This window comes from Salvelinus sp. IW2-2015, linkage group LG18 (genome assembly GCF_002910315.2).
Source record: "Salvelinus sp. IW2-2015 linkage group LG18, ASM291031v2, whole genome shotgun sequence".
NCBI lineage: Eukaryota > Metazoa > Chordata > Actinopteri > Salmoniformes > Salmonidae > Salvelinus > Salvelinus sp. IW2-2015.
In genome coordinates this window covers 26257478-26398486 of record NC_036858.1, presented here as the reverse complement: position 1 = coordinate 26398486, position 141009 = coordinate 26257478, and the positions used below count along the sequence as shown (strand labels likewise).

General features: G+C 42.9%; 3 protein-coding genes and 1 pseudogene across 5 annotated transcripts; 2 read left to right on the top strand and 2 right to left on the bottom strand.

Annotated features, from left to right (window-relative positions):
- Positions 1–27299: 27299 nt before the first annotated feature.
- On the bottom strand, positions 27300–34078 carry cutc (cutC copper transporter homolog (E. coli)). Of its 2 annotated transcripts, XM_024007504.2 has the most exons (10): positions 33995–34068; positions 32565–32717; positions 32314–32384; positions 29522–29581; positions 29048–29257; positions 28848–28883; positions 28591–28724; positions 28278–28305; positions 28048–28153; positions 27300–27922 (listed from the first exon to the last, which is right to left on the bottom strand). In XM_024007504.2, the coding sequence occupies exons 3-10, from the start codon at positions 32381–32383 to the stop codon at positions 27811–27813; spliced, it is 756 nt and encodes a 251-aa protein (XP_023863272.1). In that variant the 5' UTR covers position 32384; positions 32565–32717; positions 33995–34068; the 3' UTR covers positions 27300–27810. The 2 variants fall into 2 exon arrangements, with proteins under 2 accessions (XP_023863272.1, XP_023863271.1); XM_024007503.3 differs by lacking the exon at positions 32565–32717 and having other exon boundaries at positions 33995–34078.
- cox15 (cytochrome c oxidase assembly homolog 15 (yeast)) lies at positions 32862–44592 on the top strand. Its single transcript, XM_024007502.3, has 9 exons — positions 32862–33056; positions 37520–37701; positions 38000–38122; positions 38743–38929; positions 41005–41172; positions 41257–41338; positions 43165–43319; positions 43563–43676; positions 43871–44592. The coding sequence occupies exons 1-9, from the start codon at positions 32982–32984 to the stop codon at positions 44000–44002; spliced, it is 1218 nt and encodes a 405-aa protein (XP_023863270.1). The 5' UTR covers positions 32862–32981; the 3' UTR covers positions 44003–44592.
- A 1104-nt stretch (positions 44593–45696) lies between these two features.
- Positions 45697–89508, bottom strand: LOC111977617 (A-type potassium channel modulatory protein KCNIP2). 2 transcript variants are annotated; one of them, XM_024007121.2, is made up of 8 exons: positions 89141–89508; positions 59582–59706; positions 57994–58063; positions 57490–57560; positions 56869–56976; positions 55203–55307; positions 55021–55083; positions 45697–49372 (listed from the first exon to the last, which is right to left on the bottom strand). In XM_024007121.2, exons 1-8 carry the CDS (start codon positions 89244–89246, stop codon positions 49325–49327), a joined length of 696 nt encoding a protein of 231 aa, XP_023862889.1. In that variant the 5' UTR covers positions 89247–89508; the 3' UTR covers positions 45697–49324. The 2 variants fall into 2 exon arrangements, with proteins under 2 accessions (XP_023862889.1, XP_070304503.1); XM_070448402.1 differs by lacking the exon at positions 89141–89508 and adding an exon at positions 65235–65558.
- A 1848-nt stretch (positions 89509–91356) lies between these two features.
- LOC139029198 (uncharacterized) lies at positions 91357–124826 on the top strand (annotated as a pseudogene).
- The last annotated feature ends 16183 nt before the right edge of the window (positions 124827–141009 follow it).

Here is a 141009-nt window from a genome sequence, read left to right as displayed (position 1 = left end):
ATTTCAGACACTATTGTCCACTTTCAAGAAACCAAAACCTGTTTTGTTAGGTGGGATACTCTTCCAACGTCACTAATCTCTTCCCCATTTCCAGCAAACACTTGGCATATCTCCCAGAAGATTGGGACCGATCTAACCTGAGCACAAGAGAGTTTTAACCACAGGTACAGACTGTAGCAGAACACAGGACACACAGGAGGTAATTGGAGATGTTGGTAGCTAGGGGATCATAGACATATTAGTAAACCACAAAGATAATAGGAGAGCAGGAGACAGATTACATTCAGTAGCTATTCTCACGACAGTCGCTGTAGGGACAGAAACTGAAGGATACTATAGTAACAGCAAGGAATTGGACTAGGGTGCAAATTAGGGATTTTGAGGTATGAGTCATGGGCAGTGTTAGTATTAGCAGGGGTTACTTTAGTAGCATTGTTGGGATAGGTAAAGTTGATTAAGGCCACCGCACGTACAGTTGAAGTCGGAAGTTTACATCCACTTAGGTTGGAGTCATTAAAAATCGTTTTTCAACCACTCCACAAATTTCTTATTAACAAACTATAGTTTTGGCAAGTCGGTTAGGACATCTACATTGTGCATGACACAAGTCATTTTTCCAACAATTGTTTACAGACAGATTATTTCACTTATAATTCACTGTTTCACAATTCCAGTGGGTCAGAAGTTTACATACACTAAGTTGACTTTAAACAGCTTGGAAAATTCCAGAAAATGATGTCATGGCTTTAGAAGCTTCTGATAGGCTAATTGACATCATTTGAGTCAATTGGAGGTGTACCTGTGGATGTATTTCAAGGCCACCTTCAAACTCAGTGCCTCTTTGCTTGACATCATGGGAAAATCAAAAGAAATCAGCCAAAACCTCAAAAAAAATATAGACCTCCACAAGTCTGGTTCATCCTTAGGAGCAATTTCCGAATGCCTGAAGGTACCACGTTCAAGTATAAACACCATGGGACCACGCAGCCGTCATACCGCTCAGGAAGGAGATGCGTTCTGTCTCCTAGAGATTAACGTACTTTGGTGCGAAAAGTGCAAATCAATCGCAGAACAACAGTAAAGGACCCTGTGAATATGCTGGAGGAAACAGGTACAAAAGTATCTATATCCACAGTAAAACAAGTCCTATATTGACATAACCTGAAAGGCCGCTCAACAAGGAAGAAGCCACTGCTCCAAAACTGCCATAAAAAAACAGATTACGGTTTGCAACTGCACATGGGGACAAGGATCGTACTTTTTGGAGAAATGTCCTCTGGTCTGATGAAACAAAAATAGAAATGTTTGGCCATAATGACCATCGTTATGTTTGAACGAAAAAGGGGGAGGCTTGCAAACCGAAAGAACACCATCCCAACCGTGAAGCATGGGGGTGGCAGGATCATGTTGTGGGGGTTCTTTACTGCAGGAGGGACTGGTGCACTTTACAAAATAGATGGCAGCATGAGGAAGGAAAATTGTGGATATATTGAAGCAAAATCTCAAGACATCAGTCAGGAAGTTAAAGCTTGGTCGCAAATGGGTCTTCCAAATGGACAATGACACCAAGCATACTTCCAAAGTTGTGGCAAAATGGCTAAAGGACAACAAAGTCAAGGTATTGGAGTGGCCATCACAAAGCCCTGACCTCAAATGTATAGAACATTTGTGGGCAGAACTGAAAAAGCGTGTGCGAGCAAGGAGGCCTACAAACCTGACTCAGTTACACCAGCTCTGTCAGGAGGAATGGGACAAAATTCACCCAATTTATTGTGAAAGGCTACCCGAAATGTTTGACCCAAATTAAACAATCTAAAAGCAGTGAACCAAATACTAATTGAGTGTATGTAAACTTCTGACCCACTGGGAATGTGATGAAAGAAATAAAAGCTGAAATAAATCATTCTCTCTACTATTATTCTGACATTTCACATTCTTAAAATAAAGTAGTGATCCTAACTGACCAAAGACAGGGAATTTTTACTAGGATTAAAATGGGATTGTGAAAAACTGAGTTTAAATGCATGTTTGTATGTATGTATGTATGTATGTGTGTGTATATATATATATATATATATATCACTGGTCACGATAACAACACCCACCCGTAGTATGCGCTCCAACAGGTAAATCAACTAAAACACAGGTAAATCATGATTTTGACTGCACTGGGCTATTAATGATTTAGGCCTACATTGGTCATATTCATCAATGATACAAATAAAATGGCCTGAAGACGAACAATAGAAAGCTCTCTTGCTCGTACTCACCCGGCTGTAGTCTACGAAAGTCTTATCACATTTTTCCTCCAGCTGAAAATAAGGAAACAAATTATTAACAGACATGCCAAATCCGATCATAGCCTGCAAATCAAAAAGAGTTAGTCGATAGAGTATGAGTAAAAGGGACTGCTGCATGTTCATAGATCACACCAGGCATAGACAACCGAACACACATACACTCATATTATGAGCCAATAAAACATACACAGGTTATTCAGAACAGATAACTTTATTCAATTGTCTTTATTTGTACCAAACACATGCAGTTAACACACAAACATATCCATAATACTATTCATAACTAGTCCCAGATTTTTATTTCACCTTTATTTAACCAGATAGGCTAGTTGAGAACAAGTTCTCATTTACAACTGCGACCTGGCCAAGATAAAGCAAAGCAGTGCGGCACAAACAACACAGAGTTACACATGGAATAAACAAGCGTACAGTCAATAACACAAAAGGCGGCCAAATGAGGTGTTGGCTTTGGGGATGACCAGTGAGATATACCTGTTGGAGCGCATGCTAGGGGTAGGTGTTGTTATCGTGACCAGTGAGCTGAGATAAGGCAGAGCTTTACCTAGCAAAGACTTATAGATGACCTGGAGCCAGTGAGCCTGGCGACGAATATGTAGCGATGGCCAGCCGATTAGAACATACAGGTCGCAGTGGTGGGTGGTGCTTTGGTGACAAAACGGATGGCACTATGATAGACTGCATCCAGTTTGCCGAGTAAAGTGTTGGAGGCTATTCTGTAAATGACATTGCCGAAGTCAAGGATCGGTAGGATAGTCAGTTTTACGAGGGTATGTTTGGCGGCGTGAGTGATGGAGGCTTTGTTGCGGAATAGAAAGACGATTCTAGATTTAATTTTGGATTGAAGATGTTTAATATGAGTCTGGAAGGATAGTTTACAGTCTAGCCAGACACCTAGGTATTTGTAGTTGTTCACATATTCTAAGTAAAAACCGTCCAGAGTAGTGATGCTAGTCGGGTGGGCGGGTGCGGGCAGCAAACGGTTGAAAAGCATGCATTTAGTTTTACTAGCATTTAAGAGCAGTTGGAGGCCACGGAAGGAGTGTTGTATGGCATTGAAGCTCGTTTGGAGGTTTGTTAACACAATTTATAAAGAAGGGCTAGATGTATACAGAATGCTGTCGTCTGCATAGAGGTGGATCAGGGAATCACCCGCAGCAAGAGCGACATCGTTTATATATACAGAGAAAAGAGTTGGCCTGAGAATTGAACCCTGTGGTACCCCCAGATCTGTTATGCGCTGTATAGCCAACAAACAAACAATCACCATAGGAGTTGGCTATACAGCACATAACAGATCTGGGACCAGGCTAATGCATAATTATAACTGATCCTCAGTAGTGACTGGTGAAATTTGTTTTGTTATATACCGTGATATTATATCTATACTTTGCTATAGTTTGTTCTCTTCTTTTTAAATAGTGATCCAACAGCACTTTTTCCCCCATGACTCATCAAAACTAATTTTCTCATGTGCTCGTCTCTCTGCGTGTAACGACTCTCCTCCTCCTCTTCATCCGAAGAGGAGGAGCAGGGATTAAACCAAGGTGCAGCGGGTTGTGAATACATATAGATTTATTTGCTGACGAAGACGAACACAAAAACTTATACTTGCATAAACTACAAAACAACAAACGACGTTAAACAGACCTGAACTGGTGAACATAAAAAACAATGCACTCATGAACAGGAAAGAACGAACGAGAGACGAGACAGTACCGTGTGGTGCAATAAACACAGACACAGCGACAACCACCCACGACAAACAATGTGAAACAACCTCCCTATGTATGTCTCTCAATCAGAGGAAAACGAAAACACCTGCCTCTGATTGAGAGCCATACAAGGTCAATTAAACCTGACACTTAACATAGAACAAACACAGACTGCCCACCCATCTCACGTCCTGACCCACTAAACACAACAATACAAAAGGAAAACAAGGTCAGGAACGTGACACTGCGGCAGACAGTGAGCAATATGTCTGGAACACCAAATTGCAATAAAATAGCAGTATCGAATCCCAATGCATATAGAATCGTGAAATTCGCAATGCATATTATAATCGGCACCTAAGTATATAGATATCGTATCGTGAGGTCCTTAGCAATTCCCAGCCCTAGTCATCAATATGAAAACACATGCTGTGAGAAATCATCCCAAAACACTGTTACATGTCCACATCAGCAATCCAGTGCATTTCATAGCACGCCAGAGTGTTAATGGCAGGTAACTTACACCGTCCAGGTCGTCTGGGATACAAAGATCATCCAGGTCCGACACAATGCTACACCTGCGCGGCCGACTCACTGATGGCAGAAACACGGTGGGGGTGGGGGGCGGAAAGGGGTCAGAGACAGACGGATGACGGATAGTGAAGGAGGGAGAGAAAGGAAATTAGTTGAGGAAAACGTGAAGAGCCTAAGAGAAGAGAGCCATAGGACATAGCCCTACATGCAGTCAATGTGTAATGAAATATCTTGATAATTGGTAAATTTTTCTACAGGAATTGAAAAGGATAGAATTACACATGCATATACTTGTGCTACACACTAACATAGCAGCAAGATGCACCCAAAAAGGTCTCCAATAGGGACACATCCGAGGTTGTTTATCTAATCCATAATAAATAACCTATATAATAACCAATATTTAAACACTAGAGACAACAGTGCCTGTTACTATTAAATTCCCCCTCCAGAGCATAACCTAACCCCAGGGTCTCACCACGCTGTCTCTCCTACCGCGCTCCTGGGACATGGTGCTGGAAGCATCATCATCAGAGGATGAGTTCTGGGAGAAGCATGAAGTTAGGATCACCCTTTATCAGAGTACTGTACCCACATGCACACACTAATAGAGTGAAACGGAGTCTACGCACACTTCAATCACAAGACATTTCAGCATTTTAATTAGCTATTAAAGTTTTCCATTTATGATGGCTTCACACACACACACACACACACTAATAAAACCTACCGGAATTCTGTATCTGGATTATACAAATTACCATTTTACGTAAAAGCAGGTCATGGAATTAGGCTTATCTGATCAAATAATAAAAGCTATAACATGATAAAATTGAGGAGAGTGTATTCCTAGTAGTCTATATCGTCTTGGCATACACACCACAGCGTGCAACACCTCAAAACCACACACATCAAAACGTGACAAAGTTTAAAGACACTGTACTATACACTTTCGCAATTAATCATCTATCCAGTCACTGCTATTTTCTAATGTATCCCTAGGCGTGACATGAGGATAACTAGGGAAGAGGGTGTAGGTAGGTAACCTGTTAGTAATAGCTGTGTGTGGGGTTAGGTTAGTGGATAGTCTCAGTTCCAGGATTTGAAGTATGGTAGCACGTGACTAGGTTAGTGGACAGGGTGACAATGGGGTGCTCACCAAGGTTCTGCTGTGGGTGGATCTGTACTCCGAGGGCTGTAGTGGATTGGAGGGGGGGGGGGGGGGGGGGGTCAGACACAGCATTGACATGGTTTGGAGACAGGACAGAGACTGGCCAGTGTGCTGCTGGCCCTGGTAACATCATTAACAGTATGAGATTGAGAACCAGTGAACGAGCCATACAGACCGTCGTCATTTATGGAAGCCTTAAGGCACAAGGGAGAGAGAATCCAGAATTCAGCAAAGCACAAGAGGGAGCAACTATCTCAGTCAGAAAACCTCACAGGCTGAGTAGCATGCCTTTCTCAATATTAACTAAATACACTGAATGTACAAAACATTATGAACACCTTCCTAATATTGAGTTGCACCCCTTTTGCCCTCAGAACAGCCTCAATTCATCAGGGCATGTACTCTACAAAATGTCAAAAGCGTTCAACAGGGATGCTGGATCATGTTGACTCCAATGCTTCCCACAGTTGTGTCAAGTTGGCTGGATGTCCTTTGGGTGGTGGACCATTCTTGATACACACAGGAAACTGTTGAGCGTGAAAATCCAGCAGTGTTGAAGTTCTTGACACACTCAAACCGGTGCGCCTTGCACCTACTACCATACCCCGTTCAAAGGCACTCAAATCTTTTGTCTTGCCCATTCACCCTCAATGGCACGCATAGACAATCCACGTCTCAAGGCTTAAAAATCCATCTTTAACCGGTCTCCTCTGTTTTATGCCATCATTGTAGGCCTACCACAGACACACACAAACACACACACACATTACAATACATTTATTGTCACAACTCGGCTCGTGGGAAGTGACAAAGAGCTCTTATAGGACCAGGGCACAAATAATAATAAAATAATAATAATCAGCAATAATTTTGCTCTTTATTTAGCCATCTCACATATAAAATCTTATTTGTTCATCAACAATTGTGAAGAACTCACCACAGGTTAATGAGAAGGGTGTGCTTGAAAGGATGCACATAACTCTGCAATGTTGGGTTGTATTGGAAAGTCTCAGTCTTAAATCATTTRCCACACACAGTCTGTGCCTGTATTTCGTTTTCGTGCTAGGTGAGGGCCGAGAATCCACTCTCACATAGGTACATGGTTGCAAATGGCATCAGTGTCTTAACAGCGATTTGCCAAGGCAGGAAACTCTGAGCACAGCCCTATCCAGAAATATGGCAGTGGCTTCTGATTCAATTACATTTTCAAAGAACCGCTTGTTGCAATTTCGATGTGGCTCTCTTGTTCAGATATCGGTAAGTGAACTGGAGGCAGGGCATGAAAGGGATAACGAATCCAGTTGTTCATTTGCACACAAAAAATCATACAATGATGGAAAGATCTGTGTGTTGTCCTTGTTAATGCAGTCAGGAAAGAGCTCCAACATCTTAATCATAGCCTCAATTTTGTACCGCACATTGAATATAGTTGCAGAGAGTCCCTGTAATCCTAGATTCAGATAATTCAGGCGAGAAAAACATCACCCAAATAGGTGATGAGTAAGTGTGAGAAAGTCGTTATCATGCAAGCGGTCAGACAAGTAATAACGATGGTCAGTAAAGAAAACGTTAAGCTCGTCTCTCAATAAAAAAAAAACATGTCAATACTTTGCCCCTTGATAACCAGCGCACTTCTGTATGTTGTAAAAGCATTACATGGTCGCTACCCATATCATTGCATAGTGCAGAAAATACACGAGAGTTCAGGGGCCTTGCTTTAACAAAGTTAACCACTTTCACTGTAGTGTCCAAAACATATTTCAAGCCGTCAGGCATTCCCTTGGCAGCAAGAGCCTCTCGTGGATGCTGCAGTGTACCCAAGTGGTGTCGGGAGCAACTGCTTGCAGGCGCGATACCACTCCACTTTGTCTCCCTGTCATGGCTTTTGCGCCATCAGTACAGATACCAACACATCTTGACCACCAAAGTCCATTTGATGTCACAAAGCTGTCCAATACTTTAAAAATATCCTCTCCTGTTGTCCTGGTTTCCAGTGGTTTGCAGAAGAGGATGTCTTCCTTAATTGACCTTCCATAAACGTAACAGACATATACCAGGAGCTGTGCCAGGCCCGCCACGTCTGTTGACTCATCCAGCTGTAATGCATTCACTGGCTTATATGCAAAGCAGAAATTATTTACAAACATCTCCTGTCATGTCACTGATGCATCATGAAACAGCCTTTTCCCCCAGCATTGTCCCAGCCATATCTGTGACAGAAGGAAGAATTAAGTCCTCCACAATAGTATGGGGCTTGCCTGTCCCAGCCACTCGGTAGCTCACCATATAAGACGTTTCTAGCCCCTTCTTATTAATGGTATCTGTTGCTTTTATACATGTCTTACTACTCGAAAGTCGTCTCTATTCTCGCTCAAAAAACTTGTGGCTTATTTTTCTAATTGTCATGTTTCGTAGAGTAAAGGTTTCACGCAAGAGAGTAACAGTTAATGTGATTGGATGTTAATTATTTGACTAGGCTACCTGTATTTGACATTGTGTTGGAATTTCGCTGAACACTAGATGGTTTAATTGTATTTTTGGCAGTGAAACCAGGCTGTTAGAAAATGTGAATAATTAATTACATTTTTTTAATCACATTTTTATTTGGCGTACCCCCGACGGCATTGTGCGTACCCCAACCCAGTTTGGGAATACCCGATCTACACTGATTGATGTGGATTTAAAAAGTGACATCAATAAGGGATCATAGCTTTCACCTGGATTCACCTGGTCAGTCTGTCATGGGAAGAGCAAGTGTTCTGAATGTTTTGTACACTCAGTGTATAAACTATGGAATATTTCCTGCATTGACCATTGCTCTAGTTATTCTTCCTAGAAAGCACTGATTTCACACAAAAAAAGCCATATTTTATCAAACAGCCTACCACACTGCATAACCTTGGTCCCCATAAGTGCCCACGGTGACCATCAGACCTAAATATAAATTAAAGAACCCTGGCCATGGCTATCAGATGTATCAGAGAGGACTGGGGTCTGGTCTACTTTGAAGGTGATATGAAAGCATGCAGAGTGCAAAACTGACCAGGCTGTAGCTGCGCTTCAGCCCCGAGACAGAGCCAGCGGTGGAGGAGGCCACAGATGAGGCCTGTGAGAAGAGGTGAGGTAGAGGGGTGTGGGACAGTTAGATGTTAGAGGAAAGCCACAGAGATCAGGGGTGGGGGTTGGTAGGAAAGTGTCCACAGGTAGTGTGAGGAGAAACATGAACGCCATTTCCCTGACCCTGAGAATGGAGAACCCAGAATGGCCCAGAACTGATGTGATGAGGATGACTACAGAAGAAGAGATAGGTTACACTGTCCCTGTCAACTGCAAATGGATGAGGTGTTGCATGTACTCTGCTGGGACCTCGATAGCATACTAAGAATCATAAAACTGGAGTTTGGACACATTCCTCACGCCAAGATTTAACATACAAAGCCATATTGCGTTTGCTTGGACCACATTCAAGGCTGTTGTATTTTCAAATCTTGTTTATTTTTTTGCTGCTTTACTAGGCAGTATAAAGTAAATGAGATCCAACAGCAATTTCATACCAAATAATGACTAAGTACTTACTGTAAACCTGAGTGCAAACACACACACACACAGTGTAGAGTGCCATCTCAAATGGTGTTTATACAACCCATAAACTTGAGGAGATAAGAACTCAGTTCTTCAAGTACTTTCAATTCAGTTAATTTGCTTCCACAGCTTAATCTAGACAGGGAATAATTGGGCCAGGACTGAGGATGAGGACAAACCCAGGGATTACAGGTGGAAGTAGAGGGAAGAGGTTTGGTGGTGTTCTTTAGGCTGCTGTAGTTCCTCTGTGGTACAAGCCAGTCTGGAGGAGGAGGAACATAGTATGACATGACCATAAACAGAGGGAGACAGGAGGAAATTAACACAGCGAATTAACATATGAGAGCTGTGACATGCCTTTTCACCCTTATTTTAGAATTTTCCACTATCGAAAAGAGGAAGTATGAGGGCACGATGCATGTCTATAATGGAACAACTATGTAAAACTTCAAGTATGCACAAAGAGCAAGAGAAAAATATATTTATAGATACAGTGCCTTCAGAATGTATTCATACCGCTTGACTTTCCACATTTTCTTGAGCTACACAAAATACTCCCTCTGTCAAAGTCGAAGAKAAATCCTAACACTCGTAAGAAATGTATGAAAAATAAAACACTATCTACACAAAACTATGTGGACAACCCTTCAAATCAGTGGATTCGGCTATTTCAGCCACACCCGTTGCTGACAGGTGTAAAAAAAATCGAGCAGACAGCCATGCAATCTCCATAGACAAAACATTGTCAGTAGAATGGCCTTACTGAAGAGCTCAGTGACTTTCAACATGGCACCGTCATAGGATGCCACCATTCCAACAAGTCAGTTCATCAAATTTCTGCCCTTCTAGAGCTGCCACAGGGGTAGGTGCTGTTATTGTGAAGTGGAAATGTCTAAGAGCAGCAACAGCTCAGCCACGAAGTGGTAGGCCACACAAGCTCACAGAACAGGACCGCTGAGTGCTGAAGCGTGTAGCGTGTAAAACATAGTCTGTCCTCGGTTGCAACACTCACTACCAAGTTCCAAACTGCCTCTGGAAGCAATGTCAGCATAAGAACTGTTCGTCGGGAGATTCATGAAATGGGTTTCTATTGCTGAGCAGCCGCACACAAGCCTAAGATCCCCATGCACAATGCCAAGCATCGGCTGGAGTGGTGTAAAGCTCGCCAACATTGGACGCCGGAGCAGTGGAAATGTGTTCTCTGGAGTGATGAATCACGTTTCACCATCTGGCAGTCCGACGGACGGATCTGGGTTTGGCGAATGCCAGGTGAACGCTACCTGCCCCAATGCATAGTGCCAACTGTAATGTTTGGTGGAGGAGGAATTATGGTCTGGGACTGTTTTTCATGATTCGGGCTAGGCCCCTTAGTTCCAGTGAAGGTGAAATCTTAAACGCTACAGCATACAATGACAATCTACACGATTCTGTGCTTCCAACTTCGTGGCAACAGTTTGGGGAAGGCCCTTTCCTGTTTCAGCATGACAATGCCCCCGTGCACAAAGCGAGGTCCATACAGAAATGGTTTGTCGAGATCGGTGTGGAAGAAATTGACTGGCTTGCACAGAGCCCTGACCTCAACCCCATCGAAAGCCTAATCACCCAACATCAGTGCCCGACCTCACTAATGCTCGTGGCTGAATGGAAGCAAGTCCACACAACAATGTTCCAACATCTAGTGGAAAGCCTTCCCAGAAGAGTGGAGGCTGTTATAGCATCAAAGGGGTGGACCAACTCCATACTAATGACCATGATTTTGCAATGAGATGTTCGACGAGCAGGTGGAAACATACTTTTGGTCATGTAGTGGATCTAGTATTCAACACCCGAGTTAATATATGTTAGAATTACCTTTAGCAGCAATTACAGCTGTGAGTCTGAGTAAGTCGAAGAGCTTTGGCACACCTAGATTGTACAATATCTGTACATTATTATTTCAAAAATTCTTCAAGTTGTTTGTTGATCATTGCTAGATAGCCATTTTCAAGTCTTGCCCTAGATTTTCAAGCCAATTTAAGTCTAAACTGTAACTAGGCCACTTGAACATTCAATGTCGTCTTGGTAAGCAACTACAGTATATTTGGCCTTGTGTTTTAAGTCATTGTCCTGCTGAAAAGTTGCATTTGTGTCCCATAGAAAAAAAGTGTGACAAACAATCCTACAAGTGTCATACGTACACCGGTAGGAGATAACCGCTGATAAAAAACAAATTGTTCTCAGCCTCAGTGCTCGTGCATCACCTGGGCGGTTTGCATTTGGAAACGGCCCTAATCAACCATATATGATAAAAATCCTACTTTTAACCCGTGGGGAATATACAACGCCATACCATGAAATACAACGCTGCAACAACAAAAAAAGCGAAGAAAAAAAGACACTCTAAGTGTCACGACTTCCGCTGAAGTTGGCTCCCCGGCCTGTTCGGGTGGTGCTCGGCGGTCGTCGTCACCGTCCTACTAGCCTCCACCGATCCCTTTTTCGTTTGTCTGTTTGTTTTGTCTTATTAGTTTACATTTTACATTTTACATTTAAGTCATTTAGCAGACGCTCTTATCCAGAGCGACTTACAAGTTTCACCTGTGTTTCTGTTGTTTTGGTTAATGAGCTTCCCTATATTTAGTAGGTAGACCCGCCCCTGTTTTGTGCGGGATTGTCTTTATGTTACGTGTGTGTTTTAGGTAGAGGTGTATTATTTTTACTATTTACTTGGCACCCTGTGTTTTGGGTTGTCAAGTTGTTCTCTGCGCCCTGTATGTTTGGTCTTATAATGTTTTTGTGTGCAATAGTAAAAGGAGCACTTTTCCCAAGTAGAACTCTCTGCGTCTGATTCCTTCACCCACCTAGTCCCGCGTGACACTAAGACTGAAATAGGAGGTACTAGTGTCAGAGATTGAGTACAACCAAAAGGTTTTATTTGGCTCGCTCAGTTGTGGCTTAACCAGTAAATTTTTTTAAAACACAGCTACAAAGAGAGTACCATTAGGACAATTGTGACTCATTACATGAAACTAGGCGTATGTCGCGGGTCACTACTTCACAGGAGAGCCATTTGAACATAAACTTGAACATGCGACCGTTCATGTGCCTTAATAACACAGCTTTTTAAAAATAAATATCACGTAGAAGAACTGCATAAGTGTTGCTCTCCCCTTTCTGGAGGACAGAGCTTTGGAATCAGTGGAATTAGAGTATGATAGCTAAGGAGATGGAGAAATTCTGGCGTTTGATTGCAAATATGAAGAGAACACACAGAAGGCTGTTGTATAAAACACCTGTCTCCGGATTACATCTTTAAACTAAGGGCAACCATGGCATCAGTGACAGAGAGGGAGAAGTGTCCTCCAAGTATACGTGTAATATTCAGATATTACACATTTCTAATTGTCAGAAAGTCATTTTCATTTCAAGTTAAAGTGTACTGTTAGGTAGCTAGCTAACGTTAGCTGGCTGGCTCGCTAGCTAATGTTACGTATATGATCTGAGTAGTAATATGCATTGCTAGTTATTGCCTAATGTTAACTAGCTAACATGGAACCTGGTTGGTTAGCTACCTGCAGATTCAGGTAGCTAAACATGGTTCATTGTTTAGCTACATGACGGCTCCCGAGTGGCGCAGCGGTCTAAGACACTGCATCGCAGTGCTAAAGGCATCACTACAGACCCTGGTTTTATTCTGGGCTGTATCACAACCGGCCGTGATCGGGAGTTCCATAGTGCGGCACACAATTGGCCCAACATCGTCCGGGTTAGGGGAGGGTTTGGCCGGGGTAGGCAGTCATTGTAAATAAAAATGTGTTCTTAACTGACTTGCCTAGTTAAAAGATTAAATAAAATAAAAAACATGTCGAAACAAAAAAATACTCCACTATGCAAGTAACCATTTCAATAGAATGTTCATGATGTCACTGTGACAACTGTCAATAGACGCAGCTGGTAAATTCGCTCTGGCTATCTACTCTGATTTCAGAGCACTCTCGTCAGTGTGCCAGAGCGCAGAATAACTGACGAATTTACGAACGCTCAACACCCGTTGAATATGACCGGTGTCAGTAAACGTTGGCAAAAAAATATAATTAAATTGTTGCCAGCAGCACAGTTGCAGTCAACAACGCTCTGGATAACATAAAAACAACCTAGCCAGCTCTGCTAGTGGGAGTAAAATGGTCAGAACACTTGTTCTCTCATTTGTGTCTTGAAGTAGCTAGCAAACTAGCCAACGTTAGCTTGGATGCTTGACTGCTGTTAGGTCAGAACGCTCGGATCAACCCTACTCCTCCGCCAGTGTCCAGTGTACGCTCCGAGAGCGAAACGCTCTGAATTTACAAACGGACAATCTGACAACGCTCTGGGTTTACAAAGGCCCAGAGTGTGTAAGAGTAAATTTACTAACACATGCGTAGTATAAACCAGCCTTCATTCTTGAAATCTTTGGTTGTTTAGTACATGGCCTCACATGTGAATCCTTAAAGAGATTGATGGGGCTAAAGCTTAAGCAGGTGTGAACGATGCTGAAAGGGTGTAGACAAAGAAGAGCTCTCCAGTCGGTGTACCAAAACATTCAAAAGGGCCATTTTCCCTAAAATTAGGTTACAAGTTTATCAACTTTGAAAGCAGAATTACTTTCCCATTGTTCCTCAACTGTAGCGTATGATATAACATTATATATCTCTTAGTCTACTTTTATCCAATGTAAAAAACAATTTCAGATGTTGCTACATAAGACCGAATCAAGCCGGTCGGTTACAATTAAGTTGCTTCAGCAATGGCAAATATAGCAACACTCATAAGCCATCCATCCTCAACAGATCCCTCCAGTATGCGTATAGGCCAACATTGCTGTTCTGCAGAATGAACAAGTCGTGCATTCCACCTGGCCACCATATTCAGCAGCATCTTTCATGTATCACATAACCTATCACCTGCACATAAAAAGAGTGGAAGCTTTTTCAGTTCACCTATTTGAAATCGTTTTGGGATGGAGATTTTATGGCGATGTGGGTGCAGTCTATTTCGCCGTTCATATTTGGGAACGCATTGATGGCATCATGGCAAAGATATCCCTCGACTTCATCCTGTTGTACGATGGTATATGGCAATTGAATGGATTTGCTCATCGAGGGCTGTGAGAGAAGTGCACCGGAATGGCATGTGTTCACCTTTTAAAGTAGGTCTTAAATCCTATAAGATTGTTTTTTAGAAATGATATATGATGAGCTAATCTGTACTTTCTGTAGAAAAAGTCCCAACGGTCTCTAAAAATGCACTCTGCAAAATGCAGCGTGTGCCAAATTTTCAGACAGAGCAAGATCAACCATTTCTCATTTGATTTCCCATTATCTCGGTCTTCTATAATATATTTCAACAATGGTTTTACTTTCACATGTACCTCTTATTTAACAAATTACTTTACTTTAGATGGATTATTATTGTAACAAATGCACTGGTGGTCAAATGCATGTCAAAATATGAATTCATGAACGGCTCCCGAGTGGCGCAGTGGTCTAAGGCACTGCATCTCAGTGCTTGAGGCGCCACTACAGACACCCTGGTTTGATTCCAGGCTGTATCACAACTGTTCAGTGATTGGGAGTTCCATAGGTCGGCGCACAATTGGCCCAGCGTCGTCCAGGTTTGGCCGGTGTAGGCCGTCATTGTAAATAAGAATTTGTTCTTAACTGACTTAAAGTAAATAAAAGGTCAAATAAAAACAAATATTTTCCCCAAGCAATTCCCTTATTCCACCACTTGGCACTGTGCGTATGCATGGTCATGCCTGTGCGTAAATTTAAGCGCGCTCTCAAGCAAACGTTCATATTGATAAATCTCACTTTGCATGGAAATTATCCTGAGCATGTGTAACAGTATAACTTTAGTACGTCCCCTCGCCCCGACACGGGCGCGAACCAGGGACCCTCTGCACACATCAACAACAGTCACCCACGAAGCGTCGTTACCCATCGCTCCACAAAGGCCGCGGCCCTTGCAGAGCAAGGTGCAACACTACTTCTAGGTTTCAGAGCAAGTGACGTAACTGATTGAAACGCTACTAGCGCGTACCCGCTAACTAGCTAGCCATTTCACATCCGTTACACTCACCCCCCTTTCAACCTCCTCCTTTTCCGCAGCAACCAGTGATCCGGGTCAACAGCATCAATGTAACAGTATAACTTTAGTCCGTCCCCTCGCCCATACCCGGGCTCGAACCAGGGACCCTCTGCACACATCAACAACAGTCACCCACGAAGCGTCGTTACCCATCGCTCCACAAAGGCCGCGGCCCTTGCAGAGCAAGGTGCAACACTACTTCTAGGTTTCAGAGCAAGTGACGTAACTGATTGAAACGCTACTAGCGCGTACCCGCTAACTAGCTTGCCATTTCACATCCGTTACACATGAATTACGCACAGATTTGTGCCTACATACGGTCGATAAATGAGGCCCCGGGGGATTGCCTGATTGTGTGGCCTGTGTTCAATTCAATGACTGTATAACATGAATGTACAGCGACTTCGATCACGTGAGACCATTCATTCCTATGTGAAGACTCAATAGCACATTGATGCCAAATGAAGTCTAAGATGGTGTCTCATGGAGACATAACATGTGCAGTTTGAGCTACTCCAGGAAGTGACATTGTAGGCTGCTCAGTGTTGCCACCGCTCATTGAGTAACTCAACTTGAAGGCTGATTGGGGTACTGCAGGCTACCATTATTCAAATGATTTGCTTCCCCAACGTAATAGATGGGGTTCAGTAATATAGGTGGTTTGCCCAAAAATACATGCATTTTTCCCATTTGCATTAGATGAACTTCAGATCATTCAAAGTCCGAGAAATTCGGTGAAATTCTCAGTGAAATCTATCCACTGTCCCCTGCTAGCTCAGTTTATCTTCTGCCAAAAGGGTAATGTAAGAGGTGACCAGTGGAGTTTAATTTGACTGTCCTCCATTTATCATCCATTCCTCAGAATATCAATTATATGCAAACAATATTTAAAGGTCCAACGGAGGCCGATTTCATATGAATACTAATGCCTCTATCACAGAGGACCACAATGGTAGCAGACAAGGTACCTCTGAGTGAACAAATAAACAAACTAATGTGATGCTTTGGAACTATAGTAAATATGTATGCTAAGCAGCTTGTTGCCGGTTTCTTCCTCGAGCTGTGGTTCTTTTTTGTTTGTAATGTAGCTAGTTTCCTGAAAAGTGTACTTTCCGGGGTCTTATTAACATCAGGTTGTGAACACACAAAAGAAAACATACGGCAGATTGGAATCTCCTAATTTCCTATGAGTTAAATGTATCTTTGTATCTGTAATTTGTTAAAAATGAATGGAGCTGAAGATGAAGCTGGAAATGAAACAATTAAGGCAGTATAGTGTGCAAATACATATGTGTGTAAAAATAACTTCTTCACCCTTTCAAAGCGATTTAACCAAGCTCTACTAATCACACTTACACCAACAAGTGAATCACTATGCAATACCTCTCAAACAGGCTACCACATATTAATCATTGTGTATAAAGACTAGAGCCCCCAAGTGATTTTTTTGGGCCCCCCAAAGTTTTTTATTAAGGGGGGGTTAGTTTCTGGTAAAAAAAAAAAAAGACTAAAATCACCATTAATTCAGAAAAAATAAATGTTTAGTTGATTTACAAAATCTGTTCCCTGTGTCTCAATTTAATCAAAAGTATGAAATTGTTATTTTCAAATTAATTATCTTTTTGGGCTTAGTTGTGATCAAATTTGCAGTGTACAATCTTTTTAAATTATGTGCTGGCCCCCAGACCATCAGCTCTGACAAAAACCAGCCCACCCTGGATCTAGTTGCCTAACCCACTCCAGAGTTTACAAAACAGGAAAACTAAATTAACTGAACACATAGGTGGTTGAACTATAACAAAAGGCAGATGAAAGTCACTTTTACTGTGACTCAATCCACACATGCTCAGCAGCAGACAAGTACATACAGTTGACCAGGAGCTCTTCAGAGGCCCTACCCTTCACAGATGAACTACTCTTCTGAGCTGAGCTACTGGACAGGCAGGCAGTCTGGTCGATTGTTTGGTCGATAGACTGCTGGTCGACAGATTTGTTTTGTCAAGCAGTTGCAAATTATATATTTTTATTCTGGGCACATGAGAGACCTGTCTGATTCACGCCTGTCTGAGTGGACCAATCCATTGCGAACGACAGGCATCGGCAACGTAAGGCACATGTGCCGCTAGGATATTTACCTTGGCACAACAAGCAATTTAATACATTCTTTGTCGATGTGGGTGCAGTCTATTTCTGTGTTCATATTTGGTAACCTATTGATAGCATCATGGCAAAGAAAACCCCCGACTTCAACCTGTTGTAATATGGTGTATGACAATTGTATGCATTTGCTCATCGAGGGCTGTGGGATGCTGATCGGCAAGCTCCTTCTGAAAAGTGCCCGTGGGTGGATAGCACTTGGATGTTTATTTTTTATTTCACCTTTATTTAACCAGGTAGGCCAGTTGAGAACTAGTTCTCATTTACAACTGCAAACTTGCCAAGATAAAGCAAAGCAGTGCGACAAAAACAGAGTTACAAAAAAATGTACAGTCAATAACACAAAAGAAAAATAGAAAATCTATGTACAGTGTGTGCAAATGTAGAAGAATAGGGAGGTAGGCAATAAATAGACCCTAGAGGCAAAAAATATTTACAATTTAGCATTAATACTGGAGTGAAAGATGTGCAGATGATGTGCAAGCAGAGATACTGGGGTGCAAAAGAGCAAGAGGGAAAGTAATAATATGGGGATGAGGTAGTCGGGTGTGCTATTTACAGATTCACTGTACCTGTACATAGCCATTGGTAAGCTGCTCAGACAGCTGATGCTTAAAGTTAGAAGACTCCAGCTTCAGACATTTTTGCAATTCATTCCAGTCATTGGCAGCAGAGAACTGGAAGGAAAGGCGGCCAAAGAAGGTGTTGGCTTTGGGGATGACCAGTGCAATGTACCTGCTGAAGCGCGCGCTATGGGTGTTGCTATGGTGACCAGTGAGCTGAGATAAGACGGGGCTTTACCTAGCAAAGACTTATAGCCAGTGTGTTTGGCCACGGATATGTAGTGAGGACCAGCCAACGAGAGCATACAGGTAGGTCGCAGTGTTGGGTAGTATATGAGGCTTTGGTGATAAAATGGATGACAGTGTGATAGACTGCATCCAGTTTGCTGAGTAGAGTGTTGGGGGCTATTTTGTAAATGACATCGCCGAAGTCAAGGATCGGTAGGATAGTCAGTTTTACGAGGGTATGTTTGGCGGCATGAGTGAATGAGGCTTTGTTGCGAAATAGGAAGCCGATTCTAGATTGGAGAGGCTTAATGTGAGTCTGGAAGGAGAATTTACAGTCTAACCAGACACCTAGGTATTTGTAGTTGTTCACATATTCTAGGTCGGAACCTTCCAGAGTAGTGATGCTAGTTCATCTCTCAATCACCCAGGTAGGTACAGTTGCAGTTGCAAGTTTACATACACCTTAGCCAAATACATTTGAACTCATTTTTCACAATTCCTGACATTTAATCATAGTGAAAGTTCCCTGTCTTAGGTCAGTTAGGATCACCACATTATTTTAAGAATGTGAAATGTCAGAATAATAGCAGATGAAAGAAATAAAAGCTGAAAGAAATCATCACATTCCCAGTGGGTCAGAAGTTTACATACACTCAATTAGTATTTGGTAGCATTGCCTTTAAATGGTTTATCTTGGATCAAACGTTTCAGGTAGCCTTCCACAAGCTTCCCACAATAAGTTGGGTGAATTTTGACCCATTCCTCCTGACAGAGCTGGTGTAACTGAGTCAGGTTTGTAGGCCTCCTTGCTCACACATGCTTTTTCAGTTCTGCCCACAAATGTTCTATAGGATTGAGGTCAGGGCTTTGTGATGGCCACTCCAATACCTTGACTTTGTTGTTCTTAAGCCACTTTAGAACTATGCATGGAGTCATTGTCCATTTGGAAGACCCATTTGCGACCAAGCTTTAACTTCCTGACTGATGTCTTGAGATGTTGCTTCAATATATCCACATAATTTTCCTGCCTCATGATGCGTTCTATTTTGTGAAGTGCACCAGTCCCTCCTGCTGCAAAGCACCCCCACAACATGATTCTGCCACCCCGTGCTTCACGGTTGGGATGGTGTTCTTCGGCGTGCAAGCCTCCCCCTTTTCCTCCAAACATAACAATGGTCATTATGGCCAAACAGTTCTATTTTTGTTTCATCAGACCAGAGGACATTTCTCCAAAAAGTACAATCTTTGTCCCCATGTGCTGTTGCAAACCGTAGTCTGGCTTTTTTTTTTTAAGGTCTTGGCCTTTATTTTTATTTTCCCATGATGTCAAGCAAAGAAGCACTGAGTTTGAAGGTAGGCCTTGAAATATATCCACAGGTACACCTCCAATTCACTCAAATGATGTCAATTAGCCTATCAGAAGCTTCTAAAGCCATGACATCATTTTCTAGAATTTCCCAAGCTGTTTAAAGGCACAGTCAACTTAGTGTATGTAAACTTCTGACCCACTGGAATTGTGATAGTGAATTTTAAGTGAAATAATCTGTCTGTAAACAATTGTTGGAAAAATTACTTGTGTCATGCACAAAGTAGATGTCCTAACCAACTTGCCAAAACTATAGTTTGTTAACAAAACATTTATGGAGTGGTTGAAAAACGAGATTTAATGACTGCAACCTAAGTATATGTAAACTTCCGACTTCAACTGTATATGCTGGCGCTCGTTGACATGCAAGCAGTTTAAATGAAATGATGGAATAGCATGTATGTGTACATTTATTTTGCAACGCTCGCGCACGCAATGCGGGCAGGTTGGTCAGCATGTGAGAGTTTGCTTTGGAACGTGAAAAATGCATGTACTTTCATAATTGTTTGGCACTCTCTTAGGTGGGCTGCGCTCACGATCGACCTGTTGGAGACCCCAGATATAGCGCATATTGATGGTTTACGAGAGATCAGCTGGCGATAATCTTGTGGTCATTGATGGTTGCAATAGACCCAGTGGGAATTTGACCCAAACATCAATTTTGCATGACCTGGAGAAAATCTGATCTCTGAAATGAAAATGGATGGCCCTCCCTTCAGTAAAATATATTTTTACCCAACCCTCCCTGAACACTTGACACCCTCAACTATAACCAAAATAATAATTAAAACAAAGTGGATAGCAGGGAACATTCCCACTATTTACCCTTACTCCAAGGACAGACCAGAGCCTTAGGTGCAGTTTTAGAAACTGTTCTTCGTTTGTAAGCATTGCATGGCAAAGTAGCCAGCAGGTTGTGGATTCGCAGACCACTGTGGTCAAGGGAAGCAGTGAAAAGATCTCCATTGTAAAAAAAAAAAAACACTGCATGAATCTATCATCTTATTTGTGGTCTGAGAAAAATATTGCCTTTTATAAACACAATTCTACATGACTGTAGACAAGCAGAATTTTTTTAAACTACAATCTTTTTACTACAATAGAGCATGACAACAAATGAATGCATGCTGCAGAACAAGAGAAGTATTGATTTCTATACAGGCTATTGTTAAAAAAAAAGAGGATAGTCTAAGTTTGGAACAGTGCTAAAGCTGTCTATCAACTATAACAATTTAGCGCAACAGAACAAGTTACAAATTAGGTATCTGCTCATCAATGAATTTAAGATTATTACTTTTTTTAACACCGTATACTATCAGGTAGGCCTACAGTGCATTTGGAAAGTATTCAGATGCCTTCCCTTTTTACACATTTTATGTTACAGCCTTATTCTAAAATGGATTCATAAAAAAAAAATCCTCAATCTACACACAATACCCCATAACATTTTTGCAAATCTATTAAAAATAAAAAACATATACCTTATTTACATAAGTATTCAGGCCCTTTGCTATGAGACTCGAAATTGAGTTCAGGTGCATCCTGTTTCCATTGATCATCCTTGAGTTGTTTCTACAACATGATTGGAGTTCACCTGTGGTAAATTCAATTGATTGGACATGCCAGCAGCATACCACCCTGCATCCAACTGCTGGCGTGCCTCTGAAGCTAAGCAGAGTTGGTCCAGGTCAGTCCCTGGATGAGAGATCAGGTGCTGTTGGAGGGCCAGTAGGAGGCACTCTTTCCTCTGGTCTAAAGAAAATTATATTATCCCAATGCCCCAGGGAAGAGATTGGGGACATTGCCTTATGTAGGCAATGTCTACACAAGGCAATGTGTAGACATTGGATGAGATGTTAAACGGGTGTTCTGACTCTCTGTGGTCACTAAAGATCCCATGGCACTTATTGTAAGAGTAGGGTACCCAGTGTTCTGGCTAAATTTCCAATCTATCTGTCCCTCATACCATCATGGTCACCTAATCATCCCCAGCCTACAATTGGCTCATTCATCCCCCCTCTCCCCTGTAACTATTCCCCAGGTCATTGCTGTAACTGAGAATGTGTTCAGTCAACTTACCTGGTAAAATATGGGTAAAGAAATTGGAAAGGCACACACCTGTCTATATAAAAGGTCCCACAGTTGACAGTGCGTGTCAGCGCAAAAACCAAGGAATTGTCTGTAGAGCTCTGAGACAGGATTGTGTTGAGGCACAGATCTGGGGAAGGGTACCAAAACATGTCTGCAGCATTGAAGGTCCCCAAGAACACAGTGGCATCCACCATTCTTAAATGGAAGAAGTTTGGAACCACCAAGACTCTTCCTAGAGCTGGCCACCCGGCCAAACTGAAAATCAGGGGAGAAGGGCCTTGGTCAGAGAGGTGACCAAGGACCTGATGACCACTCTGACAGAGCTCCTCTGTGGAGATGGTAGAACCTTCCAGAAGGACAACAATCTCTGCAGCACTCCACCAATCAGGCCTTTATGGTAGAGCGGCCTGACGGAAGCCACTCCTCAGTAAAATGCACATGACAGCCAACTTGGAGTTTGCCAAAAGGCACCAAAAGGACTTTCAGACCATGAGAAACCAGATTCTCTGGTCTGATGAAACCAAGATTGAACTCTTTGGCCTGAATGCCAAGCGTCACGTCTGGAGGAAACCTGGCACCATCCCTACGGTGAAGCATGTAGGGATGTTCTTCAGCGGCAGGGACTGGGAGACTACTCAGGATCGAGGGAAAGATGAACAGAGCAAAGTACAGAGAGATCCTTGATGAAAACCTGCTCCAGAGCACTCAGGACCTCAGACTTGGGTGAAGGTTCACCTTCCAACAGGACAACGACCCTAAGCATACAGCCAAGACAACACAGGAGTGGCTTCGGGACAAGTCTCTGAATGTCCTTGAGTGGCCCAGCCAGAGCCCGGACTTAAACCTGATCGAATATCCCTGGAGAGACCTGAAAATAGCTGTGCAGCAACAATCCCCATCCCACCTGACAGAGCTCGAGAGGATCTGCAGAGAAGAATGAGAGAAACTCCCCAAATACAGGTGTGCCAAGCTTGTAGCGTCATACCCAAGAAGACTCGAGTCTGTAATCACTACCAAAGGTGATTCAACAAAGTACTAAGTAAAGGGTCGGAATACTTATTTAAACGTTATTTCAGTTTTTATACATTTACAAACATTTCTAAAAACCTTTGTCATTATGGGGTGTGTAGTTAACAATTTAATCCATTTTAGAATAAGGCTGTAACATAACAAAATGTGAAAGGGGTCTGAATACTTTCTGATGGCACTGTATATGCACTGGTAACTTTTTTATTTGGGAAACTATAATTCTCTAAATTGGGGAATAGGAATATAAGAGCATCTGCTAGGCTAAATTAACAAACTAGGCATGCATAGCTCACCGCATGACCCTCAAACCAAAGACTGGCCAAACTCGTGTTTCTAAAAGTGAATTCAATGACATTGTAGAATGACTGTATAGCCTATTTTTTGTTTGTTTAATTGTTTCGTTCGAAGTCATTTAAATGTAATTTTATACAGCCTAAATGCAAAATGTATAAGCATGCTGTTGGTGCTTTTGTTGTTTAAATGCTGAGCGCTCCTGCCAGCCTTTAGCGTGTCACAAATGCTTCACAATTTATTAAATGGCATGCTATATATAGCCTTGAAATAATAATATAGCCTAAATAATTAATTTATTCTTTCTTAGGCTACCTGGCTTGCTCCTGACTGATTTAGAGTTAGTATGTTGTTTAATAGCCTGTTGAAATGTTGAACGTCAATTGATAGTGAGAGAATCACACATTACTTCAAGTACATTTTTGCCCCCTCGGCTGTAGAAGGTTGTCGCGCAGCTTCTGAATGTCATAGACAAACCAAAGATATCCCATATGCATCAGAGTCGCGTCTTTCCCCGGCATTTTAAAACTTGTTTCTAGCATAAAGCATTGTGGACTAAAACATTGTTATAGATCTCTTTATATAAATCAGGTACATTTATTAATTTTTTTTATCGAAAGCTAACAAGGGGTAGGCCTATGCTTTTAGCCATTTTCTTTAACAAAAACCACAATACTTTCACAATTTGAGCACTAGTTTTAACTTAACACACCAAGCCCTTCACTGATACTGAGATATTTAAAGAATGCATGGTGACAAAGAATTGGCTGACAAAATCTATGGATAGTAGACTGTGGCAGTGGAATCAACCAATCACATTTTGACTTGTAATGAGTAAGAGAATGTTGTTGGTCATTTGTTAGCGTCTCCCTTTTCAAGAATAACTTTCAACAAGTTAACCTTTTACTGTGGTGGGCTGACTCAGGGTCACAGGGTGATTATTGGCAATCTTAAACAACTACATTGAAACAAAAGTATACACCTCACACATGGTTATGGACTTGGCACCTGTACCATGTCAGGTAGAGTTGAAATGTATTCAATTTTAAGTTTGCATCCCAATATTACACTAGGAGTACTTTTGTAATAATAATGTATTTTGTTTTTGCTCAATCTGATTGGGTGGGCCTGGCAGGACCATGCCTACATTTACATTTAAGTCATTTAGCAGACGCTCTTATCCAGAGCGACTTACAAATTGGAAAGTTCATACATATTCATCCTGGTCCCCCCGTGGGGAATGAACCCACAACCCTGGCGTTGCAAGCGCCATGCTCTACCAACTGAGCCACACGGGACCTGATAAACAGCACATGACTGAATTGCACATCATAAATAGCCTACTAACCAAGACTTTGGACCAAACTTTTTCAATACCTGGTATTTGGTAGATATCATAAGTTGAAATGTCTTTCCTACCTACCTTACTGGCCACCGATGTCATTCTTCTGTGAGCTGCTCCATGCCAAAACCAGATGAGAACTTGGCGCAGATGATATTCCGCTGAAACCAGGCTGTGTGCGGCACGCATGCGAATATATTTCACGTGCTTTGTGATTGTGTAGGCTACTTTGTGCATGATTTCTCTACTGTACTAGATAATTGATAAATCAGTGGGGATTAAGAAGGGAGTATACACAATGCCCACTGAAAAACAAAGTGTATATATGGCTTATACCTGCATATAGCATCCACTACACCACTGGCCATTTGTGTTTTACAAAAAGTGCACTCTTACATGAGTGTGCTGGTCTTACCGTTACTGTCCTTTCAGCATCACGAACCAGTCACACACTGACGACCAAGGTCCAATAGGTTAGCCACTGCGTTAACATGTCAATAATAGATATAAAGACTGTTCAGGTATGTTCCAAGAAAGGAGTGTATATATTTGGCCTGGTGAAGCGGTTTTAAGAATTTACTCTGCTGGTCTCTTCAAAGGGGGAGACACTTTAGACCCAAACTGTTACAGACCTATATCCATCCTGCCCTGCCGTTCTAAAGTCTTCGAAAGCCAAGTGAACAAACGGATCACAGACCATTTCGAATCCCACCATACCTTCTCTGGTTTCCGAGCTGGTCACGGGTGCACCTCAGCCACGCTCAAGGTCCTAAACGATATCATAACCTCCATCGATAAAAGACAGTACTGTGCAGCCGTCGTCATCGACCTGGCCAAGGCTTTCAACTCGGTCAATCACCGTATTCTTATCGGCAGACTCAACAGCCTTGGTTTCTCTAATGACTGCCTCGCCTGGTTCACTTACTACTTCTCAGATAGAGTTCAGTGTTTCAAATCGGAGGGCCTGTTGTCCAGACCTCTGGCAGTCTCTATGGGGGTGCCACAGGGTTCAATTCTCGGGCCGACTCTTTTCTCTGTATATATCAAGATGTCGCTCTTGCTGCGGGTGTTTCTTTGAGCCACCTCTACGTAGACACCATTCTGTATACATCTGGCCCTTTGGACACTTAACAAACCTCCAAACAAGCTTCAACGCAATACAACACTCCTTCCGTGGCCTCCAACTGCTCTTAAATGCTAGTAAAACTAAAATGCATGCTCTTCAACCGATCGCTGCCCGCATCTGCCCGCCCGACTAGAATCACTACTCTGGACAGTTCTGACTTAGAATATGTGGACAACTATAAATACCTAGATGTTTGGCTAGACTGTAAACTCTCCTTCCAGACTCACATTAAGCATCTCCAATCCAAAGTTATATTTAGAATCGGCTTCCTATTTCGCAACAAAGCCTCCTTCACTCATGCTGCCAAACTTACCCTCATAAAACTGACTATCCTACCGATCCTTGACTTTTGCGATGCCATTTACAAATTAGCCTCCAACACTCTACTCAGCAAATTGGATGCAGTCTATCAGTGTCATCTGTTGTCTCAACAAAGCCCCATATACTACCTACCACTGCGACCTGTATGCTTTCGTTGGCTGGTCCTCGCTACATATTCGTCGCCAAACCCACTGGCTCCAGGTCATCTATAAGTCTTTGCTAGGTATAGCTCCGCCTTATCTCAGCTCACCGGTCACCATAGCAACACCCACCCGTAGCACACGCTCCAGCAGGTATATTTCACTGGTCATCCCCAAAGTCAACCCCCCCTTTGGCCGCCTTTCCTTCCAGTTCTCTGCTGCCAATGACTGGAACGAATTGCAAAAAAATTAATAAATCACTGAAGTTGGAGACATATCTCCCTCACTAAATTTAAGCATCAGCTGTCAGAGCAGCTTACCGATCGCTGCAGCTGTACACAGCCCATCGAACCAACTACCTACCTCATCCCCATGTTTTTCTGCTCTTTTGCACCCCAGTATTTCTACTTGCACATCCTCATTTGCACATATCACTCCAGTGTAAATTGCTAAATTGTAATTACTTTGCCACCATTGGCCTATTTATTGCCTTACCTCCTTACTTAATTTGCACACACTGTATACATATTTTTCTATTGTGTTATTGACTGTATGTTTGTTAATCCCATGTGTAACTCTGTTGTTGTTTGTGTCACACTGCTTTGCTTTATCTTGGCCAGGTCGCAGTTGTAAATGAGAACTTGTTCTCAACTGGCCTACCTGGTTAAATAAAGGTGGGGGGGGGGAAAAGTTAAATAAAGTCTTGGGTAGAAATTACAAATGTATCCGATATCGAGACAAGACCCAGACGCTCAAAAAGTGGTCTCTAGACCGGACTCCAGTACTACAACACTGGAATCAGGAATGAGGGGCAGCGTCGGGCACACGTTGAGATATAATTAGCAACTAATTCCCAAACATTGAGCAATATGACATTTAATCGATTACAAATGACATGACCCTCCCCTGGACTAAATTTAAAAAAAATACTTAACACTCCCGATTTAAATATAAAAAGCATGACCCTCCCCCATTTTCCTCCAGGTGACAATTTCGACCGCTCCCTAAGAACATTTTAAACATGAATTTATAATAAAAAAACATGTCTTTTTCCACATTAACAGTGTGCAGATCTCTCTTTCCTATCAATAACTCTGTAATAATAATTGGATTTATATTGTGCTTTTCCCAATATTCAAAGCACTTTTCATTGTATGGAGGGGAACTCTCCACATAACAATCAAGTAATGACATCAAGCTGAACCTCCAGGAAACATGATTCTGCGATTGCGTAATTCAATGCATAATCAACTATTGTGAATACATAGCTGTATGAAACCTCACACATCTTACAATGCCTAAGGGATTTGATGATAGCCCATATACCTTCTTATTTAGTCATTGTGTAAACATGACCTCACTATTAGAAATTACTACAAAAACCCATTGATTAGCTTCCAATTTACACCCTATTCCAGGGTACTCCAACCCTGTTCCTGGACAGCTACCCTCCTGTAGTTTTTCAATCGAACCCCAGTGTTAATTTACCTGATTCAGCTTATAAACCAGCTCATTATTAGAATCAGGTGAGCTAGATTAGGGTTGGAGGGAAGACCTACAGGATGGTAGCTCTCCAGGAACAGGGTAGGAGAGCCTCTGAACTATTCCCTATATAGTACACTATTTTGGGGTCAGGCTCAATAGGAGCAGGAGGATCTGCTACCCAAAGGGTCTGAGGACAGCTGTCCAGCAGCCATACAGGGAGTTCAGCTGTGTATGTGCTTGTCGTCACTACAGGGTGTTCTTGGCTATAGCGTTCAGAGAGCGGACTTTGCTCACGTCTGCCACCTTCAGGCCGTACTCGGGAGCTGTCAGCGAGGCGCCCATGTTCACACAGGAGTTTCTGCAGGGGAGAGCAGACAGAACTAATAAATGAAGTACTAATTTCATTTATGTAGCGCTTTTAACTAAAAGCATTGTCACAAGTGCTTTATCGGTAAACGGGCTTGCTTTATGGCAAGGACTCACCTGAACTTCATGGCAGAGTCCTTACTGGAGCGAGCAGAACAATGGAACTCCAGAACCCCAGAACTTTCTAGAATCCTCTGGAGATTCCGCTCTGTAATACCCCCTCCTAGAACAGACACACACATGAGAAAGATAAGAACATTAGGTACATTGTTACTGCAGACTTGTATGCAGTGATGATCAGCTGAAAAGGGGAATTCACTTGACTTAAACTAATGTAGGGCACTTACCAGGCATAATGGTTATTCTCCCTTTAGCCTGTTGGATGAAAAGACAGGATTGGTGAAAAAGTAGCAAAGGACAGATCAGAAAACATGTAAGGGGACAGAGGGGCGAGACAGCTGACATGATAGGTTGGATGAATAAGGTGTGAAATTAGTTTTGAAACCTATTTCTTCGAAGTTGAATGGGAGGACATTAGGCGAGAAAGTCTCTTCAGACTATTGAGATGCAGCCTGTGTGTAGGGTGTTTGGAGTTGTTTTGGGACTGGGTAGGAGGAGTAAGTTTTAGGATTGGATCCCTGCCTATTGTTCCAGACTCACCTGTTCCACCAGGCGTTTGATGAGAGGCAGTCCCTCCAGAGCTGAACAGTCACATCCGCTGGTCAGAACACGCTCAAACCCCAAAGACACCAGCGTCTCCAAGGTAACCATGGGGTCGTGCACCATGTCAAAGGCTAAAACACAGCAATCAAAGGTCAGAGTCAATTTTCTTTCATATGTCAGTCTATGTCTTAACATAAATGTCACCAAGACCAGACCAAACAAATCAGTCATGAAACCATAGGAAGCTGTTTTACCTCTGTGAAAAGTAACAGGTAGAGGACGAGAAACAGCTGGTGGAGAGAGGGAATAAAGGAATAAATTGGATTAAATGATAATCCGCATCACTGACAGTTTGTCGATTTTCAAACGCTCGCTCAAGGATCCCAGGAACCTCAAATGGCAGGGCCAAGACTCTGTGCCCTTTTAAATCGCATGAACTCACGCACACTCCTACCTAGCAATTCCATACAGAGTTCAGCGTTGACTCTCCCATCCTCAGTCAGAGCTCCCAGCACCAGTCCATCTGCCCCATGACTCCTCACCAGCTCAATGTCCTTTCTCATCACCTCAACCTCGCGGTCCGTGTACAGGAAATCCCCCCCGCGTGGACGGATCATGGTATAGACCGGGATACGCACATACTGCTTCACCACCTGCAGCAGACCTGGGCCAGACCAAGTGATGGAGAGATAGGGGGAAAGAGAGATTACAACACAGCATTGATACTTAGAAATCATTCGGAAAGTTATGGAAAGTGAAGACTACAGCCTTGTCATTAACATTTGAAAACACTACCTTCATACAACATAAAGCACTTTGAGACAGTGAAAAGCGCAATCTTTTATGCCATCCGTTGACAGACACCCATAAACATGAATTGAGATCTGTATGGGTTTACCCATATACAGGCTGTGGGTCTCACCCTTACCTATACTGGGCGTGATTCCTCCTTCGAGCAGACTAGAACACAGCTCCAGCCGACCAGCACCTGTGGGTTATAAACATACACCAAGTATTTATTTGGATTTAACTAGGAAAGTCAGTTAAGAACAAATTCATATTTACAATGACGGCCTTCTCCGGACAACGCTGGGCCAATTGTGCGCGGCCCTATGGGACTCCCAATCATGTGATGCAGCCTGGATTTGAACCAGGTACTGCAGTGACACCTCTTGCACTGAGATGCAGTGTCTTAGACTACTGCGCCACTCGGGAGCAGATTGTACCATTGTATGGTCTACCTTGGTCTAAGACGTCTACCATGGTCTACCTTTATGGTCTACCTCTGCCTCTTAACTAGGCAAGTCAGTAAAGCACAAATTCTTGTTTACAATGACGGCCCACGGTGTGTAGTTATGATTGACTACATACCGCGCCCGCCAAGTTAAGCCATGCGAGAGCTGGGTTCAATAGGGTCTGGCTTCAGACATGTGTGCTAGCTAGCTAGCTAGCGTTGTACATGCTAGCTAGCACACGCTAGCTAGCTATTAGCATTACATCATTACATGCCACACCCACTAGCATTACATCACTAGAAGCATTACATCATTACATCCACACTAGCTAGCGTGTGTATATTAGCTTGTAATGACGTAATGCTAGTGGGTGCGGCATGTAGTGACGTAATGCTAATGGAAGTTGTACTCCTACAAGTATCCTCAATGACAGTGAGTGCCACTATAACCTTCAACCTGGCATTTCTGCTTTCCACAACCCGAGTCGTGTCGATAACTTCATAGCTTTCATTGGTAAGGTTAACTTTAGTCACTATCAAAGCACATTCAGGATCGCAAACCATGCCAGGACCAGCAGAAGCACCAGCCCCGACAGTAGGTACACTTAGTACAGGAGCAGCCATGGAAGCTCCATCAGTCGGCATTGTAGTTCCACCAATCTGTCTTACAGTTTCTGCATATGATACATCATTACTGATTATATATCTCAACCTCTCTGCACCTGGTACCCACCGAATGCTGCACTATGTTCCCCTCCACAATTACAACACTTAACCGTCACATTGCTCCTGTAACGGATGTGAAATGGCTAGCTAGTTAGCGGTGGTGTGCGCTAATAGCCTTTCAATCGGTGACGTCACTTGCTCTGAGACCTTGAAGTAGTGGTTCCCCTTGCTCTGAAAGGGCCGTGGCATTTGTGGAGCGATGGGTAACGATTCTTCGTGGGTGGCTGTTGTTGATATGTGCAGAGGGTTCCTGGTTCACGCCCGGGTCGGGGCAAGGGAACGGACGTAAAGTTATACTGTTACACTCCCACATTCACCATAATCATGTTCCCCTCCACACTTGGCACATATTTTCTTTCCTTTACACTGAAAAGCTACATGTCCCATTCTTTGACATTTAAAACACCGCAATGGGAATGGCGACAAATTCTCTGAGATTGTTACTAAGGAATCCTATCTGTACTTGTCCAGTCAAAACCTCAAACCTCAGCAGCACTGATACGCTTTCACATCTTTGACCCTCTTTTCTACTGATCAACCTTTTGGCCTCAATCACTGCCTCCCTTCACATTAAAATAATCTATGGACATAGATATTGGAACCCCAGCGATGACTAGTGGTTCCCCTTGCTCTGCAAGGGCCGCGCCTTTTGTGGAGCGATGGGTAACGATGCTTCGTGGGTGACTGTTGTTGATGTGTGCAGAGGGTCCCTGGTTCGCGCCCGGGTCGGGGCGAGGGGACAGACTAAAGTTAAACTGTTACATTGGTGCCGTGACCCGGATTACTGGTTGCTGCGGAAAAGGAGGAGGTCGAAAGGGGGGTATGTGGAATGGCTATCTAGTTAGCGGTGGTACGCACTAATAGCCTTTCAATTGGTGACGTCATTTGCTCTGAGACCTTGAAGTAGTGGTTCCCCTTGCTCTGCAAGGGCTGCGGCTTTTGTGGAGCGATGGGTAACGATGCTTCGTGGGTGACTGTTGTTGTGTGCAGAGGGTCCCTGTTTCGCGTCGGGGCGAGGGGACGGACTAAAGTTAAACTGTTACATAAGCACCAGGGACATGGCTTTTAATCTTCTCTTTTTTTTATTGGCAGGATCCTCCCTTGCTGAGCCGGACTACCACAAAATATTATCAATCTACCTTTTCCAACGAACCAGGCTAGTTTGACTTCACCTCTCTCTCTACGACATTGGTTAGTCGGATATGGTGTAAATGAGGCCCTGTGGTCTCACCAAACACCATCACCACTTTCCACTCCAACACATTATTACTATTGCGTCCTACCTTGGCCTTCTTTATGATATCTCTTCTTCCTTGACCCTCATCCTCCCACTCCATCTCATCAGAACTGACACCCATATTGTTCGCATTCCAGCACAGCTGTTGCTTCTCCAACCTTTCCTCCATTTCGTCCACAGTACTGGCTGCCATTTCCAATCCGAGCGTGTTGTCAAGACCTTTCTCACACTCAAACAAGGGCCAGCCTTATCATGTTTTTGATGAGGTGAAGAACATTTAAACTGTTTTCAGCGTCACAAGTCTACTCCTCTTCGGCAAGCACACACCCAACCCTAATCTAATACACCTGATTCTAATAATTAGCTGGTTGATAAACTGAATCAGGTTAGTTACAGCTGGGATTGGATTGAAAACCTACAGGAGTGTAGCTCTCCAGCAACAGTATAGCAGAGTCCTGGTCTAAAGTCAACTTCACTTAGGGGAGGTTAGTTTACACTATAGCATTACAGCAGCATAGCCTACCTCCCCTCTCGGCGTTGATGGCAGACTCCACACTGTCCACACACACCTCCATCAAAAAGCCCTCTGCCATCCTACACACACACACACACACACACACACACACACACACACACACACACACACGGAGAGAAATATGGTTTCCATTAAATGTCAGGCTGGTGTAACGTTACTCAAAATCAATTCACACAGCATATGTCGACGAATACCAAACTTTTAAGCTATTTCAAGTTTCGACTTCTGTGTTCACCTACCCGTCAAACAAAAATTTGTATTACTAGCTCCTTGTTCTGTGTGCGCGTCAACTCTCCACCGTTTCAGCCTTCACTAGTAGTCAAGATCCAACCCTTCATTCGGCCATCGGTCACGCTCATCTGTTTTGCCCTATCTGTGATCGATTAATCGTCCTGGTGAAACGTCAATCATAGAAAGAGTTGATTGAAAATGGGTTTTTAATCCACAAGTATCAATACATGTATGTTTGTGGTGTTTATTTTAATTTTAAATAGTACAACTGTAAAATGTTATTTGCGTAGCCTCGATGTGACGTCAGAGGTCAGAGTTGAATTGCATGGCTCTGTTAGGAAACACGGTTGTGTAACGTTTTTTTTTTTTTTATCGTTGCCCGGTCTTCCTACGGCTGTTGCGTGAGAGGACCATTTTAAATAAGGATGCTGCTCCCTTCGTTACGGACGTTGGTGTCGTGTGGCTGTCGAAATGCTGGGAGAGGATTTCAGCAGAACAATGTAAGTGGAGGAAATAGGCTAGCTAGCAAGCTGCTAACGTTATCATGTCGGAAAGTGGTTTTCATTTCTTGCTGTTTTCAAGGCAACTTGGAACTCGGGAAAAAAGGTCAAATCATGACGTCAGTGATTTTCAGGTCGGAAAGTCGGAGCTCTAGAAAGATGCCCGATTTCCCGACTTGGAATTCTGGGTTGAATGACCGTTCAAAACTATTGTTCCCAGTCGGACCTGGTTTTTCCACTGAGTTCCCATTTGTCTTGAACGCACTGAAATCGGAGTTTTGAGTTCCCTGTTTTTTGTGAACGCGTTATAAATTTCACTCCTAGGTGAAGGAAGCATACAGTAGATGTGGTAGCTAAAGAGGGCAATGGAACGCAGACCGTAGGGTTTAGAACAAGGACGCTCGATTGAAGCACATTAAACAACTCTGATCTAACAAAGTGGATATTCGTCATGATTGATGTATTGTAACACGCCCACAATGTGGTTACTAAAGTCCAATTTGGATATGTGGCTGTTTTTCGCTGCATAACATTTAGAAGTTGTTCCTTTTCAGATTTAGAAGTGACTGCTAAATGCTCCAGTTCATATAAGCTGGTAGCATAGCTAGCATACAGAAATCGGTGCTGGTAGGCAGTCGTTTTAAACTGCAATGCAGTTGATTGGTGACGATGGCATTTATGGGGTCAATTTCACGCCATATGTATTGAATTCAAAATAAATAAATCGTGAACATGAAAAATAAAGTAGAGAATGTAAACATTATATTTTCGAGGACGGGTTAATATAATGATGTGGAAAGCAAAAACTTGTAAGCAAATCATTTAAAAGCGAGAGCAAAAATATTTGAAAACGAATGCAAAAATCGTTTTCGGTTGAACTTTCCCAGCAATCAATTCTATTAATACATTTTGCCTACGCCCTTGCCTGCATGTACTACCTTTTGGTTGCGCCACTCGTATCTTTGCTTTCACTGCCAGTCTTTTCGATTGCGAGTTTTGTCATTATTTTTCCGTGAAGGGCGGGGTTTTAGAGGGAGGCGTAGACAATGAGTCTCCATTGGTCTGCTAGTTTTGGAGTGACGGTCTTAACCCAATCAAATGAACATGATAGACAGSCTTTTTTTCTTCTATTGCCTACTTAAGTAGACGGTCTGACTTCACGTCGTTTTAGGGTTTTAGCTAACGTATTTCACAATTGTCAGTCACGGGTCAATAATGTACGGATATTAGAAGCGTGTCTATCTAATACATTTAATGACAAACATATCACGACATGGTTAATCATATTGTAACGACCCTGGGTTTATAAGCGAGGATATCGACTCTGTCGCACGAGCATGCTTTTGCGGCACAGTCGATAGCGCTCCGGACCTCGGGCTAGAAGGTCGAGGGTTCGAGACCTGCTCCCTGCTGTTTCATTACAATATGAAATACCTGTTGCACAACGTAACTTTCGGCGCAGGTGTCGGTAACTGGTTTGCCATACATTATTATTGTTATCACCAACATTCATGGTACAAATCCATACTTGAAAATGATCAGTTACTTGACTCTTTGGAAAAGCGTTTTCTTCATTGGCTAACCAAGTTCCCTAATGCTTTACTTATAGTAGGTGGGGATTTTAATATTTCTCAGAATTTAATTTATAGATGGCCTCTGGGACAGTCCACTTTTATGAATATAAGGCAGTTTATGGAAAGGTTTGATATTATAGATATTTGGAGAGTAAAGTTTCCTAATGACAAGTCTTTTACCTGGAATAATATGGCACACTCCAGACAATCATGCATACATTTTTGGCTGGTGTCTAAATATTTTGATAAACAGGGTAGTTCTGTTAACATCCTTGCCACTCCCCTTACTGATCATAGAGCTATTTATATTGACATTCAAATTTTAATCTCTGATTATGGCCTTATGGCCTATAGAGCTTAATAGCTCTATATTAAAACATGAGTTGGTCAAGATGGAGATAAACAATTTAATTACACACTTCTGGAACAAAGCTATAAATTACAATTCATAGAGTAATAACTGGGAGATTTTTAAATATGAGGTTGGAAAATATTTCCGAAACTATGGAATATTCTTGCCAAGAAAAGGAGAGCTGAAGAAGTAAGTGTAATTACAAAGATCACCTCTCTTGTTCAAAAGCCTGTTGAAAGTCTCTGAGGAGGACAAATATGTTCTGAGTTACAACACATGTTGGAGGATATGTATTAACTGAAAGCAGAGGGAGCCTTTGTCAGATCTAGGAAGAAATTCCTAGAGGGTGAACAAAATTAATAGCTAAACTAGCAGGTTTGTTTTGTTACCAAGGCAATGTGCTAGCTACTTCAGTGAATGTTGAACACATTTCTACTTGCAAATGTATTAAATTATAGCCGTTGTATAAAAAGATTAATCAACTCAATTTTCTCTCGAAAATAATGCTACTCTGGAAGGGGAAATTTCATGAATATTCATGAGTCTCGACATAGAACCCGTCGTGTGATTGGTTGAGCCTTCTTGAGTACGTGACGTCACACAGATGCTCTACAGAGCCTTCTGTTTAGCTAGCTCGTGCCGCCGGAAAATTGTCAGTCATGTTTTAGTAAGGGTTCAGAGAAACGTCACGCAACCAAGAGGGCTAAACTAATCACCCGACGGATTCTATATCGTAACTCATGAGATTGCCCCCAGCCTTCCTACGAAATAAAATTTTACTTACCGCATCCTATAGAGATCCTATTAAATACTAGAGGGGTTATGTCATAAACCCTCAAAGTTCCATAATGGGGTGAAAATGGGAGCCATCTTGGTCAGGGAGAAATCCAAAACCAGTCTAATTGGAATGAATGGCAGTAGAGGCATCCCACCTAGAAATAATGTTGTAAAGACAACTGCCTGACGTCCAATCTACGCTCAGTTTTGTATGAAAGTGAAAGTTAAAAGGACACAATTTTCAGGTTGTTGTTTCAATGACTTGAAAACTATTTAATTTCAATGTACTTGTTGCCTATACGCATGGACGCAGTATGAAAAAATATTCTATGAACAATTTTATTAACAATCATACATCACTCCAGTATTTACACACAGTATTTTTTTTTACAACATTCAAGTGCTAATTGTTTTTATTCCACTGCTGAAGAAGCATGACTCAAATCATCATACCTACTCATATTTCAAACATCCAGCGTGACAAAAGAAAGCATTTTTCCATGCCTCACTATTAATTTAATTATTGCCAATACATATTAAGAAAGGGTTTTCCATTTGGACTTAATTTCCATTTCATGTAACATTTAGTCATTATTATTTATGCAACCAACTGATAATTGTTTTGTACATTTATATTGTTTACCAAAGCAAGCTGGACATTGCATCCAATTCTTACTCTTTTAATCAATGGTATCAACATTTAGCAAAACCAATGAACTGACCAATCAACCGACTGTTGCAAAACCAATGAACAAATATGTGCAAAAACAACACATCTTGGTCCATCTTAGTATGAGAAACAGGGGCCTCCCGAGTGGTGCAGCGGTCTAAGGCACTGCATCGCAGTGTTGAGGCATCACTGTGTTATAGCCGGCCGTGACCGGGAGTTCCATAGGGTGGCGTACAATTTGGCCCAGCGTCGTCTTGATTAGGGGAGGGTTTGGCCAGGGGCTTTACTTTGCTCATTGTGCTATAGCGACTCCTTGTGGCGGGCGCCTGCAAGCTGACTTCGGTCGTCAGTATTTCCTCCGACACATTGGCTGGCTTCCGGGTTAAACGAGCAGGTGTTAAGAAGCAACGCGGCTCGGCGGGTCATGTTTCGGGGGACGCATGACTCGACCTTGCAGGGATGAGACAAGATCACATTTTGATTTCACGAAATTGGGGAGAAAAAGGGGGTAAAAAAATGAAACACAGTATACATTCATAAAATTGTCTATAGTATGTACCGAGTGTAAAAAACATTAGGAACACCTTCCTAATATTTAGTTATACCCCCTTTTGCCCTCAGAACAGCCTCAATTTGTCGGGTCATGGACTCTATAAGGTGTCAAAAGCCTTCCACAGGCCCATGTTGACACCAATGCTTCCGACAGTTGTCAAGTTGGCCGGATGTCTTTTGGGTGGTGGACCATTCTTGATACACATGGTCAACTGTTGAGTGTGAAAAACCAAGCAGTTTTGCAGTTCTTGACACACTCAAACCGGTGCGCCTGGCACCAACTACCATACCTCGTACAAAGGCAATTAACTTTTGTCTTAGCCATTCACCCTCTGAATGGCACACATACACAAACTTTAACCTGTCTCCTCTCCTTCATCTACACTGATTTTTTGAAGTGGATATTAACAGGTGACATCAATAAGGGATCATAGCTTTCACCTCGCCAGTCTGTCATGGAAAGAGCAGGAATTTCCTAATGTTTTGTACACTCTGTGTATAGCTGAAGGTCTAACATCCCTGTCTTCCATAACAACAGCGGACTCCTCATTTGCGGCAATGGCTGGCGAAGAGAAGCCAGCACTCCATCACAGCAGAGGCAGGAGCCAACACAGCACCAGCTACAGTTCCCAACGTGGCCACCAATCGGCTCCTCGGCCGATGGCTGTTGGGCTGCAGTGGACTGGTGGTCGGGGCAGTGGTGTTGGGAGGTGTCACAAGGTAATGCAACACATCATGGAAGTGAAGCAATGTATTATGTACTGTAGTTGTAACCACATTGGTTGGATCTTCAGTGTTCAAGGGAATTACAACTGAGAATGGGTCTACTTTGATTTAATGTGAGATGAAAAAAAACATCTGGCTCTTGTTATTGATCCTGCAGGATAAATGCCTTACTTGGAGCTGCAAGACCTAGCTAGTTAGCTGTAATGTTTGTGAAGACGACTCACTGCAATCACATCTCCTATGTAATGTATTGTATTGAGAGATACTGTTTGTGTTTGTTCTCCCTATCCAGGCTGACTGAGTCAGGGCTCTCAATGGTAGACTGGCACCTGGTGAGAGAGATGAAGCCTCCTCAGACTCGGGCCGAGTGGGAGGCTGAGTTTGCCAAGTACCGGCAGTTCCCAGAGTTCAAAATGTGAGTGCCTGGCCTGAATGTATCTGTCTTGATAGTTAGGCTTCCTCAAAGTCTACATCAACAGAACATGTATAATTATGTTTTAAAGGGATAGTGGGAGATTCTCCTGTTTTTCTACTTAGTGTTTGATGAACTCGTGAATACAATTTTTTGTCTCTGCGTGCAATATGAAGGAAGTTAGCAGTAGTTTCGCGAGCCAATGCTAAGTAGTGTTAGAGCAATGACTGGAAGTCTACAGGTACGCTAGCATTCTTCCTCTGACTTCCTTCATACTGCACACAGAGACATGCAAATGGTGTCCACAAGTTAATCTGACTGGTTAAGTGGGTAAATTTAGAATCTTGCAGTATCCCTTTAAGAACCTGTTTCTGACCATTCTAAGATACTCGACAGTGGTGTGAAAATGCTCAATTTATAGCTGCCTTAAAAAATAAGTCCTCCAAATGTCCTCTTAAAATGCTAAAGGAATTAACTATCTCAAACCATAGCGTTAGTTTTAATTTCACCTGGGAATCACTCTAAAATAGCAAGCCTTTCTGTCAAATAAGCTTGATGCAAACTACTTAACTTTTGACTACTCAGCTCATTGTTGACTCACTGTCCTCTCTGTTATTCTCCAGAATGAACCATGACATGACTCTACCAGAGTTTAAGTTCATCTTCTACATGGAGTGGGGCCACAGGATGTGGGGCAGGCTGGTAGGGCTGGCCTATGTCCTCCCCACCATCTACTTCTGGAAGAAAGGCTACTTCAACAGATCTATGAAGGGACGTGCACTGGGACTCTGTGGATTTGTGTTCTTTCAGGTAAGCGAGTAAGGATGGGATGGGGGGGGGTTATAGTTCAACAAATTTATGAAGGGATGTGCACTGAGACTCTAGATTTTGTCATCTTCCAGGTATGGAGGAGGGTTGGAGGATGAAGTGATGGAGAGGGAGAAAAAGAAAGTGAGAGCGAGCACACGATAGTTCAACAGATAGGGACGTATACTGGGATTTGTTTTCTTCCAGGTAAAGAAGGATGTGATTGAGGGTGAGGGAGATATTTTATACTTGCCCGGGTTGAACCTGGAACGGGCGAAAGCGGGGAGTTAGGAGCGCCCTTCTCAAATCAAAAAGTAATCTGCGCCGCTCGGTCATAATGTCAACAAGGCAGCATGGTGTATCGTCCAGAAACGTACATCTCTTTTCCATAAAATAAATGCTGGAATTTAACTCGTTTTCATTGGGGAGGCATGTAAAGCGTGTTCACTTTGCACGGGAAGACACAGAATCTTACTAATTACTACATGTAATCAGACAGAGCAGGGCAACTGACTCACACTCGGGACACAGCCCGGTTCCACATCGAATGCAATCAACTTTCAGCCAGTGCAAAACATGCCTACACGGGCGCCCGGGCGAGATTAATCGAACCCCCTCAGTGAGAGGGAAAGGATAGGTCAACAGATCTATGAAGGGAATGGCGTAGTACTGAAGCACTGTGGATTCGCAGACCTGACAACCTGCAGGCATTTTGCGTATCATGCACACAATTTGAGGTAAAAATATGCTGGTACAAAAAAAAAAAAATATGCACACAAAAAAAGCTTATTGTTGGCACGTTGTGGTTTTTGACCCAACCGTCTGAAGTTTGATCAGAGGGCTTGGGCGAGGCAAAAAAAAAGAAATCTCAAATTGTATGTGTTGGTCAAGCACATATCCACAATTCTTTTGTAATTTGATCCTTAGCTAAGGCGACGTTACGACGAAGTTAGTTAGCTACAGCGGTTAGTCAACTAAGCGAAAACACTTTCTTGCCCGCACGTGCTTTATCTCTGCAACAGTAGCGAGGACATTGATGAGTAATGTGCGGTGTTGCGAAGGTTCAGTGCGCGTTGCTGCGTGGATGGAAACAGACATGGCGAATACCATCCTTCAGAGAGCTACGTTAGACTGTTAAAGATTTAGTAGGCCTATGTTAGTTAATCGGTTCTTGATCTGTCCTCTTGATACAGCTGTATGTCAACAGTAGGCAGCTAATGATGTGATAATAGTCAGTTCACCAATGTCAACAAGGCATGTTGAATGAATGGTAGCCTAGTAGTCAGACCTAACTTGATGGAATAGGTCAGGGATGGAGACAATGACTGAATAAATGAAGGAGATGATGGAGCTCTGAAACAAGCTCATATAGACCTAGTTCAGTTGCTTCATATTCCAAATAACCTACAGTAAGCTAGACTACAAGATGCTATCCAGTAATTTAATTATTCCGAATTTTCTCCCCAACAAAATGTAAGAATAAGACAGTTTATGTTTTCACTAGACTATCCACATAAACACACCTATTAATTAGAATAATCAATACCCCTACATTTTACCTATGAAAGTGTCATGGAGACCACCTTCATTTCATTAAATATCAAACACAAGGCTTTTGCTATAATTTAATGCTGACCACCTCCGGACCTCCCCCCTACCCAACCTTAGGCTTACATCAGCACCACCTTGTCTAAAAATCCTAGGGAGAGCCCTGATTGTACATTTAAACATATTTCTAGTTAGCTACTGAAGAGCAGCCAATTACCAAGTACCCATAACTATAGCCTACCATTCCTACTGAGGCAGTCTTCTGCCAACATCATTATTAGGCAAAAAAAGGTGCATTTGCCAATGACTTGAGCAGTGTGAGTGTCGCTCGCGCAGTTGTGGGGAGCAGCCACGATGCTGAAGTGGTACTCATACAAATTATTCAAGGTTGGCATGTCTGGATTTGCCTCTTCCAGATGATACAGTACACAAATGTTCTGGGACTGTCTGAGAACCTAAGCTGTACATGGCTTCTACAGTCTAAGTTGTCTAAAATGGTTTCCCTATCTCTTTCCATTCCCCTCTTTTAGGGCCTCCTGGGCTGGTACATGGTGAAGAGTGGTCTGGAGGAGAAGCCAGAGTCCTATGATGTCCCCCGAGTCAGTCAGTATCGCTTGTCTGCTCACTTAGGTTCAGCTCTGCTGCTCTACTGTGCTAGTCTATGGACCGGACTCACACTGATGGTCGAGCCGCACAAGGTACTGAAACACGCACACACGCGAAAGCTCAAACTGTGCATATTAATCATGTTTTGAATCTGTGTCCCCTCCCTCTACTCCTAGTTGGCTAATACTAAGCGTCTGAACCAGCTGAGGAGGTTTGCTAAGGGCACTGTAGGCTTGGTCTTCCTCACCGCACTCTCAGGTAATTGTGTGTGGTGTGTGCCAAAGTGGCGGTTGTAGCAGGTTTGGATGTGCATTGTGTATATACAGTGCCTTCGGGAAGTATTCAGACCCCTTGACTTTTTCCACATTTTGTTACATTACAGCCTTACTCTAAAATTGATTAAATAATTTTTTCCCTCATCAATCTACACACAATACCCCATAATGACAAAGCAAAACAGGATTTTATACATTTGCTAATAATAAAAAAAAGGATATATTACATTTACGTAAGTATTCAGACCCTTTACTCAGTACTCTGTTGAAGCACCTTTGGCAGCGATTACAGCCTCAAGTCTTCTTCGGTATGACGCTACAAGCCTGGCACACCTGTATTTGGGGAGTCTCTCCCGTTCTTCTCTGCAGATCCTCTCAAATTCTGTCAGGTGGGATGGGGAGTGTTGCTGCACAGCTATTTTCAGGTCTCTCCAGAGATATTCGATCAGGTTTAAGTCCGGGCTCTGGCTGGGCCACTCAAGGACATTCAGAGACTTATCCCAAAGCCCCTCCTGCGTTGTGCTTAGGGTCGTTGTCCTGTTGGAAGGTGAACCTTCACTCCAGTCTGAGGTCCTGAGAGCTCTGGAGCTGGTTTTCATCAAGGATCTCTCTGTATTTTGCTCTGTTCATCTTTGCCTCGATCCTGACTTGTCTCCCAGTCCATGCCGCTGAAAAACATCCCTACAGCATGATTCTGCCACCACCGTGCTTCACCTTAGGGACGGTGCCAGGTTTTCTCCAGACATGACGTTTGTTATTCAGACCAAAGAGTTCAATCTTGGTTTCGTGAGACCATAGAATCTTGTTTCTCATGGTCATTGTAAATAGTGTTTGGCCAATATTCCGTTAGGCCAATTTACCATAAAGGCCTGATTTATGGAGTGCTGCAGAGATGGTTGTCCTTCTGGAAGGTTCTCCCATCTCCACAGAGGACCTCTAGAACTCTGTCAGAGTGACCATCGGGTTCTTGGTCACCTTCCTGACCAAGGACCTTCTCCCCGGATTGCTCAGTTTGACCGGGCGGCCAGCTCTAGTAAGAGTCTTGGTGGTTCCAAACTTCTTCCATTTAAGAATGATGGACACCACTGTCTCAGAGCTCTACAGACAATTCCTTTGACCTCATGGCTTGGTTTTTGCTCTGACATGCACTGTCAACTGTGGGACCTTTATATAGACAGGTGTGTGTGCCTTTCCAAATCATGTTCAGTCAATTGAATTGACCACAGGTGGAATCCAATCAAGATGTAGAAACATCTCAAGGATGATCAATGGAAACAAGATGCTTTGTCATTATGGGGTATTGTGTGTAGGTTGCTGAGGATTTGTATGTATTTAATACATTTTAGAATAAGGCTGTAACGTAACAAAATATGGAAAGAGTCAAGGCTGTGATGAGATCAGTATCGCAATACTTTTTTCCAAGGGAAAAAATAAATAAAAAACGTGACTCTGGATGACAACAGGGCGGCAGGTAGCCTAGCGTTGGGTCAGTAACCGAAAGGTCGCTGACTCGAATCCTCGAGCCGACTAGTTGAAAAATCTGTTGTGCTCTTGCTTCTGTAAGTCACTCTGACAAATGACAAAACATTTAAATGTAAACATAATGATGTTTCCAACATTAGGGCTGTTTTCCTAAAGACTTTAAATACGCTTCATGTTTTGTTTCCTTGCCACGATACCAATGCGTATCACCATGCTGGTATCGTCCCGTCCCTAGTTTTGTTTCCTTGCCACAATACTGGTATCATCCCAGCCATAATAACCCTAACATGACTGACTATGGTGTGTGTCCGTGTTTGTGTGTTACAGGTGCGTTTGTAGCAGGGCTGGATGCTGGGTTGGTGTATAACTCATTCCCTATGATGGGAGACAGATGGATCCCTGACGACCTTCTGGCCTTTTCTCCAACACTCAAGAACTTCTTCGAGAACCCCACCACTGTTCAGTTTGACCATCGAGTTCTGGTACATAACGCACACAGCCTCGTTTTATTAATCTGATTTCTGTTATTTATGTAGGTGATTGATTTCGCACTTCATACCTTTTACAAAACACTGCAGCTTACGCTCATGCATGCATACATTTTTGTATGGATGGACCCAGCGGCAATCGAATCCACAATCCTGGCGTTGCAAGCGCCGTGCTCTACCACCTGAGCCACAGATGACCACTAAACAGTAACTGTTACTCCCTGCCTCTCCCTCCAGGCAATCTCGTCTCTGACGGCCATCACAGGTCTCTATATGTTCTCCAGGAGGATGATGCTACCTAGGAGAGCTAAGATAGCCATATCCTGCCTTACAGCTATGGCCTATGCGCAGGTACACACACACACACACACACACACACACACACACACACACACACACACACACACACACACACACACACACACAGTACGTCATACATCAATGCTTTCTTTTACACTGATGCTTTTAAGTCTGTGAGGGGAGAGTGCTTTTGAAAATCAGTATGTACAATGGGTGTTAATTTGTCCCTGTGTTTCCATCCTCAGGTTGCCCTGGGCATCAGTACCCTGCTTCTTTACGTGCCCACTCCCCTGGCAGCGACCCACCAGTCAGGCTCTGTCGCTCTGCTCTCATTTGCCATCTGGGTCCTCGCAGAGCTCAGGAAGGTGGCAAAGTAGATGCCCACTTTCCCATGACTCAAACCAGTCCAAGGAGAAGAAAAAAAGAATATTCACAAGATGTTCCAGGAAAAAAGAGAAGTGAGGAGAGAATCATTCTATAAAACAATGGATTGGGTCTTTTGATACTATTTCGGGGAACTTCTATGTTGCAAAGCTGCAAGCTTCTTCCATGGGTTTGAAGTTATATCATAACATTAGAATTCAGTCATATAATGGTTGTTTTGATTGATGCAATGGCAAGAATGTTCAAGATTATTTTACAACATTTTTCCCCTGCAGTGCCAGGAGGTGTCGCAGGTAGTTCAGAAATCTCACTGAAAGGCATTACTGTAGCTGATGACAGATGTAATTTCAATGTCACTAGATAGTGACTATTTAATAAACTGAAATTGAATTGAGCAGTGTAGAATTTTAGCAACCAGGAAATTAGCGATTTACACTAGATGACACAGCCACAAATTCAGAACAGCTTTCTAAGTTTGAAAACAGATGCTGCTCTGGCGGGAGAAATCAATAGGTGAATATCACAGCCAATCACAACACTGGCGGGTAAGTAATACTGTGAAACACTGATTCCACTGTTAGTGGCAGACATATTATGGACATTTTATGAAATTATATTGCAAAAATTCTAAAAAAAAATCCTATGTTGGCACCTTTTAATGCCTTCAGAAAGTATTCACACCCCTGGACTTATTCCACATTGTTGTTACAGCCTGAATTTCAAGAAGAAGAAAAAACTCATCCATCTATAGTGCATTCAGAAAGTATTCAGACCCCTTCACCTTTTCCACATTTTGTTACGTTACAGCCTTATTCTAAAATTGATTAAGTTGTTCTTTTACACTTCACACTACCCCATAATGATAAAGCAAAAACAGGTTTAGAAATGTTTGCAAATGTGTGTGTATATATAGTTTATAGTTTTTATATATATATATATATATCATAAGTATATATATATATATATATCATAAGTATTCAGACCCTTTACTCAGTACTTTGTTGAAGCACCTGTTTTCATTTTGTCATTATGGGGCATTGTGTGTAGATGGGTGAGAATTATTATTTTTTGAATTCAGGCTGGAATGCAAAAGTCAACTGATCATTTTAAAGGCTTGCATACAATAATTACATAATACTAACGGGTACATAGGAAGTATGTGTGCCTTTTGCTTCTGAAAAGGACAGGACATGAATGCTTTTGACTTATTGAGTTGTTTCTCATCCTTTGACTTCTGTCTGTTTCTGCTGATCAATGCACTGCCTCTTGATTTTTCTGTATTTTCATACTGAGGTGAATATTAATGCTTGCGGTAACCACAGATCTAGGATCAGTTACCCAACCCCCGAATCCTTACCTGAACGATTGAGGTATACGGGCCTATCTGAGCCAGGATCAGTGGCTGGAGGGCAATCTTTGTATGTTAAATAATGTATTATATATTGCTTTAGGACACGTGTGTGTGATAAATACATATGGAATCTTGAGTTTGTTTTGTTACTAGAGATGTCTTGTCTTTAAATAAAGGCAATGTTAAACCATCTCAGTATTTTCAGAGCTTCATAACCCCACACTCTTTCCTTCTCAATGGACACAGTTTAGGAATAGGCTGTAGTTACGTAGTGAAAGCCAGGCAAACTGCGAATGAAGCAAAATTATCACTAAAAACCCTTCACACAAGAAGATGCATAGCAATGTGATTTTTATTCTCTGTACAAAATATACACATCTTAAATATGCAATGCAACAGTTGAGGCTAGCCAACTTACTAGACACGGTCAGTAACAATGGGTTAGTAGGTATCATTGCTTTATGACAGTACATGCGAGTATAGACAGGTTTCACTGGTGGTCAGTTCAGGAAATCCCCTACGGCACCTGCAAGGGGGCAATCGAGGCCAGACCGCTCCCTCCCCCCCGCCTCCCCAAAAAAGAGATTTGAAAACGTTCAATTGGATAAAATGGAAATGTAAAGAAATTAGAATTTACAAATACTGTATTGGTGTTGGAAGAAAGTGCAGGTTATTACAACAAGGGTGTTAACCGATTATTAATACACTCTTGGTGGAAGTTGGCCTTAACCAGAGTTCTAGGTTCAGTTATCCTTCTCAATCCTAACCATAATCAGTATGTGACTGTAGGAAAATTGTAGTCTGGACTAGAGGTTGACCGATTAATCGGAATGGCCGATTTTAATTAGGGCCGATTTCAAGTTTTCATAACAATCGGAAATCGGTATTTTGGGGCGCCGATTTGCCTACTAAAAAAAAAAGATTTTATTTAATCTTTATTTATTTAAGTCAGTTAAGAACACATTCTTATTTTCAATGACGGCCTAGGAACGTTCTGCCAGAACGACAGATTTTTAACCTTGTCAGCTCGGGGGAGCCAATCTTGCAACCTTACAGTTAACTAGTCCAATGCTCTAACACCTGATTACATTGCACTCCACGAGGAGCCTGCCAGTTACGCGAATGCAGTAAGCTAAGGTAAGTTGCTAGCTAGCATTAAATTTATCTTATAAAAAAACAATCAATCAATGACTGTCATTGCTCCACTGTGTACTTAACCATAAACATCAATGCCTTTCTTAAAATCAATACACAAGTATATATTTTTAAACCTGTATATTTAGCTTAAAGAAATCCAGGTTAGCAGGCAATATTAACCAGGTGAAATTGTGTCATTTCTCTTGCGTTCATTGCACGCAGAGTCAGGGTATATGCAACAGTTTGGGCCGCCTGGCTCTTTGCAAACTAATTTGCCAGAATTTTACGTAATTATGACATAACATTGAAGGTTGTGCAATGTAACAGGAATATTTAGACTCATGGATGCCACCCGTTAGATAAAATACGGAACGGAATAAACGTTTTGTTTTCGAGGTGATAGTTTCCGGATTAGTCAAAGGTATATGGTTTAGAGAGAAATAGTCGACGCGTTATAATTCCTGTAATAACTTGCGGCTGAACTTGAAAGGGGTTCCTTCGTTATTTTACCGTTCATGTCTTCCATAGAGAATGTCTTGATCTACTTCAAATAAGGTCTGTGTTTCGCGGAGGAGCAGACTGACAGGGGACCATGCAGACAAGCTCTGCTCATGTTATTTGAGACTACATTTATTTTATTTATGTATTATATTAAGTTAAAATAAAAGTGTTCATTCAGTGTTGTTGCAATTGTCATTATTGCAAAAATGTGTGTGTGTATGATATATATATATATATATAAATACATTTTTAATTTTTTTAATCGGCCGATTAATCGGTATCGGCTTTTTTGTCCTCCAATAATCGGTATCGGCGTTGAAAAATCATAATCGGTCGACCTCTAGTCTGGACCAGTGGGTTAGGGGCAACTTTTATCTACTCCCAGGAGTAGGTAAAAGGGGGTAAAATATGGACATTATTGCATATGCCACTGTTGTTGTTTTATTGACCCACCTGATGGCATATTATAATTTTGGGGGGGGGTTGAAAGTGAAGTAATTAATGTAATTTAATGAAAGACACAGGAAGTAGTTGATGGATACAGGTAGTGTTATCTTACAAAAGATCAGCATTCTATTCAGAACCACGAGGCAGGCGTTCCACCCCATTTCAAACAGCCTTTTTTAACACCCAGTAGGAAACGGCATCAAGTTGGCAAAGAATTGGGAAACTGTACTATTCAATCGACAAATCTTCACTCTCTCACAATATACACACATACTCTCCTTTCCACTCCAATCTCTCTTTCGCTCCTTCTCCTCTCTTTCCTCTCACATTTCACAAATGTGTCTATTTATACCCTGATATAACTGAGGGTGGCTTTAAATACTTCAGTTGGTGTGCCTGACTCTTTGGTGTCAGGAAACATTACTGCTGTCTTCATACCCACCTACCCAAGCACACACGTAGACATGTAACAAGAGGCTTAATTTGGATTCTGAAGGAGATTAAATTGTTCTTGACATGTTGCTGCTCTTTCATGGTCGATCGAAACTGAAAGCATTTCTCTTTAAACTGTATGATAAGTATAATGCAAAATAATCATTATATGTATTACAGAATTTAACTTCAATTCCCATAATTCACTGCATCAGTTAGTCACCTGTAAATACAGAAAGGGGTCTTCGGGAGCCTAGATGGTCCAACCAGCATGTTCATCAATATAGCGCCACAGACTGTTTAGTAGTTCTTGACAACAGGGTTATTGGAAGAGGTACAACAGTCAGCATACACCTACAGCTAAGGTAACAGGTATAAAGGCCAGAGGGTAAGTTAGTGTTAGTACGAAGGGGGTCTCATGGGGTTGAAATCTGAATGGGTTCCTACCGGAGACGGGAATGCCAGTACAGCCTCTCTCTCACAAACATGCACATTCGCACATACACGGAGCGAGGCACCTGTGGGTGACTCTAGGACCAGCAGACAGACAACAGACAGGCTGTAGTATTTCTGTAAATATATATAGGTTATTATTAAAGACATCATCATGCGATATTAAAATCAGTCCCTTATCGAAAACAACTATGTCTCTTCTGTTCGTGAAGAGTGAGTCTCATCCTTCAGATCCTCAGTCACTTCTGTTCTGTTCTCTTTTCCAGGTGTCCTTTCCTCCTTTTGTCCACTAAGTGGCGCTAGTTACCTCTGTATTAATGACAGAAGTGTCAGGAGTCAAGCTGCTCTGGTAGAAGTTGCCATCCGCTGAACCACTCCTGACGTTAACCATGAGGTGGGGATATGCAAAACTGACCTTAGATCAGTGAGTAGGGGGATTTAATCCTATGTTGAGTCCAGCCAGCAGGCTACAGCAGCTTTCTCAGAAACGGGAGTGTTAAATAATAAAATGGTTAATGAAACGAGTGTATTCAATGAGGCAAATCACCTCGAACGTTGCAGATAGACAAATAGAGCTGACACGATTGACTCCCTATTACAAACAACAGGCAATCATATCTGTTCAGCACAACACATTTCTATCTGAACATTCTGTAACATTTCACATTCCTGAACAGGTCCTTGGTGTGGTTGTGGGTGTGGATCAGAGTCTATGAGCCAGCCCTTCTCTTCTCTGTGTCTCTGGAAGAGATGAAGGGTTGGATAAGAGGAGGCGCCTCCTTTTGGCTTGGAGTGGTCGCGGAGAGAAAGGAGCTAGAAGGAGGGGTCACGATTTGGGGGGGGGGGCTGAGGGTCAATGTCCAAGGCCCTCTCGGAGCCCCCCCACAACACACATATGCACGCACACACGCGCACAAACACACAAATACAGGCGCACACACACTCACACCCACACCTCCCCTGTTCTCCAGCCCCTTTTCTATGTCAGAGGCTCCTAGATGACGTTGTCAAACAGCTGCATGGACTGCATGATGTTCTCATCCTGGAGAGAGTGAGAGAGGGATGGAGAGAGAAGGAGAGATAGAAATCTTAGTTAAAGAGAGACAGCAAGGACAGCAAGTTTCCAGAGGCACAATGAAACCCTGTTTGTTTCAGCTTCTTGTTCTTTCTCACGGGAGTCTGACTCCCTAAAACAGAGATGACAGTAGAGGTGACCCTCAGAGTAGTCTCTCCCTCTCGTCGGAGTGCATGCTGGGAGTGAGTCGGGAAGCAGGCGCGAATGTGGGATCAATTGGAATTATTTTCACTATATTCGATAGTTGAGTTGTTTTAAGGTTAAATTGTCTCACTATCACTAAGCACGTATAAGGTGGGATCGTTGAGGTTGGTTCTCTCCAGGGCACAACCAGTGGGAGAGGCTGGTTGTAATGGCCACTCGTGGAGGTTTAGAGTTTGAAAAATGGGGTGGGATCAATATTCCAGTTGCGGCAGGGTGTTCGGTGGAAGAATGTAGTTTAGCAGTGGGCGTTGGGTATGATAGCATAAAATCAGCCTCAATGATGAATAGCGCTGTAGTAATATTCTTGGATTCCATTTAAAAGGTGAATACGATAGTTGAGAGTGGTGTTGTGTTGCGGGAGACACAGACTTCGGTAATTCCTCTTATGAATCCGGCGAAGAAAGTTATACTTTCTAACGTGCCCCAATGTGTTAGAGATGAAAGTGTTGGAGCGAGAGTTCTCGTCATGGACAACTTGTATCTACAATAAATAATCTTATTTTTGGATGCAAATCTCCTTTGCTGAAACATGTATCTCATAGGAAACAAGTGCACATGATTGTAAAGAAGGATACTGACGAACTGAATTGACCGTTTTAGTTTCAAGATTGATGGGTTTGACTATGTGTTCTACGCTTCTACTGAATCAATGAAATGCTTTGGGTGTGGAAGAGCCATTTGGTGCGTAATTGTCAAGGTGCGTAATTGTCAAGAGAACGAGCACGCAGAGCCCGGTAGCAGCTCTAGCGCGGGTGCAGCTGAAGCACCACTGAGAAGGGATGAACAGGCTAACGGTTCAGGAGAAGGGAGAAGGTGGGCAGATGTGGTGGGAAAAATAGGAAAGGAGAGCATGTGGCTTTGGGGGCAGTTGTGGTAGAGCAGGGAAAATAGGGAGGGGACAGTAGGTGAGAGGTCGCTGAAGGGGTGCTGGAGAATGAAATGGGAGTTCAAGAGGAGAGTGAAACAATGGAAAATGAAGCAGCTGTTTTCAAAGTACCGAGGAGTAAGAGGAAGAATTTAAGGGGTGATGAAGGTTCTAATTCTAAGAGGAAGGTAGAGATTGATAAATCTAGTGAGGCATCTGATGCATCACAACAAAATAGCGAGAGAAAGGGGTGGAAGGGAGGTATGGGATTGAAAAAGTATGTCAATTTCTGAATTTGACAAAAGGGAAGAAATATATCCAGGATTAACGTTGTAATGTAACTGATTTTTTTTCCTGAAAGTGAATTGTTTATTGAATCAGCAACGTTTCTGAATTCAAAAATAAAGGGGGAGGTTTGACAAGCCCAGAAATTGCTAGACTAAAGAAAGTGGTCACGAGAGTGACAAGTTAGATTAATTCTAAAGGAAATGAAACAGTCGCAGCCTTTACGTTGTATTTTTTTCCAACCATGAGCAGTTTATATTTATTCTTTAAAAGTAAATGTGGCAAGAGACGTAATTTTTTTTTGCCGTATTGTTTGAGTTAATAAAGGGAAAGGGAAGTGACATAAGTTTTCTACAAGAAACGCATAGTAATATGGAAAATGAAGTTGTGGCAACGGGAGGGGGGGGGGGGGGGGGGGGACAATGGTGTGTAGTCATAAAAACTCAAAAAGTGGGGGTGTGGCCATCCTGTTCTCAAAAGGTTTTTTGCCTTTGTCATATGAGGTTGAAGAGGTAGTTGAGGGGAGGTTATTAAAAGTTAGAGCGAGATATGAAAACATCACTATGTGTCTGATAAATGTACATGCCCCAGTAGTGGCAGTTGAGAGGGTATGTTTTTTAGAGACATTATCAAATACCATTGAGAAATGTAGTATTTAGGATGATTTATTTCTTGCTGGGGATTTTAACTGCACAGTCGGTGATTTAGATACAAATCACAAAGAACCTCATATAGCCTCAAGGACTTTTTTAAAAGGCCTTATTGTAACACATGAACTGTGTGATATTTGGCGGAGTCAAAATGGAGGCACGAGACAGTACACATGGGCCAATGTGAGAGAGAACACCATCTCTCTGGCCAGGTTAGATAGGTTTTATTGTTTCGAGCATCAATCTCAGGTCTGTAAATCAAGTGTGATAACCCCAGTGGGATTTTCTGATCATTGTTTAATAACTGAGGTGGTGTATATTAACACTGTAAAACCTAAAAGTGCATACTGGCATTTTAATATAACTTTATTGAGTGATGCTCACTTCAGGAAATGTTTTCGTTTTTTCTGGGAGAGGTGGAGGTCTCAAAAGGCCAGTTTTGTATCCCTTCAACAGTGGTGGGATATAGGGAAAATCCAGATTCAACAATTATGTAATCAGTACACAATGAATGTCACCAGATCAATCAACGCCCTAGAGTCTGAAATAGTGGAACTCCTGACGTTAGTTGAGACCACGGGAGATCGAGGCCATACTCAGGCACTCAAGAGGGAAAAAGCCACATTGGCAGACCTGCTGGGTATCAGAGCACAGGGGGCATTGGTGAGAAGTAAGTTTCAGGGAATCTCTGAAATGGATGCCTCATCCAAATTTGTCTTTGGTTTAGAGATGGACGAAGAATAATTATTCATTGCCTCAAATCACCTGTTGGACAGGAGCTCACTTTGCAGAAGAAATACACTGCATTTAACGGCATGGAATATGGAAAGGCACCGGGTATTGATGGGCTTCCCATTGACTTTTTAAAGTCTTTTTGGGCTATGTTGGGAGAGGATTGGCTAGCAGTAGTTAACGATAGTTTGACCGGAGGGTTACTTCCGATAAGCTGCAGAAGGGCCGTCCTCGCCCTACTGCCAAAAAAGGGTGACCCTAGGGAGGTGAAGAACTAGAGGCCGGTGGCCTTACTGTGCACTGATTATAAGATCCTGTCCAAGGCTTTGTCCAACAGGCTGAGGGAGGTGATGGGGCAAATCATACACACGGACCAGTCCCACTGTCTTCCCGGCAGGCAGATAGGGGATAACATTTCCCTGATTCAGGATTGTTTGGACATCTCTAGGGCTATTGGATTAGATGCTGGTCTAATTTCAATTGATTAGGAAATGGCATTATGAGGCTTTTGATTTTAGCTCTGATTTTATTGCCATTATCAGGGTGATATATGGTGACATTGAAAGTGTATTGAATGTTAACGGTGGTTTGAGTGCCCCTTTTAAAGTGTGTGGAGGAATTAGGCAGGGGTGTTCGTTGTCCGGAATGTTGTATGCCATCGCTATAGAGCTACTACTAAATAGCATTAGAAGTCACATTGAAGGGGTGCACCTTTCATAGGATATTCCTCCTATTCGTCTCTCAGCCTATGCTGATGATATAGTTATTTTGGTGAAAAATCAAGCAGAGGTGGATAGTTTGAGTCTCATGGTTGATCGGTTTATGGGAATATCCTCTGCAAAGGTAAATTGTGAAAAAAGTTGTGGTTTACAAAAGTTGTGCTTTACCTGGGGCGGCAGGTAGCCTAGTGGTTAGAGCGTTGGGCCAGTAACTGAAATGTTGGTGGATTGAATCGGTGAGTTGACAAGGTAAAAATCTGTTCTGCCCATGAACAAGGCAGTTAACCCACTATTCCTACGCTGTCATTGTAAATAAGAATTTGTTCTTAACTGACTTGCCTAGTTAAATAAAGGTTAAATAAAATAATAATAATTACAAATTGGGAAATGGTCTGGAGGGATCATGGCTTTGCCAGGGGGGTTGGAATGGTGTAAGGGAGGTTTTAAGTATCTTAGGGGATGAGGGGACAATGGAAAAAAATTGGAATGGGGTGGTTGAAATGGTGGAAGGGAGGATGAGGAGATGGCGTTGGTTGTTATCTTGAATGTCATACAAGGTCTGCACTGTGGCATCGTTTGTCATGTTTAGAGCCACGGTCTGGCCTTCTGGTCAAGATACAGGCCATTTATTTTTATTTTTGAGGGGATAAATATCATTGGGTTCCACAAAGTGTTTTGTATTTGTCAAAAGAGGAGGGGGGGCAAGGTATTGTACATCTTGCTAGTAGGGCTGCTGCTTTCCGTTTTTAGTTTATTCAAAGGTTGCTTTATGGACCGAAAAATGTGGTGTGGAGAGTGGTGGCCGGTCTGGTATTACAGAAGGTAGGGGGATTAGATTTAAAGAATGCTTTATCTTTGGTTGATAGTAGCCAGATTTCTAGGGATGGAGTACCTCCATTTTAACGAGGCCTTCTTAGGGTTTGGAGTATAATGAAGGTGTCCAGACGCACTAAGGCGGAGTCAGTGCATTGGCTGTTGGAGGAACCTCTGATGTATTATGGGGCAAGACTGGATTGTACAACTAAAGCTGTTCCACATTTCTCCAGGATGCTGGTGAAGGGCAAAATCATCACCCTAAGGAAGTTAATGGACATGGCTGGGCCCACATTAATGGATGGAGGACGAGTGGCTGAACATTTGGGGGTGAGGTCGGAAAGGATTGTCGGACAACTGCTGGAAGTTGCAGGAAGGCTCTGTCAGCAGAAGAGTGGATTATGCGCAAGAGTCACAAGAAAAAGGCACAAGATGAAGACGCCCATTTTCCAAGACTTGGGATTACACCTAATATCCCAGAGTCAGACAGAAAGGTTTAATTACTGGATTTGAGAGGATTGGAAGAGGTGGGTTTGGATGAGGTGAATGGGAAGGAGTTACATAGGGGGTGTGTCAAGGTTTAAAATAAAGATACATTGAAAATAGAAAAGACACTAAAACTGGGCCTTGATGACAAGGTAAAGCCAGCATGGAGAGCCACCGGTACAAAACGGTACTGGTGATATGCAATGGAGGGTTTTGCATGGCATCATTGCAGTTAATGCTTTTGTATCTGTCATTAATTCAGATGTTGGAGATGGATGTCCTTTTTGTAATATAGAGGATAAAACCTATTTTTGAAATACTAGAGTCTTTGTTTACAGCTGTAAAGGAGACTTTCAATAACACAGTTTTTATTTTGGGGTTTCAATACAGTAAGCAACAGAAAAGAAAATGTCAACTGTTCCATTTTATTTTGGAACAAGCTAAGATGTCCATTTTTCTGAGTAGGAAAAATAAAATATACAAGGGACATGGTAAGGATGTAAAATGTGTTTTTAAAGGATTAATAAAAGCTAGAATAAAAATGGATTTTGAGTTATTCTCGGTTGTAAAAGATCTCCCATTGTTTGAGGCGAAGTGGACATATGAAGGAGCGGTATGTTTTGTGGAGGAGGGGAAACAATTTTTTGTTGATGAAATAAGTTGAATGTAAATTATTTTTTTAAATTATTAATTTTTTTGTTTTTTATATGTTTATTTAAGAATGACACATTGTTGTGTAATTTCCGAAAAGGCAGTGTGCTAATATTTGTGTTAATACTTGGGTATAAAATAAAGTCCCCCTCCCTCCCTCCCTCCCTCCCTGGTCACTTAAATAACTTTAAATAAAAACACACAACCTACCTTTTGGCATGACTCGATGAACTCATCAATAGTGACCACCCCATCATTATTACGATCCATTTTCTAGAAGGGAGAAAGGGGAGGAAAAATGGGTCAAATGTCAATCAGTGTCTGCCTGTGGAGCAGTTTGGGGGTTAAGTGCCTTGCTCAAGGGCTTTGATAAACAGAAAGTGTCTGTTGACCTGGAAGAAGCTCTCCACATGTTCTCTGGGCGCTTCGTCCTGCATACAGGGATATGTGTACTTCCCCATCATATCATAGATAGACTTCATTATATCCATCATCTCCTACAGAGAGAGGGAGAGAGAACGAGAGCGAGAGATGACACAGGGTATACTTCCACAGGACAAGATCTGTCAATCACTCTCCAATCTGAGATTGACGGTCAATTTAAGAACTGTCCATTTTAGAATAGACTTTAGATTTCTGTCTGATTTCTCCATTGAGGCTTATGTCAAATGTAAGTGATTTGCTTATTTTTGTACATTTTTAAAAGTATAGATATCATACAGTGTAGTTGAGTAAACCTGGAAATGTTATGCTGCTTTAAAAGTTGATAAACTTGTTATCCCATTTAGGAGACAACTTGGAGAAAATTCCCTTTGCAAGAATTTTGCTAGGACTCTCTAGGAGTTATTTTAATGGGGAGGGCAAAACTGAAAATGTATTAACCGCGTGTTGATTTCATCATGGAAGGCAAAAACAGGCTGAATTTTCAGGGTGTCTTTTCAAACAGCTCTGACACTAAATGGGAATTATCATAATTTTCACAATTTCAAAGTATTATTCCAACCTCATAGTGTGGAAATATATATAAAACACAGGAAAATCACATTTTTGTGAGTCAGCATGGCATTGTCCTCCAGAAAGTAGTAGCTAAATTATCGTTAATGCCGTTTTTGGTGTGCTTATCTATGATTTTATTTATTTATTTATCAAGTCAAACAAGTGTCCATTGCGTGAAATTTAAAATGTATTCTGTCATTACTAAATGTGTAATGTGATATATTTGAACATTTTACAGAAAAAAACAAAAACATTTGATTAATAAAATATTAAATCAGTTGTCTTCCTTAAATGAAGGGGCTGATGATGCAATCTTTGCAAGAGGGAGGGAATCTGATTTCATTGGTCCTCAACTCGTGGCTCAGTCATTTGATTCAGGGTAAGTGAAGTTAGCCGTGAGTTAGCCTGTTAGCCAGGTTAGTTCTGAAGGATTTGTTGACATAGAAATTTACCTGGCTAAAAGGTGAACCACTTTTGTATGACCGGTTATCTCGAGTTGAACTCAGAATTAACCAAAGTTACCTTGCTAACTCCTCAAACCTGCTTCACAGGATACCCCTCAGGGAAGCCCCCATTCTGTTATAGACAGAAGCCTGTAACATGACAGACCAATCAGGACTCATCTCTCTGCATTTCCAACGACATAATTATCTCAGCCAATCATAACTAGCCAGGAAGTATCCTGTCTTTCTCCCTGAATAGCTCAGTGCTTCCTCCTTGGGTAAACTAGGCTATTTTTACTTGATATTTATAGATCTCATACACATTTGTAATTAAGGCACATGAAAGTTCACATGTTCAAGAAGGTTTACATTTCTTTTTTTTTTTAATAATGATTTTTAATGGCCTGTGAAGTAGGACCTAGTGTCAAACGCCTCCTGTAGCCGTTCACATTTAGAACACAGAAAGCTCAGAACTTAGAAGAGGAGACTCAGAATTCTGAATGGTAGATATATTGTGTGTGTGTGTGTGTGTGTGTGTGTGTGTGTGTGTGTGTGTGTGTGTGTGTGTGTGTGTGTGTGTGTGTGTGTGTGTGTGTGTGTGTGTGTGTGTGTGTGTTACCTCTTTGGTGATGTAGCCGTCTTTGTTCAGGTCGTACAGGTTGAAGGCCCAGTTTAGCCGGTCATTTATCGTTCCTCTCAGAATGATAGACAGACCGAACACAAAGTCCTGTGAAAAGACAGAAAAAATTCCTCGCCACCTGTCATACCCACCAGCATTCAACATTTACCTTTTTTCCACCACTACAAGTTAATAACCATCCCTACAAGCTGTTTAAAGCTATGTATTGACATTGAGTGAGAGGAAGGGCATATATTGTGTTGTGATAATCACAATACGAGTTGCCTGGGGCTATAGCATCAGCAAAGAAGATTATGTGGCTCACTGCAATACATTATATGCTCACCAGTGTGTTCATCAACAATGTTGCGACCCTTAGGTTGTGTGTGTGTGTGTGTGTGTGTGTGTGTGTGTGTGTGTGTGTGTGTGTGTGTGTGTGTGTGTGTGTGTGTGTGTGTGTGTGTGTGTGTGTGTGTGTGTGTGTGTGTGTGTGTGTGTGTGTGTGTGTGTCTGTGTTGAAAAGGAGAGAAAAGGCATGTATTCTGTTACAGCTGCATATTTACAGAATGAGAGTTTTTTCTCACTCCCTTAGGAAGTAGACAATAGTAAAAATAGTCTTACCTCGAAACTAACTGATCCATTCTTGTTAGTGTCAAAGGCCTCAAACAAGAAATGTGCATACGCACCCGAATCTGAAAGGACAGAGATGTACAAAATGTGTCATAGAAAATATATCTGGGAATACTTCATACAAAAAAAAATCCTCAAACAAGTGGATGAATATATTGAGAACAAGACCCAAAGACCCTTTCCTACTGTAACTTGATCAAACAAGTTGTGAGTACATAAATGTCACTTCAAACAAGGCGCTATCCACCTGTGACAAGCAGTTGAATAAAAATGCAACCTAAATATAATTTTAAACACAGCCGTGTAAGTGTCCTACTGTAAGTAGCACTGACATAATGTTAAAAAAATATATTCAATGGGACATCACATGGGATATGTCATTGTTGTTAAATGTTGCTATCCTTGTTCAATTTGTCAGTTACTTTGGGGAGTATCAGATCTTTGAAATACTATGTTAAAAATCAGGGGTCAAAGGTTTAAGGGTCATTAACTCACCACCCTGGGGGAAGAATTTAGAGTAGATGGTTTTAAAGGTTTCCTCATTCACCAATCCACTTGGACACTCCTACAAACAACAACACAGAAAAGAACAGGATCAGAGTCAATTTGCAAGTCTGCTACCATCTATATACTTCTACTATTACAATTGAAGTCGGATGTTTACATAAACTTAGGTTGGAATCATTAAAACTCGTTTTTCAACCACTCCACACATTTCTTGTTAACAAGCTATAGTTTTGACAAGTCAGTTAGGACATCTACTTTGTGCAAGACACAAGTAATTTTTCCAACGATTGTTTACAGACAGATTATTTCACTTAAATTCACTGTATCACAATTCCAGTGGGTCAGAAGTTTACATACACTAAGTTGATTGTGCTTTTAAACAGCGTGGAAAATTCCAGAAAACGATGTCATGCCTTTAGAAGCTTCTGATAGGCTAATTGACATCATTTGAGTCAATTGGAGGTGTACCTGTGGATGTATTTCAAGGCCTACCTTCAAACTCAGTGCCTCTTTGCTTGACATCATGAGAAAATCAAAAGAAATCATCCAAGACCTCAGAAAAAAATTGCAGACCTCCACAAGTCTGGTTCATCCTTGCTCCTTTGGAGCCATTTCCAAACACCTGAAGGTACCACTTTCATCTGTACAAACAATAGTATGCAAGTATAAACACAATGGGACCACGCAGCCGTCATACCGCTCAGGAAGGAGACGAGTTCTGTCTCCTAGAGATGAACGTACTTTGGTGCGAAAAGTGAAAATCAATCCCAGAACAACAGCAAAGTACCTTGTGAAGATGCTGGAGGAAACAGGTACACAAGTATTTATATCCACAGTAAAATGAGTCCTATATCGACATACCCTGAAAGGTCGCTCAGCAAGGAAGAAGCCACTGCTCCAAAACCGCCATAAAAAAGCCAGACTACGGTTTGCAACTGCACATGGGGACAAAGGACGTACTTTTTGGAGAAATGTCCTCTGGTCTGATGAAACAAAAACAGAACTGTTTGGCCATAATGACCATTGTTATGCTTGGAGGAAAAAGGGGGGCTTGCAAGCCGAAGAACACCATCCCAACCGTTAAGCACGGCTGTGGCGGTGCTTTGCTGCAGGAGGGACTGGTGCACTTCACGACATAGATGGCATCATGAGGCAGGAAAAGTATGTGGATATATTGAAGCATAACCAAATACTAATTGAGTGTATGTAAACTTCTGACCCACTGGGAATGTGATGAAAGAAATAAAAGCTGAAATAAATAATTCTGTACTATTATTCTGACATTTCACATTCTTACAATTAAGTGGTGATCCTTACTGATCTAAAACAGGGAATTTTTACTAGGATTAAATGTCAGGGATTGTGAAAAACTGAGTTGAAATGTATTTGGCTAAGGTGTATGTAAATGTCCGACTTCAACTGTATATATCAAAACAGCTTTGCTTAGAGAAAAGCTTGTGAAACCCCTGTAGAGAACTTGTAGTTTCCTCCCCTTTCCCAACCCCCATCCTCAGCCGCAGGCTTCTAACATCCCATAACTCCATCCCCATACCCTCTCCCACATCCCCAGACTCACATTCTTGAAGCCCCTGTAGAGAACCTTTAGTTCCTTCTTGGTGAACTTGGTCTGCTCCTGTAGTTTGTCCAGACCCTCTGGTCGATGGCACACAGTGGACAACTCAAAGTCGTCTTCTACGCTGTCTGTGGGACAGAGAGAGGTACTGTATGTTATATATACGTACCTATAGGCTACTCCTACAGGTGCCTGCCTGGCACACCTTAGAACTGGTACTAGTAATTAAAAACATAACCAAGTACACTGAGTGTACAAAACATTAGGAACACCTGCTCTTTCCATGACATAGACTGGCCAGGTGAATCCAGGTGAAAGCTATGATGCCTTATTGATGTCACTTGTTAAATCGACTTCAAATCAGTGTGGATGAAGGGAAAAGACAGGGTAAAGAATTATTTTTTATCCTTGAGACAATTGAGACATGGATTGTGTATATGTTCCATTCAGATGGTGAAAAGCAAGACAACATTTTTAAGTGTCTTTAAACGGGGTATGGTTGTAGGTGCCAGGTACACTGGTTTGTGCCAAGAACTGCAACTCTGCTGGGTTTTTCAAGCTCAACAGTTTCCTGTGTGTATCAAAAATGATCCACCACCCAAAGGACATCCAGCCCTCTTGACACAAGTGTGGGAAGCATTGGAGTCAACATGGGCCAGCATCCCTGTGCAACTCAATATTAAGAAGGTGCCCTTAATGTTTTGTACACTCAGTGTATGTCAATGTTAATGATCAACTTTTGAAATATTATTACACTATTGTAGCTTTACCTGAACATACAGCTAGATGAGTAATCGTTACATCTACATTATATTACAATTCTCCTAAACTGAAGAGCACAAAGGACGACACGTAGTCGTCAAGTCATCAATAGAAAATATCAACATCACACTGTCTGTTTCCTGAATATCTATGCAGAGGTTAATATAGTAAACTGGTGTACTCATTGACGATAACGTTCAGTGAAAGTAGTGGTAAGTAGTGGTAACCTATCGACACAACAGTGTAACGACAAAAGCCATCAGATCGTCAACCAAAATGATATGATCCTCACATTACATCTCTCCCTCCTCATCCATTTCTCTCTCCACTCATCCCTCTCTTCCTCTATCCCAACCTCCTTACACACACGGTCAGCTGAAGACAACCACCCCCCACTCCTTCTCTCCTCCTATCCCAACAGGTATAGCATGGGTGACTGTCTGTCCCCATCTCACCTCTGCACATCAGACTCCATCACACACCATATCAGACAAAAATATCATCATTTTCCCAGGAGACTAAAACACACAGTCCAATGATACTGAGAAACAGTATATCCAGATATATATTGTGTGTGTGTGTGTGTTTGCGTGGGTGTGTGTGTGCGCATTTGCGCTCCCGTGTGTTTGTAGAGAGTGAAGAGTCACTTGCATTGACTGACTGAGGCGGCAACGGAAGGCGTGCAGCAGGGGAGCAGCTTGAGGAATCTCTGCTTTATAGTCTTTTTACTTTTGATGGTGGGAGTGTTACCTGTAATCACCAACCATAGCAGAGGTTAGACAGAGCACACACAGAAACACAATCTCACAGACGTAGACCTGCACATGCACATAAAATGACATGCAAACCCACTGCCATGCACACATGCATGCACACACAGCATAAGCAACACGCATTGAAGCATGCGCGGCAGTCTCCCATAGTAAGGGCAGCGGTTTGCGGTTTGGTTCGCTGACCTGGCTTTTCTAGGACGGGCGTCCATTTCAGCTATTAGCTTACACCACCATACACAGACCTCTACAGGGGAGTCATTGGCAAACACAAACAAATAATGAATACTCAGTATGAAGCCATAATTACATCTTTAGTCTGAACCGACTATAGGGAACTGAGGGAAGTCAATGGCAAACAGAGCAAGATAAAAGGTTCTTATGAGGTAGGAATCCCATTTATGTAATATTTTCAGAGAGATTAAGGAATTAATGCAGCACAATTTCTAGACAATTCCTAGGCTACCATAACACGGTAAGCCAGTTGAGGGCAATTCCACGATAACGGATTTGTCAGTTAAAATGTATGACACACAAAGAACATTGATTTCAAAGTTGAACAAACCGTACAACTCAATGCACAAGGACTATTTTTTAACAATTTACATTGAACAGATGCAAAGTTTGGTACCAGACTTTCAGTAAAATCTCCCTCAGTTTATGTCTATGACATGACACATTGACTTTGAAAAAAAATATTTTGGTTATTGAACTACAGTAAGTGAAGTGGGTTTACACACGGTAACGGAATTGCGGTAACGGAATTTCATCATGGGTCCCTGATCTGTACTACAAAGAAATGCATAATTATGGATATGAATGTAATTCTCTTCATGGTGATAGGTACAGAAAGGTATAAATATTCCATATCCTCCTTTGCATATTTGGGTATTATTCTACACACTGGCTATTATTTTAATGAACTTTGCCCCCAAACAAGACTACATTTGGTTGGTCCGGACCAAATCTGAACCAATCATAGACGTCTATGTTTTACAAGTTTGGACATCAAAGTAAAGCACAGTAGATCACAGAACAGTAGAGTTCAGTACAGTATTGTGAACCTAAACCTGTGAACCCAAATATGTTTTTTTAATACTATGATTTGCCATTGTAGCCAATTGAATTGCAGAAATTCAGTCACCGATTTGGTAACGGCATTTTGAGTTTGAATCACTTAATAATTCATAAACAAAATTGATATTAGTAAAAACACTAACTTATTGATAGTTCTACATTTACTTCTGTGAACTTTCATTATTCTAAAATATCTTCAAGATATGTGGGATTTTGGTAACGGAATTTCAAGGCACAAGGCAATGTTTCTTAAACTTACAGAAGGCGATCCTAACCTAAAATGTGTTGCTATTAGTTGGCAGGGGTCTTTACTTCAACATTATAATGTTTTGATATATTTCCAATACATTTGAAGACTTTTTTTTTTATTCCTAATTTTAAGGATACAAAATGGTTGAAAAATGTATATATGCCTTCTTTTCTCAAAAATAGTTTTAATTTGACACCCAATTTGACATGCTCCTATGAACTTCACATGTTGGTGCTCATGGGTCCTATTACTTGGAAATGACCTTGAGCTCTCTGTTCGATCAAGATTCACAGGGACCTTAATCGAACGACTCAAACCCCACCAGTCCTCACATTCTCACAGAGCATCACTCATCCACTAGAACTCATCCATCAGATCTCCAGAACTCATCCATCAGAACTCCAAAACTCATCCATCAGAACTCATCCACTCGAAATCATCCATCAGAACTCATCCACCAGAAATCAGCCCATGTTACTCACTACTCACCCCACCACCTTCACCTTATCACACAAACAGTACAAGTACAACCCAAGTAGAACAATACTGCATCCCTCTGTGTCCTAAAGGTTAAGGCAAAGAGAAGAAGAGAGGGACTTACTCTTGCGTCTCCATGGTAACAGCAACTTCACACCTTTTAGTAGAACTCCAGCAGTCTGAGGGATGAAGGCCATGATAGAGACCAGTACTGTATAACCTTAACCCTAACTGTACCAATACATTAATACACTTCTGTACTCTATATCAGTACTCTCTATCTATCTTACTCTTTACCTCTCTCTTTCTCCCTGTCTCTTCCTCTCTCCTGGTCTGTGCTGGTCATTGGAAGTCTGTTGTCGTCATTTGAAGGCTGACCAGGCAGCCCATTAGGCCTCAGATAATACATCTGGTCATGTAGCACAGTTCCAGTCAGCCCTCTGCCCCAGGGTGTGTGGTGTGTGCACTTGAGAGAGAGAAAGAGAGAGTGTGTGTGTGTGTGTGTGTGTGTGGATGGGATTCTGCCAGCAAGTACTGTACCTTATAATTTGTGCTTGTCAATACAGTGTTTTTCCATTACAGAGATTGAATTACACAAGTAAAGTAGTGGAATACAGCAAAGGAAAGCTCAGAGGGATGTACCAGAGTGGTTTTAGGGGCAGCGTATAATCATGACAGCTGCTACTGTATCTGTATGATATATTACCTTCTTTTTTCAGCAGAACTTTTTATTTACTCCAGCCTGAAACAGCTAAGGAGATGAAAACTCTTTACCCAGGTGGGAACTCTGTATGCAGTTGTGAAGGCCAAGGGGGGGAGGGGGTAACCTGTCATCTGGTAACCTGAATGTCCCACGGCAGCCCCCAACATGCACACGCACACAGTGCCCTAATATACACACAAACACACACAGGTTGACATAACAACGACTATGTTTTAACGACAAGCTGTTGACCTGTTTACCTTGTCCTTTTTTATTTACCTTGTTCCACACCCTACAGGTGTGCTGCCAAAATAGGTAGCTCAAGGTTAGATATTAGAGCTAGAGGTAGCTGGAACGCACACACACACAACACACACACACAACCACACACACACACACACACACACACACACACACACACACACACACACACACACACACACACACACACACACAACACACCACACACACACACAACACAAACACACACACACACACACACACACACACACACACACACACACACACACCACACCAACTAGCCGGGGAGATGGATGTAGTTTGTGGTGTTTGTGATCTGGCCCACACAGGGTAATCACAGCCATATGGCCACCAGGGCTGAGTCACTCACGTACTGCTCCGTCTCCAGCCAAAAACGCACGCACACACAGGGTGACATTATTACCTACATAATGAGGAAAAGCAGTTGATGAAATGGACCCTATCATCTCAAGTCAAAGGAATTGTCTGGGATCTTTGGGGGTCTTTTCGGCTAACTCTGCCTTGTGTTCCCTTGAGGGTACCCATACACAAACCACATTTAGGAAAAACATGTTTACTATTAACCTCAAACTGCCACAATCCATGACCCACTATCCAAAAAATGTCATCTTTCCAGACTAATATAACTATAGACTGTCCCAGTCCACAGCTCATTAGGCACAGAGAAGAGTGCGAGAGGACAGAGAGTAGTACACACATGCAGTGCTGTTTCTGCCCCACATCTCCCAGACACACCAACACACACACACCTGATGATAGGGGAAATCAGGTCATGCTAATTTACTACGTATGTTTAGGTTAGGGCGCATTAGCATGGTTTCACACACACACACACACGCCACGCACACGCACACACACACCACACACACACACCACACACACACACAAACACACACACACACACACACACACACACCACACACACACACACACACACACACAACACAACACACATATTTGTATTTTCTCTTTCCCTTCTTCTTCCCCTACTGTTATCCCTACCCCGGCCTGAATCACCACCTTCTACACCTACTCCTGCCCCAGAACATGTACTGCCCAAGCCTGACTATCCTTTACTGAAACTCTAGTGTTACTCCTATCTCTGCCTCCTACCCTTCCCTTTCCCCGGAGCTTATCCTCATCCTAATCGCAATTTACCCCTGTCCCCAAACCTAATCCATGTCCATAACCCTCTCCTTAACCCGAAGCTCTACATTTGTCCCCAGCCAATAACCTTGCCTATTCTCCTACCCTATCCCTACCTACGCCTGTCCCGTACCCCCCCCCCCCCCTGCTCCCTGTCTCATATCCATCCCTCAGCCCCCTGTATCTTACCTTCTGAGGAGAAATCGATGAGCCCCAGGAAGTGCATCAGTTTGAGGGAGCTACAGACCACCAGGAGTATCCCCACGGTTTGCAATCCCTCCATCTCCCACACCTCATGGAAAAACAACAACTGCATCTTGACACACTGTCCCAGAGAAAGAGAGAGGTAGATCTCTCCCTTCCCTCTTTCTTTTTCTCCTTCTCTCGGTCTATCTGTGTCAATCCAAGAGAGCCCCCCTTAGCTAAGACCCCCTCCGGTCCCTCAAAGTCGCATTTACATCTCTGTCCACCTTGATCTCTCTCTCTTGTTCAGTCTCCCACTATCTGCAAGTAGAAAGCCATGGTACGTCCACTCAGGTCAGAAGTGATGACGATGTAGAGTTTCACTCTCTCTGTCACCTCTACTCTGTCTGTAGTAGGTAGTATTGACATTGCAGAGTTGACTCTGTCCATAGTAGCAGACCTGTCAAGAACAGCTCACAGGTCAACGGTAAAGAGAAGGTCCTCTGTAACTCAGCCCTATGGGTTGACCTGTCAGCCAGCCTAGTCAACTCTCATCAATCGTCTGTTACTTCTAACGATCGTTATCTGGACTAAGAAGAACTCTCCAATATCATTAGGTAGTTAACCAGAGTAAAGAGGTGATCATAGTCCTTTGTAGATCTAAGCTATATCTAAGGTTCATGATTTTACTCTCCCTCCAACACACTTAGAATAAAGGGTTCCAAAAGGGTTCTTCGACTGTCTCCATATGATAACCCTGTTTGGTTCCAGGTAGAACCCTTTTGGTTTCCATGTCGAACCCTCTGTTGAAAGGGTTCTGCATGGAACCTAAAAGGGTTCTACCTGGAACCAAACGGGTTCTACCTGCAACCAAAAAGGGTTCCTCAAAGGGTTCTCCTATAGTGACAGCCAAAGAACCCTTTAAAGTTCTAGATAGATACATTCTTAGAAATAAAGGTGCTATCTACCTACTCCCTTTTCTTTCTGTAATTCTGTTTGTTTCTCTTCCCTCCCATTTTCCATCTCTCCATCCCCTCCTGCTCAGTACCTCCTAGTGTGTAGTTGGGTCAGTAGCATGAGTTAGGATAGAGGGAGGAAAGAGTGAGGAGAGAGGGATGAAAGGAGGAGAGAGGGGAGAAGAAGGAGGAGAGGAGGAGATGGTGGAGAGAAGAGACAGGATGGCTGAGTCGGGGGAGAAGAGAAGAGGGAAGGAAATGAAAGGGGTGGAATGGGGGAGGTGAGGGAGGAGAGGGAGTGACATTTAGCTAGGATTCACACGTCGCTGGCAGCTGTGGCCAGACTCACAGATGTGGCTCTCTTTCCCATGAGTGCTTCCCTTGGCTTGCATATACACTAACATACCCACATGGAAGTAGGTGTGTGCCAGTGAGCTGTAATGTGTAAAATTGGGTGAAATCTGACTCCGGGTGTATCACGTCTCTGTGCCATTAAGATGCCAGACCTCAGGATGTTTAGACTGGATGTCATAATAACGCCACAACAGCCAAACCAACACCATGCCAACATACCAAAAACTGACACCAAACCAACAGTAAACCAACCAATTAGACTAACAGACCATACATAGTTCAACTTACCTAGCCAAACGAAGCAGTCTGACAAACTATAGCCACAGTTAAACTAACTAGTGAAACTAAGTGATCAAAACTAAACCAAACCAACACTAAACCAACACTACGCTTAAGCCTAAAAATGATCTCACTTTATAGCAAAAAGAGAAAGACATTGTGTCACAACCTTTCAGGTACAATATGTGGGACATCAAGTGGAACATTTCAAAAAGTGGAAATATATCCACTCTCAAGGAGATTGATAAAACTGTGGAAGAAGAGTAAAAAGGAACAAGGGATGAGATGGAAAGTGGGTTGAGGATCAAGGCTGTGTGTGTTCTCAATGAATTTTCACTCAAAAAAGCAAAAGGGGGAAAAGGGGAGGTGAGGGGGGAAATAGAGGGGTGGGAAAGAGGGGAGAAGAGTGAGGAGGACTGGTCTGTCTGCTCAGTGCTTAATAATGCTCCTTTGTATTGCATAACAGTTCAAATGAAATGCCCCTAATATACAGTGCATTCGGAAAGTTTTCAGACCCCTTGACTTCTTCCAAATGTTGTTACGTTATAGCCTTATTTAAAATGTATGAAATAGTTTTTTTCCCTCATCAATCTACACACAATAGCCCATAATGATAAAGTAAAAACAGGTTTAGAACATTTTGCAACTTATAAAATAAAAAAAAGAGAAATATCATATTTACATAAGAATTCAGACCCTTTACTCAGTACTTTGTCGAAGCCCCTTTGGCTTGGATTACAGCGTCGAGTCTTCTTGGGTATGACGCTACAGGCTTGTCACACCTGTATTTGGGGAGTTTCTCCCATTCTTCTCTGCAGATTATCTTGGATGGGAAACGTCGCAGCACAGCTATTTTCAGGTCTTTCCAGAGATGTTCGATCAGGTTCAAGTCCAGGCTCTGGCTGGGCCATTCAAGGACATTCAGAGACTTGTCCGAGGCCACTCCTGCGTTGTCTTGGCTGTGTGCTTAGGGTCGTTGTCCTGTTGGAAGGTGAACCTTTGTCCCAGTCTGAGGTCCTGAGCGCTGCCACCACCATGCTTCACCATAGGGAAGGTACCAGGTTTCCTCCAGACTTTGTGCTTGACATTCAGGACAAAGAGTTCAATCTTGGTTTCATCAGACCAGAGAATCTCTAGGAATAGTCTTAGTAGTTCCAAACTTCTTCCATTTAAGAATGATGGAGGCCAGTGTTTTCTTGGGGACCTTCTGTGCTTTGACACAATCCTGTCTCGGAGCTCTACGGACAATTCCTGCGACCTCATGGCTTGGTCTTTGCTCTGCTCTGCTCTTACAGTATATAGACATGTGTGTGCCTTTCCAAATCATGTCCAAGCAATTGTATTTACCACAGCTGGACTCCAATCAAATTGTAGAAACATCTCAAGGATGAATAATGGAAACAGGATGCACCTGTTAACCTTTATTTAACCAGGGCCAGTTGAGAACAAGTTCTCATTTACAACTGCGACCTGGCCAAGATAAAGTAAAGCAGTGCGACAAAAACAACAACACAGTTACACATAAACAAACGTACAGTCAATAACACAATAGAAAAAATCTATGTACAGTGTGTGCAAATGAAGTAAGGAGGTAAGGCAATAAATAGGCCATAATGGCGAAGTAATTCCAATTTAGCAATTAACACTGGAAGTGATAGATGTGCAGATGAGGATGTGCAAGTATAAATACTGGTGTGCAAAAGAGCAGAAAAACAAAAACAAATATGGGGATGAGGTAGGTAGTTAGATGGGCTATTTACAGATGGGCTGTGTACAGCTGCAGCGATCGGTAAGCTGCTCTGACAGCTGATGCTTAAAGTTAGTGAGGGAGATATGTCTCCAGCTTCAGGGATTTTTGCAATTCGTTCCAGTCATTGGCAGCAGAGAACTGGAAGGAAGGGTGGCCAAAGGGGGTGTTGGCTTTGGGGATGACCAGTGAAATATACCTGCTGGAGCGTGTGCTACAGGTGGGTGTTGCTATGGTGACCAGTGAGCTGAGATAAGGCAGAGCTTTACCTAGCACATACTTATAGATGACCTGGAGCCAGTGGGTTTAGCGACGAATATGTAGCGAGGACCAGCCAACGAGAGCATACAGGTCGCAGTGGTAGGTAGTGTATGGGGCTTTGGTGACAAAACGGATGGCAACTGTGATAGACTGCATCCAATTTGCCGAGTAGAGTGTCGGGGTCTATTTTGTAAATGACATCGCCGAAGTCAAGGATCGGTAGGATAGTCAGTTTTACGAGGGTATGTTTGGCAGCATGAGTGAAGGAGGCTTTGTTGCGAAATAGGAAGCCGATTCTAGATTTAATTTTGGAATGGAGATGCGAATGTTAATGTGAGTCTGGAAGGAGAGTTTACAGTCTAGCCAGACACCTAGGTATTTATAGTCGTCGACATATTCTAAGTCAGAACCGTCCAGAGTAGTGATAGCAAAGGGTCTCATAGCAAAGGGCCTGAATACTTATGTAAATATGGTATTTCTGTTTTATAGTTTTAATACATTTCCCAAAAAATGTTTAGCCTGTTTTCACTTTTTGGTGTATTGTGTGTAGATTGATGAGGAGTTTTTTTTAATGTAATCCATTTTAGAATAAGCCTGTAACGTAACAAAATGTGGAAAAGTCAAGGGGTCTGAATACTTTGCGATTGCACTGTATGGTGCGCTGCTGATGTTTTACAGTTGTTTGCTTGTGATGTTGATCATGTCACTGTCAAGCCAAAGGCAATTTTCTACATGGATTCAATTTCCATCTATTCTCAGTGATAGTGACAGTTCTGTGATATGAAGGTCATGTGGTGCCATGTAGAGAACATCTTGTTTGTCTGTTTACCTGCGAGAGCGAGATCTGAGTGGTACTCTGGATCTGACTGGTGCAGGTTTGATATGTACATGTTTCAAATGACAGTTTGGAAGTAGAGCAAACTGAGAAACCTTTTCAAACCGAGTTGTCTTTATACTGCAACCTTTTATGCTCGGACTAAAGAGACAATAATAGGATAATTATTTTCTATATCTTGATTGCATCTGTATGTGTGTGTGCGTGTCCTGATATCCTGAGAATGTGCTCCATTTCACTGTAATTAGCTCAGTTAAATACCGTGCTTAAGTACCGTGCTTCTACACCTGCATTGCTTGCTGTTTGGGGTTTTAGGCTGGGTTTCTGTACAGCACTTCGAGATATTAGCTGATGTACGAAGGGCTATATAAAATAAACATGATTTGATTTGATTTGATTTAAATGGGCTGTCTTGTCTTTCAGTCAGTACACATTCTAGAGACATGCGTTCAATAGCTCCCATTCCATGTCATACTAACACACACACGCATGCATGCGCGCGCGCACACAAACACACATTCTTGACCTGGATCAGGTCCTTCATAGATTCTGAGCTTATTGCAAATGGCTGGGCTAATCAAACACAGCATTGTGTCTGATGAAGATCCTGCTGAAATGAACTCATATTCCAAACAGGCTCCTCTGCTCTAGCTCCTCACTGTGTAAAAGAAATTATTCATTCATCATTGTATTCTCTACCTTACAGGAGGTGGCGACAGGTAGAGAAAAGCTGGAAGATTGTTAGTTTAAATATGGAACAAGGGGGAATTGAACTGGAAACTGGAGGGCTGCTAGTTTCAGATGCCAGGTAAAATCTACTATCATTAGGTAGACCAACATCTTACTATGAACACCTACAGTAACTGTAAGATAATGATATGTGAATACCTGGTCCTCCATCTCTGTCTAAACACAGCTCGAGGCAGCAGAAATGTTGACATATTACCCACGCCCTGTCTGACACGGACCTGTATCCCTCTGTCTATTTCAATCCTGTACAGTCTGTCTTGGTTTGATGTCTGCTGTGTCCCTGTAGGTGTGTCTGTTGGCCTGCTGAGTAGCAGGAAGGGCAGGATGGACACACACACAAACACAAACACACACACAGACAGCCGTACACAGCCCTACACAGAAAAAAAGGGTTCAGAAATGGTTCTTTGAAGAGGGATAGGGTTCTACCGAGAACCGTTTTCATCTGAAGAACCCTTTTTGGAAGTAGAGGGTTCTTTGTAAGGCAACGGGTTCTACCTAAAACCTTTAACCTCCTAAGAACCGTTTTCTTGGAAGAAAGGGTTCTTTGGTGACTCAAGAAGGAAGGCAATAAGGATCCTTTGGAAGGCAAGAAGGGTTCTACATACAGTAGAACCCTTCTGAATCTGATAGGCTTTTAAAAAAAATTGTATTTTTAAATTTATTTTAAATAGTTAGTGTTAGTGTTTACCTCAGTATTTATCCTATAACATCAGGAGTTTGAGTAATCTTCTAAGTTTAAAAAGATACTTGTGAGAATGTTTTAAAATGTACCTATATGGGAATATTTGAGCATGTATCTGGTATTCCCTTAATCATTTTACATACATTTTACAGTACGGACATAGTTGATCACTTTGACACGATTTCTATCTTTCAAATGAGTATTTTCTGTGATTTTATTGAGCAGCTAGTAGGAGAATAGAAGGGAATGAGTGAACCAGCAGTGTATTGTATGGTAAACAGCAAATTGCCCATTTTTACGTAGTGCTGATTTTTCAGTGTAACATGTCTAGTGTTGATTCAGGAGTTAAATTAACACAACACTCAGTGGTGTAAAATAACCTTGGTGTTGGTGTTAAAGAGCCACTGAACACGCCGATGTGCTCGTGTATTTCTGTTGCTCACTAGAAAAATTTGATTCTGTATTTGGTTAATGATATTTGTCCCCTATGAGACCCTGTGGCCTATTTCACTTCCTCGAAATCCCTAGAATGCTGTTGGGCAGGTCTGTCTCACTGTCTATGCTGTAGAGAGCAATCACCGCAGCTGTTCCCTCCAAGTAAGTGAGTAAATGGACATTGTCAAATCAAAACCCAACCTTCATTTACACGTTGTGATGCAAGGATGTTCCAAACTCCATTTTAGACAAGACTGATTTTATGACCAAAATTATCCTATTTACACTTTGTAGTCAATTTTGACACTAGAATAACTGTTTCTGACTCATATCAATGCCACATAGGCCATTTTCATAGGAATTTGTTGCTTTTTTAGCTCATTTTTAATCTGTGTAGAGTAAAACACTCAAAACCACACCCGCCATTAACATATTTCCCAGCATGCTCTATTGCAGGTTGATTTTCAGAATTGCAGAATATCTGTGTTTTTGCATGTATATTGTTTGGTTGATTAATATTATGCTACACAAAGATAAAATATATTTTTCTAAACGAATCCAATCTGTTAGTAGTTGGAGTTATTGCACATGTTACTGAGATGGTTGTTCCAGTTTAGATTTTTTAGGTAGTCTCCTTACTCAATTTTCCCTATTCTGGTAGTCATTCTGAATGCAGGATGCAGGTGATTAAAAGCTCCAATTGTTGGATATCCTCACTCTGGCTGGATTCCAATAGGCAACTCCTGGTTTACAGATGTGGCCTGTAAACCAGGAGTTTCCTAACACCACTGTGTTAGGATATAACTAGGCCCTCAAAGAAGGTCTTATGATATAGGCCTGTGTAATGTATTGTCATAAAGAGTTTATTTTTAAAGATTGAAAAAAAATATTGTGTGCATATCCATGTATTTTTAATTTGTGTGACCGTCCTTGTCTATTAGTTTATCAGTGTTTTGTTACTTTCATGTTTTGTGTTTTTTTGTGGACCCCAGGAAGAGTACCTGCTGCTTCGGCAAAAGCTGATAAAAAAAACGAATAATAAACAAATAAAGGCTAATAAGGCTGGTGGAACCGTTTATAGAGGGTTCTGGGAAGAACCCTTCAAAGATGAAAGGGTTCTTGGTAAAACCGTTTATAGAGGGTTCTGGGAAGAACCCTTCAAAGATGAAAGGGTTCTTGGTAAAATCGTTTATAGAGGGTTCTAGGCATAACCCTTCATATAGGTTTCGAGATAAACAACATTTACAGAGGGTTCTATGAAGAACCCTACATAGAGGTTTCCCTATGGGGACAAACTGAAGAACCCTATATGGTTCTACCTTCTTTTCTAATCAGCCAAACTGTGTGTTAGTTATGATGAGGAATACTTTGCCTGCGGCCAGACAGTTGAAACACCTCCAGATGTAGACTTCTACCTTTGGAATTATCCCTCTGAAAAGATAATAAGCTAATTAAAGTATCTAGCTGTATATGTGTTTCTATGTGTGGGTGTGTGTGTGTGTGTGTGCGTGTGTGTACGCGTGTGTGTGTGTGTGTGTATACTGTAGGTAAGTGAAATAGGGGGGCATTGACAAATGGCGCTCAAATTTGGGTAACATGTTTCCAATTACTGTAAGTAAATGAAAGGGGAGATCATTTGCATAGATCATTAGCTTAGGGGAGTTTTTTTAAATAGGGATCTGAAACAAAAATGGATTAATTACAATAACTATGCCCTTTTGGCATGAACTACAACAACGGACAAATCTGACTACGAAGTAGGAAAAATCTTCACTGTATTCAGAACACACACATGCACTGAACTGGCAGCATTGAACGATCTGCTTTGAGGATGTTGTCTTTTTAGTCACATTATCAACGTTTTGTTGAAGCCTCCTTTCTAAGCCAAAATACAGCATTACCTTTACCTTTTTCTGCTCAAATTGTGTTATTCTTGCTCATTGGTAACTAATTTTAATAATGCATAATAAACTAGTCATTACAGTCATTATAAATTCATGATTGGAATTCACTAACATTCCTCCAGAGGGCAGTGTTGTATAAATCAAACAGCATTATCATTAGCATTTGTATTCAACAGTGATTTGTCTGTCTAAATTCTACCTCCTTTCTTTCTTTCTTCCTGCCTGCCTGCCTCCTCTCCCTTTCTGTAATTGTCCTTCATTCAGATTGTGACTGCGCAGACAAACAGTGGGAAGGTAATGAAGGATTATTGGCTATAAAAAGACATGCACGCACACACGCACACAGCACAGAACTTCACAGTATGGCATCCGGTTCTTACTGAAACGATTTATACATAAATATTATGTGGGTGTTAATGGTTATGATTATGATTATCATCAACATCATAACCAAACAAACCCCTGGAAGCATTATCAGCACAAGAACTGTTCGTCGGGAGTTTATGAAATGGGTTTCCATGACCGAGCAGCCTAAGCCTAAGATCACCATTCGCAATGACAAACGTCGGCTGGAGTGGTGTAAAGCTCGCCACCATTGGACTCTGGAGCAGTGGAAACGCGTTTTCTGGAGTGATGAATCACACTTCACCATCTGGCAGTCAGACGAATGAATCTGGGTTTGGCGGATGCCAGGAGAACCCTACCTGCCCCAATTCCTGGTGCCAACTGTAAAGTTTGGTGGAGGAGGAATAAGGGTCTGGGGCTGTATTTCATGTTTTGGGGTAGGCCCCTTAGTTCCAGTGAAGGGAAATCTTAACGCTACACCATACAATGACATTCTACACGATTCTGTGCTTCCAACTTTGTGGCAACAGGCCCTTTCCTGTTTCAGCATGTCAATGCCCCCGTGCACAAAGCGGGGTCTATACAGAAATGGTTTGTCGAGATCGGTGCGGAAGTACTTGACTGGCCTGCACAGAGCCCTGATCTGAACCCCATCGAACACTTTTGGGATGAATTGGAACGCCGACTGTGAGCCAGGCCTAGTAGCCCAACATCAGTGCCCGACCTCACTAATGCTATTGTGACTGAATAGAAGCAAGTTGTTGTGGCAATGTTCCAACATCTTGTGGAAAGCCTTCCCAGAAGAGTGGAGTCGGTTTAGCAGCAAAGGGTGGACCAACTCCATATTAATGCCCATTATTTTGGAATGAGATGTTCCGCGAGCAGTTTTCCACATACTTAGTGTATTTTGTCTTGCCCATTCACCATCTGAATGGCACACAAACACAATCCATGTGTCAATTGTCTCAAGGCTTAAAAATCGTTCTTTAACCTGTCTCCTGCCCTTCATCTACACTAATTGAAGTGGATTTAACACGTGACATCAATAAGGGATCATAGCTTTCACCTGTAATTCACCTGGTCAGTCTATGTCATCGAAAGAACAGGTGTTCTTACTGTTTTGTATACTCAGTGTATAGCGGTGTTACATAAAAATCAGCAGTAACTAAGATCAAATCAAATCAAACTTTATTTGTCACATGCGCTGAGTGTAGACCTTGCCGTGAAATACTTACTTACAAGCCCTTAACCAACAGTGGAGTTTAAGAAGAGTTAAGAAAATATTTACCAAGTAAACTAATAAAAAAGTTACAAAAAAAAAAGTAACACAATAACATAACAATAACGAGGCTATATACAGGGGTACCGGTACCGAGTCAGTGTGCGGAGGTAGAGGTTAGTTGAGGTAATTTGGACATGTAGGTAGGGGTGAAGTGACCATGCATAGATTATAAACAGCGAGTACCAGCAGTGTAGAAAACAAATGAAAGGGGMGGTCAATGTAATAGTCCGGTGGCCATTTGATTAAATGTTGAGGGTAGAAGCTGTTAAGGAGCCTTTTGGTCCTGGACTTGGCGCTCCGGTACCGCTTGCCGTGCGGTAGCAGAGAAAACAGTCTATGACTTGGATGACTGGAGTCTCTGACAATTTTATGGGTTTTCCTCTGAAACCGCCTATTATATAGGTCCTGGGTGGCAGGAAGCTTGGCCCCAGTGATGTACTGGGCCGTATGCACTACGCTCTGTAGTGCCTTGCGGTCAGATGCCGAGCAATTACCAAACCAGGTGGTGACTGGTTAGGATGCTCTTGATGGTGCAGCTGTATAACTTTTTGAGGATCTAGGGACCCGTGCCACTCAGTCTCCTGAGGGGGAAAAGGTTTTGTCGTGCCCTCTTCATGATGGCTCTTCATGTCTGGTGTGTTTGAACCATGATAGTCAGCTGGTGATGTGGACACCAAGGAACTTGTATCTCTTGACCCGCTTCACTACAACCCCGTTGATGTCAATGGGGGCCTGTTCGGCCTGCCTTTCCTGTAGTCCACGATCAGCTCCTTAGTGTGCAGTGTGATTGAGATTGCGTAATCTGTGGATCTGTTGGGGCAGTATGCGAATTGGAGTGGGTCTAGGGTATCTGGGATGCTGTTGATGTGAGCCATGACCAGACTTTCAAAGCACTTCATGGCTACCGACGTGAGTGCTATGGGGCGGTAATCATTTAGGCAGGTTACCTTTGCTTCCTTGGGCACAGGGACTATGGTGGTCTGCTTGAAACATGTAGGTATTACAGACTCGTTCAGGGAGAGGTTGAAAATGTCAGTGAAGACACTTGCCAGTTGGTCCGCGCATGCTTTGAGTACACGTCCTGGTAATCCGTCTGGCCCTGCAGCTTTGTGAATGTTGACCTGTTTAAAGATCTTGCTCACATCGGCTACCGAGAGCGTTATCACACAGTCATCCAGAACAGCTGGTGCTCTCGTGCATGCTTCAGTGTTGCTTGCCTCGAAGCGAGCATAAAAAGCATTTAGCTCGTCTGGTAGGCTCTCGTCACTGTGCAGCTCGTGTCTGGGTTTCCCTTTGTAGTCCGTAATAGTTTTCAAGCCCTGCCACATCCGACGAGTGTCAGAGCCAGTGCAGTAGGATTCAATCTTAATCCTGTATTGACGCTTTGCTTGTTTGATGGTTCATCTGAGGGCATAGCAGGATTTCTAATAAGTGTCCGGATTAGTGTCCTGCTCCTTGAAAGCTGCAGCTCTAGCCTTTGGCTCGATGGGGATGTTGCCTGTAATCCATGGCTTCTGGTTGGGATATGTACATACGGTCATTGTGGGGACGACGTTGTCGATGCACTTATTGATGAAGCCAATGACTGAAGTGGTATACTCCTCAATGCCATTGGATGAATCCCGGAACATATTCCAGTCTGTGCTAGCAAAACATTCCTGTAGCGTAGCATCTGCATCATCTGACCACTTCCGTATTGAGCGAGTCACTGGTACTTCCTGCTTTAGTTTTTGCTTGTAAGCAGGAATCAGGAGGATATAATTATGGTCAGATTTGCCAAATGGAGGGCAGGGGAGAGCATTGTATGCATCTCTGTGTGTGGAGTAAAGGTGGTCTAGAGATTTTTTCCCTCTGGTTGCACATGTGACATGCTGGTAAAAATGTGGTAAAACTGATTTAAGTTTGCCTGCTTTAAAGTCCTCGGCCACTTTGAGCACCGCTTTTGGATGAGCCTTTTCTTGTTTGCTTATGGCCTTACAGAGTTTGTTGCGTGCGGTCTTAGTGCCAGCATCTGTCTGTGGTGGTAAATAGACGGCTACAAATAATATAGATGAGATCTCTCTTGGTAGATAGTGTGGTCTACAGCTTATCATAAGGTACTCTACCTCAGCCAAGCAATACCTTGAGACTTCTTTAATATTAGACATCGCGCACCAGCTGTTTTCAGATACAAAAATATAGCTAAAGTTGAATCATTGAAATTGTAAAAGAAATAGCACCATTGCATTGATTGGTATACCGTGTTGGTGGTGACTTTGACAGACTGAGCAGTAGCCTACTGGAAGAAAGTGAAGAAAACCACTCAGTGGGGTAGTGTCGTGGAAATTAAGACCAGGGACACCTGAAGTCAATCTTAAATGAATCATTCTATTTATTAACAGCAAGCTGGAGAGGTCACAGTCGAACTTAAATGCATAAAGTACCGGTCTGAAGTGAGCTCCACCGGGGCAGTCCTGTTAGTTCTCTTATGAGGCGTGCTTACACAGACAAGTTATTTTTGCATAATTTAGCTTATTCATAAGGAATTCATCATTAACGTTTGGTTCATACATGCGACTGACCAATTCCTCACAAGGCTTCTTCTCTCCAAGCTGAGACCTTGAAACTGAGATATCCCTTTTGTTCTCAAAACAAGGTTCTGAGTGTACTGCCAAATTGTAGATACTGATAGGGAGGATTCCTCCCAGGCACGATCAATCAGTCACTTGCATTAACCCAGTCAAATTGGTTATTAGAGACGCACAAACATAACATTTTCCTTCACAGTAGCTAGCTACTATAATGCATCTATCTGGCTGTGATGTGTTAATCTGATCCCTTCCAGAATGTCAACAAAATTACAAGATGTCTATACACTTTTATTCCAATAGAGTGTGCATGTCCTTCCATATATAACAGCATGCATCAGTATCATGAAAGGTAATAGGTAATTGACCTAATGGTAAATGCTAACTTTGAAATATGGTCATGTCTAGCATTTGACATTTATGTTTCCATCATTCCCCGCCCCTGGTATGGTGAAAAGCTGAGGGATGGGCCTGGAGAAATGTAATACCGCTCTCAAATTCATAGACAGATGCAAGGACTGACCATTCATGATATCAAAATTATAGTTTTAACCATGTTGTGAGGCTACATAGTGTTTGTTTATATTTTCCTTGTTTAGTAAAACAAGCTTGTATTTTGGGTTCTGATCGGGTATGACAGTTGAACTAAAGCTCATGAGGCTTTTACAAGTATATTCTTCAAGAATCAATGAATACGTATAATTAAGTTTAAAAAAATTATGTTACAACTGCTGATTGCCCCTTTAAACTTTGCACATTGGAAAAACTACCCATCAATGCCAATTGGAGGCTACCCCACTGGAAGAAGAGGTCAACCCCCTCAGGTGTCAACTGCCTGTCTCTGCCACCTCAGAAAACGCAGTGCTTTGCCCACACAAAGGTAGTGACAAGGGAGAGGGAGGCAAAAGCACCAGTCAAGATCCAGGGAGGAAACTGCTGGCAGACCATGCCAGGGCTGCCCACAGCAGAGAACAAAGAAACATAGGCCTATCTTAAAATGCCACTTTATATAATGTTTACATATCCTACATTACTCATCTCATATGTATATACTGTACTCTATATACCATCCACTGCATCTTGCCTATGCCGTTCTATACCATCACTCATTCATATATTTTTTTATGTACATATTCTTATTCATTCCTTTACACTTGTGTGTATATAAGGTTGCTGTTGTGAAATTGTTAGGTGAGATTACTCGTTGGATATCACTGCATTGTCGGAACCAGAAGCACAAGCATTTCGCTACACTCACATTAACATCTGCTAACCATGTGTATGTGACAAATAACATTTGATTTGATTTGAATACTTATCTCTCAACTCCTACTCTATAAAAAGGCATATTATGCAATCACATGTAGCCTAAGCTATGATATTGGATAGCCTATTAGTATGAAGTATCTATTTTCATAGTGTTTATGATAGAAAGTAAAAATTGTTATCAAATGATTAATAGGCATCAGGTGCCTGTAATGGTGTTCTGTAATGTCCGTATTTATGCTGTTTCAGAGTTTGACGAGGGCGACATTTTCCGTGCTAAACTGACCAAGACGCACCTCCAACAACACATAACACCTCACATTATTCTGCCCAAAAACAATGATAACTTCTCTCACCCAGTGGCGTACGGGCTATTTAGGTGAGCGCTGATGCTGCCCCATGATAGGCAGTGCCCATTTTGCCAAAGGCAGGGGCGCAACACTCCAACAAATTAATTTAACTTTATGTTGCCTACGGTAGAATGAGTAGTAGCCTGTGTTTTTGGTCTCCATAGACTGGAGATCAAATGTATTACAATGTCATGAGACAGACACTTTTTAAATCATTAAGATATTAACGAGGAGAGAGAGTGCAAGATAGAGGCAGTCACAATGCCCAAGCGATAGGCAACTAAAGAGCACCATGCATGGTGCAGGTCTAGTAAGAGACCTGCGATTTTGCAAAAGGCCTGAATGTGTACAAGCAAGCACATACATAATATGTACACACAACACACACACACACACACACACACACACACACACACACACACACACACACACACACACACACACACACACACACACACACACACACACACACACCACACACACACACACACACACACACACACACACACACACACACACACACACACACACACACACACACACTCACTCCCCTGGACAGGACCAATGATACTCCATATCTGAATTATGTTACTTGGCAACTTCCTACACCACTCTGAACAGACTCTGCCAGCCTCACAACTTCCTACACCACTCTGAATAGAATCTGCCAGGCTCACAATCTTCCTCAAAGTACAAATGAGCAATACATACACTTTTGCCAACTGACATTCAAGGAGTGGGGAGAGGAGGAAGGGAAGAGGGGTGGAGGAGTAATGAATGAGAGGTCCTTTGGCTGTGTGCCCGAGATGAGGTAAAAAGTAGAGATAAATAAAATGAGAGAGAGAATGGGAGAGACAGAGAGAAAGAGGAAGGAGGGAGAGAGGTGGAAAGAGTGAGACGAATAGAACGTCCTCTCCAAAAGCCCAGCAGTGTTGCAGTTACTGACACACTCAAAGCGGTGCGTCTGGCATCTACTACCATACCCCGTTCAAAGGCCCTTCAACTTTTTGTCTTGCACATTCACCCCCTGAATCGCTGAATGTCACACATCTCAATTGTCTCAATGCTAAAAAATCCTTATTTAACCTGTCTCCTCCCCTTCATTTACAAGGCATGAAGTGGATTTAACAGGTGACATCAATAAGGGATCATATCTTTCACCTAGATTCACCTGGTTAGGTCATCGAAAGAGCATGTGTTCCTAATGTTTTGTGCACTCAGTGTACCTACAGTGCATTTCGGAAAGTATTCAGACCCCTCACTTTTTCCACATTTTGTTACGTAACAGCTTTATTCTAAAATGGATTAAAGAAAATAAATTTGCTCATCAATCAACACACAATACCCAATAATGACAAAGTGAAAACAGGTTTTTTGAAATTTTTGCAAATGTATAACAAACCAGCAGAAATACCTTATTTACATAAATATTTAGAACCTTTGCTATGAGACTCGAAATTGAGCTCAGGTGCATCCTGTTTCCATTGATCATCCTTGAGATTTTTCTACAACTTGATTGGAGTCCACCTGTGTACATTCAATTGATTGGACATGATTTGAAAAGGCACACACCTGTCTGTATAAGGTCCCACAGTTGACACTGCATGACAGAGCAAAAACCAAGCCACTAGGTCGAAGGAATCGTCCATAGAGCTCCGAGACAGGATTGTGTCGAAGCACAAACCTGGTGAAGGGTACCAAAACATTTCTGCAGCATTGAAGGTCCCCAAGAACCCAGTCGCTTCCATCACTATTAAATGGAAGACTCTTCCTAGAGCTGATCGTCCGGCCAAACTGAGCAATCATGGGAGAAGGGCCTTGGTCAGGGAGGTGACCAAGAACTCCATGGTCACTGACAAAGCTTCAGAGTTCCTCTTTCGAGATGGGAGAAACTTCCAGAAGGACAACTATCTCTGTAGCACTCTAACAATCAGGCCTTTATGGTAGAGTGGCCAGACAGAAAACACTTCCCAGTAAAAGGCACATGAAAGCCCGCTTAGAGTTGGCCAAAAGGCACTGAAAGGAGTCTCAGACCATGAGAAACAAGATTCTCTGGTCTGATGAAACCTGAATGCCAAGTGTCACATCTGGAGGAAACCTGGCACCATCCCTACGGTGAAGCATGGTCGTGGCAGCATCATGCTGTGGAGATGTTTTTCAGCGGATCGAGGGAAATATGAACGAAACCCTGCTCCAGAGCACTCAGGACCTCAGACTGGGGTGAAAGTTCCTTTTCCAATAGGACAATGACCCTAGGGACACAGCTAAGACAACAAAGGGACAAGTCTCTGAATGTCCTTGAGTGGCTCAGCCAGAGCCTGGACTTGAACCCGATCGAACATCTCTGGAGAGACCTGAAAATAGCTGTGCAGCTAATCTGCAGAAAAGAATGGGAGAAACTCCCCAAATACAGGTGTGCCAAGCTTGTAGTGTCATACCCAAGAAGACTCAGAGGCTGTATTCGCTGCCAACGGTGTTTCAACAAAGACCTAAGTAAAGAGTCTGGATAACTACACTACCGGTCAAAAGTTTTAGAACTACTCATTCAAGGGTTTTTCTTTATTTTTTACTATTTTCTACATTGTAGAATAAATATAACAAATGATAATCACACTAAGCCTAAACCAGATGGGATGGCGTATCGCTGCAGAATGCTGTGGTAGCCATGCTGGTTAAGTGTGCCTTGAACTCTAAATAAATCACAGACAGTGTCACCAGCAAAGCACCCCCACACCATAACACCTCCTCCTCCATGCTCTATGGTGGGAAATACACATGCGGAGATCATCCGTTCACTCACACCGCATCTCATAAAGACACGGCGGTTGGAACCAAAAATTTCCAATTTGGACTCCAGACCAAAGGACACATTTCCACCGGTCTAATGTCCATTGCTCGTTTTTCGTGGCTCGTGGCCCAAGTCTCTTTTTCTTATTGGTGTCCTTTAGTAGTGGATTCTTTGCAGCAATTCAACCATGAAGGTCTGATTCACACAGTCTCCTCTCAACAGCTGATGTTGAGATGTGTCTGTTTCTTGAACTCTGTGAAGCATTTATTTGGGGTACAATTTCTGAGGCTGGTGTATGGGTATGTAAACACAACTCTAATGCATGTATCCTCTGCAGCAGAGGTAACTGGGTCTTCCCTTCCTGTGGCGGTCCTCATGAGAGACAGTTTCATCATAGCGCTTGACTGTTGTTGCACAACTTCTTTGGGACTGGGGGGCAGAACTGAGTAGCTTGGATGAATAAGGTGGCCAGAGTAAATTGCCTGCTACTCAGGCCCAGAAGCTAGAATATGCATATAATTAGTAGATTTGGATAGAAAACACTCTGAAGTTTCGAAAACTGTTTGAAAGATGTATGTGAGTATAACAGTATAACAATATGGAAGGCAAAAACCTGAGAAAAAATCCAACCAGGAAGTGGGAAATCTGAGGTTTGTAGTTTTTCAAGTCATTGCCTATCCAATATACAGTGTCTATGGGGTCATATTGCACTTCCTAAGGCTTCCAATAGACGTCAACAGTCTTTAGAACCTTGTTTCAGGCTTCTACTGTAAAGGAGGAGCGAATAAGAGCTGTTTGAGTCAGGGATCTGGCAGAATGCCATGAGCTCAGTCAGGCAAGCGGCCGTGAGAGTTAGCTGCGTTCCTTTTCATTTCTAAAGACAAAGGAATTGTCCGTTTGAAACATTATTGAAGATTTATGATAAAAACATCCTAAAGATTGATTCTATACATCGTTTGACATGTTTCTACGAACTGTATTATAACTTTTTTTACTTTTCGTCTGAACTAAGTGATCGCGCATTGATCATTTGGATTACTGGGCTAAACGCACAAACAAATAGGAGTTATTTGGGCATAAATGATGGACTTTATCGAACAAAACAAACATTTATTGTGGAACTTGGATTCCTGGGAGTGCATTCCGATGAAGATCATCAAAGGTAAGTGAATATTTATAACGCAATTTCTGAGTTTTGTGACACCTCTCCTTCTTTGGATAATGGCTTTATGTTTTTCTGTGACTTGGCGCTGACCAAACATAATCGCAAGGTGAGCTTCAAAAAAGCCTTTTTGAAATCTGACACAGCGGTTGCATTAAGGAGAAGTTTATCTTTAATTGTGTGTTTAACACTTGTATCTTTTATCAATGTTTATGATGAGTATTTCTGTAATTTGATGTGGCTCTCTACACTTTCACCGGATGTTTGTTTGAGACAATGCATTTCTGAACATAACACACCAATTTAAAATGAGGTTTTTGCACATAAAGATTAACTTTATTGAACAAAACACACATTTATTGTCTAACATGGAGTCCTGGGAGTGCCATCCGGTGAAGATCATCAAAGGTTAGTGATTCATTTTAACGCTATTTATAAAATATATATTTGACAATAATGCTGTAACATAACAACGTGAAAAAAGTCAAGGGGTCTGAATACTTTTCGAATCACTGTACATGTATAAAAAACAGCATTTTTCCTTCTCTTCTCAAAACGAGTAAGAAATATGAATTTTAGTACTGGGACACACTATTGGAAATTAGTGTTTGGGCGTGCGATGAAGACAAGACGCACCTGCTAATATCGGTTTCCTATTGAACATACTTCTTTCCGTATGAAATATTATAGTTTGATTACATTTTAGGGTATCTGAGGAGTCAATAGAAATGTATTTCGACTTGTTTTAACAAAGTTTAGCTGTAGATTTTTGGATTCCTTTCTCTACATGTTGAACGAGTGGTTAACTCAAATCGATGGCTCCAACTAAACTGACTTTTTGGGATATAAAGAAGCATTTTAATGTAACTAGTTGACTGAATCAGATTCCCTTTTCTACCTTAGGGTTTTTAGGCTAGAGTACTTGAAAGTTCATACATGTGGTCCCTAAAGAGACACCTATGAAGTCGTAGCTCTTTGGTCTTAGGTAAAACAATAGCAATAGGTAGCGTTCATACTTTGTTGTCTTTGCTGATGACAATGCCCAGGTTTGTGAAATCCTCAATGCAACCTCCAGATTTACGATTCCCCATGTCAAACTTCTAAAAAGCCAAATACAAATCCCCATGTTGAACCAAATACATGTCAACACGTCCTGTCACGTCAGTCAATTCCTTGGCGATATCTGAGCGTGATTTACCAATCCGAAGCTCACTATAGATTCCAGTCCCTACTGGATTGGCTGTTGATACCTAACACTACCTACCATGCTACTAGGTGGCATGGAGAGGATCTGTGTCTGCACCACGTGCTCTCACTACTGGTATCCACCCAAATAAAATAAAATGTTATTTGTCACATGCGCCGAATACAAGAGGTGTATACAACAGTGAAATGCTTACTTACAAGCCCTTAACCAACAATGCAGCTATAAGAAAAATACCACAAAAAAAAAGAAGCCTCTTGGACCTAGACTTGGCGCTCCGGTACTGCTGGCCCTGCGGTAGCAGAGAGAACAGTCTATGATTAGGGTGGCTGGAGTCTTTGACAATTTTTAGGGCCTTCCTCTGACATCGCCTGGTATAGAGGTCCTGGATGGCAGCAAGCTTGGCCCCTCTGTAGTGCCTTGCGGTCGGAGGCCGAGCAGTTGCCATACCAGGCAGTGATGCAACCAGTCAGGATGCTCTCGATGGTGGAGCTGTAGAACCTTTTGAAGAACTTGAAGCTCTCAACCTGCTCCACAGGTTGAGTGGTCGGTCCTCCACAATCATCTCCTTAGTCTTGATCACGTTGGGGGAGAGGTTGTTGTCCTGTCACCACATAGCCAGGTCTCCGACCTCCTCCCTAAATGCTGTCTCGTCGTTGTTGGTGATCAGACCTACCACAGTTCTGTCATCGGCAAACTTAATGATGGTGTGGGAGTTGTGACTGGCCGTGCAGTCATGAGTGAACAGGGAGTACAGGAGGGGACTGAGCACGCATCCAGGGCACGGTTCTAGGCCCTCTCCTCTTTTCTCTTTACACCAAGTCACTTGGCTCTGTCATATCCTCACATTGATTCTCCTATCGTTGCTATGTAGATGACACTCAAATACTCTTCTCCTTCCCCCCTTCTGACACCCAGGTGGCGACACGCATCTCTGCGTGTCTGGCAGACATCTGAGCTTGGATGTCAGCCAAGAGCAACCTTGACAAAACATCTTCTTCCCAGGAAAGTCCTGCCCGCTCCAAGACCTCTCCATCATGGTTGACAACTCCATGGTTTCCCCCTCCTAGAGTGCAAATTAGAGGAAGTTGGTGGGAGAAGCTATAGGAGGACAGGCTTATTGTAATGGCTGGAATGCAATAGATGGAACGGAGTTAAACGTAGTTTTGATATATTTGATAACATTCCATTATTCCATTTCAGCCATTACAATAAGCCCGTCCTCCTATAGCTCCTCCCATCAGCCTCCACAGCCTCCAATAACCTTGGCGTGACCCTGAACAACACCCCGTTGTTCTCTGCAAACATAAAAGCAGTGACTCGCTCCTGCAGGTTTACGCTCAACAACATCCGTAGAGTACAACCTTTCCTCACACAGGAAGTGGCACAGTTCCTAATCCAGGCACTTTTCCTCTCCTGTCTAGACTACTCCAACTCTCCATTGACTGGGCTCCCCGCTTGTGCCATCAAACCCCTGCAACATCCAGAATGCCGTAGCTCACCTGGTATTCAACTTTCCTAAGTTCTCTCATGTCTCCCCGCTCCTCTGCACACTCCACTGGCTTCCAGTTGAAGCTTGCATAATCTTCAAGGCCCTGGTGCTTGCCTACAGAGCAGCAAGGGGAACTGCACCTCCTTACCTTCAGGCTATGCTCAAACCCTACATCCCAACCCGAGCACTCCGTTGCACCACCTCTGGTCTCTTGGCCCTTCCAATCCTACGGGAACGGCAGCTCCCGCTCAGCCCAGTCCAAGCTCTTCTCTGTCCTGGCACCCCAATGGTTTAACAAGATTCCACCTAAGGTCAGGACAGCGGAGTCCCTGCCCACCATTCGAAAATGTCTGAAACCCTACCTCTTTGAAGAGTATCTTAACTCTCACGGTGCAACCAAATTAACATACTGTATCTTTCAAATTCTGTGCACTTTATTTAATAATTTACTTAACAATGGTTTTGCTTGCTTTAACAATTGTGTTACATAAGGAACTGGCTCAAGTGGGCAGGGAAACAAAAGGTGAATAGGCACAGAAGCTTAACATCGCAAGGCTTCCGGGGAAGCTTGCCAAACAGACCAAGCCTGTTTAAGGTTTGAGAAGTCAATGAGAGAAGTGAAACATTCTTCCTTAGTTTTTATTTTGCTTGACATCTAAAGACACAACCTAGATTTCAGCCACTGTCTTAAGTAGTTGAACATGTGATTACTCCAACCTCATGAAATTGATCAAAAAAACGACTTTATATTATTATTATTATTTTTATCTAACCTTTATTTAACTAGGCAAGTCAGTTAAGAACAAATTCTCATTTACAATGACGGCCTACCAAAAGGCCAAGTCCTCCTGCGGGGACGGGGGCTGTGATTAAAAATAAAAATAAAATTTAAATAAAAATATAGGACATAACACACATCATGAAGATGATGGCTGACGTTTTACATACTCCTGATCAATTGTGCTATTTTGTTAGTTTTTTGCATTGTTTGTAACTTATTTTGAAACGTATTTGTACATAATGTTGCTGCTACCGTCTCTTACGACTGAAAATAACTTCTGGACATCAGAACAGCGATTACGCACCATGAACTGGATGAAGCTTTTTCCTTTAACGAGTCAGACGAGAAGGATATACTGCTCTCCCAGGAACAGGCCCCATTCAACACAACATGGTAGCAACACAATATGACAACAACGTGGTAACAACACAACATGGCAGCAGAACAACATGGTAGCAGCACAAAACATGGTACAAACATTATTGGGCACAGACAACAGCACAAAGGACAAGAAGGTAGAGACAACAATACATCACGCAATGCAGCCACAACTGTCAGTAAGAGTGTCCATGATTGAGTCTTTGAATGAAGAAATTGAGATAAAACTGTCCAGTTTGAGTGTTTGTTGCAGCTCGTTCCAGTCGCTAGGGATGTGTGTGCTTTGGGACCCAGGGATGTGTGTGCTTTGGGGACCTTTAACAGAATGTGACTGGCAGGACAGGTGCTGTATGTGGAGGATGAGGGCTGCAGTAGATATCTCAGATTGGAGAGGAGTGAGGCCTAAGAGGGTTTTATAAATAAGCATCAACTAGTGCGTCTTGCAATGAGTATACAGAGATGACCAGTTTACAGAAGAGTATAGAGTGCAGTGATGTGTCCTATAAGGAGCATTGGTGGCAAATCTGATGACCGAATGGTAATGAACATCTAGCCCGCTCGGGAGCACCCTTACCTGTCGATCTATAAATTACATCTCCGTAATCTAGCATGGGTAGAATGGTCATCTGAATCAGGGTTAGTTTGGCAGCTGGGGTGAAAGAGGAGCGATTACGATAGAGTAAACCAAGTTTAGATTTAACTTTAGCCTGCAGCTTTGATATGTGCTGAGAGAAGGACAGTGTACCATCTAGCCATACTCCCAAGTACTAGCATGAGGTGACTACTTCAAGCTCTAAACCCTCAGAGGTTGTAATCACACCTGTGGGCAGAGGGGCATTCTTCTTACCAAACCACATTACCTTTGTTTTGGAGGTGTTCAGGACAAGGTTAAGGCCTGAGAAAGCTTGTTGGACACTAAGACATTTTTGTTGTAGAGCATTTAACACAAAATCCGGGGAAGGGCCAACTGAGTATAAGACTGTATCATCTGCATATAAATAGATGAGAGAGCTTCCTACTGCCTGAGCTATGTTGTTGATGTAAATTGAGAAGAGTTTGGGGCCTAGGATCGAGCCTTGCAGTACACCCTTGTTGACAGGCAGTGGCTGAGACAGCAGATGTTCTGACATTATACACTGCACTCTTTGAGAGAGGTAGTGAGCAAACCAGAACAAAGACCCCTCAGAGACACCAATACTTCTTAGCCGGCCCACAAGAATGGAATGGTCTACCGTATCAAAAGCTTTGGCCAAGTCAATAAAAACAGCAGCACAACATTGCTTAGAATCAAGGGCAATGGTGACATCATTGAGGACCTTGAAGGTTGCAGTGACACATACATAACCTTAGCGGAAACCAGATTGCATAGCAGAGATAATACTATAGATATCAAGAAAGCCAATCAGTTGATTATTGACAAGTTTTCCCAACACTTGATAAACAGGGCAAAATAGAAATTGGCCTATAAACAGTTAGAAAAGTGACGGAGTGCTTTTGATTTGATGGCCTGCACATACGCAGTTTGGCACAAGATGACCGTTATACCGATGACGTGTTTCTGCTCATGAGCTTAGCTAGCCAATGTCGCTTACAAGTGTGATCAGGGATTTCTATTGGAGAAGCAGTTTCTGCCTATCTTCATACTGTACTTTCTTTGTTTCTATTATATTTTACAGCATATTTTATGCAGCAATTTAGCAACAAACTGAAAATAGCTGTTATTTTGATAGGGTCATTAAAGAGAAAATATTAGTGTGCCATTCATCTTCATGACAAACCTGACCTGCAGAAATGACCTTGATTCTAGCTGAACTTGTTCTGATTCTTTTTGTGGGGGGTCAAACCAACATGTGGGCTTAAGCCAAAGCTAAAGCCAAAATGGTAGCCAAATAGCCCAAGATGCCAAGTTCTCTGTAGTAGCCACTCAAGGTTAATATCTAGACTTTGCAACATTTTATACTGATAATAAAGTGTAAGTAAATTTAAATAAAAATAAAAACAAATTGTATAGAATTTGATTAAATACAATTATTTCAGAAATAATAATAATAACACACTCCCCCCTCCCCCCACACACACCCCGTCCATTACCTTCCTCTCCTACAACTTCGAAGAGTCCAAACTGCTCCAGGACTTTGACGAACAGTCCCATCACCACCAGGACAGCTATCATCTCCAGCCCATCCAGACTCAACATCCTGGGGACACGATCTCATCAAACCAGGCCCAGGCCCAGCCAAACCCAGTCCCTTGTGCCGGATTACACCTATATCCTTTGCCTTTCTCCCCAAACAGAGCAGTACATCTGCCTTTACCAAAAGAACTAAGCTGGGCCAACCAGATTCAAGGTGGGTACACCCAAGTGGTCACCAAGTATCCACAAAAAAGTCCCGCTATCCCATAATCTCCTGCAGCAACAGTTGAGAGAGCTGGTTGGATTTTTCTGATCCCTCCTCCAGAACCCGTCCTCTCCTCAGTGCTCGCTCCCCGCTCTCCCCATCCTGGGATCAGATGGCCCCTCTGCCCCCCCCCCCTCTGGAGCTAGAAATAGGTGTCCAATCAGCCCCAATAATGTATCAGTCCTTCCTCCTCCAACATCACAGGGAAAGAGTGGAACTCTTCTCCTCTACTCGCTTCCCTTCTTTTCCTTTCTGCTTTTTCCTGTCCTCCACCCCCTTGTATGAGTAAAATAATCTGGGGAAGAGTGCTGTCTGCTAGTCCTTTGGCTGTGTGTGTGTGTGTGTGAAGGAGAGATGACTGAGTGAGGTAGATGAGGGAGACAGCGGGAGGGAGAGAGAGTGAAGGGGAGGCAGGACAGTAAGAGAGAGAGAGAGAGAGGGAGGAGAGGGAGGTATGCCCAGTAATATTACTTTCATTGATTTGCCAAATGTGGTTTCCAAGGTAACTGGCCGAAAATGTTTGGAAGAACCAAACTCGACAACATGCATGACTACAGAAACAACATTTAATCTCGCTTTTAAAGAAACAACTATTTCACCACGACAGAAATAACTGTTTAACTTTTAAAATAAATGTCTAATTACACGTTTTGGCAGTCTCAATACACTCTCTTGCAGTATGCAGTAAACCTCTACCGAAATAATGAATGCAGTATTTCATTATCTAGGTTACGTAAACACCAACACAAATTCCCTTCGGTATTAGCTTTAGGAGAAACAGCAACAGATGCATCTTAGCAAAGAGTGGGTGGAGGCAACAGTTAGATGGAGGAGCATGGCTTAGTCTGATGTTTAATCAAAACAATGAATCACAAAGAAGGACCCAATCACAAGAAGGTAGAGACAGATCCAGAGTACCAGAGTAGTATTTCACTACATGACAGGGGGAAAGAGGAATGGAGTGAAACAAATAGAGAGTGCATGAGAGCAGAAAAAGGTTAAAGAAAGAAAATAAGAGAGAAAGAGAGAGATGAGAGGGTCACTCCTTCCCACTTGTGAGTGTAACTCTAGCTTATTCATTTCTGTATTCTCTCCTAGACCAGGGTTTCCCAAACTCGGTCCTGGGGCCCAACATGGGTGCACATTTTGGTTTTTGCCCTAGCACTACACTGCTGATTCAAATAATCAAAGCGGATGATGAGTCAGTTATTTAAATCAGCTGTGTAGTGTTAGGGCAAAGAGCTCTTCGCCCATGCTTTGTGAATACAGAAAGCATCCATGGCTGGTCAACTAAAATAAAATGCAAATAATAAAATTAAAAGTATATATATATATATAAAACAAAGCAAAAACAATCTTTACATTTAAAAAAAAATAAAAAATTACCAGATATAAATACGTATTCAGACCCTTTGCTATGAGACTCGAAATTGAGCTCAGGTGCATCCTGTTTCCATTGATTGAGATGTTTCTCAATCTTCTTCAGGTTAATTTCTCTGAAGGTGATGGCTTTTATGGAAGGTTTGGGAATTGCTTCCTTTTAGGTGGTTGTAGAATTTAACGTCTCTTTACTGGATTTTTATAATTAGCGGATATCGGCCTAATTCTGCTCTGCATGCATTATTTGGTGTTTTAAATTGTACACGGACACTCTCTCTCTCGCTCTCTCTCTCAGTGCATGCTGGGAGTGTTTATAGTTGAGAAGCAGTGAGGAGGGCTCTGTTCTTACTTACTTTCTTGCTTCTTTATTTGGACTTATTTTCCCAAAAATGTTTTTGTATGGTGTGCCATACCGTGTACTAAACTAACGCACTGTTAGTTTAGTGGTACCCACTGTTTTTGTTCAAAGTTAGAGATGAAGGGGACAGAGTTTTGGTTTCCTGGGGTTTGAATGGCGTGTTGTGCGCGATGGCTTCGCAGCCTAGTGCGGAGGAGACGCTGTCGTTAGGGCATGGATTCAGGTGTGTTCCTGAGAATGGAGTTAAGGTGGAGGAGGTTCTGCTCGTGGTCAGTGAACAGGTAGGAGCTGAACTTATGCATTCTGCATGCAGAATGAACAAAGCTGTGGTTGTGTTCATGAAAAGAGTACATTTAGTGGGCAGGCTGATTGCAAGTGGAATATTTGTAAGGGATGTCTTGGTGCCGATTTCTCCTCTTTCGACAAGGGTTGTATTTGCGAATCTGCCTTCGTATATTACGGACGATCAAATCAGGAAAGAGCTGAGTTGTTTTCGTAAGTTTGCTAGCGATTTTCGTGTACTGTCGGCAGGTGTTCAGGCTGATGCCGTTAAACATGTTGTTTCGTTACGGAGGCAACTGTTCATGTTTCTGAAAAACAATGAGCGGTTAAATGCGCATTTCAAAGTGAGGCATGGGGAGGGGCTTTATGCGGGTTTGCCAGCACAGATAGTCTAGGTGTTTTGAGTGTGGGGATTTGGGGCTTAAGAGCTTTGCATGCCCACACATAGGCCGTGGATAAGGTGAGGGTACAAGCGCCAGTGGGGGAAATTGAGGTCATCGTGCAGGGGGCCATGAGACGCAGCAGAGGCTGGGCCTAGTCATGCTATAGATGGTGGTGTAGATTCGGCTGGGTCTAGTCATGCTGTAGATGGTAGTGTAGCTGAGGCTGGGTCTAATCATGCTATGGATGTGTAGCTGAGACTGGGTCCAGTCATGCTATGGATGGTGGTGTAGTCCAAATTCGTCTTTTCTGTCAACAGTATACAGCTCTCTCATCCTCAGAGGCCTCCAGGCTAACTTAGCTGAATTATGTAGGGACCTGGGCAGTTTTCTCCAGGTTAAAGCAATGGGAGCACTTTTAAGAGCTAAGTTCTCCATGTTTCAGGAGATGGATGCTCCCAGGTCCTTCTTCTTTGGTTTAGAAAACCGATCGGTGGACCCAAGGGTATACATTGTCTACAGCTGTGGTGGGGGAGATGCAGGAGCGGACTGTGGAGTTTTATACTGAGTTGTATAGGACAGAACTGTGTGATCCTATGTGTGCTCAGGTTTTGTGCTCCATTTCATCCCTGGCACAGATGGATGAAATGGACATTTCCCTGTTATCCCATGAACTGGCAGAGGCCGTAACCCAGATGTCCCCCGCCATGCACCGGGGGTCGATGGACTCCCAATGGAGTTTTATTCTGGGGAATAATTGGACTGGACTTCTTTTGTGTGTTGAGTGAGCGCGTCGGGGTAGGAGAGTTGCAGATGAGCTGTCGTCAGGCGGCTCTGACTCCTGCCCAAGAAAGTGGACTCGTGTGAACTTAAGGACTGGAGGCCTGTGGCATTGCTCTGTGCGGACTACAAAATATTTGCCAAGGTCCTTGCTAACAGACTGAAGTCCCATATGGACTTTATAGTACAGTACACAAGGATCAGACATATTGTGTACTGGGACGCTCAATCACGGGAAACCGGTTCTTAATCAGGGATATGTTGGACTTGTCAAGAGTTGCTAATGTGATCTGTGGACTGGTATCTTTAGACCAAGAGAAGGCTTTTGATAGAGTGGACCATGAGTGTCTGTTTAATGTGATGTGTGCATTTGGGTTTGGGGAAAGGTTTTGTCCTGTGTGAAGATGTTGTATGCTGGGGCATCATGTATGATCAAGGAGGGAGGGGGGCTCAGTAGGCCAGTCTGGGTGAGGCGGGGCATTAGACAAGGATGCCCTCTATCGGCGCAGTTAAATACACTAGTCATTGAGCCTTTTTTAGGCCTGCTACGCTGGAGACTGCGGGGAGTGTGCTGGACAGGCATGGGTGTGTTGACAGGCATGGCAGTGTCAGTGTAACAGTATAGCTTCGTCCCTCTCCTCGCCCCAACCTGGGCTCGAACCAGGGACCCTCTGCACACATCAACCACAGTCACTCACGAAGCATCGTTACCTATCGCGCCACAAAAGCCGCGGCCCTTGCAGAGCAAGGGGAACAACTACTTCTAGGTCTCAGAGCGAGTGACGTCACCGATTGAAACACTATTAGCGCGCACCACCGCTAACTAGCTAGCCATTTCACATCGGCCACATCGGCATACACAGATGACATCTCTGTGATGGTCAGGGATGGGCAGGACATGCAGGCACTAGAGACTAGTCTGAAGGTGTATGAGGGAGCTTCGTCAGCTAAGGTGAACTGGGGTAAGCTCTGTTAGGTGTGTCTTCCAGGGGGTTTGCAGTGGGGTTGTAAAGGGCTTAACATTTTGGGGGTGTACCTGGGCTCTGAGAGGTGGGTCAGGAAGAACTGGGAGAGGCTGTCACAGGCAGTGGTGTCAAGACTGGCCAGGTGGAGGTGGCTCCTGTCCCAAGTGTCATACAGAGGGAGGGTGCTGATAATCAACAACCTGGTGGCATCCTCCCTGTGGCATAAACTGTCTGTCCTCAATCCCCCCGCTGGTCTGCTCGTAGACCTGCAACGCAAGCTGGTGGATTGGGTTGGGCCATCACTGGCTGAGGGCGGCAGTGTTGTACATGTCCATCCACGAAGGAGGACAATGCCTGGTGGAACTGGAGAGCACGGTGGCTGCTTTCTGACTAAATGCGGCGCAGAGACTGATGTACCATACTTATGTCGCCTGGAGGGAACCAGCATGTGCGCTGCCGAGTAGAGCTGGCGGATTAGGGTTGGACCGGCAGCTGTTCCTCATGAAGCTGGAGAGGCTGAGTACAGCAGGTCTCTCTGACTTTTACTTTGTGGTGCTGAGGGCCTGGCAGCTGCTAAGGCCCAAACAAGAAGAGGGTGTGGAGCCTGGGCTGTGGGAGGAGCCTATCTTCCACAACCCAGCCATCCTTTTGAGATCGGTTCAGTCGGCCACCCTACAGAGGTGACTGATGGCATCGGGTTTACTAAGGCTGGGTGACCTGCGGCTGCTGGGGGAGAAGGGGTGGAAAACCCCGGAAGTCCTGGAACAACAAACAGGACTAAGATCTCTTAGGCTGCTGGAGAGATTCCTGGGGGAGGTCCAGGAGGCACTGTCTGAGCCAGTAAGGGGGGTATTTGAGCAGCCAAGATGTTGCGCAGCCAATGTTTCTGCCACTGCAGGTGACGGCAGAGACTGGGGACTGGCAAGGGGGTCTGGAGGACTTGTTAGAATTTAACACTCTGGGCCTCAGGGAATTTAAGGGGGTTGGAGGTAAAGCCCTCTACAACCTCTGCATTAAGGTGAGGAACATTAGGAGCTTAACAGGAGTGAAGGCACATCAGTGTCAGGGGGTATGTGGGGTGGAGAGTAAGGTGAGTTTTAGATAGAGGGGGCTCTATAAACTCCCAGTATCAAAGAGGTCAGCAGACCTCCAGTGGAGGGTTCTACATGGAGCCCTGGCCACTAACAGCTGGTTAGCACGGGTCGACCCGGGACTCGGACAGGGGTGTCATTTCTGTGCCATGATTGAAACTGTGCTTCATGTGTTTTCTGTGTGCTCCAGGTTAATGCCATTACTGTTTCTGTTGGAATGTCTGTGTGTGAGGTTGGGGGTGGAGTTTACTGTTGGGATGTTTATAATGGGGCACAGGTATTCGAAGAAGGAAAAAGCCAAATGTGTGTTGTTGAATTTTCTGTTTGCTCAGGCGAAGTTGGCTTTTTAGCTAACACGGAGGAACAGGGTCAAAGGTGGAGGGATAACAGACCCTTTATTATTATTTAATGTGATGGTCTCTGCGCGCATTCGGGTGGAATTTGAGTTCTATAAAATGATGTGTGGAGTGTGGAGATGTACAGCTGGGGAAGATATACGGTTGTAGAAGTGGTGAGGTTTCGGTTATTGTGATGTGTGGTGTTGTTTTATATCGTGGGGTAGAGTGCAAGGTGAGTATGCAGCACAGGGGCTATTTGTTTTTAAAGGGGGGGGGGGGTGAGGTTATAATTAAATTAAATGAGGATATATCATTAAAGAAAGACAAAAAAGTCTAAAAAGTGTGTCTCTCTCTCATTTCAATGCCTTTCTACTTCCCCCTCTATATGTTTGTGAGTCATGTCTGTGTTGTTTGTTTACTAGAGTCTCTGCACTAGACATCTCATTAATATGATGGCTTTCTCAGCAGTACACAACACCAGGGAACACCACGGCATGATATGCCAACTTAGCCTGTCCTTGGTTGACACACTACAGGTGGGCATACAATATGACAGGGAACACAATCCGACATAACTGCTGATATCTGTGGGAGTTTGACAACAAAACAAACACCATGATGTAACCTGTTCCTCCAATCGATGTTGACAGTAATGTATATGTCTGTATTAAGCACAGGCTACTTTCAAAAACATACTAGCCTCCTGTCGGCACACACACACATACATGCATGAGCAACACATGCATGAGCATCACACACACACCCACACACACACAACACACACACACACACACACACACACACACACACAACACACCAACACACACACACACACACACACACACACACACACAACACACCAAAACACACAACACACACACACACACACACACACACACACACACACACCACACACACTCACTCCCTGGACCAATGATACTCACACACACGGAGCTCTGGAGGAACGTTTGTTAGAGATGACTCTGGATGTATTGATGTCTATGCTCTAACCAGGGATGGCGAGAGAGAGAGGGAACAAGGGATTATTTAATAATAATTACTGTGTAAATGAACATGCACAATGTAATCATGTATGTCAACGTGTGTCAAATATGTAAGTTGAACACATTGTATGTTAAAAGCACTGTTTGTGTGTGGGTATCCCTAACCTTGCCAACAGACAAAGAGCTGTAAATGGATCAGTGGTTCACCAATCAGTGCTTGATGGGCTCGGCAACAGCCAGGGTGGTGTGTAAAGAAACATTACTTTTTTCAGTGAACGTTTCTTTGGGAACATCAGGCGACGTCCTAAAAACTTCTTTAGGGACATCCCCGGAACAAGCTGGGGACTAAACATAAACCTCCGGTGGACCATGACAGAACGTCCTATGTTTTATCCATTATTGGACACAGGAATGTTCTTGCGACGTCTCCATGAAATGTGTCTAGAATATTCATATCTTATATTCTGAGAACATGCATGGCAATCGTGTTTTGTGTATGTTTGGTGTGACGTTGATGGAATATTCTCCTAACCCTCAGAAAACTGGACACATGAATGTTCTTGCAATGTTTCCATGAAACGTGTCCAGAACATTAATATTAAATAGTCTATGTTCTGTTCGACATTAAGGGAATGGTCTCTTGGAAACAGTCCTTGCACATCATTGGACCATTCCTATGAAAACGTTATGTAATGACCTAATGAGGCTCGTAAGGGAACGTTCTCTAAAGTTGTGAGAACGTTTGTTGTTAGCTGGGTAAGGTCTGATGACATTGCAAGTGTCAGGGAGAGAACGACAGAATGAGGAGAGGAAAAACAATCCCTACTTTATTACCCTCCAGGACCTCTTTTCTCCTGCAGTATTCTTCACCTCATTCTATCTGTCAGCTGGTAAATTGGCCTCGCAGATGTGTTCTCTAGTTGTATAATCAGCTCTCCTCCTCCATTCGCTCTCTTCTCCTCTCCTCTACTCTTCTCCCCTGCTCCCTCCTCTGGTCCTCTTCCCTCTCTCCTCTGATCTCCTCTCTATCTCGTCTTCTCCCCAAACATCCCTGGTCATCAATACACAGTTATACACAGGGCCAAAGCCAAAGCTATTGATGTAGTATAAAAAAAGTCAATACTATAAACACACACACACACACACACACACACTCACAAACACACACACACACAAACATACACACACAGTGTAATAGACATCACCTCAGAGAGTTCATCTAACTAGCGCTAAACAACACACACAGCTTTCACTTAGCCTTAGCGCCTACCTCTCTAACCCTCCATACAATAATGCTGTTATCAAATACACTCACTCATCTGTCAGGATGAGGTCCGGGTACAGAGTGGAGTCGGAGGCGGAGGAGGGGACACACAGACACAATGACACAAAAAAAACACACATAAAGACCATCAGAAAGATGTTTACACGCGCACACGCACACACACACACACACACACCACCACACAACACACACACACACAAACACACACACACACACAACAACAAAAAACACACACCACACACACACACACACACACACACACACACACACACACACACACACCACAGCCCATCAAAACCAAACACAGCCTATTATAAATGAAGAACAGCTTGCCTTGTTATAAATCTATCTGAAGCCTTGGTAGGGAATGAGATAGAGGGGACAGGCAGGTCTGGCTGTTCCTGTTATTTCCGAGGCGTATGGATGACTGCTGTAGTCACACCTGAGCTGGAAACTAAAACTATTGAGCTCCATTCAATACTCACTCCACTCCATATACTTTTAGTCGTATATTTTGATGAAGGAAAAAGGAAACCGCACACTGCTCGATAGTATCACCGATATTTAATAAGCTTACGTATCGGCCACACGGCCTTCGTCGAGCTTTTGGGATTTTTTGAAAGTTGCACCCGGTTTCCTTTTTCCTTCATCTTGTTCAATTGTTGCCATGCACCACGAAATCAAGATTGCTCAGATGTGGCGGATGGCCTTTTGAAAGTTGTATATTTAATATTTATTTTTTATTTTTTTAAATGTTTTTCTTTTTTTTTAAAATTTTTCTCTCCAAATTCGTGGTATCCCCAATTGTTAGTAATTACTATCTTGTCTGCATCGTAAACAACTCCCGTACGGGCTCGGGAGAGACGAAGGTCGAAAGCCAGTGTCCTCCGAAAACAACAACCCAACCAAGCCGCACTGCTTCTTAACACAGCGCGCCTCCAACCCGGAAGCCAGCCGCACCAATGTGTCGGAGGAAACACCGTGCAGCTGGCCGCACTGCGCCCGGCCCGCCACAGGAGTCGCTGGTGCGCGATGAGACAGGATATCCCTACCGGCCAAACCCTCACTAACCCGGACGACGCTAGGCCAATTGTGCGTCGCCCCACGGACCTAACCAGCCGGAAGCGCTAACCAGCCGGAAGCGTGCCAACCTTGACAATAAACAATACCCCACACAGACATGGAGGGAACAGAGGGCTAAATACACATAGTAATTATGAGGAGACGTAAACCAGGTGTGCAGCAAAACAAGACAAAACAAATGGAAAATGAAAGGTGGTGCGGCGATGGCTAGAAGACCGGTGATGTCGACCGCCGAACAATCGGCGGAAGTCGTGACAAGTATATATACATATGAGATGAGTATGCAACAACCTCTCTGTGTTAGTGATGGCTGTTTAACAGTCAGATGGCCTTGAGATAGAAGCTGTTCAATTTGCATTGTGGAGCCACTTACAGAAGTGGTCTAGGGTCGTTGGCCTTTTATAAACGCATTTCATGCAATTCTACATAATTTTACATGACTGGAGACTTTGGCATAATCTTTTTTAATGCCACGTTCAAAACAACTGGGAACTCTGGGCAGAGAAATCTCTGATTTCCAACTTCAGTGCGTTCAAGACAACTGGGAAATTGGGGAAGAAACGAGCTCTAACTGGGAAAATTCATTTTGAACAGTCATCCAACTCGGAATTCCAAGTTGGCCTCTTCTAGATCTCCGACTTTCCGACCTGAAGATCACTGACGTCATGATTCAACCTTGTTTTTTTCAAAGTTCCCAGTTGTCATGAAAGCACAAATGGAAATGACAGGCTACTTTGACACTGACAAACTGAGAATCTGAGGTCAATGAAAACGACCTATGCTTTGAAACCATCAATAGCCTAGTCCTAGGTCATCGCCACCTCACCCGTTCTTAAGATAACCTTCGGGCCAACTGGGGGCCCAAGGCTGGTTAGTAGACACCGCAATTTTGATGAACTGAGAGAATATTAGGTTAGCACTGTAATTCATGAATCATATGTTGTCTGCCGCTGTTCTTACCTTTTTCCCTTTCTGTCTTCTACACCTCTCTCCCCACCTCGTCTTTCTTGCTTGTCACCATATGTGCATTGAAGTACAGATTGAACTTGTATTTATAATATTACAATTATCATAATTATAATGCATTTATGTATTTATAACACCTGGATAATGAACTTCTTTCAATAACACGTTTCACGTTCTCCACTGGTTGAAATTAAGTATCTCATTGAAATACTGTCCTGTGTCCTCAGATTAATGCAGATGAAGGGAGTAAGATATGCATAGTTTATTTTTCTGTATATATGAATTACAAAACAATCATGTTTCTAGTCTATTGCATAGTTACAACATGTAATTATTGATGTCCCAGGAGCAGGAGTGGTAAACACTGTTGAAGTGTATAATTGTAATACATGCAGACACAGCATCATTCAAATAATGGAGTTTGATATGACTGAAAAAGAATGTCTCAGAGATTCATACCTGAACCACACCTTTATTTGCCAAGGGAGAGTACATGATCAGTGAATACATTTAATGTACAGGCTACAATGTGGGAATCTCATGTGTGGTAATATCTACAGTACATGTGTATATAGGACTTGCATCCTTGGCACAATAAAGTTATTATATTCTACTCTATCCATAGGCTTCATTAATGCCATTCAGACTTGAAGTTGATACAACTACGATAGCTGAGGTTCATAGATTGGTATGGATATTAGTTCAGAACCTAACGTTTTAGGGTCCATACACAGATCGACTACATACTGTATCTAGTTACACATCCATAGGCATACAGTTATTTTATCCTCCATTACACAATAAGCAAGTAAATAGTTAGCTAGCTATGTTACTTCAGCTGCATTGCAAGGCAAGCTTACACAATTGTACATTCAATTTGCAGTAAATGCTTTAGCTAGCTAGATTCTTTACATCCACTGTTTCACAAGAGACGACAGCCTGATTTGCTTGTTTTCTCCGGGGTCCCTAAAACATTAAACAACACAAATTACAAATTCATTCTCCTAACACTAGCTAGCGGGTTAATGTTAGCTAGTCAGATAACTTGCTAAATAGAGATTTTCATAAGTTAAATTTATGACAACATTTTTTGCACAAACGTTTGTCGTTAACTACGATATTCCTCTCAATTGTAAATGTTTTGCTTGACTCGTTATGACAACTTACATATGTTTTGTCAGCCATCTTTGTTGAAGAACGCCAAACGTCAAAATTCGTCATTGGAACCACTCGATCTGATTGGTCTTATAAAAATCTTGGGACCCAAATGCATAATGAGTGCTCTAACTCCCCCTTGTGGTGGTCTGGAGCAATGAAGCCGTGACGCTGGGTACCTCTAAGTCCAGTGGGGCAAGCTCGCAACTTTTAAAGGAGAAACCACTCACTCAATGATGCGCAGCTCACTCCCTGATGATGGCATATGTGCTCGTGCCAAAAGCCTCTCTCTCTCTCTCTCTCTCTCTCTCTCTCTCTCTCTCTCTCTCTCTCTCTCATTTTACTTTGTAAAACAATATTTGGAAGACAAGATGATCAAATATTTTGGTAGCCTACAGTTTACAGATTAGAGAGTACTCTTTTTAGCAGGAGCCATTTGCTTTCCAACCTGTGTTTTCCCACGATTGTATACTATTTGAAATATTGGGAAAGGCTAGTTTTGTCTGCATGCTGTTTTTTCACTGACAGATTTGCCTCTTGTTCCCGACTGTAGGCTATGCTTTGTTATTGGGCTACACTCCACAGCTAGACTATTTTTAAAAGAAGCTATTTATACTCTGTGGCAAAATTTGGGGCTTTCTCATGGTGTAGTAGGCTATTATTCAATCCAATTTATTTCTGAACAGACAGCAGTAACTCTACAACTTTGGCAAATGTATTTCAATTTATCAGGAGTGCTGCAGCTCCTCCAGAACCCTTTGCATGGTTTTATAAGGAAATGAATTATGAAGTGCAATACTGGAGAGATGAGAGTTGCAGGCTCATGTCTATCAGAGTAGAGAGAGGGAGAGAGAGATAATAGAAAGTGAATCTCCTTCTAGTTCTGTGAGAGATACAGGGGGGAGAATTAATGAAGAGGCAACTCAAATGAACTTTGATCGCGTTGATTAGAAGTTTTACATTTCAAAAAGTCACAACTATTTTTCATGCCACAAGAGGTAGCGGGTCAAATAGGTTCCGGAACGACAAAGTCCAAAACGGAGAGGTGATAGATCCTGTTCCGGCAGGATCCGGCTCAAATTATTTGTGCTACAGACAAGGGCTACAGTAGAATGAGTCTGTCAGCTAGAATAGGTCTCCTAGTGGACTCCTAATGGGCAGAGAGAGTAAAAACAAGACCCAAAGACAACTGTTGAATATGGAATATGACTATTCTTCAAAATAACATTTATGGCATTTAGAGCCTTCAGGGACTGTTGGACTAAACAAATCCTTAAATATGCAAACATTCAAAGAAAGAATGAGACACACATACTCGTGCGCACACACAAACACACAGTGGAGCTAAACTCATCCTTTCCAAACAGAAGATAAAACAGAGGGAATAGAGACATGATGACGACAGCGCAGAGCCCTCCCATCCCCTTCTCTGTGGGGGCTTGGAAACGCCAATGACCCGACAAGCATAGCCAACACAGAATGTGTGTGTGAGAGATCAAGTGTGTATTTGAATGTGTGTCTGAGGAGGTATATTCTGACCTACTGCCACACCCAAATGTCCTCTCCTTTCTAAACAAGAACACACAATCAAAAACACACCCATCCTTGTACCATCACTTGTGTTCAAAATGTGTTATAAAAATGGTTTACCGAAACCTAGCCAGTGTTTTACAGCTATAGGTAAATATACTGAGTGATTTATGCGTGTGAGTTATTAGCCCCGTTTAGCTATTCTGATTGTGCCCACATTTTAATTAAAATACACTTTGGGATCTGATTGTGATTAGATCTTCCAGACCACCTCTGGAGGTATTTGGATATCATTCAAGTGTAAACTAATCCGGATTATCAAATCATTTATATCATCATTATACTGTCCTCTAAAATCATTGACAGGTAGTACCATGACTTCTGGCATCAATAAGTGTCTTCAAATAAATACACACAGTGGGATGTGCCCTGTTTTTTTTTTTTTCTCTCCCTGTCCCTCTCCCTCTCCCTCTCCCCCTCCCTCTCTCTATCTCTATCTCCCCCCCTCTCCCCCCCTCTCCCCCTCTAGTGGATATGATTAAACACACTCGCATACAGTGTGACAGGATCACTGCCTGAAAATTTACATTTCCACACAAAAACACAGCCCCCAGCACACATACACACCAACTCGTACAGAAGAAAGACAAATTGATTCACTGTTGAGTAGAGAAGACAATGCAGAAATGTGAGCTGTGTATAAAACTCAGGGAGAATGCAGAGACAGAATAAACAGAATGGGGAAAAAATAATAAAAGGAAAGAAAGACAGGAAGAGACAGACATAGAGCAAGAGAGATAAGAGAGGGAGAAAGCAGAGAGTGCGAGAGATTCATAGGGAAAAGCACTAAAATAGAGAGGGAAAGAGAGACAGAGGAAGAAAGTTCACTCAATCCACAGAGAGAGAGGAAAAGCGAGAGAGAGACATGAGGTGTAGAGAGCTAGATGAAAGCTATAGTTAGGGCATGGAGCATAGACACCTATATTAATGATGTTGGTACTCTCAGCGAGATAAAAACTAAGGACACACACACACACACACCACTCAAAACTGACTTTATGAGCTGACAGTTACTCAGTACACATTCCCTACTGGCCTGCAAGTCTCTCACTAGCTCTCTATTCCGTATTTCTGTCTTTCTCATAGACACATCCACTACATGACCAAAAGTATGTGGACACCTACTCATCAAACATTTCATTCCAGAATCATGGGCATTAATATGGAGTTGGTCCCCCATTTGCTGCTATAACAACCTCCACTCTTCTGGGAAGGCCTTCCACTAGATGTTGGAACATTGCGTTCCAATTCATCCCATAAGTGTTTGATGGGGTTGAGGTCAGGGATCTGTGCAGGCCATTCAAGTTCTTCAACACTGATCTCAACAAACCATTTCTGTATGGACCTCGCTTTGGGCACGGGGGCATTGTCATGCTGAAACAGGAAAGGGCCTTCTCTAAACTGTTGCCACAAAATTGGAAGCACAGAATCATCTAGAATGTCATTGTATGGTGTAGCGTTAAGATTTCCGTTCACTGGAACTAAGGGCCCAAGCCCGAACCATGAAAAACAGCCCAAGACCATTATTCCTCCTCCACCAAACTTTACAGTTGGCACTATGCATTGGGGCAGGTAAGGTTCTCCTGGCATCCGCCAAACCCAGATTCGTCCGTCGGACAGCCAGATGGTGAAACGTGATTCATCACTCCAGAGAACGCGTTTCCACTGTTCAAATGGCAGCGAGCTTTACACCACTCCAGCTGGCGCTTGGCATTATGCAAGGTGATCTTACGCTTGTCTGTGGCTGCTCGGCCATGGAAACCCATTTCATGAAGCTCCCGACAAACAATTATTGTGCTGACGTTGCTTCCAGAGGCAGTTTGGAACTCGGTAGTGATTCTTGCAACCAAGGACAGACTTTTACGTGCTAGGTGCTTCACCACTCGGCGGTCCCGTTCTGCGAGCTTGTGTGGCCTAGCACTTCGCGGCTGAGCGGTTGTTGCTCCTAGGCGTTTCTACTTCACAATAACACCACTTACAGTTAACCGGGGCAGCTCTAGCAGGGCAGAAATGTGATGAACTGACTTGTTGAAAAGGTGGCATTCCATAACGGTGCCACATTGAAAGTCACTGAGCTCTTCAGTAAGGCCATTCTACTGGCAATGTTTGACTATGGAGACTGCATGGCCGTGTGCTCGATTCTATACACCTGTCAGCAACGGGTGTGGCTTAAATAGAAAAATCCACAAAATGGAATGGGGTGTCCACATACTTATATATATAGATATATACAGTTGAAGTTGGAAGTTTACATACACTTAGGTTGGAGTCATTAAAACTCGTGTTTCAACAACTTCACAAATGTCTTGTTAACAAACTATACTTTGTGCATGACACTTTGTGCATGAAACTCAGTGCCTCTTTGCTTGACATCATGGAAAATCAAAAGAAATCAGCTAAGACCTCAGAAAAAACATTTGTAGACCTCCACAAGTTTGGGTCATCCTTGGGAGCAATTTCCAAACGCCTGAAGGTACCACGCTCATCTGTACAAACAATAGTACACAAGTATAAACACCATGGGACCACGCAGCCGTCATACCGCTCAGGAAGGAGACGCGTTCTGTCTCCTAGTGACGAACGTACATTGGTGCGAAAAGTGCAAATCAATCCCAGAACAATAGCAAAGGACATTGTGAAGATGCTGAAGGAAACAGGTACAAAAGTATCTATATCCACAGTAAAACAAGTCCTATATCGACATAACCTGAAAGGCTGTTCAGCAAGGAAGAAGCCACAGCTCCAAAACCTCCATAAAAAAAAGACAGACTACGGTTTGCAACTGCACATGGGGACAAAGATCATACATTTTGGAGAAATGTACTCTGGTCTGATGAAACAAAAATAATGACCATCGTTATGTTTGGAGGAAAAAGGGGGGGCTTGCAAGCCGAAGAACCACATCCCAACCGTGAAGCACGGGGGTGGCAGCATCATTTTGTGGGGGTGCTTTGCTGCAGGAGGGACTGGTGCACTTCACAAAATAGATGGTATCATGAGAAGGAAAAGTATGTGGATATATTGAAGCAACATCTAAAAAAATCAGTCAGGAAGTTAAAGCTTGGTCGCAAATGGGTCTTCCAAATGGACAATGACTCCAAGCATACTTCCAAAGTGGCTTAAGGACAACAAAGTCAAGGTATTGGAGTGGCCATCACAAAGCCCTGACCTCAATCCTATAGAACATTTGTGGGCAGAACTGAAAAAGCATGTGTGAGCAAGGAGGCCTACAAACCTGACTCAGTTACACCAGCTCTGTCAGGAGGAATGGGTCACAATTCACCCAACTTATTGTGGGAAGCTTGTGGAAGGCTACCCGAAACGTTTGACCCAAGTTAAACCATTTAAAGGCAATGCTACCAAATACTAATTGAGTGTATGTAAACTTCTGACCCACTGGGAATGTGATGAAAGAAATAAAAGCTGAAATAAATAATTCTCTCTACTATTATTCTGACATTTCACATTCTTAAAATAAAGTGGTGATCCTAACTGACCTAAGACAGGGAAGTTTTACTAGGATTAAATGTCAGGAATTGTGAAAAACTGAGATTAAATGTTTTTGGCTAAGGTGTATGTAAATGTCCGACTTCAACTATATATATATATATATATATATATATAGTGTACTCATTAACATATGTACAAAAGAGGTTTATCTAATAACAAAACTTGCACACTCATTCTCACTCACTCCCTACCAGCAAATACTGGATGCCTGTGTGTTCATTATACAAACACTAAGGGGCAGAGTAGTCTCTATTAGAATAATATGCAGATAAACAGATCTCAGTGGGAGTGTGTTTGTCCTGATGACTTTGCGGTGCTCTGTGAATGTCAGCTAAGGATATGATATTCCATAATAGAATTTTATTCAAGCCATGGTTTAAAAACACCTTAAAGCACTTATTTGAAACAGAGAATAGTGTGTGTGCATGTACTTGTGTGTGCATGCGTGCGTGTGTGTGTGCGTGCGTGCATGCGTGTGTGTAGACATCAGTGCAGTATTTATGTGTGTGTTTGATACAGCGTTTTGTTTAAAAAACCTCCAGCTGTGAAATCGTTATGCAGATGTAGATGATTAAATGATCTGATTGTGATCAGATCTTCCTGACCAGCTCCGGAGGTAGTCAGAGACCAATTGTATCTGGATGTGAATCAATTGGAAACAGATCTGGATGGTCAAACCATTTAAATCATCATTAAACCGGCCAATACAATCCTTGACAGGTAGCACCATTGACTTACGACATCAATAACTGTCTTCAAATAAATATATTCATATTATCTTGAAAGAATGTCTATCAAAAATGTGCATACAGGGAGGCACCAGGAAATCTGGTCACAATGCAGAAACAGTGGCTGGACAAACCTTGATCAGATAGTGATTGGATCATATTGGTCAGATCACGAAACCCACGTTAGTGCAAGGTGTAAATGAGGCCTATTTGTTGTATAGAAATAAGGTTAGCCCAGACCGTAGACAACACGTCTTTCCTTTAAATCAGCCGTTTTCAAAGTCTGAGACAGTGGGCTGCCCTTCAGAGAACATCATGACAACTGCTTTAAAATTTGTTTTTTCCCCCATTCAGAAAACACTTTACTTCAGTCTATATGCACAAACAAACAAAAGGTACCTGTCATAGACAAAGATCTTCAGCAATAGCAGTACCACAAATTGACATTTGAGAAAAGACAAACTACAGTTATTATGATGAGAGATATGCTATCTCCCTCAAATCATATTTATATATGAGATATTTACTGTAATCTCATTTATTTATACGACATAGTTCAAAGTGGTTGTGGTGAGTTGAAAGCTGCTTGGCAAGAGAGGCTGTCCTCTCTCTGGCCTCTCTCCCTCTCCCTCCTTCTCTCTCTCCTTCACCAATTCTGTTGTTCAGTGGTGTTAAAATTCCAACACCATGCTCACACCCTGATACCTTTTTTATTTTTGAAATTTGTATTTCACCATTATTTAACCAGGTAGGCCAGTTGAGAACAAGCTCTCATTTACAACTGCGACCTGACCAAGATAAAGCAAAGCAGTGCGACAGAAACAACAACACAGAGTTACAAGTGGGATAATCAAAATAAAACAATATGGGGATGAGGTAGGTAGTTGGATGGGCTATTTACAGATGGGCTGTGTACAGCTGCAGCGATCAGTAAGCTGCTCAGATAGCTGATGCTTAAAGTTAGTGAGGGAGATATAAGTCTCCAACTTCAGCGATTTTTGCAATTCGTTCCAGTCATTGGCAGCAGAGAACTGGAAGGAAAGGCCGCCAAAGGAGGTGTTGGATTTGGGGATGACCAGTGAGATATACCTGCTGGAGCGCGTGCTACGAGTGGGTGTTGCTATGGTGACCAGTGAGCTGAGATAAGGCGGAGCTTTACCTAGCAAAGACTTATAGATGACCTGGAGCCAGTGGGTTTGGCGACGAATATGTAGCGAGGGCCAGCCGACGAGACCACAGAGGTCGCAGTGGTGGGTGGTATGTGGGGCTTTGGTGACAAAACGGATGGCACTGTGATAGACTGCATCCAGTTTGCCGAGTAGAGTGTTGGAGGCTATTTTGTAAATGACATCGATGAAGTCGAGGATCAGTAGGATAGTCAGTTTTACGAGGGTATGTTTGGCAGCGTGAGTGAAGGTTGCTTTGTTGGGAAATAGGAAGCCAATTCTAGATTTTGGATTGGAGATGTTTAATATGAGTCTGGAAGGAGGCCACGGAAGGAGTGGTGTATGGCGTTGAAGCTCGTTTTGGAGGTTTGTTAACAATGTCCAAAGAAGGGCCAGATGTATACAGAATGGTGTTGTCTGCGTAGAGGTGGATCAAGGAATCACCAGCAGCAAGAGCGACATCGTTGATATATACAGAGAAAAGAGTCGGCCCGAGAATTGAACCCTGTGGTGCCCCCATTGAGACTGACAGAGGTCCTGACAACAGGCCCTCCGATTTGACACACTGAACTCTGTCTGAGAGGTAGTTAGTGAACCAGGTGAGGCAATCATTTGAGAAACCAAGGCTGATGAGTCTGCCAATAAGAATACGGTGATTGACAGAGTCGAAAGCCTTGGCCAGGTTGATGAAGACGGCTGCACAGTACTGTCTTTTATCAATGGCGGCTATGATATCGTTTAGTACCTTGAGCGTGGCTGAGGTGCACCCGTGACCAGCTCAGAAACCGGATTGCACAGCGGAGAAGGTACGGTGGGATTCGAAATTGTCTGTGATTTGTTTGTTAACTTGGCTTTCAAAGACTTTAGAAAGGCAGGGCAGGATGGATATAGGTCTGTAACAGTTTGGGTCTAGAGTGTCACCCCCTTTGAAGAGGGGAATTGACTGTGGCAGTTTTCCTATCTTTAGGAATCTCAGACGATACAAAAGAGAGGTTGAACAGACTGGCAATAGGGGTTGCAACAATGGTGGCCGATCATTTTAGAGCGAGAGGGTTTTGCAGCTCTTTCAGAACATCAGCTATCTGGATTTGGGTGAAGGAGAAGCTGGGGAGGCTTGGACAAGTACTGCGGGGGGTGCGGAGCTGTTGGCCAGGGTTGGGGTAGCCAGGAGGAAAGCATGGACAGCCGTAGAGAAATGCCTATTGAAATTCTCGATTCATCAGTGGTGACAGTGTTTCCTAGCCTCAGTACAGTGGGCAGCTGGGAGGAGGTACTCTTATTCTCTATGGACTTTACAGTGTCCCAAAACATTTTGGAGTTAGAGGTACAGGATGCAAATTTCTGTTTGAAAAAGCTAGCCTTTGCTTTCCTAACTGCCTGTGTATATTGGTTCCTAACTTCCCTAAAAAGTTGCATATTGTGGGGGCTATTCGATGCTAGTGCAGTACGCCACAGGATGTTTTTGTGCTGGTCGAGGGCAGTCAGGTTTGGAGTGAACCAAGGGCTATATCTGTTCTTAGTTCAACATTTTTTGAAAGGGGCATGCTTATTTAAGATGGTGAGGAAATGTATTTTAAAGAACAACCAGGCATCCTCTACTGACGGGATGAGGTCAATATCCTTCCAGGATACCCGGGCCAGGTCGATTAGAAAGGCCTGCTCTCAGAAGTGTTTTAGGGAGCGTTTGACAGTGATGAGGGGTGGTCGTTTGACCGCGGACCCATAACGGATGCAGGCAATGAGGCAGTGATCACTGAGATCCTGGTTGAAGACAGCAGACGTGTATTTGGAAGGCAAGTTGGTCAGGATAATATGAGGGTGCCCATGTTTACGGATTTAGGGTTGTACCTGATGGGTTCCTTGATCATTTGTGTTAGATTGAGGGCATCTAGCTTAGATTGTAGGACGGCCGGGGTGTTAAGCATATCCCAGTTTAAATTAGCTCGAACTGTTTGGGCATAGACCTGGAAAGTATGACAGAACTTTTTAGGCTATCTCTGCAGTAGATTGCAACACCGCCCCCTTTGGCAGTTCTATTTAGACGGAAAATTTTGTAGTTGGGGATGGACATTTTTGGTAGCCTTCCTAAGCCAGGATTCAGACACAGCAAGGACATCAGGGTTGGCGGAGTGTGCAAAAGCAGTGAGTAAAACAAACTTAGGGAGGCGGCTTCTGATGTTAACATGCATGAAACCAAGGCTTTTAGGGTTACAGAAGTCAACAAATGAGAGCGCCTAGGGACAAACAGGGCCTGGGTTAACCTCTACATCACCCGAGGAACAAAGGAGGAGTAGGATGAGAGTATGGCTAAAGGCTATCAGAACTGGTCGTCTAGTGCGTTGGGAACAGAGAATAAAAGGAGCAGATTTCTGGGCGTGGTAGGATAGATTCAGGGCATAATGTACAGACAGGGGTATGGTAGGGTGCGGGTACAGTGGAGGTAAACCTAGGCATTGAGTGACGATGAGAGAGGTTGCATCTTTGGAGGCACTAGTTATGCTAGGTGAGGTCAACGCATGTGTGGGAGGTGAGATAAAAGAGCTATCAGAGGCATGTCGAGTGGGACTAGGGGCTCCGCAGTAAAATAAAACAGTGATAACTACCATAAACAACAGTATACAAGGCATATTGACATTAGAGAGAGACATAGAGCGAGGCATAAAGCAAACACAAGTGTTGATTGGGAGAGCTAGCTAAGACAACAACGGGTTAGACAACAACAGCTAATCAGCTAAGACAACAACAACAGGTAAAATGGCGATGACTAGGCAGAGAGGGTCCGGTCCGTTAACTACACACAGGGCTTGAGTTCGAGGCTGGGGCCGACAGATAAACAAAATAAACAAAATGGAGTACTGTGATTAATGAACAGTCCAGCAGGCATCAGCTATGTAGCCAAGTGATCATAGGGTCCAGTGAACAGCAATAGATGACACAGGGAAGCCGTTAGGTAGTCGTTACTACACTAGCCGGGAGATGCGCCTGTCTCGAGACTAACTGGTGCTAGCTTCGGGACAAGGGCGTCACCGACATCCGGCAAAGGCCGGTTGAGGGCACATCGGACGTAATTACGTCGTCAGACCAGTCGTGATGGATCGGCTGGGCTCCGTGTGTGAGGGATGGTTTTGTTCTCTTTTAGCATAAATATATGCCTTATAGAGGTGGGACATGTTAATCACAAAACGTGGCGTGACTGCAGAAAAGCTGTTGTTAATCTAGGGTGTCGACTGTGTAAACCACAAGGTTGAGACAAGATGGAAAAATGCTGAATAACAAGAAAACAGGAATTGAGGAATGTGTAGAAACCAACAAATCAGTTCAATCTTCACAAACAACATTCTGGACATTTGAATCCTGAGTGCTGTGTCTGGGCACCACCGATAGGCTAGCAAGTCTAAACCACGCTAAGCCTCTACTGTGACAGGTCAACTCTGAAGTTGGAAATACCACTGACACAGTATAAAAGAAGATGTCTGTACAATTTCAGTCAGTTCTCTGCTTTACCCTGCGTGGTGATACAGTGAACCCGTATATACGAAAATTGCATTTGCCATTCATTGTTTGCGGTAATTAAACATAATTAAAGAAAGTTAGCAGACCTTGCTTTTTATTTATCCTGATACCAGATTTGAACTGACGCAAATCTCTTTCACGTGTCGACAAAGGGTCCAGGCCAAATTGGCAAAAGAGGTATTGTAGCTGGAGTAATTTAGTTTGCTAACCGGGAGATGCACCTGGCTCGAGGCTAACTGGTGCTAGCTTCGGGCCAAGGGCATTAGCCACTATAGCCACTCCGGTGCTTCTGGTGCAAAGGTCCAGAGCTTATGGCAGGAATCTGGTGATGTAGTGGCTTCTAGTCGTGTTAGTATAGAGCCCGGGAGGCATCAGCTGTGTAGCCGAGTGATCATAGGGTCCACCGAGCAGGCCGGGAGATGGGCCTGGCTCAAGGCTAGCTTCGGGGCTGGGCCACTCGGTAGCAGCTAGCTAGTTACAATGATCCGGAGTTATGGTCCAGAGCTTACGGCAGGAATCTGGTGATGTAGTGGAGAAAAGCAGTCCGATATGCTCAGGGCTGATATCACGCTGTGCAGACTGGCAGGTATTATCCAGGCTAAATGGGCTGGTGTCTGAGCTAAAGGTAAAGGCCGCTAGCAGTGGCTAACAATGACTAAATAGCTAGTAGCTAATTAGCTTGTTAGCCTCTGATGGCTAGCTTCTGATGGAGGTTCTAGCTATAACGTCTAAAAATAGAGAGCACTCTCTCCGCTCCTCTCCTCTCCCCCACCCCCCCCTCTCCTCTGTCCCTCCATCCCTCCATGGAGGGATGAATAGCAGAGGAGAGAGAGGGGGGAGAGGAGAGGAGCGGAGAGAGTGCTCTTATTGACAAATTAACCTCTACACCTCTTTCCTCTCCCCTTTTCTCTTTCCTTTTCCCACCTGTTCTCCTTGAATAATTGTCTCCTCTCATCTGTCCTTCACCTATTCTTCTCCTCTAATCTCCACCTTCTCTATCATTCTCCTCCCCCCTTTTCATTCCCTGATAGAGGTGTATTGTCTTTAGCCTAAGAGTTGATTGCAGTGCCACACACCCAAGCACACCCCCATACATTCACACACACACACACACACACACACACACACACAACACACCACACACACACACACACACACACACACACCACACACACACACACACACACACACCACACACACACACACACACACACACACACAACACACACACACACACACACACGCGCACACACACGCACACACACACACACCTGGATCAGTCAGAAGAATCAGAAAGAAGACAGACGGTCAGAGAAAGCAGAGAAGACAGACATAACCTCCTACATTAAATATTACCACTACTGCAATACACAGGGTAGGGGAGTAACGGATTACATGTCATTTGTTACATGTAAGGGATTATAAAAAAAACGGTACCTGTAATCCGTTAGGTTAGCAGCAAAAATATTGTAATCAGACTACAGATACTTTTGAAAAACTAGATGATTACTTCGAGGATTACTTTTAAATTCAGAAAGGATGTTTGTGAAAAAAATCTTTGACACTTCTCTGTTTTCTCAATGACATTCAAATCAGCATTGAAAAAAGGCGCAAGTTTTAAGTTTGTTCCATCTGAGCGAGTCTGACCACAAGTCAGAGACCACTATGATGACACACCAAATGTGTTTGGTGGATCGCGGGAAAGTGCAGGAATAGGCTTTTGTAGGCTACAGTCCAAGCTATGTCTTCCAATGGTGCGACTGCTGTCGGAATCCAAAGATTATTCAATTTGAATAAACGCTTGGAGGTAAGGATGACAGCAGTGGTGTAGTCTACGGAAATAGGGATATCACTTATTATTGATATCTACATGTCGCATTGAGGTGAACCGCACTGCTGCTCTCATTTAGCTATTTGCGCCTTACGGATTGTGGTTGTTGTGGACGGCTGTTCACAAATCTAAATGTGCATTTGAATCCAATAATGGTTGAATTCAAGAAGTTTAAGCTGCCTATCAGTCATTGTTTTTGAAACCAGTGGACAGCGAGTGAAAAATGCGCTTGGGCAACAGCTGCATAGTGCGGATACCAGCCCATGGAATAAAAGTGGGGCTTTTATTGCTCAATTTAATTAATGCTTTTATATAAAAGAAATCCATAGGCCTAATGGACACATGCTCAAACTCGCACACTTTTGCTAGACTTAAAGGGGCAATATGTAGTTGCTATATCCATTTTTGCACTTATAAATATATATACACTGCTCAAAGAAATAAAGGGAACACTTAAACAACACAATGTAACTCCAAGTCAATCACACTTCTGTGAAATCAAACTGTCCACTTAGGAAGCAACACTGATTGACAATAAATTTCACATGCTGTTGTATTGCAAATGAATAGACAAAAGGTGAAATTATAGGCAATTAGCAAGACACCCCCAATAAAGGAGTGATTCTGCAGTGGTGACCACAGACAACTTCTCAGTTCCTATGCTTCCTGGCTGATGTTTTGGTCACTTTTGAATGCTGGCGGTGCTCTCACTCTAGTGGTAGCATGAGACGGAGTCTCACAGACCGGCTCTCACAGACCTGTTAGTTTTTCTTTAAGAAGCCCTCCTGTTCTCCACTCATTACCTGTATTAACTGCACTTGTTTGAACTCGTTACCTGTATAAAAGACACCTGTCCACACATTCAATCAAACAGACTTCAACCTCTCCACAATAGCCAAGACCAGAGAGCTGTGTAAGGACATCAGGGATACAATTGTAGACCTGCACAAGGCTGGGATGGGCTACAGGACAATAGGTAAGCAGCTTGGTGAGAAGGCAACAACTGTTGGTGCAATTATTAGAACATGGAAGAAGTTCAAGATGACGGTCAATCACCCTCGGTCTGGGGCTCCATGCAAGATCTCACCTCGTGGGGCATCAATGATCATGAGGAAGGTGAGGGATCAGCCCAGAACTACACGGCAGGACCTGGTCAATGACCTGAAGAGAGCTGGGACCACAGTCTCAAAGAAAACCATTAGTAACACACTACGCCGTCATGGATTTAAATCCTGCAGCGCACGCAAGGTCCCCCTGCTCAAGCCAGCGCAAGTCCAGGCCCGTCTGAAGTTTGCCAATGACCATCTGGATGATCCAGAGAGGAATGGGAGAAGGTCATGTGGTCTGATGAGACAAAAATAGAGCTTTTTGGTCTAAAGTCCACTCGCCGTGTTTGGAGGAAGAAGAAGGATGAGTACAACCCCAAGAACACCATCCCAACCGTGAAGCATGAGGTGGAAACATCATTCTTGGGGATGCTTTTCTGCAAAGGGGACAGGACGACTGCACCGTATTGAGGGGAGGATGGATGGGGCCATGTATCGCGAGATCTTGGCCAACAACCTCCTTCCCTCAGTAAGAGCATTGAGATGGGTCGTGGCTGGGTCTTCCAGCATGACAACGACCCGAAACACACAGCCAGGGCAACTAAGGAGTGGCTCCGTAAGAAGCATCTCAAGGCCTGGAGTGGCCTAGCCAGTCTCCAGACCTGAACCCAATAGAAAATCTTTGGAGGGAGCTGAATGTCCGTATTGCCCAGCGACAGCCCCGAAACCTGAAGGATCTGGAGAAGGTCTGTATGGAGGAGGGGGCCAAAATCCCTGCTGCAGTGTGTGCAAACCTGGTCAAGAACTACGGGAAACGTATGATCTCTGTAATTGCAAACAAAGGTTTTCCGTACCCAAATATTACAGACCTCTACATGCTTTGTAAGTAGGAAAACCTGCAAAATCGGCAGTGTATCAAATACTTGTTCTCCCCACTGTATATCCATTGATTAATGAAGGATATAACTTATAAATGCCTCATGAGCTTTAGTTCAACTGTCACATAATGAGTCCAATCCGTCCTCAATGACAACAAAATCATAAACAACAGAGTAGGGCTGGCTAATAAGTCCTTAGTTTTGGGGTTATGCTCAGGTAAAACTATTTGGCTGATCTATACTTCCATATTTCCAAGTCCTATGTAACGGCTGTTGGAAGGAGAGGACCAAGGTGCAGCGTGATACGTGTCCATATTTATTTAATAAACACTAAAATAACACAGAGAACGACCGAAACAGTTCTGGCTGGTGCAGACACACAACAGAAAACAACTACCCACAATCACCAGGTGGGAAAAGGCTACCTAAGTATGGTTCTCAATCAGAGACAACGATAGACAGCTGCCTCTGATTGGGAACCATACCAGGCCAAACACATAGAAATAGAAAGCACATAAAATGCCCACCCCAACTCACGCCCTGACCAAACCAAAATAGAGACATAAAAAAGGAACTAAGGTCAGGGAGTGACATCCTATTCTTGAAGATCAAAGAGTATAACATTTATTGGAATGACTGGAATTCTGATAGACTTTTGTTTCTAATGCAAAGATATAATTTAATTGTATTATTATATGTTGTAGAAAGCGATGGGTTAGAAGAAGCCTACATAACCAACCCATAAAGTAAAATTTAACATCCATACATGGCCAGCAACTTTAACATGGATTTATCCTGCAATAGATGTTGTTCAATTGGTAAGATAATGTTTGTCTTCTTCTAATGCCTCTTAAGGTGAAAGTAATCTAAAAGTAACTGAATGTAATCAGATTACGTTACTGAGTTTGGGTAATTATTATTTAAAAAAATGTATTTAACATTTAACGAGGCAAGTCAGTTAAGAACAAATTCTTATTTACAATGAAGGCCTACACCGGCCACACCCAGACGACACTGGGCCAATTGTGCGTCGCCCTATGGGACTCCCAATCACGGCCGGTTGTGATACAGCCTGGAATCGAACCAGGGTGTCTGTAGTGACACCTCAAGTCCTGAAGCCTTAGACCGCTGCGCCACTCGGGAGCCCTATCCAAAAGTTACGTCACTGATTACAATTTTGGACAGGTAACTAGTAACTGTAAAGGATTACATTTAGAAAGTAACCTACCCAAGCCTGGCAATACTATAGCAATGATGATAGTTCAAATCAAATCAAATCACATTTTATTAGTCACATGCGCCAAATACAGTGAAATGCTTACCTACGAGCCCCTAACTGACAGTGCAGCTAAAAAAAATACGGATAAGATGAAGAGATAAAAGTAACAATTAAGGAGGAGCAGTAAAAAATAACAATATATACAGGGGGGTGCCGGTACAGAGTCAATGTGCGGGGGCACCGGTTAGTCGAGGTAGTACGTACATGTAGGTAGAGTTAATTAAAGTGACGACGATTGATGGTAATGACAACGATTGAATCTGAACACCATACTATAGCAATCTTAATCTCAACCCCAACCCCGTATACACCATTCAATGAAACATGCATGTTCCAAACTGACAGAACCCACACGTTGAGTCAAGGACACCATACATAAATAAGTAATGAACTCTAAAGCTTATGGAATCATATATGTATAGGAATGAAAATCTGTTCTGTATGTGTTATTCTGATGTGCACTTTAAATATGTATCATACAAATATGTTTTAAACTGTACTTCTAAATATATATAAGCATAAATGGCATAACGGAGCCATAGTTGTAGATTCTGAATCATTTTCTTCTTGTGAGTGTCAATATTTTGTCTGCATTGTTCTTATCTCTTCTGTTTAACACAAATTAAAACTATGTGTTGCATGACAATATAGATTCAGATTGTAATAGCATGTCAGGCAACATGTCCACATACAGTGGAATGTCCTTGATCTATTCTGTATTTTGACTCTCCTGCCTACAGTACCTACCAAACAGTAAAACATTGGCTGTGTACCTTCTGACAACTCTGTCAAGGTGCTTCACCTTGATAGAGAGAGAGCGAGAGAGACAGAGAGAGAAACAGAGAGAGAGTGAGAGAGAGAGCTGGGTGGTCGGGAGGTAGGTCTACTGTGAGTAAAAACACCCTGTGTCATCCCTCTCTAGATAGAGAGAGGTCTTTCATGTGGAAAGAGTGAATGTGTGTGTGTGTGTGTGTGTGTGCTTGTTTGTGTGTGTGTGTGATAGGTGAACACATCTCCCTCCCCTCCTGCTGTTTTCTCACCTTCAGTTCACTCCCCTGCCTCCTTGTGAGACCCAAACGAGACACAGATGAGACGAGAAAAGACGAGAGAAGACAACAGGAGACATGACTCTAACGCTCCATATCTAATAATACTACTGTCTTCGAAAGCCACGTCATCCTGAGAGCAACACATTGTTTACACGAACACAGACAGACAGACGGACGAACAAACATCACTCCAAAACACTCCTCCATGAGAATACATTCAGCGAGAGAGGGGGGGGGGGGGGGCAGAGAGAAAGAGACAGAGCGTAACGGAAGACAGACGAATGTGTGCTGCCTGTGAGAGCGAGACATGACTCCTGACAAACAAATGACAGAACCACAGCAGACATGGTGATGAACATGAAGTCTGAAAAGAGGGGCAGAACTCAAGACTTGTTCATTATCACATGCAACGGAAAAAGTCTTAATGGGAGTTTCTTATTGGACAAGAAACGATGGTTTCTTATTGGACAAGTTCAGGTTCTCTCCTGGTTCTCTCCAGTTTTCTTCCGTTTGGTGCCTAATGAACACGGCGCTGTTTATCTTTAAGCCCATCAGTGTTATGAGCTTTGAGACTAAATGAAAACCTCTTTACAAACAATAAGTAAAGTTAAGCTGTGTCAATATGCCACTAACAGAATGTGTAAGGGCAGTGTGCAATATCTATTATGTATGTGGCTATACGAGACATGTAAATGTGTATGACATGGGTAACCTGCAATGTATGTATTATGTTGAGTGTTTAATGTTATGTACAGTGTTTATTTTGATTGCAGTAGTATTGTAGTATTTTGTCTAAGACTATTTTCCTGTCCTGTCATACCCTGTCCTGTCCTAATCCATTATTATTTTATAATCATCGTTTTATATGGCTCTGCAGTGCAATGCCTCTGCAGAATGGTTTGTTGTCAAGATACTGTATACAGGCACACTGTGCTTTCAGAAACTATTCAGACCCCTTGACTTTTTCCATGTTTTGTTACGTTACAGCCTTATTCTAAAATTGATTAAGTAAAACATTTCGCTCATTAATCTACACACAATACCCCATAATGACAAAGCGAAAACAGTTTATTTGAAATTTTTGCAAATTCTGCAGCAATACGCCATCCCATCTGGTTTGCGCTTAGTGGGATTATCATTTGTTTTCAACAGGACAATGACCCAACACACCTCCAGGATGTGTAAGGGCTATTTGACCAAGAAGGAGAGTGATGGAGTGCTGCATCAGATGACCTGGCCTCCACAATCACCCGACCTCAACCCAATTAAGATGGTTTGGACTGAGTTGGACCACAGAGTGAAGGAAAAGCAGCCAACAAGTGCTCACCATATGTGGGAACTCCTTCAAGACTGTTGGAAAGCATTCCAGGTGAAGCTGGTTGAGAGAATGCCAAGAGTGTGCAAAGCTGTCATCAAGGCAAAGGGTGGCTACTTTGAAGAATCTAAAATCTAAAATATATTTTGATTTGTTACTAAGTGATTCCATATGTGTTATTTCATAGTTTTGATGTCTTCACTATTATTCTACAATGTAGAAAATAGTAAAATAAAGGAAAAACTCTGGAATGAGTAGGTGTTACCAAACTTTTGATTGGTACTGTACATCTCAGATATGTGGAGTGAGGAATCATGCAGGTTATTTTCCTGGCATTTCTATCTGCAAGATTTGGTATGTTACACATTTTTGACTGGAACCCTGGTCTCAGCACTCACTGGCATTCAAATCAACAATGTGAACATTTTCAGATAGATTACAAATCTATTGAATATTCAGATGCATGTATGGGAGTTAAATAATGAAGTCATGAGTGACTTGGTGTAGGAGGAGAGAAATGATAAGGAGCTAACAAGTGTCTTATTCAGAAACTTGATGATTCATTGCTCTCTCTCTCTCCTCACTGTTTGTTTATTTTACATTGTATTCTCTTCCCCTTTCTCTATCTTTCCATCTCCCTTTCTGCCATTTACTTCACTCTCCCTCTCTCTCTCTCCCTCTCTCTCTCAGCCGCTCTCCCTCATATAACTTCAACTCCCCCTCCCGCTCTCTCTCTGCAGTACTCAGTAGGGGACATAGTGAGAGTGTTTCAAGGTCATCTCTCTCCAAGGTCTCGTCTCGTCTCACTAGCTCACTGGAGTAGACAAGCAATTCCCACAGGGTAGTCACACACACATTTAGTGGCCCACACACACATACATAAACTCAGGCGCACATATGCACACACACCACACAACACACACACACACACCCACACACACACACAAACACAACACACACACACACACACACACCACACAACAACACACACACACACACACACACACACACACACACAACAAGCATGCACGCAAGGGACGCAGGCACGCACACACACAAAGAATGTGTTTGTGTAAGTGTGTGTGTGTTTCTTTGTTCTGAAGTTGCTGCTTCTGCAGGCCACACACGCACGCACATACACAGGTTAATCTTGGCTACTAACCCAAAGTTAATACAATGTTAATGGAAAAGATAGACAGGAATGAGGCAAGTATGTGTGTGTGTGTGTGTGCATGTTTTTGTGCGTGTGTGTTTGTGTGTGTGTGTGTACTTTATGTGAATAGAGAGATCCCTCCGGCGTTTAATAGCTATAGTTAGACTAGATTTATTCACTGATTAGAAAATGTATGATTTATCAATATACTACAAAAAATGTCCATGACATCATGAACTAGTCATTATGTTGAAAAGTGAATGGGAATGATTGTTATGTACAGCCTTTGTCAGTCTCTAGGGGTGTACACTTCGGCTGTCCCCATAGGAGGACCCTTTGTAGAAGCATTTTGGTCATAGTAGAACCGTTCCACATGGAACCAAAAGGGGTTCTATGTGGAACCAAAAAAGTGTTCTCCTTTTTTGTAAGAGTGTAGTACACTGTATATAGAGACACTGGAATAGCTCCCCAAAAAAGCCTGGTGATACAGTATATGACAAACTTTTGTGTAAATGAAACCAGCAGGAGGTTGGTTTGCCCATACACACTATGCGCAGCAGCTCCCAGTCACACAGTGCCAACAGCTGGTGGAACTTGAGGAGGGTGGCATCTATTCTCTCTCCTAAATGCCTAGTGAGTGTCAGTCACACAACTACAGGTGTGTGTATGTGTGTGTGTGTGTTTCTAAGCACAAGCTCATAAATTCTCAATGGGAAAGTAGAGGGGGGGTGAGTGATGTCTATGACAGATCTAAGGCTGCATAGGCCATGGGAGATATAGAGAGGCAGGGACAGATGTTCATTAAGCCTACATTGAAATGATCTCTCTCGCACACGAACCCACACACACACACACACACACCTCCTCACCCTCTCCTCCCTTATCCACACATCTCCTTATGTGCATGCTTAATTTTATCTCTCACTTCTTTCTCCTCTCTGCCCCTTTCCCTGTTCTTCTTTACTTTCCATCAACTCATCTCTTTCTCTGTTATCCTATCCTCCCCTCTCTCCTCCCATTCTCCTCTCCTTCCCTAACCATTCTCCTCTCCTTCCATAACCATTCTCCTCTCCTTGTGTACACTTTGTCTCTTTTCCCTTTTCTCATCTCTTCCTCCCTGTCAGACTGCTGTTAATAGGATTTGTGTGTGTGTGTGTGTGTGTGTGTGTGTGTGTGTGTGTGTGTGTGTGTGTGTGTGTGTGTGTGTGTGTGTGTGTGTGTGTGTGTGTGTGTGTGTGTGTGTGTGTGTGTGTGTGTGTGTGTGTGTGTGTGTGTGTGTGTGTGTGTGTGAGAGGTGTGTGTGTCAATGATGGATGAAGGTGATGTTTCACATAGGGATGTAATGATTCACCGATATGCCTCTGTCCCCGGTTCAAATGTTTAAGATATGAGTGCATCGGTCTGCAGGACCACAAACCAATCCAAATGCAGGATGCATCGGTCAGAAAATGTATTCAAACGTTAAGAATTGGAGGTTCACAATTGTTTTTTGCTCAAGGTACTTTCTTTCTACTTTCCAAAAATACCTCTCATCTTTTGTGACAACTGATGCGCCCTTACCTTCAGTGTCGAACTAAGCATGTAATTGTCTTGACAGTCATTGATCTACAAGTCATTTTGCCCAACCCCAGGCAATATCAGTAGCCTAGTCAATCTGCACGCTGTGTGCAGCTTTGGGCACTGACCAAGGAGAGGTAGGCCTATTCCTGATCTGGCACATCTGCAGGTCACTTTCAGCATTCAAATGTATGTAAAATGGCTAGCGCAATATTAGGCGTTATTAGCTAAGTGACAATAAGTGCAATTTGCTAAAAGCAAACAATCCCCCCCTCTAACTGATAGTGGGGAGGTAGATGCCCAGTGTCCCTTATGTTACCCAAGATGGTAACAATTTATTTGGATAGCCCTTACCATGGACAACCCTTATCCTAACCCTAACCTATAGCCTATCCCTTATTCTGAACCTTACCCTAACCCTAAGCCTAATCAACCCCTTTGTTGATATACTGAACAAAAATATAAATGCATTATGCAACAATAAAGTTCATATGAAGAAATGTGTCAATTTAAATAAATTCATTAGGCCCTAATCTATGGATTTCATATGACTGGGAATACAGATATGCATCCGTTGGTCACAGATACCTTAAGGATCTCGTCACGGTATTTCTGTGTATTCAAATTGCCATCGATAAAATGCAATTGTGTTCATTGACCGTAGCTTATGTATGCCCATACCATAACCCCACCGCCACCATGGGGCACTCTGTGCACAACGTTGACATAGGCAAACCGCTCACCCCCCACAAGACGCCATACACATGGCTTGCGGTTATGAGGCAAATTCTCTAAAACAATGTTGGGGGCGGCTTATGGTAGAGAAATGAACCTTCAATTATTTGGCAACAGCTCTGGTGGACATTCCTGCCGTAAGCAGGCCAATTTCACGCTCCCTCAAAACTTGAGACAACTGTGGCATTGTGTTGTTTGTCAAAACTGCAGATTTTAGAAATCTGACACAGCGGTTGCATTAAGGAGAAGTGGATCTAAAATTCCATGCATAACAGTTGTATCTTTTAGCAATGTTTATTATGAGTATTTCTGTAAATTGATGTGGCTCCAAATCACCAGATGTTTTGGAACTACTGAACATAATGTGCCAATGTAAACTCAGATTTTTGGATATAAATATGAACTTTACCAAACAAAACATACATGTATTGTGTAACATGAAGTCCTATGAGTGTCATCTGATGAAGATCATCAAAGGTTAGTGATTCATTTTATCTCTATTTCTGCTTTTTGTGACTCCTCTCTTTGGCTGGAAAAATGGCTGTGTTTTTCTGGCTCTGACCTAACATAATCGTTTGGTGTGCTTTCGTCGTAAAGCTTTTTTGAAATTGGGCACTGTGGCTGGATTTACAACAAGTGTATCTTTAAAATGGTGTAAAATACTTGTATGTTTGAGGAATTTTAATTATGGGATTTCTGTTGTTTTGAATTTGGCGCCCTGCAGTTTCACGAGGGGGGACGCTACCATCCCACATACCCTAGAGAGGTTTTAAGATTAGGCATTAACTCTGAATGGTTACGGTAAGGGTTAAGGTTTGGGATAGGCTTAAAACAAAAATATCAAAAACAACTAACTATCACTGAATTCAAACATGCAAACATCTCCCGACATTCTCAGACATTCTCAAATGCTGACTTGTATCACAGTTGACCTGCCTGTATTTTTCACCACTTCCAGCTTTATCTGGTCTCCCGTCCAGGGACCGACCAGGACCGGCCCTGCTTAGCTTCAGAGGCAAAAGAGTAGTGGGATGCAGGGTGCTATGTTGCTGGAATGAATGTGCCAAAATGTTCAACTGAAAAAAAGGAAACAAAAGCAAAGGCCAGGGTTACTTAGGGAAAATTGCAGCAAAGACAGAGGCGTTTTATTTAATCGCGTTTTCGAGAAAAAAAAGGAAAGTTTTTTTTTTGCATCCATTTAGAATTCATTTGTTCTCGCATTTCAAAACTTTTTCCTTGTAATATTTTGTTTTGTTATCAGTACTTTTAGGTTCATGATTTTCTTTCAATATCATCAATTTTTTGTTGCAATATTAAGAATTTTGTTCTCGGCTTCAGAAGTTTTGCTTGATATTAATGGCACAAAAGTAACTCACTCCTAGATTTGGGGACTGTGAAGAGACCCCTGTTGGCATTTCTGGTGGGGTAACTATGTCTGTCAGAGCTATTCGCCTTATTCTGGAACGTCACAGTGATCGCGGCGAGGTAGTTGCAACTGTGTTTCTATTTCCGGCAACATTCGCGCGACACTAGCGCATGCAAAAGTGGTACTTTTAGTTGAGAGCTTGATAGTTTTACACTGACAGAACCTCACAAAATCCTAAAATCAATCAACATGACAAGCATACGTCCAGTACGAGGCTGTCACAATAGTTTTTACAACAGCAATGTTTTGAACATCAACCTCTACGTCTATCTGAATGTACCTGTGGAGCCCGATACGACCTGCATCCACCTCCTAAAGACGCAGAGTCTTTGCGGCTCTGGCTCAAAGCGTTGAACCTAAAGAAACGTCCCTTTGTGTGCTCCTACCACTTCTTTGACAAGAAGCCTACAGTGGAGCATCCTTACCCAGAAAAATGGTTTGGCTACGATGCTCCACTCGTGAAGAAGCATCGGGTGTTGGTCAGGCAGTTATCAGTGACAGGTAAGCCAAACGCTTGAGCAGTTTGCCCGCTCTCATTTTGTGTCTCCCTCTCCCTTCTTCTTGTATCTAAGCACAGTCTCATAATAACACAATTTATTTCCTCTACAACTCAATAAAAAAATCCCATTTTATATATACTTAATTATTATGATTATTAAATATTATTAGGAGCGTCAATGCAGTATGGTGTTTTATTGTGAACGAAGCACTCTGTCAACTGCATACAGGCTTGTCTCTTGCTGCCTTTTCTACCCTGGCGGAACATCTTCTACCACTCTACAAAGGCAGCTTTCAGTTAAACCTGACAGACCACCTCCTGATGACACTGATGAAGCTGAAACTCAACTTGCTGCAGCAGTACCTAGCAGAAAGGTTTGGTGTTTCCAAGAGTATTGTCAGTCTAGTGATTAGTTATTGGATTGACATGATGGAAGAGAATCTGAGGGAGTACATTCCATGGCTGCCAAGGGAGACCATTCATGCTACAATGCCACAATGTTTTAAGGACCACTACCCAGGAACAACCTGCATTATTGACTGTTCAGAAACTGCTTTACAGAAGTGCAAGAATCTGGATTCAAGGGGGGAGTCATTCAGCCATTACTACACCTTGAACACTATCAAGTACCTGGTGGCCATTGCACCTTGTGATCCAGTGATGTTCATCTCCTCAGCATATGGAGGTATATATAACATCAGATTCTGGGTTCCTGGAGTACCTCTGTCCAGGTGATGAGGTCATGGCTGACCGGGGCTTCACAATCTGTGATCTGCTACAGGAGGGGAAGGTCAAATGAACAATTCCAGCCTTCACAAAAAGAGCCACACAGCTGTCAGAGGAGGACACCACATGTACAAGACGGATAGCTAACTTGAGGGTTCATGTGGAACCTGTAATTCAAAGGCTCAAATGGTTTAGAATCATCTCACAGACAGTGCCAATCAACCTCTCATCTAAAATTAACAAAATACTTATAATTTATGCTGCCCTGTGTAACCTGCGTGGTGATATCATTCATGAAGATGCTGAATGAACTGACCAATCAAATGCCATTCACAGGGTCGATTTCCCAATATGAATTAAAGATGTGTCAAAAGTTACGTTAAATATTCCAATTAATTCTATAACATGGACTTAATTATTTGTTTTGCATACTCATTAATATTAATATTAATAAAAAACAAAGCCATAAAAACAATTTCCACAATACTGTGACTGTTGATGCATTAAGTCAGGCTTTTTAACTGAAAAACAATTTGTTAATAGTAACTGCAAACAGGAGAGATATCTGAATACATACTTCTACAGAGCTGCATATTGTCACGTTCTGACCTTTATTTCCTTTGTTTTGTCTTTATTTAGTATGGTCAGGGCGTGAGTTGGGGTGGGCAGTCTATGTTTGTATTTCTATGTTTTGCTATTTCTGTGTTTGGCCTGAAATGGTTCTCAATCAGAGGCAGCTGTCAATCGTTGTCCCTGATTGGGAACCACATTTAGGTAGCCTGTGTTGTGTTGGGTTTTGTGGGTGGTTGTTTTCAGTCTTTGTGTGTCTGCACCAGATAGAACTGTTTCGGTTGTCACTTTTGTTGTTTTGTATTTTGAGTGTTCACCTTTATTAAAACAAGATGAACAATTACCACGCTGCGCATTGGTCCTCCGATCCTTCTAACTCATCCTCCTCAGATGAGGACGATGACAGCCGTTACAGAACCACCCACCAAGAAAGGACCAAGCAGCGTGGTAACAGGCAGCAGCAACAGGAGCGGCAGCGATATATGGAGAGATGGACTTGGGAGGAAATACTGGACGGCAAGGGACCCTGGGCACAGGCTGGTGAGTATCGCCGCCCCAAAGCTGAGCTGGAGGCAGCGAAAGCGGAGAGGCGGTGGTATGAGGAGGCTGCACGAAAGCGCGGCTGGAAGCCAGAGAGGCAGCCCCAAAAATTTCTTGTGGGGGGAGGAACACGGGGAGTGGTGTTAAGCCAGGTATGAGACCTGAGCCAACTCCCCGTGCATACCGTGGAGAGCGTCGTACCGGGCAGGCATCGTGTTATGCGGTAGAGCGCACGGTGTCCCCTGTGCGTGTGCATAGCCCGGTGCGGTACATTCCAGTACCTCGTATCGGCCGGGCTAGAGTGGGCATCGAGCCAGGTGCCATGAAGCCGGCTCAGCGCATCTGGTCTCCAGTGCGTCTCCTCGGGCCGGTGTACATGGCACCAGCCCTACGCATGGTGTCCCCGGTTCGCCAGCACAGCCCAGTGTGTCTGCACCAGACAGAACTGTTTCGGTTGTCACTTTTGTTGTTTTGTATTTTGAGTGTTCACCTTTATTAAAACAAGATGAACAATTACCACGCTGCGCATTGGTCCTCCGATCCTTCTATCTTATCCTCCTCAGACGAGGAAGACGACAGCCGTTACACATATATTTGTGACAATCTGCCTGCCTGATGCTCCACAACAATAAATGGCAGCATGTGTGTAAAGTAGAATGCCTTCAACCTCAGGAGAGGCTCTGCACAGAACTGTGCATCATAGGGAACAGGGATCATAACTTGCTGGGACGGAGTCCAGATGAGCACCTTACATTCTCCCAGTCCTGTGCAAAACATACCAATTTGCATCGGCATGTAGTAGCTACGTGGCCCATGTGGTTGCAGTTGGGGTGTGCCCTCCACCTCCTTCACATCACAGGCTTTCCCACTGAAGACATCATCCAGAGAATCACAGCCAGTCCCCATGACAGGACACCTGATCTCCAACAGCTCCTTTGGAGTTCAGCACTCCGTCATGGCTTGCTTTCAACACTGACAACAGTGCCTCTGTGGTCCACAAAGTATCCACAGTCTTCCAGCCACTCATTGTCTTTCCCTTAGTGTGTGGCTGCATTCCCTCGGAACCTGAGATACAGATGCTCTTGGAGAAACTTTCCAGGGTTGGTGGATTTCCTGACAGGGACCTTCTTGGCTGAGCTTGCAGTTACTCAAAGCTTCCTTGAGTCATGCCACACGTGTGAGGCACTCTGCTCCTTTGTGATCTGTTCCAAAGCAGTCGACTGGGTTGGGTCAAGTTTCCCAAATTCATTGTAGAAGGATAGGCACTTCTGGCAGTTGTAATTGACATGCTCGCCATGTGGCTGGGAAAGAGTAGAGAATCTATATTAAGTTATTATATGGAGTTAGAAAGCATTGAACAGAAGAGACACACATCAGTTCAAATACATCAAAATTGTACAGCCACAAATAAATCATCCTTTCAGTCCAATTTTAGCTGGGATGCTACTGGCTGTGATAGTATTGTTAGTTCAGCATTAACACACTCAAAGAGCAGACTCCCCACAAGCAGATTCAGGTGTCTCAGGCTCCTATTCAATTCCTCCTGTGAGTGGAATGCAGGAGTGGGAGGCAGGGGTGGACATTCTGGATGCTTTTCTGCATATTGGTCACTGGCCTTATGGTGTGTGAAGTCAATGCTGTTTAACCTCTTTGGCTCAGTTTCCTCCGAGTCCTGCATTGCATTGTCCTGCTCATCTTTGCAGTCTATTGCAGTTAGCCACTGGACACTGCATTCTGCACCTGTGCTGGAATGTTTGTTACAATATAAATTCAGAGAAAATCCTATTAACAATTGTGTGACTGAGGACAATGTGTCAACTTAATCAAAACACATGCAAGTTTCACCATAAACGTACCTTGCTATTGTTCCAATGAGATGAGAGCACTTGTCTTACCATACTTTAGGCCACATATGTCAGAGTCGCAAGGCGCGGGCCACATCCGGCCCGCGAGAAGGTTTTTTACGGCCCCTGGGATGATCTTGATTTATTTTAGAACGGCCCGCAGACCGCAGCAAGCCGGCAGCCCGCAGATCTTTTACACGCACCAATATCACATTTCCACAATGCAACGGTGACGCACCGAGCAGTAGGCTGCTTAATTTCAATATTTATTGGCACAGACAGTCGTACATCACAGTAAAATTAACTTTCAGATACCCATCAAAAATGGTAAAGAGGAAGGGTGGACACTGAGAACCGGGGGTTTCAAACAGGTGGGAGTCGGAGTATTTGTTACCGGAGGTAGCTGGAAAACCTGTGTGTTTCTGTGTGGAGAAAGTGTGGCGGTACTGAAAGAGTAAATCTGAGACGACATTATGAAACGAAACACGCGGACAAAACAAGAATATGGACATGAACAAAGGCTACAAAAGGCAGAGGAATAAAACGAGGCCTCATCTCGACAGGCTTGTTCAAAAAGCCAACATAAGGCCAGGCTGTTGTCAAGGCCAGTTTTATTTTGGCAGAAGAGATGCTAAATCAGCCCGTTTACGGAGGGGATTTCATCAAACTGCATGATTAAAGTTTGTGACGAAGTTTGCCCAGAAAAGAGCAACTCTTTTTAAATGTGAGTCTGAGCAGAAACCATCCCGAGAGAGTAGACCAGTTGTCCATAATCTAAAAGAGCAGCTTGTGAAAAGGGAAAAGATTTCATTGCATATTCCTTGGCTGTGGATGAGAGCACCGACATTTCTGACATTGCCCAGTTGTCAATTTTCATCCGCGGAGTGGACTCCAGCCTAAGCGTGCAGAGGAGTTTTTGGCTTTACGTCCTATGCATGCACAACTACGGGGCATGATTTGTATGAAGAGGTGTCAAGATGTGTAAATGAGATGGAGCTGCCTTGGGAAAACTCGTGGGTTTGACAACCGACGGAGCACCTGCGATGTGTGGACACAGGAGCGGACTGGTGGCGAAGATACGGGAAAAGATGCAAGAGGAAAACGCGACAGGTGAGCTGACAGCTTATATTGTATCTATACACCAGGAAGCGTTGTGCGGTAAAGCCTTGAAAATGGAGCATGTAATGAGCATATCACGCGCACAGTTAACTTTATCAGCGCAAAGGTTTGAATCACCCGCAGTTCAAGGCATTTCTGACGGAGTTAGAAACGGAGCATGGTGATTTGCCTTATCACACAGAGGTGCGATGGCTAAGCCAGGGAAAGGTGTCAAAGATGTTTCGGCTTCGTGAGGAGATTTGTCTGTTCTTGGACAGCAAAGGGAAAGACACAACACAACTCGAGAGCGAAATGTTTCTGTGTGAAATGGCTTTTCTGTGTGACATTACGAGTCATCTGAATGCAATGAACTTGCAGCTGCAGGGTCGGGATCATGTCATCTCTGATATGTACGTACAGTGAAGGCATTTAAAAACCAAACTGACTCTGTGGGAGACGCAGATGCGGAAAGAAAATTTGAGCCACTTTCCCAGCTCTCAGACCATGAAAGAGAAGCTCTCTACCAGTGCGTTCCCGAGACGCACAGTTGGCTAGTAAAATAGGTATGCTTGCCGCTGACTTTCGACGCCGATTTGCTGACTTTGAAGCACAAAAAAGCAGGTTGGAACTGCTCGGTAATTTGCTGTTGACGTGGAAAGCTCACCACCAAACCTCCAAATGGAGTTGATTGCTCCAATGCAAATGATGCACTGAGGGCAAAATATGCGGCAGTGGTGCTGCGGAGTTGCCCGTTTCCTCCCCGACACAATGCCCCAGCTGCGCATCCAGGCTGCTAAACGTTGTCTATGTTTGGCAGCACATACCTGTGTGAACAACTGTTTTCTTTGATGACTGAACAACCACACAGAAGTCGACTTATGCTGAACACCTCCACTCAATTCTGAGGATTTCCTCAGCTCAGAGCCTTACCCCGAACATTGATGAACTTGTGGAAAAGATGGGACACACCACAGTATCACCCTCAACCTCAAACAAGTGAACATTACTGTGCAATCACATATTTAGAGTTTTTACTCAGTTAAAGTTTAAAAGTTAAAGTTTAATATTTGTTTCACTGCATGTTACTTCTCCTTAAACAAAGTGTTGTTTTTGATTAATAGATTTTTGCACTTTATTTTATTGTATTTCAATCCAATTATATTTTAAAAATTTTCAGTTGAGTGGATGATAGAAAATTGCTATTATTGTTTTTTTCTTTGAAGTAAATTTAGCCCACTTTTGCTAATAGAAAATATAGGCTACTGATGGTGCCTTGAATACCGGTTTCTTTCATTTAATGTTCATGTTATGGGGATTTTTATATAAAGGAAATTTGTCTTTTGTGTCTGTTGAAAATTAAAGATTACTGACAGAGCCATAAGAAAATATTGCTTTATTTATCTGATCATATTGGAATATATTTGTTAGGTTTTCAGTAGGTTCAATTAGGTTCACTAGACTATATGCGTCATTTAAAAAATTTTCAATGAACATTCGAACAGTCCGGCCCTCGGCTTGTAGCTAAATTTTTTATTTGGCCCTCCGTCCATTTGACTTTGACACCCCTGCTTTAGGCATTATCCCCCAACCACAAGAATACAAACCTTATTCACCCAGAAAAACAATAACACTAAATACACATGTGTACACTAAATACACTAAATACACTAAATACACATGATGCTGACATGTTTAAATACATGTTTAAATACATGTTACACCCTACTCACATGGACTCCATAAACCTACCTTGCTTCACCAACATGACATTTGACATACAGCAGTTCGGTTGATTCACAAATACCTGTTAACATCACCAATAAATCATGACATTCTCAATTCAGCTTTCATCCAACAAAACGTTTGATCTGCTATGTTAGGCCTGACTATTGTATCATTCTGTGTCTAGATAAGGTAGTATTGCGCACTTTCATCAATAAAAGGAATGAAGACAATAAGCTATAAACATAAATTACAAGACCAAGTAACGCAGAGATTGGTCATAGATATCATCTGAGAACTCTATCATAACGTTAGCCTATGGATTATAGTAACTGTCACCACATGTAGGCTGCTTGTATGCTGCTTGTAGGCTGCTTGTATGCTGCTTGTATGCTGTAATTGCTTATGTCAAGTAATGTTAGACATAGACATGCAAGTGGCTTTGCTTATGAGCCGACCTTTTACAAAATTGAGGCTGCATGACTTTCCAAGGCACATCCAGGCGTCTCTACTGATCCGTTGTTGGATACAAGTACCCAAGCAAAGTGGTAAGAGCTGCTTGATTGGCTGGGCTGAAAATCGGCCTTAAAAAATACCAATCCTTTTCACTCCTCCTGGTGAAGAATGTGAGCCATGTTTTGCTTTTGTTTATTTGTTAAGATGTGATAATGATGCAAGTTTTTTTATTATTAGCTAGCCCCCGCTCTGAGGTCATTCGCTAGCGTTGACGGAAGTTGTGAAACGGAAACACAAAAACAATCGCCTTATGTGGCGGGGCAACCGTAAATCAACCGTAAAGTTCATTTATACAGACAATTTGGAATTTTTAACACAATAATATAAATCTCTTCTACTTTGAGCCAAGAGAGACTGACATGCATACTGTTGACATTAGCCCGCAGCTTACATTGAAGGGCAAGACGTGCTACTCTGTTCTGGGCCAGCTGCAAGGTCCTTCGTTGCAGCACTTAGCCTGCAGGACTTGTTTGGTCGACTGTGGTGTTTCCGGACCGGACCCTTGAGCCACCAGTACCCAACTTCCAATCCTCATTCTGGCCCCCACTCCCATCACAAGACCCCCAAACTGGGATACATCTCTACCCAACCTCCAGGCCTCACTCTGACCTCCATCCCCATAATTTGCGCCCCTCCCCGGCTGGGATCCAACTCTACCCAACCCCCAGGCTTCGTTCCGGCCTCCTGCTGGGCCCTGATATTATCTATTATACAGTGTCTATCAGAGCGTCTCACACACACACCACACACCTGTCTCTTATACACAGACACACACAACAACACACACACACACACACACACACACACACACACACACACACACACACACACACACACACACAGCGGAGTGTCTCCTCTATTCTTCCCGATGACAGAGACAGAGACACAGGGAGTCCCACTGTGTAGACATGGGGTTTGTTTTGAGTGATTTGTCCTTATGGAAATGAACATCTCTTCTCCTGTGGATACTATTGACACACTCTTGGATAAAATGCTGCAGTCCGTTAGTCATTTCACACAAAATACACACGTATGTGTGCACAAACAAACACAACAAGTGAGTATGTGCACACATACACACACAAACCACACCTCTGCAAGTACTCCCAACACTTCAGTTGTCATGTCAGCCAGGATGTGGTTTTTTCATGATCTATTATATGTTCACAGTTTAAATCCATTTAATAAAAAAGAGAATACGTGATGGAGAGACAGAAGCAGGAGAGATAGGCAGGAAGAGAAAGATAGGGGAGTAGAAAGGTGACATCCTTAATATTATACTATTAGAATATAGACTTATACTGAATTAAGGGTCAAAGAAGGATCTCTCTAACACACACACGAGCAGAGGTGACATCATTAGACATATAAACTCTTGTAAAACTGCATAGAGGTTCAAAAAGGGATAACTAAAATAGGTTTTTCTTTCTGTATGGGTTTACATTGGGTTCTGTATGGAATCAGCAATTGGACCATCTATTCACAATGCACCTGACCTTGCAGCTTTGCAAGTATTTACTGTACAATTAAGTAATGTGCAAGAAACAAGTAAGAAGCCGTTACAAAGCATGTGAAAACCTATTTTACCTTCTTAGTGAACCACTGATATACAATGTATGTAGTGTGTTTGTGTGTGCGTGTGTGTGTAGATAAGTATAGCACCATGGGGACTGTCAAATCAGAGGTCATTAATTAATAGTGTGTGTACTGTATTAACGTTCCCAGGACACTGAAGAATGAACACTTTGTTTCCTTTAGCACCATGTCTGTCACGTTCGTCGTTTGGATGAAGAGAGGAGGACCAAGGCACAGCGTGATAGTAATACATTCTTCTATTTATTTACCGAAACGAAGAACACTTGACAAACTATACAAAAAACAACAAAATGAACGTGAAGCTATATACGAAAAGTGCAGACACAGGCAACTTACACATAGACAATAACCCACGAAATCCCTAAAGAATATGGCTGCCTAAATATGGTTCCCAATCAGAGACAATGATAAACAGCTGCCTCTAATTGAGAACCAATCTAGGCAACCATAGACATACAAACACCTAGACCAGAAAACACCCCATAAACATACAAAACCCCTAGACAAGACAAAACACATAAATCCTCCATGTCGCACCCTGACCTAACCAAAATAATAAAGAAAACAAAGACAACTAAGGCCAGGGCGTGACAATGTCACTCTGACTAATTACTGCTACTGGTCGCAAGAAGGAAACTAACGTGATTTTAAACTCCCTTTGCTGCTGTGTGCTGTGTGTTGCCTACCTCTTTTTCACTTCTCCTTATCCCCTATTCCTTCAATCACCACAGTAAGTGTGTGTGTGCGTGTGTGTGTCTGTGTGTGCATGCGGTCACAGCTGTACATGTGTGCAAGCATTTATCTACGGTAAATGAGTTAGAGAATAGGGCCGACTGATATCAATCTGAACATCATAAGAGACAAAACACAACAAAAGACAAAGCTCATACCCTACAATCGCAGAATAGCTCATTAGCCATCTGGCAAAACAAGAAGACAATACTTTACTCCGCTGGCATATATTCTACAAGCTCTCACAGTCTCACGTCAGAATTAGATGTTAACAGTTTCTTAAACGTCAAATTTCGAAGTTCTTCCAAACTTAACCTTAACTTAAGGTTATGTTTAGGCATTAACTCAAAAAAAAATATTTAAAAAAACTTTTTATCGCAGATGCTTACGKCCATCTGCCATCCCTGTCCACAATGCCCTAGCAAAACCAAAACCTACAGTACTTGAAGGTAACAGCGCTCATCTCCCGACATCCTCACACATGGATGGAGGTCAAATATCAGAGGTGGTTCATTGAAATACGCTCAGGGGAAATGGCGCCGGAGGAGATGGCCGCCGTTTTACGGTCTCCTAACCAATTGTGCTATTATGTGTTTTGTTTTGCGATATTTGTAAATTATTTTGTACATAATGTTTCTGCTACCGTATCTGACGGCAGAAAAGAGCTTCTAGATATCAGGACAGTGATCACTCACCTCGGATTAGACAAAGATTTTTTCAACAACAACAACAGCAGCAAGCAGGACTCACACGATATTCTCCAAACACCCCACAGAGCAGACATCCTAATTATTCGCAAAAGGAAGCGACGCAGAGGAAGAAGAGCCGGATGCCTTGTCCGGACCCGCAGAAGGCAACTAGGAAAGCTGCCGTTACCGTCAATATTACTCGCCAACGTGCAATCGTTGGACAATAAACTAGACGAGGTACGATCACGAATATCCTACCAACGGGACATCAAAAACTGTGATATCCTATGTTTCACGGAATCGTGGCTGAATGACGACATGTATATTCAGCTAGCGGGATACACGCTGCACCGGCAGGATAGAACAGCACACTCCGGTAAAGACCAGGGGGGGCTGTCTGTGCATTTTTGAAAACAACAGCTGGTGCACGAAATCTAAGGAAGTCTCTAGATTTTGCTCGCCTGAAGTAGAGTATATTATGATAAATTGCAGGCCACACTACATGCCTAGAGAGTTCTCAGCTATACTTTCGTGGCTATTTACCACCACAGACAGATGCCGGCACTAAGACCGCACTCAGCCAGCTGTATAAGGAAATAAGCAAACAGGAAACCACTCACCCAGAGGCGGCGCTCCTAGTGGCCGGAGACTTTAATGCAGGGAAACTTAAATCAGTTCTACCAAATCTCTATCAACATGTTAAATGTGCAACCAGAGGGAAAAAAATTCTAGATCACCTGTACTCCACACACAGAAATGCGTACAGAGCTCTCCCTCGCCCTCCATTTGGTAAATCCGACCACAACTCTATCCTCCTGATTCCTGCTTACAAGCTAAAATTAAAGCAGGAAGCACCAGTGACTCGGTCTATAAAAAAATGGTCAGATGAAGCAGATGCTAAACTACAGGACTGTTTTGCTATCACAGACTGGAACATGTTCCGGGATTCTTCCGATGACATTGAGGAATAAACCACATCAGTCACTAACTTTATCAATAAGTGCATTGAGGACGTCGTCCCCACAGTGACTGTACGTACATACCCCAACCAGAAGCCATGGATTACAGGCAACATTCGCACTGAGCTAAAGGGTAGAGCTGCCGCTTTCAAGGTGCGGGACTCTAACCCGGAAGCTTAAAAGAAATCCCGCTATCCCCTGCGACGAACCATCAAACAGGCAAAGCGTCAATACAGGGCTAAGATTGAATCATACTACACCGGCTCCGACGCTCGTTGGATGTGGCAGGGCTTGCAAACTATTAGACTACAAAGGGAAGCACAGCCGCGAGCTGCACAGTGACACGAGCCTACAAGACGAGCTAAATCACTTCTATGCTCGCTTCGAGGCAAGCAACACTGAGGCATGCATGAGAGCATCAGCTGTTCAGGACGACTGTGTGATCACGTTCTCCGTAGCCGACGTGAGTAAGACCTTTAAACAGGTCAACATTCACAAGGCTGCGGTGCCAGATGGATTACCAGGACGTGTGCTCCGGGCATGTGCTGACCAACTGGCAGGAGATGTGTATAAGAGACAGGGCATGTGCTGACCAACTGGCAGGTGTCTTCACTGATATTTTCAACATGTCCCTGATTGAGTCTGTAATACCAACATGCTTCAAGCAGACCACCATAGTCCCTGTGCCCAAGGAAGCAAAGGTAACCTGCCTAAATGATTACCGCCCCATAGCACTCACGTCGGTAGCCATGAAGTGCTTTGAAAGGTTGGAATGGCTCACATTAACACCATTATCCCGGAAACCCTAGACCCACTCCAATTTGGATACTGCCCAAACAGATCCACAGATGATGCAATCTCTATTGCACTCCACACTGCCCTTTCCCACCTGGACAAAAGGAACACTTATCTGAGAATGCTATTAATTGACTACAGCTCAGCGTTCAACACCATAGTACCCTCAAAGCTCATCACTAAGCTAAGGATCCTGGGACTAAACACCTCCCTCTGCAACTGGATCCTGGACTTCTTGACGAGCCGCCCGAGGTGGTGAGGGTAGGTAGCAACACATCTGCGACGCTGATCCTCAACACTGGAGATTCACAGGGGTGCGTGCTCAGTCCCCTCCTGTACTCCCTGTTCACCCACGACTGCATGGCCAGGCACGACTCCAACACCATCATTAAGTTTGCTGACGACACAACAGTGGTAGGCCTGATCACCGACAACGATGAGACAGCCTATAGGGAGGAGGTCAGAGACCTGGCCGGGTGGTGCCAGAATAACAACCTATCCCTCAATGTAACCAAGACTAAGGAGATGATTGTGGACTACAGGAAAAGGAGCACCGAGCACGTCCCCATTCTCATCGACGGGGCAGTAGTGGAACAGGTTGAGAGCTTCAAATTCCTTGGTGTCCACATCAACAACAAACTAGAATGGTCCAAACACACCAAGACAGTCGTAAGGGGTGTACGACAAAGCCTATTCCCCCTCAGGAAACTATAAAGATTTGGCATGGGTCCTGAGATCCTCAAAAGGTTCTACAGCTGCAACATCAAGAGCATCCTGACCGGTTGCATCACTGCCTAGTATGGCAATTGCTCGGCCTCCGACCGCAAGGCACTTCAGAGGGTAGTGCATACGGCCCAGTACATCACTGGGGAAAAGCTGCCTTCCATCCAGGACCTCTACACCAGACGGTGTCAGAGGAAGGCCCTGAAAATTGTCAAAGACCCCAGCCACCCCAGTCATAGACTGTTCTCTCTACTACCACATGGCAAGCGGTACTGGAGTGCCAAGTCTAGGACAAAAAGGCTTCCCAACAGTTTTTACCCCCAAGCCATAAGACTCCTGAGCATGTAACCTAATGGTTACCCGGACTATTTGCATTGTGTGCCCCCCCAAACCCCTATTTTTATGCTGCTGCTACTCTCTGTTTATCTTATATGCATAGTCACTTTAACCATACCCACATGTACATACTACCTCAATTGGCCCGACCAACCAGTGCTCCTGCACATTGGCTAACTGGGCTATCTACATTGTGTACCGCCACCCGCCAACCCCTCTTTTTACGCTACTGCTACTCTCTGTTCTTCATATGCATAGTCACTTTAACCATACCCACATGTACATACTACCTCAATCAGCCTGACTAACCGGTGTCTGTATATAGCCTTGCTACTCTTATCTTCAAATATCTTTTTACTGTTGTTTTATTTCTTTACTTACCTACACACACACACACACACTTTTTTTTCCTCCGCACTATTGGTTATAGCCTGTAAGTAAGCATTTCACTGTAAGGTCTACCTACACCTGTTGTATTTGGCGCACGTGACAAATAAAATTTGATTTGATTTGAGGTAATGAGTACCTTGCTTGAGACCTGAAAGACTCATGTCAGCTCCCTGAGCTAATGCCTATGTTATGAATCAGATATAGGATATAGGCCTAGGACTGTCTGGATATTTGGTTTCTTATCATTCAGAGAATGACACCACCCAATGGATATCTTATCGGACAGAAAATCAAATGAGTCAGACAAACAACACAAAACAAGAAACAAACAGACAGCCTAGAGGCACTGAGAGAAAGTGGAGAGAGCAGGGAGAGAAGGAGAGAGGGAGGGAGGGATAGTTTTGCCCGAATAGTGTTTAATGCCTGTTAATTAGTCTAAGTAAAGATATGGTTTCACAGTAATATAACAGAGCCCTAGGGCAGAAAGGAGAACACACACACACCTCAAAACCCAGGTCTATGCTGTGAGAGCCAGTTTATTTATAGTTTTACCAGACAGACTTGATTATTACAGTTACCTCCCTACTTTCTCTCCCTCAGAAATAGTGGGAGGCAGAAAAACTCAAGTTTGTTCACTCTACCAAAATAACTATGTGAGATTTCTATGGGTTGCTCAAACTGTGTGGCATAATTCTTTTACCCCTACAATGAACTTTTACAAAAGTAATTGTTTTGAACTCATTTGAACTCATTCTGTTATTGTATTAAACTCCTACAGGTTTTCATCGTTCCCCTCTAATCATGGACTGGGGGTCAAAAGTATACACTTAGTGTACAAAACATTAACATTAGGGTGAATCCAGGTGAAAGCTATTGATGTCACTTATTAAATACACCTCAATCAATGTAGATGAAGGGGAGGAGAGGGGTTAAAGAAGGATTTTTGAGACATGGATTGTGTATGTGTGTCTTTCAGAGGGTGAATGAGCAAGACAAAATATTTAAGTGCCTTTGAACCAGGTATGGTAGTAGTTGCCAGCTGCACCGGTTTGTGTAAAGAACTGCAACGCTGCTGGGTTTTTCACACTCAACAGTTTCCTGTGTGTATCAAGAATGGTTCACCACCCAAAGGACATCCAGCCAACTTGACACAACTGTTGGAAGCATTGGAGTCAACATGGGCCAAGATCCCTGTGGAACGCTTTCGACACCTTGTATAGTACATGCACTGACGAATTGAGGCTGTTCTGAGGACAAAAGGGGGTGCAACTCAATATTAGGAAAGTGTTCCTAATGTTTTGTACACTCAGTGTATATGTATAGTCAAAACAATGTGTATCCATCTAGTAAATGTTATCTATTGTTACAGTTGATTGACTATATATTAGCTGGGCCCCTTTACATTAGCATGTCCTAAAATACCATGATGCTGAAATACAAACCATGATTGACATTGATGAAACCCCTACATACTATTAGCTAGCTCCCATACAGAGAGGTCCACATTCACCTCTATCTATCAATTTCTTTACCTCTGTCTCTCTATTTTCTCCATCCCCCTCTCTCCATCTCCACCCCCTCTCTCTTTCTCGCTCTCCTCTTCCTGGAACAGACACGCAAGACCCAGTTGTCATAGAAACCTGGCTCTCTCGGTAAACGTACATTTAAGTACACAGACACACGCTGTATTTAATAAATACTTAATGGATCTGCTGAGAGGGTTATTATAAGACCACTGACTTACTGACTGGACTGACTGATGCACAGTATTTCTGATAGAAGCTCTGCTGCATGTGTGTGTGTGTTTGTGTGTGTGCACTTTCTGAATATGAAAACACTCCTCTGCAAATGTCAAAGTCTAACGAGAGAAAGAAGAACAAGATAAATGAAAGAGTGAAAATGGAGGACGAAATATGTACCTTGACATAAGCTTAGGTCAAAGTGCATATTTACAATAACACACAGTAAGAACTCACTCCCCGTCTTCCTTTGACTCTACTGGGATTTGGACATTTCATTCATCTACAGCTCAATGCATCGGAGAGAAGAAAAAACTAGGGGAAGGAACTCATTGACCAGATACTCCTCCTTTTCCCTCCCTCCCTCTCTTCCCTCTGGTCCATACAAGAGCTTAGCATACAGATGTATCCTGCCTGCATGGTAGGGTCAGAGTTCCCTTCCTTCCTTGTAGGGTTAGAGTTCCCTTCCTTCTGGTAGGGTCAGGTTTAGAGGTCCCTGCCTTCCCAGTAGGCCAAGTATGTCCTGACCCTCAAGTATGTCTTGTGTAAAAAACTAAGGAAGAAACTCATTGACCAGATACTCCTCCTTCTCTTGGCATACATATGTAGGATCTTAATTTGATCACTCTTTTGTTGCACACAGTAACCCAGGTTATCTAGTATAATTTCATTGCTCAACAGTTTGTACACTATAAAAAAAATATAAATTAGGGGTTTATTAAATATTACATCCCCAAGAATTTACATAAAAATGCAGGTTTCTGGTTTTATTTCAATACTTCAATACCTTACTTCATTTTTATATGCTCAAAAAGCATAACATTTGAAAATGTAAATTCAATTCAATATACTGCAAAATCTGAACAATTATTTTTGAGTTAAAATGACAACAATGGAAATTGTGTTTAATTGACTTATAACATTTTCAATCAACTTGCCACGTGGCTCAGTTTTTAGAAGATTGTGGGTACTTTTACACAATGATACAGTATATGCATGTCTATTTCTGTACTAGTATTAAGCAGTTTGTTGTGCTATGAGGTGTAATAGATCATGATAAACTGATATCAAAACAGTTGGGCATATTGACGTTCAAAGATGAGATCACACTGCCCACTGGGCACTGCACCCGCCCAATCAGGTCAGATTGTTATCGTCGTCCGAAGGGAGAAGACGCATTTGTCGGAGGACATTTTTGTTGTCGACAGTAACACGAATGTCTGAAAGTTGTGCGTGCATCGAAATGTAAGTTGCGGGAGGGGGGGGGGCTTATTGTGGTTTTTACATGCTGTGCAATAATAGGTAATTACCACTAATTACTTCATGTTACTTAGATAAGTTTCAGCCATATGTTCTACTGTATGTCTGTTAGTATTATTTAATGTTAGAGTTGCCAATGCTGCTTTGAGTATTGTTTATTATATGTAGTATTATTCTGTACTGCCATAAGCGTTATTATTGCATTGGTTGCACAAGTACTTTTGCAGACGTGGTTTAATTGTTGTATTGGTAATCAGTCTTTACATGCACACGCTACCACAGCATTTTCCATAGTGGCCTTTATTAAGGTGTTTAATTGTGCTGTCATGGGCGAGCTTCTAGAGTCATCCCAGACAGTTCTTGGAGCTTGCTCATGCGCAGATTAATTTACTATTACGTTTCAGGTAAGACCCAAATGCAGACCATGTTGAAGTAACAATGTTTATTACAGCAACAGGGGCAGGAAAACAACAGGTCAAGGCAGGCAGAGGTCGACAATCCAGAGTAGTGGGGCAAAGGTACAGGACGGCAGGCAGGCTCAGGGTCAGGTCAAGCAGAGGTCGGTAATCCAGAGAAGTGGGGCAAAGGTACAGGACAGCAGGCAGGCTCAGGTCAGGCAGAGGTCAATACCGGGAAAAACAGGAACAATCAATTGACAGGAACAGAGGGGAAAACCCTGGTAGGCTTGACAAAACAAAACGAACTGGCAACAGACAAACAGAGAACACAGGTATAAGTACCCAGGGGATAATGGGGAAAATGGGCGACACCTGGAGGGGGGTGGAGACAAGCACAAGGACAGGTGAAACAGATCAGGGCGTGACATTTACAGCCCTGTGGCGCCAGGGCAGATCTGATAAGGTCTCAGCCTGGCAGATTCTCACACAAGGCTGGAGAGAGAAGGTGCCATAAATCTTGACCCTTTGTCAATCCAAGTAATTAGTTTCTCTCTCTAAGAGGTGAACGTTTAAGTTTATGTTTATA

Coding starts and splice junctions, on each gene's coding strand:
- LOC111977617 (XM_070448402.1), bottom strand. CDS start 65,361: ATGCAGTTGTTGTTTTTCCATGAGGTGTGGGAGATGGAGGGATTGCAA. Junction 57,561..57,993: donor TAAATTCTTCCCCCAGGGTG/GTGAGTTAATGA, acceptor CTGTCCTTTCAG/ATTCGGGTGCGTATGCACAT. Junction 56,977..57,489: donor ATGGATCAGTTAGTTTCGAG/GTAAGACTATTT, acceptor GTCTTTTCACAG/GACTTTGTGTTCGGTCTGTC.
- cox15 (XM_024007502.3), top strand. CDS start 32,982: ATGCTGCTCCCTTCGTTACGGACGTTGGTGTCGTGTGGCTGTCGAAAT. Junction 33,057..37,519: donor GAGGATTTCAGCAGAACAAT/GTAAGTGGAGGA, acceptor CCATAACAACAG/CGGACTCCTCATTTGCGGCA. Junction 41,339..43,164: donor CTTCCTCACCGCACTCTCAG/GTAATTGTGTGT, acceptor TGTGTGTTACAG/GTGCGTTTGTAGCAGGGCTG.
- cutc (XM_024007503.3), bottom strand. CDS start 34,059: ATGACAAAACTCGCAATCGAAAAGACTGGCAGTGAAAGCAAAGATACG. Junction 29,258..29,521: donor AGGAATCACGCCCAGTATAG/GTAAGGGTGAGA, acceptor GGTCTGGCCCAG/GTCTGCTGCAGGTGGTGAAG. Junction 28,306..28,590: donor TCAAACGCCTGGTGGAACAG/GTGAGTCTGGAA, acceptor TTCATCCAACAG/GCTAAAGGGAGAATAACCAT.